Here is a 144179-nt window from a genome sequence, read left to right as displayed (position 1 = left end):
GTCTCCTCTCTCATAATTTTTTTTTGCTCAATTTAACTCGATTTTTGGAATTTGAAATCTAAAAAAAAATCTGAACGAATATCCAGAAAGTCATTTTTGAAACTTCGATAGGTTTGGTAATTCTTTGATTTTTCTCTCCAACGTATTGTAATGTCCAAAAATCAGCATCTCCCTCCCTCCTCCCCACCTTTTCAAAAGTATTACATAATTGTCAGGAGTCCACTAGATTTTTTTTTTTCATTTTTGAAAATGCGATACTTCCTCATAATGTCAAAATGTCAAAAGATTTTAATTCACGTTTTCAAAAGTCAATTTCACACCAATTGAAATTATTGATCGATTTTCCTCCAAGTTATTAAAATCTGACTGAGTTTCATTCCGAGTTTTTCAACTTTTTGCCTGAATTTTTCTGTCTGGTGGAGGGGATTGTGAGACATCCTCCTCACATACTCTGTTTGGCACACCTCTGCAGTTTCCTTTCAAATAGGCCTAACTTTTTTTTTCTGCTCAAAGCATCTCTGAAATGAGCAAATTGAACCGCTCATATCAAAGATAATGGAACAATTAGGTCTCTTCAATATGTACTTAGAAGGTGAACGACAAAACGAAATTCAGTTGGGTATACTCATAAACATTTGAGCTAATCTACTCATCACATAAGACTGGCGAAATACTTCCAAATACAAACCCATCTGCTTACTTACCCTTAAGTATATGAAATTTCAACCCAGTCCCCCACCTGTTAGCTTTCAAGTGAAACTTTTCACACGTCACCATTCCACTTGTATTCTAGTGAACCGTATTGTCCAAAGTTACAAGAATTTTCGCGTTAACACGACATCAAAAACAAATTGGATACATGTACTTGGGCCAGTTCGTATAGGCTATACAATTTAAATCGATCCCTATAGTTCGCACGCGGTCTTTTTGACAGCTGCCTTTCAAACAGAAAATCGAGAGAATTTCGTAATTGCATTCCACAGGTCTCCGTCAGCGTGGTTTGGTTAGTCATTAACTTTTGTAGTAACAGGTTTTTCCTATTTTACCCTCAGCGAATAGTGTTTGCAGGAAATCGTTATTTCTATTTATAATTCTATTTTTCAAATTTCGCTATAGGTATTTGTTATTTTGTGGTTTCGAAAAAGGCTTATGTGTTTTGCAAGACTTCGAAATACACCTACATACCATCGAGTTTCAAAAAATACACATACCAGCAGAAGTTTGCCCTGTTTAGGTTAATATGAGACTTCGATTTTGTGAAAAATATCTCTTCCCTTTCTCCCCAGCAACATGACCTACGAGTAGTTTCAAAAGAGCAAAGAATCCACATACGAGAAAGCAGCCCAGCTTTAGGCAATAGGCACCAAGGCTCCGGGATTTTGTCAACTTTGGTATAACACAAAGCTTTCAGACTCGATTGTCGTTTCGTGTCGCGCTTCGTTTCGCCGGCGTAATTAAATTATAACCGAGCGCGAAATTATTAACTAGTTCAGCAATCAAATTATATGCATCACAGTAGTTATCACACACACACTCTCGAAGCTGAAATACCCTCACTCAGCCTCACACAGCTCGCTTAAAAACAGACACAGAGACCGCGAGTGAGGGAGCAGAGAGCAAAAGAGACAGAGAATGTTTCAACTTTATATATATAGTACGTTATACTACGTAGAAAACTTCGCAATACCATGCCATATACTACTCTGCGTACTATAACGCGCATACTGTGGCTGAAATTCGATCGTAAATTACGCTTTACTTTTCGAATTACCAACGATAAGGAGAATAATTAACGTTAATTTGTTACCGGGAGTTGTATATGTGTTCGTAGTATTAGTGTGTAATACCAGAGACATACGACATAACATTGTTGTGTGCTGCTGGTGTTGTAGTCGAATTGAGAGTATCACTGCTCCTGCTGCTCGGCTCTGGCTGTATCGTCGTCATCGTTCTCTCGGTACAACAGGGGTAAAGCAATTAGGGTTAAAAGGCGATATCTGTCGTTTAACTCTCGTTTTCCGTTACCACCGCTAAAGCGTATCGTCATTTTAGTCATAACCGTGTGAATAGAGTTGTTATCAAAACACTCGTGCTGTATTACTGTGTGGTTGATATTAAACGTAGATACAGGTACGTGTTTGTATTGCGAGAGCTTGATTTTCGCCCCCCTTTTCAACCCTTTCGCGGGTTATTTACAAATTTGCATGAGTCATATTTCTCATTTCGGTGCGTATGAGTTCGTCAATGATGATAAATGCGGATTTCAGGTGGCTATAGTAGTTATATGACGATGAATGTTGTCATTCCTTGATATCAAAAATACGCACTTGGAGGTGATTATTTCGCAATGACGTGATGTTGTGTTGATACCCTGTCAAAAAAAAAGCAGGGGGTATTGTTTACAAAAAATTACTCCTGGGCACTTGCCAAAGTTATACCGTTTGGTATTCTACGAAAAATAACCAGTATTAGGCATAAATTACTGGTCGATTGCTAAAAACTACACTACATAATCAGAAATTACCAAAAGTTACTGGTTATTCATAAAAGTTACTAGTAATTTACCAAAATTACCAGTAATTTACTAAATTAACGGTAATTTACTGAAATTACCTGTAAATTACCAATAAATCCCCAAAACAACTAATATTTTAGGTATTAAAAAAAATACAAAAATAAGTAAATATGTACTTTATCAAAATTTACTAAAATTTAAAATTGTCAAAAATGTCTAAAATTACCGAAAATTTACAAAATTGACCGGAAATTCAACAAAATTGCGTAGAGTTATCAGAACTAAACTTACTAATTTACAAAAAATCATAAAAAATTCGCCAAAATTATCAATAACTTGTCAAAACTGACAATAATTTATAAAGATTACCACAAATTATCCAAAAAAAATGGTAACATACCAAACGAAGATTATCCCAAAAACTACAAAACCACAATAAATTTACCAAAATTACCTAAAATTTAACAAAATTACCAGAAATTTACCAAAATTACCAAAAATTTGCCGAACATCTTTTCAAAACTACTAAGCATTTACAAAAATTACAAGGATTTCACTAGAATGACCAACAATTTACCTATATTATAAGTTTATTAAAATTGTCAGTAATCAAAGTACCAAAATTACCAAAAAATTTACCTAAATTACCAAAAATTTACTAAAATCACCACAAATTTACCAAAATCACCAGAAATTTACCAAAATTACCAAACATTTACCAAAACTACCAGGAACTTACCAAAATTACCAGGAATTTACCAAAGTTACCAGGAATTTACCAAAGTTACCAGGAATTTACCAAAGTTACCAGGAATTTACCAAAGTTACCAGGAATTTACCAAAATTACTAAACATTTACCAAAATTACTAAGGATTTACAAAAATTTCCAAAAATTTACCGGAATTATCAGGATTTTACTAAAATTACCAATAATTTACCAAAATTGAAAATTTGTTAAAATTGCCAGTAATCTAACGTAAGTACTAAAATTATTAAAAATTAATTACCAAGATTACCAGCTATTTGTCAAATTTAAAATTGCTGGCAATTTATATAAACTACCATAAGATTCACCAAAATCACCCAAAATTTCAAAAATTAGCAATAATTTATTAAAATTACCAGTAATCTACCAAAATGATTGAAAAATGCCAATAATTTACCAAAATTACCAAAATGTAACCAAAATTACCAAAATGTAACCAAAATTACCAACATGTAACCAAAATTACCAGTAATTTACCAAAATTACCAGTTATTTACCAAAATTACCAGAAATTTACCAAAATCACCAAAAATACTTCTTACCAGTAATCTACCAAAACTGTTAAAAGAGTACCAAAATTCCCAGCAATTTATAAAAATTACTAGTAAATGAGCAATTCTCCAAAATTACCGGTAATTTACCTACCAAATCTTACCCCTGATTTACCTAAATCAACATTCATTTCACAAAAATTGAATATCGTTATAATGGTAATTTCAGTTGATTTATTGGTTAGGTTGTACTTCAGGTAAATTTTTGGCAACATCTTGTAATGTCATATTATAATTGATAATTTTCCCTGAATTTTTTGAAAGAATCATTCGCCATCGAATTGATCAATTCTCTAATTTATGAATCAATTCGTTCGCGAATGATTCACTTATACGAATCAATTCGTTCGCGAATGATTCCCAGAAAATGATTCGATTCGTTCGTGAATGATTCGCCAAAAATTGAGTAAATGAATCGATTCGTTCGCGAACGAGTCACTTATACGAATCGATTCGTTCACGAACGAGTCACTTATACGAATCGATTCGTTCGCGAACGAGTCACAAATACGAATCATTTCGTTCGCGAACGAGTCACTTTTATACGAATCGATTTGTTCGCGAACGAGTCACTTATACGAATTGATTCGTTCGCGAACGAATCACTTATATGAATTGATTCGTTCGCGAACGAGTCACTTATACGAATAATTCTTTTGTGAATGATTCAATTATACAAATTAATTCGTTCGCGAATGATTCACAAAAAATGATTCAATTCGTTCGTGAATGATTTGCCAAAAATTGAGTAAATGAATGATTGAATCGATTCGTTCGCGAATGATTCATGGAAAATTCAGTAAATGAATTGATTCATTTGCGAACGAGTCACTTACACAAATCGATTCGTTCGCGAACGAGTCACTTATACGAATCATTTCGTTCGCGAACGAGTCACATGATACAAATCATTTCGTTCGCGAACGAGTCACATAATACAAATCAATTCGTTCGCGAACGAGTCACTTATACAAATCGATTCGTTCGTGAACGAGTCACTTATACGAATCAATTCGTTCGCGAATGATTCGCCTACAAATCTAATAATTTGTTCAAAAATTGTTCGTATAAATGATTCGATTCGATTGCAAACAGATCAACTGCTGTACAAATGTTTCAAAAAAAGTGAATCAATTCGTTCGTAAAAGATTTTTATTTTACAAAAAGTCAGTCTTCTCATGCTAAATGCAATAGAGTTTTTTTCTATATGTAGGTAATTGATAATTTTTGGTAGATTACGAGTGATTTTTGGTAACTTATTGGTTATTTTTGGTAAATTACTGGTAATTATTGATAAATTAATGATAATTTTTTTTTAAAAGTCACAATTGTTTGCAAATTGTTGACAATTGGTAATGTTTGGTAAATTACGGTTGAATTTTCATCCTGAAAGTTCAAAATTCAATATTTCTAAACTCAAATAACTGCATGATTTACCCTTTTTTTAAAACACTAGCTGTTTCATAAATCCCATAAGCATAGCCTTCAAAGTGTAGCATTTGTGAAATAATGAGTCTTACCTCCTCCCTCCACCTCAATTACACCTATAGGATTAGGATAGAAATGTTGATGATTTAGGTACTATCGTCATGGGGTAATTTCACTGGATTTCGAGACATGTTAATACAATTGCATACTCGGTCTGCCGTAAATACGAAAACTATTTTAATACTAATTGTAAGTTCATAAAACTAAAAATTCACAGTTGGGTTGATAAATTGAATTTTTTTTGATAGATTGTAGTCCTATATTGGTGGTTTCTCGCACCTTGTTTTCTTTTTATCTTTTTGTTTAAAAATCAAATTTGGTTCAAAATGACAAATAAAAAATCAAAGTTTTATCCAATTGGAGTAAAAAGCTGATATTTGGTCGTACCCCATTTTTTATCGATCAAATCGATTGGAAAGAGTTTAAAGTCATTGAGAACAGTTCTGGAGCCTCCAGCTGATTTTTGGAAACTAAAATTCCTGCAAAATTTCAATCATGAATTTTTAAAAAATTATGTAACAGTTTTTTTAAACAAAAATTCGAACCATTCCTCAGTGATTTTTTTTCAAGGAAAACTTTACAGCTTAATTTTCACGATGAAAACATACAGAATGGAATCTCATACACAACCGAATTTTAATCCAACCCACGCATCGCATTAAAAACAATCGTCTTTTCGACATCGACGCGACGACGGCGGCAAACTTCTTCCCTCACAGCCCCATCCTTCCTTCGGTTTTTAATATGAAAAAGAGAAACGCTCAAACACCATACACAATAACTTTTCCGCACACAAAAACCCAGCAATCGTGCAAAAATCCCCCTCTCCCACCACCTCATTCGCAGTTGAACCAGCCACCAAAATACAACACATCCGAGTAACGTAAAATAAAATCTCGATAAAAGAAAATTTCAAGACAATACCCTGCGTTGTTGGAACAGTACACATAGCGAAGCAGCAACAAGTACACACAAGATACCGAGAAGACTTATAATACAAATGAAGAAACAACGGCAATTTGCAGCGAAAAACGAGAAACACACAGAGCAGACGAGCAGACTGAGGATGAGAAAAAGAAATAAACACTCGCTCGTGAATGGAGCATGGAGCATGGAGGAAGGAAGAAAGAAACAGACAACTAAGCACGATCCCAAACCAATTGTCAGATTGAAAAGAATCGCTATATAGGGTACCGTTTTACTATATATACTCGTATCTCTAAAGGTAAGAGTAATTTTATGTAACTCTTATGAAGTGTTTGACTAACTTCACTCTCTACCTCGATTCTCGCTCTTTGCAGAGTCGTAAAAGGCGATAGATGATGCTTTTTAATCTCAGCAATCTCGTTCACCACCTTTCCTTTTTTTTTTCTTATTCTTTTTCTGGATTCTTTCTACCTCGATTCGTCGTCTGAGTCTCTCATGTTGCTATACTTTGATTCTCATATTGTGCTGTTTGGAGTAGTGATAGAAGAAGCTCATTTGAAATTGGAGATGGTTTTGACTCGTAAGTTGAAAATTTAATTAAAATTTGAGCCAAATATGCAACTTAAAGTGACACCTTTGAAAACACATATTTCCAAAACGAACTCCAAAGACACTTATACGTAAAAGTCAACTTCCTGAATTGGCACTCTCTGATTTGAACGAAGCTAATTGTAAGCTGGATTGAAAGAACACGTTCTAAAACGTTTGCAACCAAAATTGCAGGATGAAGTTGATTTTTGGAGTTTTGGCGAATTTTTTGGAAATTTAAAAAATTCAAAATAATTTTTTCAAGGACGATTTTCAAACCTTTTCATTTAATATAAATTTTTCGAGCAAAAGCGAATCAATGTTAATAATAATGTCACAAAGTCAAGGTGACCTTCGAACAAAACGATTTTCAAGACATCTAGCTACCTAAACTTCGAGCCCAATATATCAGAAAAATTCTTCAAACTATTCATAGGGTCATAAATTTCGTCATTTTTTCGCCATCATGGGAGAAAATTCGAATCGAAATGAAACGACCCAACGATACAGCAAAAGAATAACGCACGAGTTACTTTTTTATGCCCAAGTATTAAAAAGGGTGACCTACGATACATAAATTTGCAATTTTTTTCTCCCAAACAACGTACATTTTTCAATTAGAATAATTGCGCGATACCGCATTACTCTTTTTTTCTTCTCTCTTGCAACCAAACAGCGATATCTTTTCGACTCTCACATATATAATTCTTACAAGTCGAGAGAGAAAAGCGCGAAATGAAAACTTTATAAGTAGCAGCGCGCCGCTGAGAAATCGTTGTAAAAACTCCAACTCGAAGCGATAAATTATTCGCTATCACTGTCAAGCTCGTAACAATTTTAAAAATTTGCCAAATCGTCAGGAAAAAAATTGGCAAGGGTAATTTTTTGCTCGCTGTGTTCGATCGTCGTCGTCGACGTCGTCGTTATACAATCGCGTCGCCGGCGAGAAGCTCTTCGAGGAAAAAAAACCTACCGAAAAAAAATTGACCTTGGAATTTATATATGTGGGATATTTTATCGTGTGTATGTATTCTAGAAACATGGTATGAAATTTTTGCGAAATTGCTTGAATTTAAGGCAAGGGTAGGTGGCGGGGGAGCTGGGATTGAATGGAAAACTGCGAATACATCGTTCTTTATATGATAAGCCCCCCTAACTGTGTTTTTACGAATTTCTGTATTGCAGTCGTGGTGGAATATTTTTTGAAAAAGTTGTATGAATGGTTTGTATACTTACAATATAGAGCTTGTGTCCGTTATAGGTCACTGATTTCCATTTGATGATGGTGTGGTTTGAGCTGTATAGAGATATAAATGCAAAAAAAAAAGTTTTCGGTATTGTGAAGGATAAAATTCGTGCTTATAGCCACAGATTTTTAGTACTTATTCGTAGCTTATTTTTTGGGAAAATGTAGTCAATATCGTTGAAAATATGCAAGATGGTTTTAAAATTATCGATGAAGTCATAAAACTATCGTCATAATAGGATAGAAAGCATAGGTTGGCTCATTTCTGAAATTTAGGATGAGATCGATTTTTAAAAAAACAATATCGAAGAAAAAATTTGGAAAAAATTTAATGTTGGAGGTATAAAAAAACTGGATGTAATAACCTACTGTTGTATGTATCTTCATTTTTCCATAATTCCATCAATTTTCGTGCAGTATGACCCCTCCATCCCCCTCTCTCCCCTGAACCTTCAGTGATGGTGAAATCCAATCACTGAACAATCATCCCAATAAACTTGAAGTCCTCCTCGCTCTCTCACAATTCTCTCCATTGAATAATTTTAAAAACAAATACCCCAAAGACGCTCCCTTCTACTGTAAATTTTCCATTTTTGGGACTCAATATGAACTAGAAGAAAAATGTCCAATTTTGAAATTATAATAACGTTTTCTGACTAATTCGAGATCGCTGATTTCGAATATGACCTTTGTTTTGCAATAGGACTCGTATTTTGCAAAATAGTCGCAATTTCTCAGTGAAGAAGCATCCCACGACACAAATGGACCCCAGATTCGGACTTAGCGACCTTGAATTAGTCGAAAACGACCCTTTACTCGATTTTTTTGAAATTTAAAAAAATCCAAAAAATGCAAAGGGGTTAGTTCATGCACTTTTTTGGGTAAAAAAAACTTTTTGTCTCCATTCGAGCTAAAAATTGGGCTAGGGGGGTTTCTTGGGATGGAAAATTCATTTTTGGTGTCAGAATTCCCCCTACACGACGCTTCCTTCTACTGAAAATTTGCCATTTTTTAGACTCAAAATGAGTTGGAAAAAAGTTGTCAAATTTTGCATTTTTAATGACGTTTTCTGACTGATTTGAGGTTTCTGATTTCAAATTAGGTATGACCTTTGCTCTGCAATCGGACTCGTATTTTGCGAAATACTCGCAATTTCTCATTGAAGAAGCGTTCCACCACACAAATGGACACCATATTCGGACTCGGCGACCTCAAATTAGTCAAAAACGACCCTTTACTCGATTTTTTGGGAATTCAAAAAAATCCAAAAGGGGTTTGGTTCATGCATTATTCTCTTGGGTGAAAACAACTTTTAATCGCAAATTGACTCAAAACTTAAGAAGCTAGAGGGGGTTTCCGAAAGTCAATTCCCAACCAACCCATATTTCGGGCTCAAATAAATGATTCAAAAAAAAGTTTTCAAACAGCAGTGAATTTTTAATGACGTTTTGTCTGACTAATTTGAGATCGCTGAGCACGAAAATGGCGTCCAAATTGAGTCTAGCTCTGTATGTTTTGGGAAAATTACCATTATTCTATGAGAAAGGGGCCACGGTGCTCAAATTAGGCCACAGATTTGCATTATTGGCAACCTCCATTTATTCAAATACGATTTTTCATTTTGATTTTTTTTTGAAAATAAAAAAAATCCAAAAAATGAAAAAAATAAGTTGATGCATTTTTTAGGCAAAAAAACGTTTGGTCGCGAATCCGGTTCAAATTTGAGCTGGGGCAGTTTTTTGGGACGGCGAGAATTTGTTTCCGGTGTCAAATTTCCCCCATAAAGTCCCCTCTCACTAAAAACAGCTCGTTTTTGGCTCAAAATTGAAACGAAAAATTGTGCACAAATATTTAAGTTTTCATGACAAATGTTGAGTAAAAAATAGTGGGGTTTCACTTTTTTTTGAAATTTTTTTATAGCAATTCCGTATTACATGGGTCATTTTACGTCAATTGGACCAAGAAGGGGGGGGCTTCGGCGATTTTTTTGAAATTTTTCCTGTGGAAAGACCTTCCGAAAGGATGACCAATGGCGCAAATCGCAGCTCTCTAGCCCATTTTCGAAGGCAGCCGCAGGGGGGTGTCAAAGTTTTCAGTGAACCTAAAATATCATCCATTTCAGCAGTGGATTACTCGATAACCACGATACCTACCAAAATGGAACATTTTCCCATTGTTAGGGGTTTTGAAAGGCTTTTTGGTGATATCATAAAAATCAGTGTTGCCACTTTTTTTCGTACAAAAAATTAGCTCAAAAAGTTTCAAAACGTAGTTTTCATATCGTTCCGACTCTCAAAAATTCTGAAAAAAATATATTACGGACAACTTTTCAAGCTGAACAACATATTAAAAAATTGGGATGGTAACATGTTGCAAAGTTGATTTAAAAAAATTCAAAGTTTGCGAAAAAATATGATTTTTTTGATTTAAAACACGAAAAAAAGTTTTGTTAGGTGTAGTTGACCTATTTGACTCTATTTCCACGTACCTGTTAAAAAAGTTGAAAAACCCCTTCAACTCGATGAAATGAACTCCTCACAAAAAAATCAGAATTCAAAAAAATTCAATTTTCAATTTCAAACACCAAAAAAAGTTGAAATTTATTCAGTTGTCTTATTTCGACCTCTTTCTGACGTAATTCATGAAAAAGTTGATGAAAATTACATTCTCAACAAAAAAATAAAAATTTTTTCATTTTTTGTCTCTTATCGAATTTTGATTTTCTTCTGAGGCGTTCATTTCATCGAGTGAAAGGGTTTTTAAAAATTTTTTCAACAGATATGTAAAAATGGGGGTCAAATGGGTCAACTTTACCTATCAGAACTTATTTTGATGTTTTAAATGAAAAAATCGTTTTTTTTCGCAAACTTTAAATTTTTAAAAATAAACTTTGCAACATGTTACCATCCCAATTTTTTAATATGTTGTTCAGCATAAAATGTTGTCCGTAATAAATTTTTTTCAGAATTCTTGAGAGTCGGAACGATATGAAAACTACGTTTTGAAATTTTTTGAGCTAATTTTTCGTACGAAAAAAAGTGGCAACACTGATTTTTATGATATCACCAAAAAGCCTTTCAAAAGCCCTAACTATGGGAAAATGTTCCATTTTGGTAGGTATCGCGGTTATCGAGTAATCCACTGCTGAAATGGATGATATTTTAGGTTCACTGAAAACTTTCACACCCCCTGGCTGCCTTTGAAAATGGGCTAGAGAGCTGCGATTTGCGCCATTGGTCATTCATCCTTTCGGAAGGTCATTCCCCAGGAAAAATTTCAAAAAAATCGCCGAAGCCCCCTACACCACTTCTTGGTTTAATTGACGTGGAATTACTCTACTTATAACTTACAATTTTTGAAAATTGTTTCCTCGAAAATATCAAAAAAAATCATCACGAAATCTGCTAGTACCTAAAATCTTAACATTATGTCAAATTTTCAAAAATTTTGAAAAAATTACCAACTTTTGAACTTTTTTGAGCAAAAAAAGATAAAAAAAAGGCATAATTTAAACGTTTTTTAAATGAGAGGATAGTTTAATACTCATATTTTTTCAGAATTTGTGATCCATACTTTCATAATTTTATATCAATTGATTTTTTATATATCATCAAGAGTAGCAACACTGATTTGGGCACCATGATCAAAATATACCTCTGAAGTTTCAAATGAAATGGGGAAAAAAAAATAATAATAACTTGACCAAAAATTCACTTAGAATCACTGCTACGTGCATTCAAAATTTTCAATTGACAGCAATTTTGAACATTTTTAAATGCCCCATCTGCAAGAAAAAATTTGTAGGGACCTCGAATTTGCCCCATTTCTCATTGTTTAGGAAAAAAGTCGATGACCCATTGTGAAAATTTTGGCAGATTGAGCTTAAAATTGCCTTGAATTCGAAACGTGTTAATAAAATTGCATACCCAATTCGCCGTAAATGTGATACCTTCCTCATGATGAATTTAAACTCAAATCCTCTCAATTTAAAACCCACTCAACTTCACTAAATCGAACCAAAAATCACACTCTTCACTCACAACCTACATCAACATAATATACCTACTTAAATGGACGAACCACACAAGCCAAATTCAACAACGAGCCACACAATATATTATAAAAACTACATCATCTTCAACCCTTCGCTGACCATCTCACCCCGCATGCCACGTTGCCTTTACTCATTGTTACATAAAGTATAAATACACATAGGGTATTTACAAGCAACTTCAATTTAAAAAGGATTTTGCAACTGTATATCGTAGCAAAACGAAGCGGACGCGGACGGGTAAGTAAAAAATGATGAGTTTAACCAACACACGTTCGTCCTATTATGAGAAGATAAAGATATCGTATCACACACATGCACATAAAACTTATACTGGATACCACAACCGCGTGTAATGTTTTCAAAATTGGGGTGTTTGTTGCTTGGTCTCGTCTGTGAGTGGAATGGCAGAGTGAGTATGATTAGGTATACAAAGAAGGGAGAGGGTTGGATAAGATTTGAAGAAAAAAAATGTATATCTACTTAGCTTTTTATAAATATTTATTCATTATTTCGCCTTCACGTGAGCAGTAGTTGGACTCTCAAAACATGACTCACAATGGATGGAATTCCAGTGAAGGAATTTTCCTATGATTTTATAGGAAATTTTTTTTCAAAATTTTCGAAAAATGTTGAAAATTATCGTAGCTAAGAATCTGGCTGGAAAATAATTGAAGTTTTACGAAATTTTAATACTTCTGAACTGAATTCAGAATGATGGATCGAATACTTCAATTTTATGATGAGGATGGCAAGCTCGTACAAAAGTTCTAAAAAAAATGGCCTCGAATGAGCTCAAAACGAATCTCCAGTTAAGATTATTTGAAATCAGTAACGTAACAGCAGGTTGACATTAAGGTAAAAATGCCTCAGTTAAATACCCATACAAAAAAAAGGTCCCATGGCAGCTTAAGAATGAGATGTGAAAATATACAAAGAAATCACGAAGAAAACTGCGACGACTAGAGAGAAAGAGGGAAAGCATGAGGAATACCACATCGCAAAAGAAAGGTAAATTAACACGCACGGAATTTCCGGCTGTGGTAGTATTACACATTGCATGGGCGATTTTTTGCTTTTTTTCTTTCCTTTTTTTTTACCTACCTATATGTGATATTTCGCGTGGGATTCGGATTGGGAGATATTTATTCGTCTCGGATGATTTTGCTTTTCCCTTTTTAAATGGTTTTTACTACACTTTGAACGGTTTTATTGCTTCCTGGAACATGGTTATATAGACGTTCTAACTAGGTCACTTTTTCAATTACGAAGATCCTATTTTTTTCTTCTTCTTCTTCTTCATCGTCTCCATTTTTTTCCTTCGTCAGGTTCTGCTCCGCGTTGCCGATTCTCTATGTACAGTGCACACGTACAATATACTCGTACAGTATATGTATATATAGCAATAGCAACATGGTCGCGAAGGAAAGAAAAACGAAGGTTTATCGTTTTATGGAAGGACGCAATGAAGACGACCGTACACGTTTAAAAATAATATAAGAAAAGAGCGAGAAAATTCGACGACGAGGAAATAAGTAACGTGTTATCGAAGAAAGGGCCCAGATAACGAGAGAGGGGAGCAAAAAGCACGGTGACTTTGGTAGTCACGTTTTTCTGTAGCGTTTTCAGATGTGTGTGTCTTGGCGATAAAATTGTTATTATTTACCTATACTTTCGCTGAGATGACCGGGCTGATTTTTGTGACCAATATGTGACGCAATGTAGGCGAGATTCTGAAGATGAAACGACGATTTCAAGATCGAAATACCATGTATCATATTTTTGCATTTTTACATCATTTTGGAACGTTTTTAGTCAAGCTTCTCGACAATTTTTTTCCCCAATTTTTGCTAAATTTGCTTGAAATTTCATCAGCTTTTGGTAACTTTTTTATTATTGTGGTTTTCAAAGATTTTTATGTCATGTTTATTATATTTTGATAATAGTCCGGCATATGACAATAGGAGTAATTGCACCCCCCTCCCGCCGATCCTCCGGGACAACTCTTTTCTTAAAGGGGACATCCTAAGGAACATTTTAAAGCAAACTTGCCAAAAAAAAAGTTGGCCTTACTTACAAAATGGCGGTCATTTTGATTGACAGGTCAGCCGAATTCGCAGATTTTGCGTTTTAACACAGTACTTGCACGAACTTTTTCAAACTTTACAAAGGTAAATCGAAAGATCATGCAAAAATTTATCACCTGTCAAAATTTCAATTGCTAAAGTGCGTTTTTCGATTTTTGGTGAATTTTTGAAAATCAAATTTAGACCAAAAATGAGGGAAAAAATCAAAATTTTACCAAATTGACCAAGAAAGCTGAAATTTGGGATATACCCTATTTTCGACATGCCAAATCGATTGCAAACGGTTTCAACCCGTTTAGAAAAGTTCTGAAGCCTCCAGCAGATTTTTGAAACTCGAAATTCCCACAAAATTCCATCAAATTGGAGTTGTAAAGCTAAAATTTATTCTGAAAACTAACTTCAATACGCTACAAAGTACTTCAGGTGGATTTCAAGTCATTTCGGAGCCTCTAGCGCCATTTTGAAAATTCCTGATGCCTCCAGCAGATTTTTGAAACTTTAAATTTTCACAAAATTTCATCAAATGGAAATGAAAAGTTGAAATTTACTCTATACTCCAATTTCAACACCCTCTGAAGACGACTTCAGGTGGGTTTCAAGTAATTTTAGGGCCACCAGCGACTTTTGAAAATTACTGGAGCCTCCAGCAGATTTTCGAAACTTGAAATTTCCCCAATATTAATTTATCAAATGGAGTTGGCAAGCTGGAATTTACTTCGCAGGCTACATGGTGGTTTCAAATGGTTTTGAAGCTTCCAGCTACTTTTAGGAAATTTCAATTTTCAAAAAAAACGTCATACAACATTTCAAAAAGTTGCTGGAGGCTCCAAAACGACTTGAAATTCACCTGCAGTCAACTTCGTAGCGTATTGAAATTAGTTTTCAGAATTAATTTCAACTCTCCATCTTGGTTTGATGAAATTTTGGGGAAATTTCAAGTTTCAAAAATGTACTGGAGGCTCCAGTTATTTTCAAAAAAGTCGTTGGAGGCTCTAAAATGACTTGAAATCCACCAGAAGTCGTTTTCAGAGGGTGTTAAAATTGGAGTGTAGAGTAAATTTCAGCTTTCCATCTCCATTTGATGAAATTTTGTGAAAATTTAAAGTTTCAAAAATTTGCTGGAGGCATCAGAAATTTTCAAAAAGCCGCTGGAGGCTTCAAAACGACTTGAAATTCACCTGCAGTACTTCGTAGCGTATTGAAATTAGTTTTCAGAATAAATTTTAGCTTTACAACTGCAATTTGATGGAATTTTGTGGGAATTTCGAGTTTCAAAAATCTGCTGGAGGCTCCAGAACTTCTCTAAACAGGCTGAAACCGTTTCCAATAGATTTGGCATGTCGAAAATAGGGTATATCCCAAATTTTAGCTTTCTTGGTCAATTTGGTAAAATTTTGATTTTTTTCCTCATTTTTGGCCTAAATTTGATTTTCAAAAATTCACCAAAAACCGAAAAACGCACTTTAGCAATTGAAATTTTGACAGGTGATAAATTTTTGCATGATCTTTCGATTTACCTTTGTAAAGTTTGAAAAAGTTCGTGCAAGTCCTGTGTTAAAACGCAAAATCTGCGAATTCGGCTGACCTGTCAATCAAAATTGCCGCAATTTTGTAAGTAAGGCCAACTTTTTTTTGGCAAGTTTGCTTTAAAATGTTCCTTAAGATGTCCCCTTTAAGAAAAAAGTTGTCCCGGAGGATCGGGAGGGGGGTGCAATTACTCCTATTGTCATATGCCGGACTATAACATTATACCTACATATGCAATTTTCTATCAAATTTTCTTTTATTCGGCCAATTTTTGGTACCTACTTAATTCTTTATGATTTTATAAGGGCCTGTTCAGTTCCTAATTTCCAAAAAAATTATTAAAGAATGATTACAAAAGTGTCAGTTTGCACTATGAGAAGACAAGGGAACCCCTCGAGGTGTCCGACTCTAATTTGAGGAATTCGATCTTTAGCAAGAACATGGTTTGAAATTTTCATGCTGAAAATTTCAATAATTTAATTCCATTAAGTATTCAATTTTTAGGAAATTTTTAAAAATTTAAAAATGGTGATTTTTTTATGTTTTTTCTTTCTTGCATGTACAGGCTACCCACTTTTTCCGTAAAAATTACATAAATCAGTACCTACTGAAGCTATTACCACACCATGTTGAAAATGTTTAATTCAAATATTGGCAATGGCAATGAAGGTCTGTTCTTCGAAACATGACCAATGTAACCTGCAATCAAGTAGGTATTGTAACAATGGCGACGGATGTTACAAAACAAGATTTGAATTAGCTACGAGTGCATTTCTACATCTCGATCTCAAGCCTACAGGTTCTCCAACTAAATCTCGTCTTCGGACAGGTGGGCGTGGCTAAAAGATTTGTGTAAGAACAACCTGTTATCTTGAACGAGTTTATCGTCATTCGTTGCACAGATCATGCTCGATTTATTATTAGCAGGGCTGTGATTTTTACGTTTAAAAAAAGTCGAATTTTACGAGCATAAAATACGACCTGCTCCATATAATTTTTCGTCACTTTTTTGGTAAATTTTTAAAAGACTTTTTGTCCTAAAAAATACTCTATCAGATACCTACGCCGATTAGAAATTGAGCTCAAATCACTGGAAATTCAACTTGTGACTGGAAAATACGGTTGCCAAAGTTGTAGCTACCTAACATGATTTTTCGACTATTTTTGGAAAAAAATTTGAAAATTTTTGGGCCCTATGAGAATATTTTTTTGATTACGCTGATTCGAAATTGCGCTCAAATCGCAAGAAACTCGATCTGAGATTAGAAAATACGATTCCCAGAGTTGTAGCTGCCCAATCTCATCTTTCGAAAATTTTGGCAGTTTTTTGAAAATTATAGGGTGTGATTTTCGAAAATTTTGGCCGTTTTTTGAAAATTTTTGGGTCCAAAAAAATATTATTTCAAATGTGCAGACTCAAAATCGCACCCAAATCACAGAAAACTCGACTTGTGACTAGTAAAAACAATTCCTAGAGTTGTAGCTGTCCAATCCTATTTTTCGACCAATTGTTGGGTAGTTTTTGGGTTCAAAAAATGTTCTTCCTGATGTGTAGACTCAAAAAGTCATAAAACCACAAAAAACATGACTTGTGACTTGAATAGATGATTCCACCTACGGCTGTAGCTGTCCAATCTCATTTTACGACCATTTTCGGCAAATTATTGAAAATTTTTGGGTCCAAAAAATACCTTTTCAGGCGAAAAAATTCAAAATTGCGCCCAAACCGCAGAATACTCGTCTAGTTACTAGAAAAGACTATTCCTAGAGTTCTAGCATGCCCATCTCATTTTTCGAGCATCCTGGGCAATTTTTTGAATATTTTTGGGTCCAAAAAAATACCTACTTGTTCAAATACTTACCTATAGACTCAAAATCAAGCCCAAATCGCAGAAAATTGGACTTGTGACTAGAAAAGACGATTTGTAACAAAGGCCCAAAGTTGTGGTGGCCCAATCTCATTTTTCGAGCATTTTTGGCAATTTTTTGAAAATTTCCTGTACCAAAACATACTTTTTTGAATGCACAGACTCAAAATCGTGACCAAATCGTAGAAAACTTGACTTGTGACTAGAAAAGACAATTCCCAGGGTGGAAGCTCTCCAATTTCATTTTTCGAACATTTTCGGGCAATTTTTTGGAAAATTTTTAGGTCCAAATAATATCTATTTGCATTCATCGGGTTCCATCCACAGTAAACTCAACTTGTGACTAGAAAAGACGATTCCCAGAGTTGTAGCTGCCTAATCTCACTTTTCGGACATTTTTTCAATCAATTTTTTGAAAATTTTGGTGCCAAAAATACTTAGTTGGGGAGCCCACTTAAGGATGAATTGCACCCCTCCCCCTTCGTCGATCCTCCGGGACAACTTTTTTCTTAAATGAAGAGTCCTAAGGAACATTTCTAGCCCTTGTACTCAAAAAAAAGTGGCCCTACTTACAAAATGGCGGCCATTTTGATTGACAGGTCAGCCGAAATCGCAGATTTTGCATTCCAACATAAGACTTGCACAACAGTTTTCAAACTGTACAAAGGTAGATCGAAAGATCAAGCAAAAATTTATCACCTGTCAAAATTTCAAGTGCTATAAAGTGCGTTTTTAGATTTTTGGTGAATTTTTGAAAATCAAATTTTGGCCAATAATGAGGGAAAAAATCAAAATTTTAGCAAATTGGCCAAGAAAGCTGAAATTTGGGGTACACCCTATTTTCGACATGACAAATCGATTGAAAACTGTTTCAAACCGTTTTGAGCAGTTCTGGAGGCTCCAGCGAATTTTTGAAACTCGAAATTCCCACAAAATTTCACCAAAATGGAGTTTGAAAGCTGAAATTTTTTCTACAAATAATTTCAATACGCTACGAAGTCAACTGCAGGGGGATTTCAAGTCGTTTTGGAGCATCCAGCGATATTTTTAAAATTACTGAACCCTCCAGTAGATTTTTGAAACTTTAAATTTCCTACAAATTCCATCATACGGAGATGGAAAGTCAAAATTTATTCTGCAAACTAATTTTAATACGCTACGAAGTCGTCTGCTGGTGGATTTCGACTTCAAGTCGTTTTGGAGCCTCCAGCCACTTTTTGAGAGGTCGTATGGTGTTTTTTGGAAAATTGAAATTTCCAATAAGTAACTGATGGAAGCTTCAAAACCATTTAAAACCATTTGAAACCACCATGTGGTCGACTTCATCTAATTGAAATTAGTTTGCGAAGTAAATTTCAGCTTGCCAACTTCATTTGGTAAAATGTTGCGGGAATTTCAAATTTCAAAAATCTACTGGAGGCTCCAGTAATTTTCAAAATGTCGCTGGAGGCTCCAAAATGATTTGAACCCACCTGAAGTGGTCTTCAGAGGGTGTTAAAATTGGAGTGTAGAGTTAATTTCAGCTTTCCATCTCCATTTGATGAAATTTTGTGAAAATTTGATGTTTCAAAAATCTGATGGAGGCTCCAGTAATTTTCAAAAAATCGCTGGATGCTCCAAAATAACTTGAAATCCACCTGCAGTTGACTTTGTAGCGTATTGAAATTGATTGGCAGAATGAATTTCGACATTCCAATTCCATTTGATAAAATTTTGTGGGAATTTCGAGTTTTAAAAATCTACTGGAGGCTCCAGTAATTTTCAAAATGTCGCTGGAGGCTCCAAAATGATTTGAACCCACCTGAAGTGGTCTTCAGAGGGTGTTAAAATTGGAGTGTAGAGTTAATTTCAGCTTTCCATCTCCATTTGATGAAATTTTGTGAAAATTTGATGTTTCAAAAATCTGATGGAGGCTCCAGTAATTTTCAAAAAATCGCTGGATGCTCCAAAATAACTTGAAATCCACCTGCAGTTGACTTTGTAGCGTATTGAAATTGATTGGCAGAATGAATTTCGACATTCCAATTCCATTTGATAAAATTTTGTGGGAATTTCGAGTTTTAAAAATTCGCTGGAGGCTCCAGAACTGCTCAAAACGGTTTGAAACTGTTTCCAATCGATTTGGCATGTCGAAAATAGGGTGTATCCCAAATTTCAGCTTTCTTGGCGAATTTGGTAAAATTTTGATTTTTTCCCTTATTTTTGGCCAAAATTTGATTTTTAAAAATTCACCAAAAATCGAAAAACGCGCTTTAGCACTTGAAATTTTGACAAGTGATGAATTTTTGCTTGATCTTTCGATCTAACTTTGTTCAATTTGAAAAATTTTGTGCAAGTCCTATGTTGGAACGCAAAATCTGCGATTTCGGCTGACTTGTCAATCAAAATGGCCGCCATTTTGTAAGTAGGGCCACTTTTTTGAGTACAAGGACTAGAAATGTTCCTTAGGACTCCTCATTTAAGAAAAAAGTTGTCCCGGAGGATCGACGTGGGGGTGCAATTTATCCTTAAGCGGGCTTCCCGATCAACTTTTTCTATCTAAAGAGCAGACTCGAAATCACCTTCAAACTCCAGAAAACAAAACTTACGATTAGAAAAAGTGATTCGTAAAGTTGTAGCAGCCCAATCACATTTTTGACCATTTCTAGAACATTTTCTGAATCAATCATCAGACCAATCGAACCAAGATTTTAAGTGCGATCCATTTAATAAAACTGAAAATTGAATGTAACTAGTAATGAAACAAGGTTATATAATTCCGATGTTAAAATTCAAAGTTTTCTTGTGGTGGGGGGGAGGTGGAGTTTCAAATATTTCAGCGACGAGCACTGGACGTGCGTAATAAATTAATCCGCGTTCTCGAGAATGTTTCCTTCTCTCGCTAACCCAATGATTGTATTTTATCGTCGACGATTAAGGAAGGATGTAATAAGATTTAGTGTCACTCGAGAGACGACCCGAAATTAGAGGAAATACTTGGTTTGGAATTCGAATGAACGTGTACGTGTAGAATGTGAGCCTGGGCCACGTTATACGATTGAGACTGAAGGGTGATTCATTAATCTTTGTTTTCGTGAAACAATGCGTGATGTTTTTGGGACGAGCATAGGACGAGTGTGTCGACGTGATTTTTCATCAAAAAGAAACCCTCACACTTCGAATTATTCGAGAAACCAGGCTATATGTAGAGTGTGTAGAGCGTATAGAGCATGGGGTTGTACATAAACGAAATCATTTGACGTGGTAATAATTAGTGCCTTGTGCATCGACCATCAAGAATGAGATTTCGCACGTCACTGCGGCAAAATAACAAAGAGAGTGGAAGTGAGAATGTACAAGTTAGCGAATTGTACGATGTACGTATCTTGTTATGTAAGTATCTAGATCTACAAGTACACAGGCACAGCCTACTGGGCATGTGAAATGAAAAAATTAGATAAAAAAGGCAAGAGAGAGACAAAAAAGTGAAGATATTCATTGGGCTCTTTGATGTCGTGTCCTTTGTTCTGTGAGATACATACAGCTCTTGAAGGAAAAAAAAAAGTAGATTGTAGGTACTCGAATGGTATGCGAAACACTCGAATAAAAAACCAAACGATGAAGAAGGGTAGATGGGAATTTTTTCGCACAAGTACGACAATACTACATATACACTGACAAGATGATGATGGAGTCAGATGGGACGATGAAGAGGAACACACAATTAGTTTGAAAGTTGTGTTTGTGAGAAAAAGTGATGTCATCTGGGGTGTTATAAGGGCTCGTTTTTGTTTGTATTCTGTTACGATGCCGTGATAAGTTTCACTCGTGCACTCTACAGGTACTCGAAAGGAAAGGGTATGGAGGGGGGTGAAGATGGGAGAAAAAGAAGCACCGAAATAACTCGTGTTAGAGATTCAAAGCGATTTGTGTAACGCCACGGTGACGATTAAGGGTTGAAAATGTGAGCCAAGTGGTTATGAGCAGAATGTGTGACGCTTTTAGGTGAGAAATTTCCAAATATTAAAGCAGAAGAACATGCCTAGGTACTCTTATAACCAAATTCTATGAACATTTCAGGAGCCTAAATTTCAAAACATAAGTAGCCATTTCACAAGATGACGAAAAATTCCATCTTAACCACATCACTAAAGAAAAAAAGAGAGATTTATAAATTAAAAAAAAAAAAATTCATGAAAAAAACAAAATGTGTATCGTTTCGCCTACATCTACATTTACACCCATAAACATGCTCGGTTATGCTACACACAAGTCAACTCCTAACCCTCTCCCCTGCCCCCTTCACCGAACCACTCTTACGTATCCGTTTCGCGTTTCGGTGTACGAAAAAATCTAAGTGCAAACGTGACGTGAAGATTGTCTCGCTGACAAAATGGAATACGTGTTACATCGAATCAATGCATTTTTAATACAAAGCTCTCTCCACCACTAACCCCCTCACTCCTCACAGCCTAATACTATGTCGCAGCAGCTGCCATACCATAAAAAAAAAAGAAAGCTCCATCGAACCGCGTATTTGCGTATTTTCATTTTACCATCACTATATATGTACCCCTTGCTGCCCTCTCCCATCGTTGGCACTTCAACAACCACCGCAACAAGCGACGCGACAAGGTATAGTATGTACCCCTTCTGCCTTCACCTTGTCGATGTCGTGCCACAATGTAACACATTATTGTCGCTTTGAATCTGTTTCTTTTTATAATGTAAGTACTACTACTATACGTAGAACGCAGTACGTACTTATAAGTTGAATAAACCGGGACAAAGATCCAGTCAGCCATTAGAAAGAGTATAATGGTAACGTATGTCAAAATCGACGGAAAAGAATGCAACATTTATAGAAAGAATGGAAAAAGAGAGAAAATCAATTAGAACCAAAGTCGGTTTTCTCAAATATACGAGTATATTATTATTTTTTGTTTTGTTGAGAATTCAAGGGTGAAAACTGCCCCAGATTTGGTAGTTTCTCATTATACCGGAAGCAGTGACTTTTGGGTCATTTTGTGTCAAATTAGCTTACGTTAGGTTAGGTTTGGGTTTATTAAGCCTTCCAATTTTGCTCAGATTTTTTTCTTTGTAGATTTTTAAAGTTAGGAGAGATGGAGCTTCAGGAGGGCTCGTAGCATCACTTTTTTCATGCAGGTAAACTTGGGTTCTAATTGTTCGAGATTGCTGATTCAAATCGAAAATTGTTGTTTCAAATTTCATACTTATGTTGAACCTCTTTTTTGTAAGCTCAATTTTCAAAATCTTGCCAAATTTTGGAGCTAAGTAGGTATTGTACCTATCTAATATTTTGAAAATTCGGAAAACAATAAACGAAATGAGTATTTTTTGAGATGTTCACAGCTTTGAACTTTTCATGATGAGATTCAAAAAAACCATAGAAGAGGAGGGCACAGAAAAATACATTTTTTTAAAATCGAAAATACTGCTTCTTTGAGGGCACATGTCTTCGTGTTCGAGAAGTTCAATTCATATATGATTACGAGATAAAACGATACCCATATTACCAATCTTCTTTTTCCCCAAAAATTTGGGGATTGGTGCCCATGGGATCTAAATGGGGTTTTCAAGAATTTGTTTCATTTTTTGCTGTTTTTGTAGGCCATGTACTTAGGTATGCAAAATTTTGGAAATACATCACCGGAAGTTGCGCTTTTTTGAGGATGTCATGCCCCTAAAATACATAATTTTGAGAGTTTTTCGAGTTTTTAAAGATGTCTCACCCGAAGAAAAATTTGAAAAAATTTCCAAATATATGTAGTAACTGTAAGTAGGATCCCTACTCATCTAAGCGTATTTTTGGAAGAAAAAAATTTTGTTTACCAAAATTAAGATTGAAGAAATACTCGGCGGTTTTAAATATTCATTGGTAAATATTTCCCCACCGGGGGGGGCAATTTTTTTGAAAAAATTCACGTGGTGAGATACTCATGTCACTTCTAGGCAGGCCTTTCTTTGTATTCATTTTCATGAGGGGGACGCTAAATTGAAGTTGCACGTTCCTAATTTTCATACGCCCCCCCCCCCCCGGCTACTGTAGGTACATAATTTGAATTTTTGAGAAAGAAAAATCGAAGTACCTACTCACACCAAATTATTTGTTTATTGTTTAAACAAATATTTTCGGCAGGGCCGTCGAGAGCCGATACGGGCCTGGGGCAAATATCATTTTGAGCCCCATTTTCTAAAGCAGAAGCTATATTGAAGTTTTTTGGGGATGGGGGTGTTGACTGAAAATTTGTCCACTGATGCAGGAGAAAAAGATCTACTTACATATTTTGCCAATTGATGTCTTATGAAAATTTTTATTCAATTTTTTAAAAAAAATTTGGAGGTCCTCAAATCTAAAATTTGGGTATATTACAATGAGAAACAAATTTGTTCAAATTCTAAAATTTTTAAACCAAAAAAATCAAATTCACATTTAAAAAAACGAAGCTCTCCTATCAAAATACATACAAATTTTCGAAACCTTTATCGCTCAACGTTCGTTTGCACCTATTTGCATTTTTTTTTCAGTTGGAATTTCTGAAAATCATCATTCCAATTCTAAAATTTTAAAACTAAAAAAAAAACAATCTTTTTGCATAAAAAGCACTGTGTTTTTATCTATCAAAATATGAATTTTTGAAAGCTTTTGCTCTCAGTTCGATCAGCCGTGTTTGCTTTTTTTTCGAAGTTGGAATTTCTGGGAAATCATCATTCAAATTCCGCAATTTTGAAATCGAAAAAGTTAGATTTTTCACATTAAAAAAAAAACAAAGATCTTTTACCTATCAAAATACAAATTTACGAAACTTTTTGCTCTCAGTTCGTCCGCACCGTTTGCTTTTTTTTCAATCTTGGAATTTCTGAAAAATCATCATTCAAATTCTACAATTTTGAAACCAAAAAAATCATCAACTCTTTTCATATAAAAAAACATTGTGTTTTCATTACTTTTTTTAGACTTCCCTCCCACTTTAGGAACCCCTAAAAAAAGCGTTTATGCATATTTTTTCAAATACTAAAATTGACGAATTATTTTTCATTAGCTTTTTTCTTTAACTTTAAAATTGAGCTGTTTTGGGTCAAATTCTGAGATTTTACTTCGTTGAAATCATGAAAACTTGATTTCAACGTTTTTTCGAAGTGCAAAATCTCAGAATTTGACCCAAAATAGACCAATTTTGAGAGTTACAGGAAAAATAAAATGAAAAATTATCTAGCTCTTACTATAGTGTGTTTCAAATGTGTATTCTTCAATTTATTTAAAAAATTAGCATGAACGCGTTTTTTAGGGGTGCCTAAAGTGAGAGCCTCTAAAAAGAAAAATTCAAAATTACGAATATACTCGTACTTTGGGAGCTAAATTAAATTTTTTCATATAGATAATAAATTGAATGTATACCTCAAACCCCAAAATATCGAAATTAAGAAAAATTGGAAAATTGGATTTTTGACTAGGTACCAGCGCAAAATTTTATTGAGCTCTAAATTTGGTACGATGCGATGGAGGTCTTTCAGATACTAATAAACTGTGAAAAGTTTTTAGCGGGGTTCAAAGGAGCAAGTTCAAAATGGTGATTCCAAAATTCTCCAAAAATAAACACCCCCCTCCCATTTCTGCCCCGAGGGTTGAAAATAGAAAAATCACCTCGCATAAAAAGTTTTTGAAAATGAATGTTACTCAGTGGTTCCTAAAATTATTTTTTTATTTACAACTTTGAGAACTCCTGGAGCCCCAAAAATGGTCATTTTGGGTCAACTAACCACGGATTTGTATTTGGGACATTTTTATTAAACATTTTAAGAGTGGTCGAGTTGATAACTGTCCGTGGCCAAAAAATGGCCTTATCGCAACTCCTTCTTTTCGGTTGCACCCCCCCCCACACCTAACAAAACCTTTAGTTTCGTCCCAGGTTTCTTGGAGAAAGAATTTCTTGGAAATTTTCAATAGTGTTGGGAACCCTCCTCCCCCTCTACCTCCTTCCAGAACTTCTCAAATAAATATGTACAAAGACCCCAAAAGTCAAAATTTTTACGTTTCTATTTTCCAACACCACCAAAAAAAAATAGTATTCTTCGATTTGGTGAATTTTCATCATTATCAAAAAGCATCGTTCAATAGTTTCACCCTCCCTCTCCTTGCATAATGAAAACATGTAAGTTGAGCCCCGCAAACTCAAAAAAAAAAATCAAAAAAGTCAAAAAGTAAAATTTTTCATGCGGATTTCGTTTATTTTCATTAGAAAAGCACTATTCGATAGTTTTGGTACCTCTCCCTCTGCAAAATCATGAAAACGTGGGATTAGTCACCTTCAAAAAACAGGGGAAAAAATAAAAAATGAAAATTTTCTTATTTTCATTACCTACCTATTCTAAGACAAGACTCGAATTTGATCCATTCCCATCAGTAAAACATACTTTCTACTCCTGCTCTTTTCGATGAAGTAAAGGCGTTTTCGTTATTTTCAGTGCAGGGGGAGCATTATAAAAATTCCAACAGGTAACATTTTTTGCCTTGAAATTTCCAACTCAAATTTTTCAAAGGATCTTTAGCAATACATTTTTTAAACAAATGGGGGATTTTTAAGGAGGGAGAGTGGACGAGGCGAAATTTTATATTCGACTTTTTGACTTTTCCAATGCATTCACAAAAGTCAGTATTTCAAAAGGAATAAAAAAAAAATATTTTTTTTTGTGTGATGAAATACTTATAAAAAGTTTATTATTTTGCTTCAAAATTTTTGAATTCGAATGATGATTTTTTTTGGAAAATTCAAAATCGAAAACAGAAGGGAAAAGCTCTTGAGAATCAGTAGGTTCAAGAGGTACCCACATACTAAAAACGATGTTTTTTTGTGTGATGAAAGTATCTAACTTACCTAAGCAAATACAAAAGTGATGATTTTTTTTTTAAATTCAAAATTAAAAATAAAAAGCACGAGGGCAACAGCTCTCGAAAATTAGTACCTATTTCGAGAGGTATAAAAAATGATGTTTTTTTGTGAGATGAGTCACTTATAAGAAGTTCATTATTTTGATTCAAAACTTTAAAATTCGAATCATGATTCTTTTTTTTTGAAAAATTTGAAATTGAAAAACATCTTGCGCAGTAGGCAAGATTAACCGACTTTGCTCTGTTATACAGGAAAATAAACAAATTTACCGAAATTTACGGATTTACCAAAATTTACCAATTTACCCAAATTTACCAATTTACCAAAATTTAGCTATTTACCCAAATTTACCAATTTACCAAAATTTAGCTATTTACCGAAATTTACCAATTTACCAATTTACCCAAATTTACCAATTTACCCAAATTTACCAATTTACCCAAATTTACCAATTTACCCAAATTTACCGATTTACCCAAATTTACCGATTTACCAAAGTTTACCAATTTACCAAAATTTACCAATTTACCAAAATTTACCAATTTACCAAAATTTACCAATTTATCAAAATTTACCAATTTACCAAAATTTACCTATTTACCAAAATTTACGAATTTACCAAAAATTACCCCAGCAATTTACTAACATTTACCTCAGTAATTTACCAGACATTACCCACTAATTTACCAATTTCACCAACTTTTTCCATTTTACCAAAAATTACCCCAGCAATTTACCAACATTCACCTCAGTAATTTACCAGACATTTCCTCACTAATTTACCAATTTTTTAATTTTTTACCGAATTTTAATTACCCCAGTAATTTACTGCCAAAGGTTTTTGCCAATTTACCAAACTTTACCAAATTACCAAAAATTACCCAAGCAATTTACCAAAATTTTCGACCAACTTTAATTACGAGTAATTCACCAAAGATAACTAATCATTTTATTTACTAAAAATTACTATTAATTCACCAAAAAAAAAAATTATCAAATTTTACTGGCTATTTACCAAAAACTTAATGTTTTTTGTTAAAACAAAAATTACACTAGAAATTTTTGAAAAATTTTGATTTTTTATGGCAAAAAATTTTTGGAAGGATAAAATTAACAAAAAAATTAACAAACAAATCAACAAAATATTTTCTCCTCTTGACTCGCGCGGGATTCGAACACCCGACCTCCGGCACGCCAATCTGCAACCTACACACCCTAACCACCCCATCTGTTTGTTGGGGGTAAGCCGTTTGCGAGATATAAGGGTTTACACAAATTTCTGCTTATCCATAACGTTGAAACACACTTAAACGTTCATATCTCGTAAACGGCTGAATCGATTTCGACCAAATTAAAAATTTCTCTAGTTCAGTATCAAAGCAATATTTTGCCATCATCAGTTTCAACTTAAAGTTCGGAGCTTTTGAGTTCAGCGTGACACAAATTTATACATAAATTGATATATAAATAAATATATAAATAAATAAATATACAGGCTTACTACGGCTTATACAGGCCCGTTTCTGGAAATGATACTGACGGTCCGAGGCCCGACGCGACGTTCCGAGACCCGATCCCGGGTCTCGGAACGTTTCCCCATGTTTTTCACAATTTTCATCATGTACACCTTAAGACATGCTGTTTGCCAAATTTTTGTTTGGGACTCGGATCGTAGGTTGAGTGCCACCACTTATACAGATTTGGTTCGCACTGTCTCTCTGTAGAGGGTGCCACCCTGCTTGTATATAACGATACGAGACCCACTAAATGGTACCAACGTTACGAGACCCAATGCATCGGCAACATCGCATGCACACAGCCCAACTGTGTCTGGAGTGGAGTTGATGGGACTGGGAGTTGGTGTTTCAACTATTCACTATAAGGTGTATAGTCTATGTCTCATATTAATTTTATGAAATGACAATGGATCTTTGTATTATTTTTAACCTGCTTTTTTTCTTGAGAAACGACTTCCTCAATTCAAGATACTTAATTTTCTCAATTTCCAATTGTACTTTCTGCGTTTTTTTTAAAGAGTTGAAGTTTAAAAAAAATGACGTACATGAATTGATTACACATCAGGAATGATTTAAACAAATTGGGGGTTTTGTAATGAAAACTAGTCCCTCTGTGAGCATGAAGAAGGTTTGAGGCTTCAGAGCAGCAATTTGATTTTTTTCAGATGAAAGACGGTTTTTATGAGCTGAAAACCTGGAAACCAGTATCGAAAGTATTCACGAGAGAAAAATGTTGAGGTAAAATAAAATGAAAATATGATTTATCATGCAATTCTAAAATACACAGTGAGGGTGTCGTTTCTCCCTCACCTTACGTAATTCTCGACCTGATTAAGGGGCTAATCCACATTTGAGGATTTCCTGACGATTACCTCGTGTGTTTTTGACCAACATTCTTCACTTTCGATATCATTAAGAATAATACTCGTATGATGAAAAAACCACTGGAGGGACTGCCTGGAAATTGACTCAAATGCGATTTAGCCCCTTTAATTATAGGTCAAGAATAAGCCACGACTCAATTTTTAGCTATCCGAATTTTTCACGCCTTCTGGAGAAATTGAAAATTATGCTAGAGGTCTTACAATGGCTCAGAATTATGTAACCTCATTCCCGGGCGGGGGGGTGGAAGGGTTGGTTTGACATATACGCCATTTGTTTAAAGCAGTGATGGCTCAAATTTGTATTATTTTCAATCGATTTTTTTTTCTTTTTGTTGTTTTCAGGAATATGACTTCCTGACTCCGGGATATTTCAAAAATTTTCAATTTTTCATTGTACCTTCGAAGGTTTTTTGGTGAAAAGAGTTGAAATTTTGAAAAATTACGTCATAGTACATATTAACTGATTAGACACCAAAAATAAGATTTAAACAAATTGAGATTTTTGTAATGAAAACTAGCTCCTCTGTAAACCTGAAGGCAATTCAGAGACGTGCCGAATGGGAGGGTGAGTGGGAGCTGTCTCACCCCCCAAACAGATAAGTATTGGAAAAAGCTGAGAATTTTTCAGGAAATTCGGGTGAGTTGGAAAAAATTGGGTAAAAGTTATGCAAGCTGGGAAAATCATAGAATTACCAAAAACCACGAGTTCTTACTTCATGAATTATAAATTTTTAAAAGCTTTCTCTTTCACTCCGCTCGTGCAGATCATTTTCCTTTTCCTTTGTGTGACCAAAGTTAAAGAGTAGAAAAATTGACTTTTCTAAAATAATGTGGTTTTACTTGAAATTTTTCAACAAAGGTCTCTTCACTGCATTGCAGTCAAACTGTCAAAAAATATCCTATTTTTCACCAAAAATTCGGAAACAATTTCTGTGTCCCAAAAAAATGAACAACGGATTTTCGATAGGTTTTGCCCTCACCTCGTTCAGACTTTGTTCATATTTTTAAAAATATTACGATTTCCTAACAAACAAAAAATTCTAAAGCCATAAAAACCAACTTTTCGCATCATCTTTCAAGAATGATAGATCATTTTCCTGTTCTTTTCTGTGTCAAAAATCAGTGGGTGAAAAAATAAACTTCTCACATTGAAAATTAATGTTGTTTTACTTTTGAAAAATTATCAATTTTCGATGGCTTTTGCCCTTGCTTCACTTGGGCATAAGAATAAGCCACAGCTCAATTTTTAGAAATTCAAATTATTTTTCTCGATTTCTGGAGAAATTTTAAAATTTCGGAGAAATCGAAAATAACGCTGGAGACTACAGGATGGCGAGAGATGTTAAAATTGAGTTTGGAGGAATTGATATTACCTAGTTTCGGAACTGATTTTCGTAATTTATGCTGAAGAAGTAGGAATTTGAAAAGAAAAACATAAAACACCGAAGATGGTCAATTTTGAATTTTTAAAAATTCACCAAAAATGTAGAAGTCGTTTTGGACAACTGAAGTTTTGGTTACTGAGAGGAGGGGGTTAAGACGACTTTTCTTAAAATCTTGGTCCCAAAAAAATCGGAGGCAGGCATGCCATGCTCATGTGAAATGTGCCGCAGAGTGAGGATTTGTTGAAATTTTTTGGTATAGCTGGAACATAACAGTTGAATTGAGGTCTACATTTTAGCATGATCGATTTTCTCTCACATTCAAATTTTCCAACTGACTAAAACTGAATTTCGTCACCCTAATAAGTACGTAAAATAGCTAACATACTTAATTACTTTTCACAGCTTGTCTGATTGTTTGCACTTTTAGAATACTAAAAATTCTAAATTTTTGAGACGGAACTAAAAATCTCCCCTTGGCTCGGATTTTTACAGGGTACTTTTGGGATTATACATACTAAGAAAGTATTTGAGAGCTAAAAAAATTTCGCTCATCTCTCTTCTCTCACCCTCGTGCAGAAAAATTTTATTTTTTACATAAAACTTTCTGTTTATCAGCACGTTGGCCAAAATATTTGAATTTCCTATGGTGTGTGGACTGAGGGCCAATCCATGGAATTTTTTTCAATTTTTTTTCGCACTGTATTTCAGGGAAAAAAAAGAAAAGAAAACCTTTACGCTGTTATTAGTCCGAACTTTAAGAGTGTACATAGGCTAGCTTTTTCCTCTAAAACGTCGAACTAACAAGAGAACCTCCCACATGATAATCATCGGTTGGAACAAAATTTGAACTGGTGGAAAGAGGACCTTAAAAAACCATCATCCCCAATTTTCAGCTGCTCAAGTTGATTTTTCGATTTTTGGGGAGCATTTGACGTTTTGTGTACACAGGTAGGCCTAAAGCTATATCTATTCAACAAAGAAAATCTGAAAAACTTACAAATATCCATCTCTCTAGCGTATCAATTTCCACTGTTTAAATTCTTGCCAAAGGCAGTCTTCTAGATCACCTGTCAAAATTTTAAGTGCTAAAGTGTCCTTTTTGAATTTTAATGAATTTTAAAAAAATTAAATGTACGCCAAAAATGCAAGTAAAAATCAAAATTTTACCAAATTGTCCTAGAAAGCTGAAATTTGGAATATGCACTATTTTCGATCTGCCAAATCGATTGGAAACTGTTTCAAACTGTTTTGAGTGGTTCTGGAGCCTCCAGTAGTTTTTTGAAACTTGAAATTCCCAAAAAATTTCATCAAATGGAGACAAACTAATCTTAATGCGCTACGAAGTTGACTGCCAGCGGATTTCAAGTCGTTTTGGAGCTTCCAGCGACTATTTGAAACTTGAAATTTCGACAAAATTTCATCAAATGGAGATGGAAAGCCGAAATTTATTCCACGCTCCCATTTTAACACCCTCTGAGATGACTTCAGTTGGGTTCGAGTCATTTTGGACCCTACAGCGATCTTTTGAAAACTATTGGAATCTCCAGCAGATTTTTGGAATTTGAAATTTTCACAAAATGTTATCATATGGAGTTGGAAAGCCAAAATTTATTTTGCAAACTAATTTAAATACTATAAAAAGTCGACTGCAGGTGGTTTCAAGTGATTTTGAAGCTTCCAGCTCTTTTTAGAAATTTCAATATTCCAAAAAATGCCATAAAACCTGTTCAAATAATCTTTAATACGCGTGCTCGAAATTGGTGCTGGTTAATGACCTTCACGAGCGATAAAGTATTAACCAGTTATTGTCTTAAAGTCGGTGTATTTTTTTTGTGCATCGATTTCATACTAATCACGCTTCCACCTCCGTTTGAAATAAAAAGATGAAATTCGGTTCACACCTTACTTTTGACATTATTTCGAAGTGGATTGCAGGCAGTTTCAATCCATTTTGAAGCTTCCTGTGCCTTTTTGATAACTTCAGTTTTTAAAATTTTTTTTTTTTTTAATGCCACAAAATCTGTCCAAATTAATTTTTGTACGTAGGTACTGTGCAAAGTGAATTTGATGAAATTATCTGGAAAATACAAGTTTCAAAAACCTACTGAAGGTTCCAGTAATTTTCAAAAAGTCGCTGGAGGCTCCAAAACGACTTGAAATCTACCTGCAATCGACTCCATAGGGTATTAAAATTAGTTTGCTGAGTAAATTTCGGTTTTCCATCTCCATTTTGATGGAGTTATGTCGAAATTTCAAGTTTCAAAAATCTGCTGGAAACTCCAGTAGTTTTTAAAAAATCGCTGGAGGCTCCAATGACTTGAACCCATCTGATGTCGTCTTCAGAGGGTGTTAAAATTAGAGCGCAGAGTAAATTTCGGCTTTCCATCTCCATTTTATGAAACTTTGTCGAAATTTCAAGTTTCAAAAGGTAGCTGGAGGCTCCAAAACGACTTGAAATCTACCTACAATCGACTTCATAATGTATTGAAATTAGTTTGCAGACTGAATTTCGGCTTTCCATTTCCATTTGATGAAATTTTGTCGAAATTTCAAATTTCTAAAAGTCGCTGGAGGCTCCAAAACGACTTGGAATCTACCTGCAATCGACTTCATAGCGTATTGAAGTTAGTTTGCAGAGTAAATTTCGGCGTTCTATCTCCATTTGATGAAATTTTGTGGAATGAAAAGTTTGGTCCCCTAACAAGGGAGAGGTACTTATCCTAACTAGCACAAAAATTTTCGAACCAGACACAGGAAATTCAATACAGGACCACAAAACATATCATCAGTCAAAATTTCTTTTGTTTTTATGAATTTTTAAAAATTCAATGTGAGCCAAAAAACGCAAACAAGTCTAAATTTTAACAAATTTGCCTAAAAAATTGAAATTTAATTTATATTTAGGACGCTATTTTCGACTTTCCGAACTGATTTGTAATGGTTTCGAATCATTCTGGAGCCTCCGCCGGATTTTCTGATTCTCCAGTTATCAAAAAGACGCGGTCTGGTAAACAAAGTGTAAATAAAATTCAGTGACTATAAACTCGTGCTTACATTATTTGTGACCTTCTTGATCAATTTAGGCACACGTTTTTAAAATAACATGTGCCGGATCAAATCCAAAATTTCCTCCGTTAAGTATAGGTTTAGGTACCTAGATAATTTTTTAAAAAATCCGCTGGATGCTCTTGAATGATTTGACTCGGGGAACAAATTTTAGCCTTTGGAATTTCAGTCACATTTTGATTTTTCCCCCATTTTTGACCCAAATATCAATTTTTTAAAACTCGTCAAAAATCAAAAAATGAATTTTAACGCGAAATGGTCTCGCATTCGGACAAAAAAAACAAAAAATTCTACTGATATGTATCATGTCTGACATTTTAAAAAACGTGGAACTATACGTGCATGACCTGACTTTTGAAAACATTCTGGCTTTTTGACTTTTAGTTATACCTTGGTAGGTATGTCAGACTGTACAAATTTTCAAAGAAATCAGTAATTTCCGAAGTTTCTAATCAAGAACTGTGACATTTTGAGGCAAAATTTTAAAAAAAAATGAGAATAAACATGAGCAAAAAAGAAATGTATCTGGGATTCAAAACTGTCCTTGGAGAGGGAGACTCATTTTTGTTGGTTCTCCAATCCCCTCGATTTTAATATGTTTGTATTTATTTTCTACTCAACAGAAAAGAACTTCATTACCTACCTGCTTTAAATAACCCCAAAAGTAGTTGTATCTCCATACACCAGAGACATTTCAAATTTTTCAGACGACGTGATGATAAAACAAATTTTTTTTATGTAAATAAGAAAAATGTTTAAAATCCGAGCCAAGGACCGTCCGGAATTGTCACGAGTTTGTAAAAGCACGTGATGATGTAAGTAAAATAACGCGGCAACGTTGCAGGGACTCGGACAGTCGGCATGATATCCTCAAGGGCCTCGTAGCGTCGGTAGTGTATACTAGGTCTCGAAACGTAGGTAAAAAATAAGATATACATCATTAAAAAAAAAATTAATTTTCCTTTCCCCTCAATAGCCACCAACATAACCCCCTACTAATACATCACAAATCAGCTTATAATTTATTTCTATGTATATTTCTAAGCCCGGGCCTCGGGTCGTCAGTGACATATACCGGGCCTCGCAACGCTAGTAGGTTCCAAATATATATATATGTAAACTTATCTCGTTTTGCGCCATATGTCTTATCGTGATCAGCACACTCCAAAACGTCAAGAAAACCCACCCCCACCCAAATCCTCAACCATCATGACAAATACAATACCTTACTTTTCCGTTTCACGGCAAAGTCGGTAAAAGAGACGCGAACGGGCCCAAGTGAAGCGAAGGCAAAAACCCTCGAAAATTAGTATCCATTTCAAGAGGTATAAAAACCATGTTTTCTTGTGTGATGGAGTTTATTATTTTTGCTTCAAAATCTTAAAATTTGAATGATGATTTTTAAAAAAATTTTGAACCTGGAGAAGAAAAGCAAACGAGGCCGAGTGAAGTGGGGCCAAAAGCTCTGAAAAATGTGTAATTCAAGTTCTAAAAAATTATAGAAAAAATCTTTGAATTTTTCCAGTTGGTATTTCAAAATCCTGTTGGCAACTATTCTTGTTGGAATTCAAGTTGAAATTTTCAAAATTTTCATTTTTTCAATTAGGACTTTTTTTCCAACTGACGAATTGAGAATCGCCAATTCGCCAACTTCTTCCATTTTTCGGACTCCTAGGATGGAAAGCTCCCCCTGCCCCCCTTCGGTACGGTCCTGGTTATTTTCATTAATTTCAATCTCAAGGAACACGTTCGCCTTGTAAAAAAAAAATACCAGAATTTTCATATTTCTCTATAGAATCCGAAATTTCCAATCGAGTAACACACTAGTTACGTGACCAAGTTCTCTGACAAATTAACCAAAACTTGCTAAATTTCGCCCACGCAAATTTCAATCACACCTGTGAAATTTCAAAACGTCATTTCTTCATTACTATAATTATTTATTTTTTTATTCGCACGCCAACTGTAGCAGCACGTCATCGTCAGCTATGTATGAAGTCATCTGTTGTTGAGAAACACTCACTTGTTACCACACGCCACGCGGAATCGCCGCAACAAGCCACAATCAACAATTTGACGAAGCCAGATATGTACTCGTAATACATATAAGTTCTCGTATATAGCGCACAGAAGGGCTGCATCGACTTCGAATCTCGAGTATTATAGACAAGCAACATGATAGGTACATACGAGTACTTAATCGTACAGGACATGAATCCAGTATGTAGAACCAGTTCTCATAAATACGATATTATACAATAATGAAAAAAATAAAATAAAAATATCCGAGAGCTATCCATAGGTAGGTCGGTAGGTAAGTATTAGGTCCAGTCTAGCAGTCTGTGGTGTGATATGAGACTAAGGATAGATTGCGACAGAGTACATAGTAGACTGTGGGCACCGGTATGGCTTTGAGAAAATCGCGACGATGAAGGTGGTTGCGAATGTACCATGAAACGACGAAAGACGAGGCAAGAAGCAAAGAAGGCGCAGCAGTCTACGCGGGTATTCCCCGCGCGCCAATTACCACACCAGACGAGTATACGAAGAACACCGACGACGAGGGGGTGGACGCGGTAGTGGCGATGCAGATAAGGGCATGACTCCAATTTGTAGTGTGCTGGACAGCGCGCGTAATGCGCGAGAGGGTGTCGCCCCCTAATCCCACAAGTGGGGCTCTTCCACGATAAATCCTAGTCTTTTTCGTTAGGGTGGATCTTACGTTAGAGCCGTGTGTCATATTTTAAAGTCTAGTTTGGCCGCCACCGCCTTCACCGCCTTTCTCCTGCTGGAACCAGGGTTGAAAACGTGACCAAGGGGTGAAGATGGCATCGTATAGTACGTCGTCGTGGTTGGGGTGGTGGTGAGCTGCGCGCGCATATACAATGCGCTTTAATACCAGATTTGTGTAACGTAGCAACAAACCGTCGGCATTTCGGGTAACGCGCCACAGTAGTCGGTAGCGCGTTCGCTGGTGTTTCTTCTTCTCTCTTTTTTCTCTTTTCTTAGCCGTAAAGGCGAACTTTCTTTTCTCCTTCTCCCTGTTACTACTACCTTACTACATACCTTACTATACTAAATATTTTTCTATTTTTTCCTCATCTCGCTTTACACCTATTTTATTTATTTATTTATTCTTTTTTTTTCTCCCTGTTTGTGCGAGAAAAAAAAATTAATTTTTCTCCTCGATTTCTTGTACTATCGCGCGCGATTTTTATTCGTCTATTTTCACGTATTTATTACACTACTTATCGTAATTTTTCTAGTGCAATTTTTCTCTCTTTTTTCGGTGTCGTTCGCGTTGCTTTTATTTTTCACCCCCCTTACTGCTGAAAAAATCGCGTCTCTATTTTCGTTGTCGCGAAATTTCTACATCTTTAATTTTTTTTTGTTCAAAAAAAAAACTTGAATTTTTATTTCAATCTTCGCGTATATTTTTTGTTCAATTTCTTCACGTTCTCTATCGCGTATTATCAATCGTTGCCGGAGTGTGTAAATTCGGTGTGTTAGTTCGAATGTTGTTGCGGAATTCAGTCATCGTGGATCGTCGACTGCAAAAATGCCTCGCTGTCTAATGGCCAAAAAGTGGAAAGTGTATCCTTGGTCGGCTACGACCGCTGCCTCAACAAGTGTGGCAGCGGCGGTCGAAACATCAGCTGTGGCTGCTGCTGCATTGGCTCTAAATGGGGCACATCATCATCTGCACGAGAAATTAATCGTGCCCGAGGCTCACGTTGAAGAAGACAGATTGGCTAATAAAAAACCATCTCTATGCCATGCTAATACCGAAGAGGACGACGACGAAGAGGAAATCGACGTTGTAACCATACAACAAAATTCCTCGGATGATAAACCACCACCTCAAATTTTGCAATACCAACAACAACAGCAACAGCAGCAACAATCTAGTCAAGAAGGTGAACCGACAACTACCACTTCATCAGTGACCATTGGCAGCAGTACTGCAGGTAGTCAAACGGTCATCGAGCATACTCCCCTGCCACCTCAAAATTATTACCAAACTTCGGCCGAAGATTACCCCTTGGGTGAGAATCAACACGTTGTACTGGATGGCAAATTAATGATACCTGTGACTTCTTCGTCGTCGTCTTCATCATCTTCGTCGTCATCGTCGTCGTCATCTCAAGGTCCACAGCAGTTGCTGCCTTCGGTTATTCAACAGCATACTAGTCATCCTACGCCTCAGATTAGACTTACGTCGGTTATTCATCATGGTGCGTCGTTTATACAGACGAATTCGTCGATGCAGCAAAGTGGCCAGGGGCAAGCTGGAATGCATCATTCGGCGTCTCCTATGCAGCCTCAGTCGGCTTGGGGACCGTCGAGTCCGACCGAAGGAGCAACAGCTCCTAGTCCGCCGCCTCATATTCAACATTCGAGCGATTCTGATGTGACTACTATTCATTATAATGGTGAGTGTGGATTTTATTGTGATTTTTTTCGTGATATTAGGTACTCGTACATAATTATTAATGGTGTAGATAGTAATTCCCTAATTTCCCATGGTTCCTAGAATTTTTTTTTTTAATGGGTATGGAAAAAAATACAAATGAATGATTTACGAATCGAAAAATTTTCGTTCGTTGAAAAGTGCAGAGGATCTGTTGCTAATTTTCAAAGTTTGAAAATTCGAAAAAGACTTAGGTACCTAGGGCTAAAAATATCTACCTAAATCGTATTTACGACGTTTCGAATTCTCGCGAACTTCGTGCAATTTTTTCGTCCCAAAATCTTACAAATTTTCGGATTGAAAAATACGTAAATTTGGTGCATAAAAAATAATTATCGGAGATTTTCATTTTGAAAACTCCTGATGTGATAAAATCAGAAAAAAAATCCATCAAAAATGTTCAAATATACCCAGGTACTTACTTATTTATAAACTAGATAAAGTGTAATATTTTTATCTAGTTCATCAAACTGAAAAGAATCCAAAACCTGACTGAAGCTCCTTCAAGTAAAAATATAGTGCATCAAAAATAATCATCTGAGATTTTTATTTTGAGAAGTATTGATGCGAGAAAATCAGAAAAAAAAATCCATCTAAAATGTTCAAATACATATTCCCAGCTCGATAAAGTGTAATACCTACCAAAGTTATTTTCAACAGGTTCATCAAACTGAAAAAAAAAATCAAAAAGCGAACTAAAGCTCCTTCAAGTAAAAAGAAGTTTGTTTTTTTTTCGTTTCTGTTTTTCAGCTTTTCGCATAAATCGGACGAATCGTCAGTCCAAGCAAACATCCAACGACTTTACTGACAGAAAATATTATGAGAATTTTCTACAAATTTTATTCCTCGCAATTTTGTCATGAGCTTGATTTTTTGAAAAATTGAATCACAACCTCACCCCCTTCTCCCCTCATCTTACACCCCACAAATTGTCATTGGATAAGCTAAATTTTATACGAAATGTGTCAATTCATTGGCTTCTTTGGAATCATGCTTGTAAAAAAAGGCTAAATGTCATAACTTCAAAGTGAAGAACTCCAAAACGAAGATTTACAGGATTGAATTGAATTTCAATTTTCCACCACAGTTAACTGAACACTGATAGATCCTTCGTGGTTACTCGAGAAAAAAAAATTGAAACTTTCATAAACGTTTTTTTTTTTGTGAAAAACGCTAAAATATATTTTTCAAGATGAGGTGGTCTCTCAAAATTACCACTTTTAGAAATTCATTCTCAAAAACGATACTTTCATAATGACAAAAATAAGGGAAAAATCGCAATTTCATTTTTTTTTTGTTTTCAAAATGTGTTTCTCAAATTGAACGTTACCGCTAGAATACGTATAAGTAGGTACTTACTTACCTTACAATGATTTTCTGAATTTTCTGATCCCAAATAACTATATCTTGAAAATTCAAAACTAAGCTGGAAACATAGGCAGATATTATAAATCTTTGCAAGAGAATCTTTTGAAGGGACTCCTCTCTCCTTGATTTGAACGAAGCCAAGATGAATTAAAATGAGCATGTTTTAAAACCCCCTTTTTATCAAGATTTCAATCTCCAAAGTTCATTTTTTGGATTTTTATTTAATTTTTGAAATTTTAAAAAATTTAAGAAAGCTGTTTTGAGGGAGATTTTTTAACTTTTTAATTTTTTCGAAAAGTATAATTTTTTTTGAGACAAGGGAACTAATATGAGTAATTTTTCTCAACTTCAACTCACACGTATTAACAACTGTTGATTTTCAGTTACTTATTGGAGCCTCCAGCAATTTTTCAATTTTTTTTTTTTGAAATTTCAAATCTTTCTGGCGAGTTTAAAAAGCTTGAATTGAAATTGCTTTCAAGTCTGCAGGTGAATTTGTAGACACATCAGACGGTATCTTTAAGAAAAAAAGGTCACTCGTTGTGTAGCTTCTTTGAAAATTTATTTTTTCCACTCTTTCTGGAATTATTTACACATTGATCAAAACTTTAATTTTCAACGAGCGTTTTTGGGATTTCGCGATAACGAGATGAAATAGTTGAGAGGGCCCCAATGAGGTGGGACATCTTCGACTTTTTTGGAAAATTGTAGAGGGAATTCGATTAAAAGTTGTGAAAGAGCCCTAAAAAAAATTGCTAGGAAAATCTTTGATCCTTGGCTAAAACCATAAATTTCCCACGAGGGTTTAAAATTTTAAATTTTACATTAATATGTGCAAAATAAACAAGTTTTTTTGAAAAAAAAATTCGTTTTGGTGATAATAATTGATTGATACGAGTATTATATTTATTCACTTAGAAGTAAGAGAATTGTGTTTGATTCTTTTTTCACCTTTCCAACAGTTTTTCGTGTTTTACAAAAATATTATACGATTTTGGATTTATTTTAAAGTTAAATAAAACAACCTAAAAAAGTGGCGAGGGGGGAATCGAAAACAGCGTCTTCCCTTACAAATATAGAAGCAATAAAATTAATCATAACCAAAAAAAAGTTTTCATTTTTTTTTTTTTTTTTTTGATTTTTAATGTGAATTTTAAAATTTGGAACTTTGGTAGAAAAGTGATCATCGAAAATAGGGTTTGAAAAATTATTTCTCCTCTCTTTTGAGATCCCCTACAAGTTTTTATCAAACCTTCTTTCCGATTTCCCTTCGAAAAGAGTCAAAAATGACACACCAGTGTCCAATAAGCACCCACCAAAATTACCTCAGGCCTGTAGGTGCTGAAATTCATTTTTGGTCCTTTGAGAGAAACTTGAAATTCCTGAAAAATTTGAGGAACCGCCGAAGGCTCAAGAATGATCTAAAACAAGTCGTTTTTGGTATGGGGAGTCAAATTGAAGAAATTATTCACGTTAAAATTCATATTTCAAGAAAAAGTTTTAAAAACTGCTTCAAGAAACATTTTTTTCAAAATATTTAAATTTTCAAAAATTCGCCAAAAATCCAAAAATTAAGCTTGGAGGTTGAAACTTCTTTCAGGGGTGTTTCAAGACATGCTCTTTCAATCTATCTGGGTTTCATTTAAAACAATTTGCGAATTATCCCAAACTGGATGGCATTTTTGTCACGAGAATGCAAATCATCGAACTGAAATCGTAGGTATAGGTTAAATTGGAAATAGCCATCGGGGGATTTTCGTTGTTTAAAATGCTGATTCATCCGAAAAAAAAATATTTCAAGCTTGACGTGTCAAAATAAGGAATTTTAGATCGAAATATCACAAAAAAAAACTTCTGATATTTATGATGATTGATGAGACAGAGAGATTTAAAATTTCCCATGTGAAGCTGATTTGCCCATTAGTGAGTATTTTATTGATGATAATGCTATCAACTTTGGCAATTTTTTTTTTTTATCAAGACTAGCGTTCATTTCATCTAAACTTTCCTATTGATTTTAATGCTCGAGCTTCTTCGTATTTAGCTGATTCTGAGGGAAAAAACACTGGATTTCTTGAACTTCATCATTTAAAATCTTTCTCCAATCAACCTTACTTTAAATTTTTCAAAAACATTTGAAATTTTAATTCCGTCAAAAAAAAGTATTAATTTTTTTTTATTGAAGTTTCTATTCCATTAAGAAAGGATAGGCGTGATTAAAATCATTAAAATGTTAGTTACATCAACTTACCCGATGGATCATTTTGTAGTGTGACAATCAACAGATAAACCTGATGGATCATTTTGTAGTGAGGCAATCAACAAATAAAAGTGTCTGTTTATTAAATTCCAGGTTTTTTTGTTCTAATCTCATTTTTGGAGAAAATTGAATCATTGATTTCCAAAAGAAAATATTTCAAACGCAAATTTTCTGATTTAGATTCATATGTATTTGACTTTGAACAAAAAAAAAAAATCGAAATCATATCTACAAATTTGGAACAGAAAAGAAACCTTAGAAACAATGATGTGGGGTTGGCCTTTATGGTCCCCTCTTGAATCTATACAATGTACATCGGAGATTGCATTTCCATGCAAATTCGTTTTGAATTTTGTCATTTCTAACATTATGAAAAATAACTATTTCGAAATTGAAGACCACGTAGAAATAAAATCAAGAACGAATTTGCGACTTTACATTTAATTAAGTACATATTTCTACACACACAAAAATAATTAATACAAACATTAATTTTTTCAATCATCAGGGTATAATAACAAAGTGCGAATTGAAAAAAAATTAAAATAACTAAAGAGTAAAAACAGAAAAATTTATTAAAAAAGTGACTCTTTTCCAAAACTTATGGGAAAATTTTAAAATTGAAGGCTGAGAAGGAAAATTTTGTCAAATCAACAAATAAATAACGACTTTACGTATATAATTACTGATAGGTACACTATACATTAAATACAAATGCTTCTGATGTAGTCTAATCCTTCCATGATCAGCCTATGATGACGAAGCGAATATTCCAGAATGACAAATCCGACGAAAAAAGCAAAATTCTGTAAAAAAAAAAAAAAAAAGAAAGAAAGAAAGGAGAAAAGAAAGAAAAAGATCAAACATAAAATAAAATTACGAAACAAAACAAACAATTTTAATCAAATAAGTAGATACCTAAATTATCTAAGATCTAAAAAAAATATATAATATATATATATATATATTTTGGGAACGAACAGAAAAGCATTAAATCCTCTCAAAAACCAGATCCAGATCAAGGATCTCGAATCTGATCAACAAGAGCACAACAGGTATGGTAACCAGTTGCATCAAAACTACCTATTCTTTCGCTCATCTTTAATATTCCTCCGCAATGAAACCCATTAAGACAAACTTTTCACAAATATTCTCATGCCGTTAAAATAAAAGCATGAAAAAAAACCATAGAGAAAGAAAAAAAGCAGAAAATATTTTCGGCAAATTATGAGGTCTCTAAGGGGAAACGAGAAAAATAACGCAGTGTATTTTTTCTTCCTCTTAACTGTTGCTTTTTAAAAATTCCGCGGAGTCGAATCAACGAAAAAAAAAAAGGAAAAGATACGGTAACGTCACAAGACCAAAAAAAAGGGGTTGGAGTGAGAGAGGAAACGACACCATAACTCTTTAGTAGTATTTTTTACGTGTTCCTGGTAGATACGGTACAGAGTACGATGAGAAGCAAAAGGTGAGTAAAAGCATTCCCCGAACAAAAAAAAAAATACCACGAAGAAGAGCAAAAGCGAGTTAGCGAAAAAAAATATATCGTCGAAGTTAAAATATTCGTCAAACGTCGCCGACGTAACTTCTTCGCTAGAATAATAACACTTCTGAGGTTAACTATAAGGAAAAACTAGCATTTTAAACAGTCTGTTGGGGGAATGAATATAGTATATAGGGATGCGGATGCAAAAAGGGGCACACAGACGATGAAGCTGGTCAAAAAGCAAGAGAGAGGAAGGAAAACGAAACGTTAAAAATTTTAAGATGTTCACTTTATACTGTCTTCGAGTTTATGGACTTCACGTAAAAACGTCGTGCTACATTTGCCAGCATAATATAGAGAGAAAAAAAATGTCGAGGAGAGAGAAACTAAAACCCAAGACGAGCGAGGCGAAAATAAAGTAATAAGAAATTTACGTTTTGGTAAATTTTCTCAGAGCTGTGTTTCTCCCCGACGACGAGTGTCTGTCTATCTCAGTGATGTTCTTGTTCTCGGTCTGTTTTTCGCTATGCTATGAGCCAAACAGCTGCGAATTTTTAACGAGAATAAGTAAAACTATAGTAGACTTTTTGCAAGCGTAGTGAAAATTTAAACTGTACTGGGTACGAGTGAAATAGAAAATTTATAGCACGTGAAGATCGTAATGGGAGTACATTTTAGTGCTCGGAACGAGCCTTGTAGTGGAATTAACTCGGTATTTACAACGAAATATAATGTTTTTACTTAATTAGAATAAGTGATCGGGTAATTAAAGGGATTGAAAGTATCACGAAACGCTGTGTAGTGAAAACAATGTGAAATAATCTGAGCTGATGAGCTGTCTCAGAAATTTTCCACTCCCCCTCCCTCTCTTCCTCGAGCCCCCCTCCAATGAAAACAAAAAAGCAATTTGACAGTTTTCTGTAAGATTTCACTGGCTGAAAATGTTTTAGATCCCCTCTCCAAGCTTTAAGACCCATGTATGGAAAATTTTAAGATTAGAATTTTTATATTCTCTTTTTTCAACGTCGACAGCTCACAAGAAAGAATTTTCACACAAAAAAGTTGAGTTTTCGAAGTTTGACACCCAATGAAATACATTTATATTTTTGGACATTTTTCACAATCAATATTATTCAATGGTTTTGAATTCAAAAAAAGAAAGAAACTATTTTGAATTAAATGAAAATTTGTGTAGAGAGCAAAATAAAATTTTTGAAGAGTTGCTGAAGTTTCATTTTGGAATTTTATGAAAAAAAATTAGATAAGTATAAGTGAACATCTCATTTCAACGTGAAAATTGGAAAATTAAGGTTACCAAATTTTTAAAATAAATGACAAAAAAATAAGTTATATATATAAGCGAAAAAATGTAAATTTATGAGATGCTTCCTTAGCAGTGATGAACTCGGATAAGCAGCTTGATCAGCTACCTGGATCCACAAATCACCGTGTCAGCATTTTTGAAAGGTACGCCAGTTGTCAAGTGTAACGTACTCAGACATTTGGCAAATTCAGCATAGCTGGAACGTTTGAACTGTCTTTGATTCGCGTTTTAGACAGCTGATGTCTTCAGTGGTAAAATTTTCTAGAGTTTTCAGTAACACACTGGCTGCATCGAGGCGTGTGTCTCTGGCGACATAAAGCAGCTTGTTTGCTGCTTATTGATGATTGAATGGAAATCGTATCAGATGTAATGATATCTGATCGCTTTCCCTGAGGTCTAGAACCTACATTCGGTGTGTCATTAGCGACTATGGATTTCTTTGGAGTATCTGTAGTATCTTTTGATTTGGAACAGTCTTGGCTTTGAACAGCTTCCGCAAACAATTATGGTGAAGCTTCTAATACAGCCACAAAAATCTCAATTTCAACGCAATTAGCAAGATCATTGAGAATCGGAGATTTCGATCATTTTTGGCCACGTACCCGTACAACAATGACCATGCTAATTTCGATGTGAATGTCGACCCATCCACATCCGTCACTTTTGGATGCCACATGTCGATGTGAATTTCGACCCTGTGTCGAGCTAATTGTCGATGTAATTGTCGACTGATGTTGATCTACATTCGTGTCGACAATTGGCTCCACACAGGGTTGAAATTCACATCGACATGGGGCATCCAAAAGTAACGGATGTGGATGGATCGACATTCACATCGAAATTTATGTCGACCTCCTGCTTCGTTAAGTTATAAAATTTGAGTTTAAAAATTTTTAATTTTTTTTCCAAAAATTATTTCCTCTGATGTGGCTATTGCTAGTGCTGAAAACAGCATCGATGCAAAGTCCACTTCCGAAGAAGTACAGACAAAAAGTCTGTATAATCAAGAAGTTCAACAGAAATCCCTTATATCAAAGATGGTGCAATACTTTATCTGCAAGTACTAAACTAATCCATTTTCATGTCAACATGTCGATGTTAATGTTGATGTGAAATTCGACATCAACAAATACATCCACAATATCAACATCATATCATCTACAACTCCAAACTGCGGAAAAGTGAATAATTTATCAATTCCCTAAAAAATTTGTTTTCCACATTGAACAAGATCATATTTTTGAATGTTTACTAAAATTTTAAACACTAAAACAGAAATTTTAATTCTGAAAAATTGGTCGACATAGTTGTAGATGTAAATTTTGAGCATCAAATTTTACATCTACATGTCGAGATGGCATGTCAAGGTATCAGAAATAATGAGAAAATTTCGAAAATTTTCATTTACCTGGCTTTTGTATGGACAGAAGATTCCTACTAAATAATTAATTGATCACTTTTCCATCATGTGTTGGAAAAAAATGTAGTCGATGTGAATGTCGACGTCAACAATTGTTGTGTTCCGGTAAAAATTTTGCCATTTTGTCAAATCTGAACCTCGCATAGAATTGTCTTGACAATCATCATTGATATTGATGTTAGCGTCATCAAACTTGTCATTCCTGAACAAGGAACTATTTGATGATTTCAGGGGACTTTTCAGAGTCGATTTGGTCGAAGATTTTAGCGTAACAGGCGATGACTTTGACGTAGAAGGTACACTTTTCTTCAGCGTTGACGTAGTGCTTTTAGTTTCCTTTGCATCGCTGATTTTGGTATTGGTTTTGGTGTCAATCGGATCTAACAAATTTTAATTGATCGGTATGGTAACTCGTTGGTTGCAATTTCAAAGTTTCTCGTTGAAAGTGACATCTTTCAAAATAATAATGTCACGTTTCCCTGGAATGTAAACTCGATACTGCTCTTCACCATCGTATCTGACGAGGTAACCTTCGAGTAGCTTTTTATCCAGGTTTTGACGTGATTGGATCAGTATGTTGATGTAACACTTCGAACTAACAATTTGAAGATGTTTTATTTGCGGTGGTATACCAAACCACAACTTGTAAGGAGTCGAACTGTTGATTGATGATTTGCCAACTAGATTTAGCAAATACATAGCAGTGGTAACGAGTTCACCCCAGATTTCAACCTGATATGTAATCTCTAGACTGGAATATTTGAGTGTTCGAGGCATCTCAATAATTGTGCTGCTTTTACATTCAACAGCACCGGATTGTGTTGATAACCATTGACGAACACCAAATTTTTGTAATAGGTACTGAACATACCACTTTGTTATCAAACTCGCTTTGGTTGTCAGACTGAAATTCTAAACACTTGATGGCCAAGGGCGTGAGCTTTGAATAGTACCTCTCGAACGCAACAAGATACTACTGCAGCGGTTTTCTCCTTCTCAACGAATGTGTTACGATAATTTGAATAATTATCTTCGATTACAATGAGATATTTGCGACCACCGAAGGAGCAATCAAATGGTCCACAAATATCACCAGATAACAGCTCACCAACTGCTCTGGTCACTAAATGTTTTTTCAAACGTTTCGCGATGAGCTTTCTTGAACTGACAGGGTTGACTAGAATTTTATTGGTTTTAGTTTCCTTTGATCGTTTCTTCAGGCCCAATTTTTCAAGTTTTGTGTGTACATGGTTCTATTCAATTTCCAACAACTTTTGAGATGTTAAACTAAAAGATTAAATTTTTCGAGAAATTTGAAAAAAATTATTTCGTTTTCATTAACGGTCGATAGATCAAAATTTTTGAAATTTTTCATTACAATGAGCTTTTGAGTTATTATGTACATCTCAAAAATAGGCGAGAGAATCAAATTTTCAGCTTCTTGAATAAACTTTTACTCATTTTGTGGGATTTTGAAAATTTTTCGAAACTTGTTAGACTCTTAAAATTGCATGGAAATTATGAAATTTGGGCTTGAAACGCTAATTTTAGTAAGCTAAGTAATAAACAAATTTTGAATTTCCAAAAATCCGAAAAAAAATCTTTGCAGGCTCCTGAAATTTTTTAAAAATTAAACATTAACTAAAATAAGAGCCATCAGCTTTTAAAGTCAGTCCTCAATCACTTTCAACTTTCATCATTACTATAAACAAGAAAAAAATAATTGAGATTTTTTTTTTAAATAAAAATGTAATTTACCCCTTCTTTAATATTTTTCAAAAAAAATACATCTATTTTAAAAGAATTTGAAAAAAGTACGATGTTCTAAATTTTTCATCGTCTTTTTCGTTCTAAAAACTTGAGTAGGTAAGCAAATAACACGACGCATAAAAAAGAACGTAGGTACCCAACTGAGTGTTAATACAAAGACGACTTAATCCGATAAATTGAATCATCCGAGAAAAGCGTTATGGTAATTTTACGACGAATACTAGGGCGAGAAAGCTACTCGTCGTCGTCGCTTTTATGCTCGTAGATGATAAAAAAAATACTCGTAGGAACATAAGGTACGAGTATACTCAATACAAAATGAATTAGGCGAATATTCGTGTACATTTGTATAAAATGTGACGGACGTGAGAGATTTTCATCAACACTACAGGTAGATAGGCATTTGAATATATTGGCCAATGAGATAGAGTGAAAAAAAAAATATCGACGAAGGTTTCGATTCGAAATAGGCTGTTTTATGTATAACATGCTTTCGAGTTCACGTGTTTAAAATAAACTATAGAGGTAAACTGTTGCTCGTATCGTAGCTATTGTTTAAAATTGCTCGTCATTTTATCGACAACTTAACACGATGGGGGTGAAAATAAACAGGGCAAAGAGGATTTGAAAAAAACAACAACAAAAAAACAGGAAAATCGGACAATAAATAAATTGGGGAAAATGTTAGAAAAAACCTATCAAACGTGAAATTATAATCGGTTCGTTGGCCATTCTGCTGTCTACGAATATATATAGAGCAAGTAGCTGAGAGTAAATTTTTATAAAGTTGTATACATTCGAGCAAAACGGCCAAATGCTGCTGGTAGAGCTTTCACATCGCTAATATACTCATCGAAGCCTGACGCGTGAAAATTTTCGCAAAATGAACGCGATTGTTTACAAAACACGTGTAATTTGCGCCACTGCGCCGACAAATTATCGCCATTCAGTTGTGCAATTTGTAATGTGTGTGAGGTAGCGAGCCGAAAGAGAAAAAAAAATAGGGGTCGTGGAATTGAAACGAGGAAATACTCGTACAAGGAGGAAAAATGTTGGCAAATCGTGTAATTTTATCAACTGTTTTATTTTTTACTATTTTCGCCTATTTTTTTGCTTTTTTTTTCAAATCTCTCCCACCCTTAGGTTGTGTTTTTCGCGCGCGAGAGCGTGCGTTATTAATTCAAAACCCCAAGCGATGTGAAATTTTTGCGAGTGTGTTGTAGAACAAAAATACGAGTTACAAAGAGGGGGAGGAGATTGCAGCCGGGAAAAAAACAAGAGAAAAATGATAAAAATATATTGTATATAACAGTCGAGTGTATATGGTTCGATTTTTCACCAAAGGAGGGGTCGAGTTAGAACTGGTGTTGTATTTTTTTTGCTTTTTTTTCTAAACGAGAATTTATGTTTTCGTTCGTCGAGCATATAAATTTCGCATAACGTTGAATTTACGGCGCTGCTCCCACATTTTCGAATGCCTCGCGTATCAAATTACTGTAATTTTTCTCGCAGCAGCAACAGTAATTTTTTTTCACTGTGGTGTCGATGTCGAGAATGAGATTCAGGCGCCACAGTTGGATGCTTTGAAAGCGTGACTGAATCGCTTGTGCTTGGGTTGGGATCATTTTTGGAGAGATGAAATTTGAAAAGAGTGAGAGGGGAGATGGGTGATTTTTTTAAAACGTGAATTGAACGAGTTTATCGATGCTGAAGTTCATTTTGATGTAAGTTTTACGATATTTTTGGGGAAATTGGAAGTACCAAAAAATTGTTGGAGGCTTCGAAATAATCTGAAATGGTCTCTAGTTTACTTGGTTTGGAAAAAATAAAAAATAAACTGAAATTTAGTGTTATGAAATTACTGAAAAAAACACCTACGGTTTTGAACTGGTGAAAATTGGATCTGAAAAAATGATTTTTATTGGTCAAATAGGCCACTAACAAGTAGTATCGATTGCATTTGCTCGTGTCGAAGTCGAATTGGACGGTTTTTATGGCACGTTTCAAGAATCTGGAATTTTCAAAATATGGATAGAGCCTCCAGAAAGGCTTGAAACCTCCTTCGATTAACTGACTCAACAAGTTGAAAGTAGAGTATAGGGTGAATTTTAGCTTTTACAACTTTGTTGTGTAAAGTTTTATGGAAATTTCAATTTTCAAAAATCCATAACTGGCGGCTCCAGAACTGTTCGAAACGGGTTGAAATAGTTTCAAATTGATTCGGGAACTCAAAAATGAATATTTACCATCAAATTTTAGCCCTCCCGGTCAATCTTATAAAATTTTGATTTTTTTTATCATTTTGAGTCTAAAAATCTGATTTTTAAAAACTCATCGAAAAATGCCTTTTAGTACCTGAAATTTCCATGAAAATGCTGAGCATTGTACATAAAAGTACGTCATCAGTCAAAACAAGCTGCCAAAGTGCATTTTTCGACTATTTTGTGGATTTTTTAAACTCAGATTTGAGCCCAAAGATACCTAGAGAAAATATTTTTTACCAAATTGGCCCAAAAATTTGAAATTTGGTGGGAACCTTATTTTTCACCCGGCATGGAAAGCTAAAATGTGAAAGTTTTGAATTTAGCTTTTGGCTTCTAAGAAATTTATAAAACTTTATATGTATTCAGCCTTTTCAATTTCCTAAAGCTTTTAGCTTTTCCTACGACTAGCTTTTAGATTCCGAAAATCCTTAGATTTTGGTTTTTAGCTTTCATGCAGCTTTCGACGTTTCAAATGTTTTTTGAACGAGGTGAATTGAGAGAAATGAGAAAACTCACAACCCCAACGAAAAAAAAAACTGAAAAAAAAGAGAAAAGTAAAAATTGAAAAATAATAACTGAAACTGAAACTGACCTAAATCCAAATAAATTTGAGAAAAAGTATAAAGAAAGCTGAAAAATAAAGCTTTTGACTAGCTTATTTGGCTTAAAAAGAATTGTCGACTTTTTCGGCTTTCAGCTTTTATAGCTTTCGACTACCTTTCTATTCCTGTTTTTGATTTCTTTCCACCAAATTAAAACGTTTTAGAACTATTTTGACTAGTTCTAGAGGCTCCAGCAAATTTTTCGAAGTTTAAATTCCCTCAAAATTTCACTGACCACGTAAAAATACTTCATCGATCAACATTTAAGCTGGTAAAATGCATTTTTCAACCATTTTGTGGATTTTTGAAACTCAAATTTGATCCTCAAAATGAGGAAAAAATAAAATTTTAGCTAATTCACCCAGAAAACTGAAATTTGGCGTTCTCTTCATTTTCGACTCCTTTCCATCGAACGAGAACGTTTTCGAACTATTTCGAGTAGTTTTGAAGGCTTCAGCGGATTTTTCAAACTTGAAATTTCCACAACATTTTACTCATCACGTAAAAATACTTCATCAGTCGAAATTTAAACTAGTAAAGAGCATTTTTCGATTTTTCGTGGATTTTAAAAATCAAATTTCAAACTCAAAAAATATGGGGAAAAAATAAAAATTGTGTCAAATTTATGTAGAAAACTGACATGACATTTTTAATGTGCACCTTTTAATTATGCATGTACTTTTGACTCCCTTTTGAATTATTTTGAGCAGTTCAAGATGCTCCAACGAATTTTTGGGAGTTGATATTTTTGAAAGAACCATTCGACAACGAATCGATCAATTCTTTAATTTATGAACTAAATTCGTTTGCAAACGAGTCACTTATACAGAACAATTTGTTAGCGAATGATTCACCAAAAGTTGAGTAAATGAATCGATTCGTTCGCAAACGAGTCACTTACACAAATCGAGTCGTTCGCGAACGAGTCACTTATACGAATCGATTCGTTCACGAACGAGACACTCATAGGAATCGATTCGTTCGCGAACGAGTCACTCATAGGAATCGATTCGTTCGCGAACGAGTCTCTTATATGAATCGATTCGTTCGCGAACGAGTCTCTTATGTGAATCCTGAATCGATTTGTTTGCGAACGAGTCTCTTATATGAATCGATTCGTTCGCGAACGATTCACTTATACGAATCGATTCGTTCGCGAACGATTCACTTATACGAATCGATTCGTTCGCGAACGATTCACTTATACGAATCGATTCGTTCGCCAACGATTCACTTATACGAATCGATTCGTTCGCGAACGAGTCACCTATACGAATTTATTCGTTCGCGAATGAGTCACCTATACGAATCATTCGTTCGCAAACGAGTCACCTATAAGAATCGATTCGTTCGCGAACGAGTCACTTATACAAATCGATTCGTTCGCGAACGAGTCACTTATACGAATCGATTCGTTCACGAACGGGTCTCTTATATGAATCGATTCGTTCGCGAACGATTCACTCATATGAATCGATTCGTTCGCGAAAGAGTCACTTATACGAATCGATTCATTTGCGAACGATTCACCTATATGAATCGATTCGTTCGCGAACGATTCAATTATACGAATCGATTCGGTCGCGAACGAGTCACCTATACGAATTGATTCGTTCGCGAATGAGTCACCTATACGAATCATTCGTTCGCAAACGAGTCACCTACACGAATCGATTCGTTCGCGAACGAGTCACTTATAAGAATCGATTCGTTCACGAACGAGTCTCTTATATGAATCGATTCGTTCGCAAACGATTCACTTATATGAATAGATTCGTTTGCAAACGAGTCACTTATACGAATCGATTCGTTCGCGAACGATTCACTTATATGAATCGATTCGTTCGCGAACGAGTCACTTATATGAATCGATTCGTTCGCGAACGAGTCACCTACACGAATCATTGGTTCGCGAACGAGACACTAATACGAATCAACTCGTTGGCGAACGAATCACTTATACGAATCAATTCGTCACCACAGTCAAAATTTAGACTGGTAAACTTCATTTTTCGATTCTAAATGAATTTTAAAAAATCATATTTCAGCCCAAAGATAAATAAAAAAATCAAAATTTTAGAAATTGACTCAGAAAACTGACATGAGCACATGACATTTGATGTCCACCATTTTTGACTCCCTTCCATCGATTGAAAACGTTTTCGAACTATTTTGAGCAGTTCTGGAGGCTCCAACAAATTTTTCGAAGTTAACATTTCCACAAAATTTTACCGACCATGCAAAAATACGTTATTGGTCAAAACTTAAGTAGGTGAAATGCGGTTTAAAATTTTTTATTAATTTTTAAAAAGAAGAAAAAAAATCAAAACTTTAGTAAAATGACCGAAAAAACTGAAATGCAGCAACTAAACCACAGTCCCTTAAAATCCCAAATTTCATCACAAATACCTATTTGTTACAAAATCATCAAAAAAAAACATCACTCGTAAGTCCTAATTTTTATAAAATATACCCCTTCTTCTGACAACCCGGACTTGATTCTTAGACTCCATCAACACTCGGTTGTAAAACACACTATACTTTATAAGCTTACAAGAGCCAACACATCGCACGTACTTTCTCAAACACCAATCCGAATCCGTCACATATAAAAATCATTATTCGACGACGACGTTACATTGTACGCGATTTTTCTCCCTTTCTATTCTTGTATTCTTGCCATTGCCATTTATCTGTCGTGTTTGTTTTTCTTTTTACCCTTCGCTATACTATGGAGAAAATTTCGGTATAGTATTTTTTGTCAACAAGTCGCAACGTGTTGAATCTCGCGCTCGTAGTTGGGCGAAATCGCGCTTTTACCCGGATTACATGAGGCTTATCGATGAAATATTAAAATACCTCTCGCATTTTCGCTTTACCCTGCTACCCTAGCCCAGTCTACTCTCTAACCACAGATATCTCTTCTCCGTTGTCGTCGTCTTCGGCGTCGTCGTCGAAGCGTCAATTCCAAGATAATAATTCCTTATCGAGGCCAATTTCCCAATACAAACGAGTTTTCATCCTGGCCTTATTTGGCTGCTTGCTTTCCATTCGGTATGCTATAAAGCGAAACTCTTATATATATACTCGATCAAAACTTACACACTTTGTAATACCATTCTTATATAGCGTGAAACCCTTTTCCCATCGTCGTCGTCGTCGTTGCCTCATCTTTACATGAGTGGAAAATTGTCAGAGTAAAACTTTTAGCCTTATCGTGTCGTATTTTCAAATTACATATACTTCAGTTTAGAAACAAAATTATATTGGGGGTCTCTTCGCGCGTCTTCTTGTTGGTGAATGTTTGATGATGTTGATACGTTTTACATGCAACACTCTTCATAGGCCTATTTATGAACGAAGAATTGTGCAGAAATCTTGGTAGAATCTTTTGATTTTTTTCCCTTAATATTTGGGCTGAAATTTAATTTTTGAAAATCCATCTCTTTGAAGAGACGGATTGGAATATCCATGATAGACAGGTATATTCCATTTAAAAGTGAATAATTTCAACGACCATTCTTTGTGTGAAAATTGTATACTTACTTGTTTGCATTTCAAATTGAGCAATAAAAGACCACTGAGAACTCAAACGATAATAAAGGGTATCTCGAAATCGATTTAAACCCCGAACACCGGTAATTAGATATTAAGAATGTATTGAAATTCAACGAACTACTCGAAATAGTGGGTAAACAATTGGTCAGCGTTTTGATTACAATGCAATTATTATATGAACAAATGAAATTATAGATATATTGAACCTATTATTTAATATGTATATGAGGAAGTACGAGTTGATTTTCTCTTTCCTTCATATAATATGAAGGTACCTACTGTAACTGTCCAATAATGGATTATTATTTATTTTAAAGTTATACGTGGATGTTTTGGGTCTGTATAAAGGGAATACTGTAGTATACTGGTATTATGGCAACAAGCACAAACTACTCATATTATACAAGGTGGGTTTGCGTTTTTGATATTGTTAATCGAGTAAATTATACAGTTTACCTGTATTAGGTATTCCAGGCGTTGGTTATTATTACTGTGTTTCTATATACGTTTGTCTGTGTGTATTCAGTGAGCTAGAGGTATATCTTTGTCTTCGAATTATACCTCGTCGTCGTCGTCATCGTCATCGTCGTGTATACCTAGATATTTTGTGGTTAAACATGTAAATGCGCACGTTTTCAGACTAACTAGAGTGTATGTATTTTGACAAATGCATGAGACTACACGAGTAGGTGTGTACCTACTACCCATGTCCACGATTGTGTTGATTCGTCTTGTATGTTGTACAATTTATGTATGTACACGACAAGTAGTTAGTAATAATATTGCTACGTCTATATTTACATTGGCTGAAATACGTAGCAGATAATCAAAAGTGATCGTTGAATGTTTCAGTCGACAACGACGTGGAAATTCCGACTTGACAAATTGAATGCACGTTATTTAGATAGGTAATAAATGTATTCGTGAAATTTACCAGTCGATGAGGAAGTATCGAATCGTGCCCGGTAGCCTCCCCTCTCCCCCCTCCAGTTCTCAAAATTATATCGAAAGAAATCCGAAAAATTGAAGTTTTTACGTTTTTTGACCTTCCAATCCTTAAAGTTAGTTCATTTTTTTTGTTGAATGTTTTTCACCCCTCAACTTAATAAAAATGGTGGAACATGCCTTCTCCCTCAAAAAATAAAAAAAAATGAATATTTTTATTTTTGAATTTTAGTTTTTGGATTTGGTCCATCTTCGTTAGAAAAGTATTACTTAATGATTTCAATTTGCCCCCGCCCCCTCTCACCCCTTCCAGTTCTCGAAAAATTATGCAAGAAATCCAAATATGTAATTGAAATTTTTTCCCTTCTAATCCTAAAAAGCTGGTTCATTTTCAGTGGAAATATTGTTGAATTTTTTACCCCTAAAAACATGATAAAAAATTGGAACTTGCCCCTTCCTCAAAAAATGTAAATAAAATGAATATTTTGATGTTTATTTTATTGAAAATTTTAATCCTTGGATTTGGTTTAGTCTTCTGCAGAAAAGTACCTACTGTTTAATGTTTCGATTTTTTCCCTTCCCACCGTTCCAGATGAAAAAGGTGGAACTTGGTCATATTGCTAAGTTTCTGAAAATAATTTGATGTGTTGAAAAATTAATTTCATATTTAAAAAATCGAAAAATTGCCATAAAGACAGAAAGAATTAAAAAATGTGGGGGAGGAGAATAAAATTTGACCAAACAACTTTTTAAGCTGTTTTTTAAAAAGCAGGATTTCTGCTTGGGAAATTTTCAAGCAAAAAGAGGACTTTTTAGGCAAGGAAAGCAAAAATCAATGCTTTTCGAATGTTTTGACAGTAGGTATTTTTGGCGGAGTCTAAGCCAGGAGCAAGGAGCAGAAAGGAGTAAATCCTTAGCTACCTGGCTTAAACTCGAGTATACCCAGCCCAAATAAAGATGCACGTAAAAAAGATCGCGAGTGGGTGGTTCCAATGCAAGTTAAATGGGCGGATCCATGAACTAAACTTAATTAACCCTCGCCGAAATGATAATATACCCCCCCCCCTCCCCCATAATAACCAAAATCAATCAATTTATCCACGAGATGATTTCACCCCCCCCCCCCCCCCCAATTTCCCACACAATACATCATCGAGTGCTATAGAAATTAACAAAGCACTTTACGGATTAAAAATTTAATTTAAATATAATTTACCTAGTACAATACTAAAACTATATAAAAATACCCCCCCCTCCCCAACCCACATACACATACATAGACACAACATATGAAAATAAAAATAAAAATTATACTATTGTATTAAAAAATAAATTCCATACATATTAACCCCCCGCCCCCCCCAATCCTATGTAAAAAATAATCAAAACTAATACTAAATTAATGCATCGAAATTAAAATAATTGCCGGCAAACCCGGTTGCTCCGTATCTTCATGTTGCTCATTCTTACCCCCCTTATTTTTTTAATTTCCGGGGTATACCTAAATGCGATTTTGCAGCCATTCTCAGCATCCTGAAAAAGTAAAAATAAACAAATTAGAAAAATTTCAAAAAATAAAACAAAATAAAAGTATGTAAATCAAACTCACATAAATAATTTTAGAAAAAGGAATTCATAGGTACTTACAATTTCGATTATCCGCGGATCAAATTGTCTGTAATCAGATAGAATTCTCTTGGCCAAATCAGCACTTTCCATAATTTTCTCGCCAGCGCAGCAATCACATTTTTTTTGTTTTCTCAGCGTAAAATAATATACAGTTTCCATTGGCTGAAAAAAACCCAAGATATAATTAATAGAAACTCAACAATTAAAAAATAGAAAACCATTAAAAATAAATAAGAAATGAATGTTGAAAATAAAAATTGAACTCACCACTCGTTTTATCGGATGTTTTTTTTTTGGGGTACTTGCTACCCAGCTCATTTTTTTTTTCAGGGTTATGGAAGGTGTCCTCCTTCTTTTCATCCCCCTGGGTGGTGTTGGAGGTCGATAACCCAACGTTATGAATTTAGAGTTGCTCTGAAAAATATAAAAATTAATATAAAACATGAAAAACCAATTAGCTCAACAAATTAATAAGACATGAATAAAAAATAAAATACTTACATCGAAGCCACCAGTACAGATAGGCGAAAAATTGGGGGACAAGTCCACCCTTACAAGTTCCCCATTCCTTTTGAGTACGTACTCCGCATAGCTCTCATCAATAGAAATATTCTGAAAAACAAACAAAAAATCAGGTAAGTATGATGTATAAAAAAAAAAATCATATAAAAAATCATATAAAAATCAATGAAAAAAAATTTAAAAATGTAAAAATAACCACCCAAAAATTGATAAAAAACGCGTATCACAAGTAAAAAAAATTGAAAAACTTCTCAAAAATTGATAAAACACGCAAAAATTGAATATAAAAAATTTAAAAATTTAAAACACCCGAAAATGGCGTAAAACACGCGATTTCACCCCTGAAAAAAATTTAAAACCCCCACAAATAACGAAAAACACGCGATTTCACCCCCGAAAAAAATTTAAAACACCCGAAAATACCGAAAAACACGCGATTTCACCCCCGAAAAAAATAAATACCCCTAAAAATAACGAAAAACACGCGATTTCACCCCCGAAAAAAATTTAAAACACCCAAAAATAACAAAAAACACGCGATTTCACCCCCGAAAAAAATAAATACCCCTAAAAATCCGCCGAAAAACACCCGATTCTACCCCCGCAAATAAAACAACCCCAACTACGACGAAAATTTCTCCATTAAAAACATGTAAAAAATAAATACCCCGAAAAATCCGCCGAAAAACACCCGATTCTACCCCCGCAAATAAAACAACCCCAACTACGACGAAAATTTCTCCATTAAAAACATTTAAAAAATAAATACCCATAAAAACCCGCCGAAAAACACCCGATTTTACTCCACAAATTTAAAACTCCCGAAAATAACGAAAAACACCATTAAAAATATTTTAAATAAGTAGGTACTTACCACAATACTTGATGAATCCATTTTTCAAAGAGTCAAATGTTTTTTCAAAATGACGAAAATGACAAAAATGATAAAAACGAAAAAAAATGATAGAAAAAACAAAAAAGATGAAAAAGATGAAAATGACAAAAATGATGAAAACGAAAAAAATGACAGAAAAAACAAAAAAGATGAAAAAGATGAAAATGATAAAAACGACAAAATTCACCAAACTATCTTAATTTGAAAAACCAGGTAGCACCGCACTATTGAATACAAGTAAGGTTAAAAACTGACTGATTCTCACTCGAAAGTATCCTTTTACGAATCCTACCAAAATTTAAAAAATCCGTTAAAATTATAAGGGAAAAAGGGGATTGGGGGAAAAAACAGACCACAATCAACTCCGTTGAAAATTAACGTCTGTGTTTCAATTTAGACTCCCTGCTGTGATCCAGGGAGATTTTATGGCAAAATCCTTTTAAAATTTTACTTGTGTGATCTAAAGCAACAGATACAAAAAGCATCGTTGCAGACGCACATATGGAGCACATAAAATAGGTAAATTTATGGTATCCTTTCTTGAAGGGTAGTAAGTAAGCATACAGAACGCGTATTTGACATTTCTGGTTTGCCTACATGGTCAATATTTTGATGAAACGCCCACCAATTAGTAAAAACACAGCAACCTTTTTTCCGTTTCAAATAATGCACATGAAAAAGGTACACTGTATTGACATGTACATCACAGTGAGACACTCTGTCTAGCCAAGGGAAGAAACTCACGCTAACCCTCCTGCAGCAGTTTAAAAGACATACACAAACACTTCCTATTTGAAAAAATATATTGGGTTCAAGTCAGGTATCTTTACAAAGCTTATATCTACGAGTACAAATTAAAATACAGTATTTTACAAAATTTGCTTCACAATTCCATCGAATGCATTATATGTAAAAATATGGTCATAAATTATGAGACAAAATGCCTCTGTATCCGAGGCTACATTATTTTTGCATCTAAATTCTAAACGAATATTGATAGGACCAGTTAAAGCTGAATTTAAATTCTCTTCCTGATGAGAGCAGTTAAATACAATCATAGGTATGTAGGAAATAAATTCATCTATTCCATAACGAGTATTAATTACAGGTGTATTGTAATAGGCAGAGTAAAATTGAGCAAACATATGGTACAAAATTGAGGTTTGCTTTTTATCAAAATCTACAGTAGGTATTTCACAAGGATAGGATCTGTCATTTAGCTCTAACCTGTATGATTCCAATGCCAAATTATCAAACTGGCTTACCCTCTTTGAGTAATCATTACGCCTCTTTGTTTGAAAGAATAAAATTACATACCTAGGTTTTAAAAGTGAATTACTCACTCTTACACACCAATTATGATGAGTTGTCTGAGGTAAGGCAGGGCAATTATATATTTGCCATGATCTAAAATTCATTAATAGGCTTTTATTCCCTTTTATTGTGCTTAAAAACTTCAATTTCAGTGCATCAGATGGGTAAATTACAGGCATTTTCCAGCTCACCTCATCAAGGGTGATTGAGGGGGTTGGGGCTGCAGTTCCATCATCATTAGCAGCAGGGGCAACTCCCCCCAAGTAGAATACATTCGAATCATTTCTTGACCTCGTAATAATGAGCATTTGAGTTGCATTTATAACCACTTGTTTGCAATCTTCAAATATTCCAAGTAGGCATTCCATAGGCACATATAATTCAAAGTCCCCAGTTGTTTCATTATAGTTTGATTTATAGGTCTCTAAAAAAGTGAACCCAATTGATTCGTAGTATTTTTTTGAGAACTGAGCACAAGTTAGGTGATTTTTTACTGAGCTCACAAGACCAACATTCAGGTTTCTATCCAATATTTGGTTATTTAATTCATAAGAAATTGTGTTGAATAGGTACATAAGACCATTAAAGTCAAATTTGTAGTTTGTACCCTTTGCATTTGACACTTTTCCGGATATGTAGAGGTATGAACGACAGGGGAGGGTGAAAATTTCTTTATTTAGTATAGGAATTCGTATTTCATCGTTGTAGGAGAGGTTGCTTGGAGAATAGGGGCGAAATGTATTTTCTGTGAAATATTTTATACTATCATCATATTCTACCACCTCTGATAGGTGCAAATTTTCGCTGCTAATCATTTTCACTGCTTAAACGAGTACTTTGAAACCAAGATTTCTTAAAAATTTCTTATTCTCAGCTGTAATTTTCTGTTTGATTCGTTTTCTATCTCTTTTGAATGGGCAATGTAGATTTATTCCAATTTCACCTCCTTTTATATGTTTTCTCAAGGTATTTGAACTAATAGGTCTATTATTATATGTAATCATGGAAAATTGTTAAATTTTTTCAACCAGCAACAGTATGACAGTGATATAATTATTCCCAAAATTTATTAAATTTCCTTCTTCGTCTTCAAAATGTAAAACAATGTCACTGATGTTGTGAACTCCTTTCGAAATAGGTATGTAGATAGGATGAACTGGTTGCTCAACAATTAACGTTCGTCTTGGTGTGCAAACAGTAAATGAATGTAAAAGATGTGATAATTTATCGTTTTTATATGAATTTGTCACACAGTTTGCATGTATATTTATATTGAAGTGTTCTGAAGATTTTGAAACTTGAATTTTATGGGGGGCTTCATAAGTATACACATTTTGGGCTCGAAGTGTTTTACCAGCATTGAAATCTTGATGATCTTCAGGGAATCCCAAAAGAGTCAGAATACTATCTTTCCAATCAAATTCTAGGGGGTACTTTGATAAAATTGTACATTTTTGACTTCTATCATCAAATTGAAATTTTATGGTATTTTGCTCATTAAAGTGATCAGTTATATTTTTAACTATGTTGTCATAAGTGTACGTTTCACAGTCTACCTTGAATGAATTTCTATTTGGCACGGTTCCGTCATCGAAATGAAAATAATAATTACCAGGTTTATCAGGAGTCATCTCATTAAACACAGTGAAAGAAATTAAAGCTAGCTCATACTTTGCATAAGGTTTTAGATGTATTGGGGGGTGAATTGAATTATGAATTGTAGGCCCCCTCCCACAGATGTGTATTCTATAAGAGCTCATTTTAAAATGAATAAATTTCTCTCCAGTATTTTGTTTATATAGTAATTTTTGAGCCTTTAATTGTGCAGTGTGGGTGGTACTGTTTAACTAAAAATTTAAGCACAAAGTGACCACAATTTACACTTTTTAATCCTTGATTACCCATGCAATTGTAGTAAATACGGCACCCTTTCAAATAATGCAACAGTTCAGGTAACAAAGGTATCCTACCAAAGCTATCAAATACAATAACTTCGTTTTTCTGTTTACTGAGTGCTTGCCAGTGTGTACCCTCTCCAAAAGAGGTATCCAGGTTCAGTATGAGACATTCATTTCTAAGTGGTTTTTTAGGGAGTTCATCGCGACAAAATATGCCTCGGAAATGTGGAATTTTTAATTTTCTGACATATTTTAGTAGCTGGTAATCATATAGTGGTATTCTACTTGAAGGTAATTTCACTACAATCCGTTTTTTTTTCTTCATAGTTTTTTTCATCAGTCAAAAAATAATCCTAAACCTCTCTTATGTTTATCAAGGTAGATTCCACTTCCAACTTTGGTCCGATTTGTAAAATCTTTTCGTATGTCGTTGACCTTTTTAGCAGTAGCAATGAGACTTGCAATACCACCAACTATCCTACCTGCACGAGAAAGTGCACCTAAGATAGGTACTATTGCTAAAGCTCCTCCACGCCTAGGTAAAGGGATCACACGAGTAGGTTTCTTCTTGACCCTAAATTTTCGAATTGCTGCAAGAGATTCTTCAACTGCTTTATGCAAATCTTGTTTTGATTTTCCTTTTATAGCATGCCTGGCTTTTTTTACAACTTGACTGAAGGTAAGTCCTCTTCCTCTCATTTTTCTCCTCCGGTTCAACCTCCTCCCTCGCCTTCTACCTCGAATACCTGATCCTGTAATCACTTTTCCCAACATTGCCGTAGAAATTGTTTTTGCTGCTAATTTTTCACCAAAAGTAGAGTCCTTGGCTGAACTTCTCAACAGAGCTGCCCTGAGTAATTCCTTATCCGCTTGATTTCTTAAATCCACAGTTTTATACTTTTCATATGCTTGGTCATGAACTTTACAAGCTTCGTCTAGAGGATTGATTCCTTTATCCCCCCTGGCTAGTCGTTCCCTTAACCTTGTTCCTGGTCCACAAAAATTATACCCAGGAATGTGTGCTTCAAAAGGTAAGTGATTTATTAACCAATTAAGTACACCTTTACCAGTTCTACACGACTTTGTTCGATATTTAATTACCATTGCCCAAGTGAAAATGACAAATATTTCAATTGACCCCCCTATTTATATACTTTTTTCACCTGGGGAGGGAGGGGGTTATCAAAAATGACGATTTCCTATAAATACTCGGACGAGAATATTTTCTCATTATTTGAGATATTTTTTCAAAAAACCTGTAATTTATTTCAATGGTGATGAAAATTCTAGAGCAGGGTGTAAAATTACCTGTACAACAGTGCATGTCAGAGGTAGGAGATGAACGCTCAACCCATGGATATTTATTTCCAAACACAATTCGAGGTCTTTTAGTGGGGCCATCTGGCTGTGGGAAAACGAATTTAATCATTACCCTACTTCAACATAAAAATGGTCTCCGATATGAAAACGTATACATTGTTAGTAAAAGCCTGTTTCAAGAAAAATATGAAAATTTGAGGAAAATTTACAGTTTTCTACCTGAAATAGGTTTTTATACATTTGACACCCCTGAAAAAATTTGTGAGCCTCAAGAATGTAAACCAAATTCAATTGTTATTTTTGACGATGTAAGCTCATCAAACGAAGCTAATCCGAAATTACGTGCCTATTTTTCAATGGGTAGGCATAAAAATATTTCAGTTTTCCTTTTAATTCAGAGTTACTGTAGGATAAGCAAACATTTAATTAGGGATAATGCAAACTTTATTATACTTTTCAAACAAGATGCATTAAATTCACGTCATGTCTATGATGATCACTTAAGTGCTGACTTGAGTTTTAAACAGTTTCAAAAAATCTGTGCCCTATGCTGGAAAGAACGATATGGTTTCTTGGTGATAGACACTCAATCTCCTATAAATAGGGGTCGTTTAAGGTGTTCCCTGTATCATTTCATATCTTTAACCGATGAAAGCAAGACGTGAAAAGAGAAACCTCGGAGCTAAAAGGGCCGTGGAGCCCCCCTATTACAACAGGGAAATTGCAGAGACCAAGGAACTAGTGAAAATTTCCGACGAAATCAGGGAGAAATTTGAGCTACTTCAAGATACACAGATCAACAAGCAACGAAAAATAATGGAGAACTTGGAGCCTGTAATAAAACCATTGCAAGATTTAAAAAATAAATTCAAACCACACACAGATGTGGAAACTCAAACTGGTAGTGAACAAAATCTCATTAAAATTAAACCAGAAAGCCACCCTGATAATCAAACCAACGAGACTGAGGATGTTAAGGTCAATGACCCCAATGTAGGTGTAAGAGATCCATGGGTACTCAGAAAACGTCATAAACCTACCATTTCTTATAAAATTCCCCGGAAAAAGATAGATAAGACATCGCATTTTACATCATCTGATGACCCTGTGTATGGCATAAAATTTGATAAAAAACTGGGCTCCTTTACTATAGGCAATACACCAGTGTACATAGACCAGTCTGAACTTTTTATTCAAGACCAATCATTCACAAAAACGCCAGGGTTGATGCAATTGTTAACAACTTCTCAAAAATCTTATAACAATGTTCTCCCAGAAGACATAAGTACCTATAAAGAGATATTAAAACTTACAAAACCGCATTTAAGAAAAGATGGTCGCCTTAAGTGGCAAAGAGGAGATAAATTTCAGTTCATTAAAACTTTATTTTCAACTAAAAAATTCGGAGGTTGCATATCCGATCCCAGGAAGGCTCTAATCACACCTTCAAATAAAAAATATCAACTTATTTATTTTAATGACTTCAACGAATTGATTAATCGGATGAAAGTACTTGTTGGTGAACAGAACTCTGGAAATAATTCTGAAGATTTAAAAAGAGAGCTGCATTCTATTATTGAAGAATTAATTGAAGCTGGTATAATTGCATACAGATAATAATGAGTTCCCCAAAACGAGGGGTAGCTTTAGAACTCCATAAGCCAGCCAGAAGAAATTACTTGAGAAGGAGAGTTGAGATAAAAGGTCTTTATGACTTGTTTGCTGCTGATTTAGTTGATATGATTGCCTATGCCGATGAAAACGAGCAGTATAAATATATTCTCACAGTAATAAATTGCTTCTCCAAGTATGCCTGGTGTATACCTTTGAAACAAAAATCTGGTGTTGAAGTGGCTGCTGCATTAAACTCAATTTTTTCAGCCCTTCCAAAACCACCAAAATATCTACATACTGACCAGGGTACTGAATTTTACAACTCTGAATGTGAAAAAATTTATAAAAAATACAAAATTCATCACTACTCAACTTATAGTATAGTTAAAGCGGGAATAATTGAACGATTTAATCAGAGTCTCCGCCATTTAATGTTCCGTGAATTTAGTGTGAGGGGGTCCTACGAGTACATAAAAATACTACCTAAAATCTTACAAATTTATAACAATAGGTACCATAGAACGATAGAATGCGCACCTTCTCAGGTAAATGAACGAAATCAAGCTGTAATTTTAAAACGTATCCGCAAAAATGCAGGTCCTGCTAAACAACCTACCTTGAAGCCAAAGTTCAAAGTTGGGTCCAAAGTCCGAATTTCATACCAAAAAGCTCTATTTGTCCCAGGTTACTTACCAAGATGGTCAACGGAGATATTCACAGTGACAAAAGTACAGACAAATACTCGCCCAATTACTTATATTTTGAAAGATTCCAAGGGGGCTGAAATTAAAGGAACTTTTTATGCAGAGGAGCTTTTAGAAACCAAATACCCAGATGTTTACTTAATTGAAAAAGTGCTTCAAACTAGAGGTGATCAAGTCCTTGTTAAATGGCTCGGATTTGACGAATCAGAAAATAGCTGGATCCCAAAATCTGACATTTTACCCAATGAGTAATTTTAAAAAAATACTATAAATATACACGAAAAGTTCAATTTAACATTTATTATGCATCTGATATTTGACTGGTAAAGTTCTGTTTGGCTGCTTTTCCATTTTTCAATTATCTAAAAGTACAAATTCTTACCTTGTCCATTGTGCTCTCAGTGTTTGCATGATATCTTGAATGATTCTCAATAAAATGAATCTTTTGCTAAGTTGGAATTTGTCCCTTGAGGATAACGCATTAATAATTAAAACAGGACTAGATACATCTGACCATTTTAACCCAGTTGTGGCCATCTCGGATGCTGTGGGCATTAAAAATGGATCGTTTTTCAGGCTAAAAATTCATGACTGGTTCAAATTTATAAATTTACCATTTTTCAAAAAGTTGAGTAATCTACAAACGCCTGAAATGACGAAAATACAACACGGAGATGTTAATGACGGACCTGATTACTCCAACCATCGAATTGATCACATTGGCGACTATAAAATCATAAGTAATGACACTTCGATTCGAGTAGTTGACTCATTATGTAAGCCTATCGTTGTAATTCAAAAGCAACAATTTGAAAAGTTGAGAAAATCGTTATTTTACTTGATATCGTACAGATTGCTCCATTTGCAAAGTTATCAAATTTATTCAATTTCCTAATTTTTTCAAAAAGTATCAAAATCAAACTTGACCAATAGGAGATGAGATTTTTGCTTGAAATAATGTATATAAGCTCGCGAAAAATACGTCAAAAAATTATTTCTTCAACGGATGTTGGATAAACCCCTTGTGCTTTGACGAGTTGAATGAATTTCAATTCACTTGTGTTTATTTTGTGTGGTGTCCTAAGTGTTCATTGGCTCAAATATCTGATCGTGATGAGTAGCACCATGACAAAAGATTCCCCTGTTATATTTGTTGACTTTTCCTTTTACCGCGATTGGCGCAACGCTATAATTATAAAAGAATTCGGCGCACGCGACCTAAAAGGCGAGTATGGGTTTCATCACGTATACCTGCCACCATACTCTTTCAACGTTTTACCACCCTCGAACCGCTACACTGCTAAATGGCAAGTAAACTACCTCGAGATGATAGATTGGGATAGCGGCCACATGGAATACAAGGAGCTACCTAATACCCTTGAAGAACTTGGCCTACACGCTTCAGGCGGCAAAATACTGGTAAAGGGTGAAGAAAAGGTTAAATATCTCCGCGACAAACTTCGCGCCTATGATGTTAAAATTATTGAAATGTCCGAAGAACTACATACACCTTCCTTAAAGGAACTGAAGAAAAAATATCCTGCTATTGTAAACACTAGTGGTTGTAATTTTGAACATATTTGCTGTGTATTATTGCACATAAATTTATTATTTCAATGGTATATTGATAACTGTATGTCTGGTTGAATTCTAATAAATGATTTTTAAGGTAAAAGTATTTTCTTTCTTGAGAAATGAAACTCGTTTTTTTGTAAAGTTTTTATTGGTTTTTAAGTTTGAACAAGTAGGTAAAGCTAAAAAAATATTGTACACAGATAAAAATAGGTACATACATCAATTCTATTCCTATTCGCTTATTTTATAGTGACCCCAAGGAAGGGTATCAATTCCATTAGCCAATAAAAATCGCTTATCATCAGCAAAGCATAGAGCTTTCTTATTTAATAATTGAGTATAAATTACATGCTTATTGCTACGAAAATTATACATTGGCTTAAAAATAGTCGTTTTTTCTTCTAAACATTTTTTAAATTCATCAATTTTTATGTCTTCTTTTACAACACATTTTTTAATTCCCTTACATTTTTTAGTAATTCTATCTTCTACATTAAAGCAGTATGACTTGGATTTTAGACCTATAAATTCATACATAATCTTACCATTACATTCGTCTTTGAATTTTCCAACAACTTTTTTATTCACCAAAGGAAAATTATAAATATTTTCTTCTGGGTAGTCACTAGTATCGAAATGTTGGGGTATGAGGGGTAGGATATCAGCATAAAAATTACAAGTTCTAATATCATAAAGTAAGGAGTCTGTATCAGTATAACAAAGTTCAACCTTATCCCCATACAGGGGTTTGATTACTGAGTAATGAAAATCATACATCAACAGCTTTGAAGAGTCCAACACAGTGAAACCTATATAAATAGGCTTATCATAGACAACTTTAACCTTATTTAGCTGTATGGCAACCAAGTTTTCGTTGAAAATTGTACTACTATGAAATTGAGGTAAATTTATAAAGTATTGAGCACCTTTTTTTTGCTTGTTGGATTCAAACTGAGTGAGTATTCTAACATCAATGCGTTTTTCTACAGATTCCATAGTTTTCCCAAAAACTGAGTTATTCATTAATTTCCAAAAATCTTTTTCAAATGCAGTCTTTGCTTGAGCTCTTTTCGAAGTGTTTAAATCAATGTAAGGTTTCAGCCAACGAGATTGCTTAAATTTCAAGATTCTATGTATTTTAATCAATTTTAGACCATGAGTAAGACACTGTTTCAAGTTGGAGTAATGAATGATGTATTTTTTTTTGTTGAGAACGTTTGCAATTAATTTAGGTTGTTTTGATTGTGAGCCTGGAGGAATCATGGATTCAGGACAGAATGGAAAATCGCTGTGAAAATCATGCAATTCTTGAGGATATTCCAGATCTACTTCTAAAATATAACCTGTTTCAGAATCATCCTTAACCTCAAATACATTGAAATTACTCACATCCTCTACCCACTCAAACTCACTATGACCAAGATAGCTACTCAGACTATGTCCATACAAGTTGTTACAATCCAAATAAACCAAATAATGGGAGGGTTTAGATGGGTCAAAATTTCTCATAAAAGTATTGTTAGCTGTAGCTTTTCTTTTTGAGCACTGAGAAAGACCACCTCGGATTCCTTTCTTAATAAAATGAACCATATCAATGTCAGTCAATAGATCTAGAGTAATTTTAGTATATTTTAGCATGGCATCCCAGCTAAGTCCTGGAGAAGTGAAATACTGAGCTGGATCTAATTTGTAGGTATCAAGACATAAATTTCTAAAATTTTCAAAAACATCTGTAAGGAGCAAGACATCAGTTTTCAAGTACAAATCAGAGTATTCACCCAAATTTTTACAGTTGAACTTTTTCCAAATTTCCCCTGCCCTCTTATACTCCTCATCTGTGACCCCTGATTTTGTCAATTTTGAGTAAAAGTCATCTTTTGATGGTAAATGTTCCAATTTAAGCTTTTCCTCACAGTCAGTAAATTCATAGGGAAACACCCCTTTCAAGTTCATTAATTTAAATTCTTCCTGATCCTGAAATTGAGATGCCAGGGTTTTGAGCTGAGTAGGAGGTAAATTTTTTACAAGACTATCTAAACTAGCTGGCAAAAACCTACAAGAATCTAGAAACCTAAGTTTTATGCTCTCTTTTTTAACTCCCCCTTGAGAATCAATGCAATCTACTCCTACATGCTTTGTGAAAGAGATGTATTTTTCTTTAGTATTGGCTATTAAATCAACCTTACTTTTATCATAGCCTATCTCCGGAATAATGAAATGAGCGTCATAATTACTCAAATTGTGAAGAATTACAGGTACAAAATTTGGTCTTTTTAAATTTATATTACAATTTTGGTGAGCACAACCTCGATATAAACCTGTGAAATGATCGTGATCTCTGACCCTAACATCATCATTATTAAATTTTTGTTCACAAATGTAGCATTTAGCGGACTCTCTGTAGTGGTTTTCCTGTTCAGGGGTTAGAGGTTTCATAGGTATAGTTTTGGAAAGGTAAGTATGTGCTCGCCTAGCTTCTTCCTGTAAGTAGGTCCAGAACTGTTTTACACAATCTGCCCCCCTATACAAAAAGTATCTGTCTAATTTTGAGTCAAAAGAGCACTTTGTATAACAAGCAAAACTGAATGGTTCATGTAAGGAGACATTTTCAGTATGGGAAATGGTGGGATCAGGGGAGCAGGAGGAAAAAGGTTTCAAGTAGGCTTCAAAATCAGCATAAATTACAAATGGAACACGGAGCATTTTATGTACATTTTTAAAATTTATTTTTGCTTTCTCGCCCTCTGGCAAAACACTCACAATATGATTACAGTCATTTTGCTCATGTTCTTTCAATTTTTCCAATGAATGAAAATTTACCAAACAACCATTACATATGTATTTTTGATCTTTTTTGGAATTTAATTGTGAAGAAACCAATCTACCTAAATTTTTTATCCAGCAATAATGTCCATTCCCTTTCTCATTTTGAATATACAGCAGGTTAATATGAACTCGATTTGGAGCATAATTTGAAGAGAAATATAGGGGTCCTATAACTGTTTCCCCCTCAACTCCAAAAACGTTGATACTGATCAAAGGATTCATTTTTTCAAATTTTTTAATGTCACAAAGCTTCATAGGAAATTCAATGTCATCAAATTTTAAAACTTCTGTATAATCTGGGTAAGAACTTGTTCTATATGGATGTTGAAAATATTCACGAGGATACAGAGCTGATATAACAGCCCATGCAAAGCAAGCTTGATCCTCATTTTGAATATTTATGATAGCTTTTTTATTAGTCAACCATTTAGGTAAAGGTATGTATGAACTTCCTACAATTGGTTTATACTTATTGATATTTACCTCCAAAAATAAAATTTTTTCCAAAGACCACCCAGACCCCTTGCTTTGAAACTCTTCACTTTTGGTTTTTATGGTATTTTCAAATTGCTGATGAGCCCCCTCTAAATCACCACTTTGAGCACAGTATATGATATTTTTAGTATTAAACGATTTTATATCAGATATATCAATAGGCTTATAATACTTGGCAAATAATTCTAAATTATACTTAAAGCTAGAATGTTTACCACGCATTTCTGTCAAAATACTTTCAATTTCAGGACGAACACCACTTAAAAATTCAGCAATGTCGTAATATGGCTCATTCGGCGTAATTCTGTAAGTTTTGATCCGATTTTTAAAAGCTCCTTTGATTTCTTCAATGCGAGCGTTTATGGTTTTCAAATGACAGTTATTTTTATGTTCCAAGCTCTTGAGATGACCTGGGTACTTGCTCAAGTCAATATCTTTATTACATTCTTGACAATGCTTGATTGTGTAAAATTTCAACTTTTTATTAGGGTGAATATTCTCTACATCAGATGCTGATCGTTTTAATGCACAGCTCGAACGTTTGACATGCAATTTATAGTTGTCTTCGCGATTAAATTCATGTTTACAACGTTCACATTTAAAAATTTTCAGACTTCTATGTCTGGATTCCAAATGGCGGTTCAAATTAAACTGTCTATTGAAGGTTTGACCGCAAACATAGCATCCGAACACCATAGTGATGAATAATTGCAAAAATTAGCAATGCGAACATGAACAATATGACAATAAAATAATTGCGAGTACACAACATGTGCAAAACAGTGAGCAAAAGTGCAACTTTGATGTATAACACTGTATCAAAACAAGAACAGTAGAGAAGTAAGCTTCCCAAGTAAAACTGAATGAATGAAGAGAAACTCTGGCCTGATCTCATTTTATAGTATAATTTTCTGTATAGGATCCACCCTTTTTCTCACCCCAAAAGATTACAAACCACACCCCTAGACAGCACCACCTTCTCTCAATTTACATCTCTCCCGGTACTCCTTATACATTTGTAGTCTGGTTTTTGATCTATCTGGATGTACAATAAATCTGCAAATAGAATCTTCACACCCCATGCATACTACATCCCCTTCTAGGTAACAGTTTGAGCATATTTCACAGTCCTTGCAGTAAGTTCTCCCATTTTTACATAAATGACAAGTTCTGCATATTTTACAAAAACCATACCATTTGTCATTTCCTCTGTCTTTACGACATTTACAAAAATTAATGGCTTCTAATTGTTTGATCAATGTGTTGGGAAGTGGGAGTAACTTGATTGAGTCATATGGCTTGTTTTTTGTGGTTTTACTCAATTCCTCTAAAATTGTTTCTTTACACTTCTTTAGTAAGGATTTGGGTTGATAAGGCACAATATTGTGTTCCACTAGAAGCGCAATCAAAGCTTTCTTGTTGAACTTGTATTGTTCCTTTCCATATTTTTTTCTAGCAAGTACTCGGAGCTGAGGGAGAGAGAAGCCTGTATAAAGTATAGTGTTGTCAGGTTCAATATTGGCAACAATTAAAGCATTAATCAAATTTTGCTTTCCCATCTTGGTATAATTAGGTATTGAAAGAGCTTGAGCAATGCGCTTGAGCATAGGAAATGAGTAGCTCTCAAAAGGGCTGTCTTCAATGAACGGAGCCATTTCAACAGTGAAACTTGAATGCGAAGAATAAACTATGAATTAATAAACTGAAAAGCACAAGTTGATGCTTACTGCTATGAAAAACGAGTGCAAACTGACTCACTTCAAAGGAAACATTACTTTTTATATTTTTATTTATGAATACCCCTTCCCCTAATACAACAGCATATAATCTACAAAGAATACATGGTTACAGCCTATAATAGCCCAAGAGAAGTTTTTGGACAGCTGTAGGTAATTTTAACTCTACAAATCGGACAATTTTCTACATTTTCATTGCATTTTTTACATACATAGTAATGCCCACAAGGTTCATAAATGTAGAATTTTTCATCGTCCATACATATACAGCAAGATGTCATTTCTTCATCTTCAAAAATTTTCCTGGGTTCTTGGGTTGAAATAATACGTATTTTACCCCTCTTTGTGATGGAATAATGTCCACCTTGAAAATGGATGTATTGAGGGTCAACATCATAGGTACCATTTTCTACTCTCATATCTCGTGGGAATGCGCAGAAGAAATTTCTGTTGTAATTGTCATCGTCTATGACTATTCTAAGTTTATTTTTTATCTTAACACACCTCAGCAAAACCATTATGAATAATTTTTAGTTCCTTTATTCTGAATCAGAGTCTGTAAAATCATAGTCAGGTAGGTACTTTAACATATGCTCAATACATTCAACAACAAAATCAATTAATGAGGCGCCATAACTAATTGCTGTGGAAATATCACTTTCAGGGAATTGTTCTCGGAAATCTTCAAGAGTGATTTTCTTGCTGAGCTGGTTCAATTTATTAATCGTTTCACCGCTCATTTTGCTAAAATTTTCTTCATATTTATACTGAGAAAACAAGTCGATCCTAGGTACAACGTCTACTTCAACCTCCGAATCAACGTCTACAAAATTTTCCAATTCTTGTAAAATTGCAAAAGCTTCTTCGGAAATTTCATCTACATAGGCATACTCTATTAGCATTATCGAACATGCCGAAGCGTTTTCTTGAGACAAAACATAAATTACTTCCTTGTCATGTTTTTCAATAATATTTCGTTTAAATTCGTCTATAACAGCAACAATTTCTTCCAAATTATCGACGCAAACGTCTTTTACAGTCAAAGTATAATCGCACATTTCCAACTTAAATTTCACAAGTACCTATGTAAGTCAAAAATTCAAATTAATTAACTGAAAAACACAGATCACAGCATACTGCGACGAAAAATGGATACAGACTAATTTAATTTGAAGGATACGTTCATTTTTATATTTGTTGGGCAATTCCCCCTCCATTTTGAGTTTTTAACTTTGAATTATGATCGAGTGAAATGAAAAAGTATATAAAGGGGTAAAAAAGTTTGAACAATAGAATAATGGCTCATTTATTATTTTGCTTTGTGGCGTGGTGCGCGTGTGTATTGTGTGTTGATTGCACCTCTCTGACCCTTTTATTTAATTTGAACTCAACTCATGGGAATGAAATTGAAATTGAGTGTAGAACCCAGCAAAATGTCTCTCTGCTCACATGGTATGGTCCAGATGGCGTAGCTGTAAGTCTCGGAAATAGGAGTAACGTAGATGTGCATCACCTTAAATGGGGGAACGAGTGGATTTCTACTTTGTACTTGAAAAATATCCGAGATGAGATTTCTGGAAAATATACCTGTGGTGGAATTTCAGCTGAAGGAGATCATATTGAAGAGCATGTTAACGTTCATGTGGTACACTACGAAAATTTTATAGGTAGGAAAGTTGTTTTTACAAATATTGGGGAACATGTGACGGTATCTCTGCCTTGTTTCATTGATTATCAACCTACATCAAATTATAAATGGTTCAGAAATGATGTTTCAATTCCGTTGGAAAAAAATAAATTTAAACTTAGTAGGGATACATTAGAAATTAATGACGTTGAAGATCAAGATATTGGAACCTACGAATGTCGTTCATATGATCAGTGGAGTCGGCATGTGTGGAAAAGAATCGTACCTGTGCACTTGGAAAAAATTATTCCAGTAAAAATATTACGAGAAGAGTATGAAGAGTATAGTGTCTCGCCTAACCGCAGCATTTCGTTGACCTGCGACACATTATCAGTCCCCCCTTCAAACCTTACCTGGTTCAAGGATACTTACCCTTTATTAGATGGCGAAGGTGTAAATATTTTCCAGCCTAACGAAAATTCAAGTGTTTTGGAGTTTACTCTGAACAGAGAAGCTGCATTTGGAAAATACACTTGTAGAGCTCAACAAAACTCAAATATAGACGAGGTCATTTTTAATATTAAAAAAAACACCAGTTCATTCTTTAAAAACGTAACATTTAATTCCACCAGCTCGTCTCTAAATACAACGACTCCTGCTCCCTTTCTTACCCATCCAACCAAGAACATTTCGGCATTCGTGTTTACAAATACAGCAAAACAAACGAATGTGTTTCAGCGATCACAGACCTTTTCAACGACTACTGTTTTGAATGAAACGTCTACTACAGGGCCCCCTCTGTCATCTCATACTACGAAAACACCAACGCTTGTAACAAATACATCCGAATTAGCCGCCGAGTCTGGCGATTGCTGCACAGATGTACGAGGAGAAACACTTTTTTTCGTTTTCATTTTCTTATACCTGCTAACCCTTGTTTCAATCTTAATACTGCTATGTTGTGAAATCGCCGAGTTGGTTAGAATCTATTTAGTGTAGATCAAATGAAGTAAAACCAGACGAAAACCACCTGCTATTTTATTTTAGCTCAACTTGGAAAAAAGAACTCGTAAGGATACATGTTTAAACGATTTATTAGAAATTTATTTCACAAACTTAAATGCCTAGTGAAATGCCATATCTACATAATTGTTACCTTTAATACTTATAAAAATATACGTTTTTCTAAAATTGTCAGTTTTTTTATACATCTTATTGTCTAGAGCAACCACAACCTAATTGAAACTTATTTTTATTAAACTTATCAAGTATAAAAAACCTATTTAAAGGATGATAGGATTGTTTTGTGGCCCACATCATTATATTTTCATGGTATCTAGGCTCATCTTCAACAATAAAATAAAAGCCAATTTCAAATAAATTAAAAGTGTTGGAAGTAGGTTCCACTATTTGATAGGCAATCCTAGCCTCATAGGATTTTTCGATGGTTTGAGGATTCGATCTGTTACATGTCCAACAATTCAGCACATGGCTGGCAAAGTAGGCTACAACACATTTTTCGGATTTACTATATTTGCATCTTTTTGTTACAGGGGGGTAGCCAAATAAATTCCAGACACATTGACTAATTAAAAATTCATTATTTACAGCATTATGGAATAATAGACACTCTCCCGGAGTTTTCAATATTTCCATAGGAAAACTCCGGCCTAAAAGATTAAGATCAATTCCATAAATGGAATGAATGTTATAAACCTTGTATATAGATCTTTCCTCTCCTGCCATCACTAGACGAATGTTCTTAATTATTATTCTAATATCCCATTCCACAATCCTGGGTTCTAATTTAAGCTTAGTTTCCTTTCCTTCCTTGATTAAATATTTCTCAATATAATAATTTGCTATAAGATTATCCAAAAAAATTAGGATGTTATGCTTTGTACAATTTATGCCTATAACTGGTGTATCTCTATCAGTGTTATTAGTAATGTGTATGCTTGCCTTCCATAATTCACTCAAACTACAAAATCCCCCCTCCTTCCCCACACTAAAAAAACCATCTTCCATTTCAATATATTCCTTTAAAATTGATTCAGAAATATCATTCTTTTCTAATAACCTACCCCCTTCCCATTCACTATAAATAAATCTAGAAAAATTACAAATTTTACATTTTAATTTAGGAAAATAATCTTTTAAGAGCGAGAAAATTTCAGGTTGCTCACAACATTCTTCATGCAGTGCTGTTATTGGCTGCAGAAAATAAAGTTGCCAAAAATGACGATTGAATGTTGTGAATTTTACATTAATTAAATTATAAAACTTGAAGTATTCCCTCGGAGAGGGGTTTAAAAATTCGCTTGGAAAGCATTTCCAAAGAAACTTCAATAATAATTCAAAATTACAATCAAGGAGCTGTTCTCCTGGAGCTCCATTATCAAAAATATTGACTAAATTTGAAATAATCAATTCAATTTCATCAACTGATTCAAATTTTATTTCACCATCTCTTATGATACGTATTTGTTTCATATGACGCTTCTCATAAACATACCAAAGTGATTCTTTCTTGTAGCGTTCCAATAACTCCGCTCGGATGTATGGTCTTATGTCAGGATGTGGATTTGAACGTAAATATGACCACAAATTGGTCTTGCTCATACGCTTTAGGAACCGGCACAGCACATCAGCAGATAATTTGCATAAAGCATCAGGTTCTCTTTGAATGATTTTTTCGACATCCATTGTACACATAAAACAGGTAGGTATGTACTAGTATTTTGAAAAGTTTAAAAAACAAACAGCAACAGAAACAGCACTGTATCAGTACAAAATAGTGGTAAAAACAAAAGCAGCAGTGAAACAAAATGAAATGATGAGAAACCCTATGCAAATCTTATTTTATATTATAATTTGATGCGCAGGTTCAACCCATTCAGTGAACCACATCTCCCACTGAACTGAATTTGGCCCAACCCCTTTGGTAAGATATTTCCTTCTTGCATCATCCTAGCACACGCCCCCCTTCTTGAGTAATTAATTTTCTAGACAACGATCCTTTCCCAAACCACCCTAATTTAAATAAATTAATCCCAGACATCGCCAAAGTAACCCCTTTTTATATTTTAATAAACACATTCGCGATGTATTTCAACAAACATCCGAGTTTAGATATTCTCAAAGCACTTAATGCACAGCTGCAACTGGTTTCTAACCCTCTTTTAAAAGGAATTCCTTTTAAAAGAGGGTTAGAAACGTGTGTCGCGCCGCTGGCCTATCTCACAGGTATCCTGCTTTAAATAAATTCCAGACACCACCCACACAGACCTAATTTAAATGAAATGATTCGCGACAACCTTATGTGAGGACACTGCAGACTTATTTCATCAGCAACCCCGTTTAATTAAGTAATTAATTAATAACACCATTCAATTTGTAGGGGTTGCTGGTGAAGGAGAATGCTTTTAAGAAGAACATAATGCAGGAACCACTTAACAACTTGAACCAGTTTCATTTCCTAAAATAAAGATAGCTACATGTTGCATCCGAATTTACGAGTAGGTATAAGGGTATAAAAAGCAGGGGTGGTTTAGATGTGTGTGCGGCATCCACAGCATGCTGTGAATGGTTGATGGGAAGTTGGCGGCAGGGTATATGGGGTTCTATGATTGAAAAACGTTGGACAAAACCTCTTAGAGAATAAATTTTTATACTCCAACTTAAGGTTATCTACATTACTTATATCTAAACCAGATAAATGCTTATTATAAATAAAATTAGTAAAATGGTGAATTATACAAAAAAAACGATTTTTGAAGCAATTTATACTGGGATAGGGTAATGGTGTAATATTATACACTCGCCAAAAAACCATACTTAAGCAGGAGAGGGGTACAAATGTACAGAAGGATAGGACATCTTTCAAGGATAACATACAAAAATCACACCCTACATCCGGAGCAAAGTATTGCAATAAATTACTCAAAAACGTTAACGGATAAATTAAAATGAACTTTTTTTCTCGCGGACATAGCACACAACTGTACTCACAGAGTTCAAAATATAAAATAAACCTTATGCTAATCATGGCAGCAGAGAGAACCCTTTAAATTAAAATATAAAGTAGGGGGTTTAACCATTCCTCAGTATAAAAGCAGAAAATTACTGCTAGAAAGAGTATATGGTATTGTGCTGGGGAAGGGGGGAGGGGGGAGGGGTGAAAGAATCTCGTGGATAAATTGATCGATTTTGGTTATTATGGGGGGAGGGGGGGGGGTATATTACCATTTCGGCGAGGGTTAATTAAGTTTGGTTCATGGATCCGCCCATTTAACTTGCATTGGAACCACCCACTCGCGATCTTTTTTACGTGCATCTTTATTTGGGCTGGGTATACTCGAGTTTAAGCCAGGCAGCTAAGGATTTACTCCTTTCTGCTCCTTGCTCCTGGCTTAGACTCCGCCAAAAATACCTACTTTTGACAAAAAAGCAAAAATTTGCTAATCAACTTTGGCAAAAATTACGACCATTTTACTAGTTATTTCATCAAAAAATTACTTTCTGAGAATTTTAATGAAAAAACATCATCATCATCATTGAACTTTGACCCGGTGAGCTGTATGTTGGCTCTGTGTACCTCATCTTCCCATATTCTTTTGATTATTTTGTACACTTTTGGTTTCAGTTTATGTGTGTCCCTTTCCATGTTTGCCACAAACCTTTCGTATTGTTCCTGCTTTGAGTATAAATATAATGATGATATAGAGGGATAAAAACCCAAGTTTTTTGCATATATGTACGGTTTCACCTGCAGATCGCGCAGAACGTGGTCAACCGCGTATCCCAAACAAGAGAATTTGGTTGATGAAGAGTGAGGGAAGTGAAGACTCCTCACTCCTCGTCACCCGAATTCTCATGTTTGGGTAGTGGGTACGTGAATGACCACGTTCAGAGCGCTCTAGAAGTGAACCTCTGAAGCTACGTTTTTATCCCTCCATATCATCATTATATTTATACTCAAAGTGTTCCTGTTGTGTTTCTCTTATCATCTTTTTTGTCTTGCGGCACTGTTCTTTGTAGCTTCCTTTGTCTTGTTCATTCTTTGAGCTCATCCACTTTGGGAAAATTTTTTTTTCTTCTTCACTTCTCTTGATAGTTTGTCGTTCCAGATTTTCAGCTTTTTGTGGTTTTGTCTACTTGATCTTTTTCCTAGTGCCTCCTCTGCTGCTCTCTGTACAATAGTCTTCAGGCATACCCACTCCTTTTCTACATCTTCTTCTATTGGTAAGTCTTTTTCAATGATTTCCATTCTTCTTTTGTACAGCCAGTTTGTTACTGAATCGTTTATAAATTTGAGTTATGAAATTGCTGGAAAAATACACCTGTGGTTTTGAACTGGTGAAAAGTGGATCTGGAAAAATGATTTTTATTGATCAAATAGGCCACTAACAAGCATCGATCGCATTTGCACGTGTCGAAGTTGAATTGGACGGTTTTTATGGAACTTTTTGAAGAGCCTCCAGAAAGGCTTGAAACCTGGACTTTGATTAACTAACTCAACAAGTTGAAAGATTCTTCTTTTGTACAGCCAGTTTGTTACTAAATCGTTTAATGAGTTGATGTTGAGCTGCATCTATCTACATTCAGTTGTCTTTCCTATGTTGTTGACTCTAATGGCTGCTTCGACAAGATGGTGATCTGATCCGATGTTGTAGCCTTGAAATACCCGCACATCTAACATTGTCTTCTTGGCATGGATGTTTGCCACCACATAATTGATTATTGACTCTTGGTCTCTAGCTGCCCATGTGATTTTGTGGCATTTCTTATGTTTGTAGAACCCGTTCATAATTGTGAAGTTGTTGTAGCTTTGAGATGTCAATCAGCCTTTTCCCATTCTTGTTTACTATGATTTCTCCATGTCTTCCTACCACTTTGTCATTTTCACTTGACCCTGTTCTTGCATTGAGGTCTCCTATTACAAAAATGCTGCGTTTTTGGTTCATCTTGCCGATGGTCTTTTGGAGCGAGCAATTTTTGTTTGAGAAACTTTGAATCAAAAAGAGGACTTTTTAGACAGACAAGGAAAAAAATCAATGCTTTTTAGGCATCTTGTCAAAAAAGTAAAAATTTCTAATCAATTTTGGCAAAAATTACGATCATTTGACTATTTTATCAAAAAGTTACTTTCTGAAAATTTCGACGAAAAAAAAATACAACTTTTCTCCAACTCGCCAAAACTTAATTTTCTCTGACAATTTTGACAAAAAACAGGAATTTTTTGACAATTTTGGCAGAAGCAGTGATTTTTTTGGGCAAACTTGAAATAAACAGGATTGTTTGGCACTTTTGGCAAAAACTGCCTCCTGCGATCATTTTTTCAAAAATGGGCAATTTTTGAAACTTTTTACACAAATTGACATCTTTTTGACTATTTTACCAAAAATTTACACTTTTTGACATTTTTTGACTTGGACAAATTTGACCGAAAAAAAATTAAAACCTTATAAAGCAAGTTTGGCAAAAAAAAAAAACAGGACGTGAAGAACAAAAAGAGGACTTCTTAAACACATAAGGCGAGAATCAATTTTTTGTCCTATTTTGGGATGAAAGAAGGTTATAAAAAATTATAGACTTACAACTTTTAAAGATTGGCGTACCCCTCCCCCCCTCCAAACAAAAAATTGAAAAAAAAATGCCTGTTCAGAAGATATTCTGCTCGGAGATGAAAATGTTTAAAATAATTTATATCTACCTTTTTGGTATTTTTCAACTTTGGAGGCTTCATATAAGGGAGCCAACATCATTTCGGGGACCAAGGATGGTTTTTTTTCAAAAATGAGCTTGTTTAAAAAGATTCTGCTCATTGAAAAATTTTCAAAAAATTTCTACAGACATTAATTTTTACCTTTTTTTATTTTTTCTAAATTTTGGGAGCTCAATAAAACAGAGCGAACATCATTTGAGGGTCTAACGAAGGTTTTTCCTTGAAAAAATGATTTTTTAAAACAATTCTAATGTAGAAATGAGATATTTTCAAAAACTTTTCCCTGATTTTGATTTATTTTCATTTTTTGCGATTTTTTCAACTTTTAGGGTCTCCTTATTAGGGGGCTAATATGGTTTGAAGGGTAGGAAAATGTTTTTTCTTGAGCAGGGGATTATTTAGAAAAATTCTTTCGCAACAACAAAGAATTGTGATAAATTTTTTTGTCATTTTTTTCATTTTTTCAACGGGGGGGGGGGGCTACATACACCACTTTTTTTGCAGATAGGGAATAGGTAATGAAAATATATGGAATTATTTTTCCACCCAAGATAACAACTTTGGCATTGGGAGATGGAAAATTCCAACTTTGCAAAATATAAGGTACATCCCAGTAAACATATTAGAATACCTACGAGAAAGCTTTCTTGCCAGGTAGATATAGCAAAATGCTACGCTAGCTTCGATGTTTTCGTCGTCATCGTCGTCGTTGATGACGATAAAGAACAAGTAGGTAAAAGGATGAGAAAAGGGGCAACGACGACGACGACTAGCGGGTTTCAAAGAGCTAATAAATTATTCGTTTTAACGTGTAAGGTACTTAGAAGAAGCAGCCAGCGAAGATAGGTGGAAAAAAAGGGGTAAAAGCGCAAAGCGGCGGCTTATACTGCGAGAATTGTGGCAAAGTTTCACCTCTCGCTTCTCAGTCTGTCTGGGTTAAAATATTCGTATTTCGGAGCGGTTTTTCGGGCTTGCGGGAATTTTTCCAAGAGCTTGTACGTAAATGTAAAGCAGTTCTCTCGTAAGAGTTTCGAAGCGAGTTTTCGATGCTTCTTGAAAGCCAAATATGGGGGAGATGATGAGGGTGTGGGTGTAGAGAGCTGTTGGCATGAATAACGGCTGTCTTATGGAATTTTATAGCTGCGCGAATCGCAAATAGTCATTTTTTACGCTTAGTTTCGAATCAATGTGCGTTTTAAAGATTAGCTGGAGGATTTTTTTTATTTTTATTTTTTTGAGGTAAAGTGATAGATTTTGAGCGAAAATTTGTGATAGAATTGTACCATTCTCGTTTTCCATATTTTAGGATGATTTTTCAGTATTTTTTAATTTCGATTTATGCATTTTTTGCCATAGCTGAAGTCATTAAAATATTAACGAATAATCGTACGAGGATTGGAATAAAAAATTGAAGTGAAAGTTCGTGACTGGTGAACGATGGTTCGTTATAAAAAAAATCTAGAAATGGGAAAAAATAACTGGACGTCGTGCGTCTACTTTTTAACAAGTCTAATTCGCGACAACCAACTGACATAATGTTGTAGATGAAGAAGGCAAGAGGGGTCTTACAAAAATGTACTATAAGCAGATGAATTCGAAAAGGGAACATGTACCCATGGTAGATACGAATAATACGAGTACGTATTTCAACATCGTCATAAAAGAAGAGAAAATTTATGAATTAAGGTAGGTTGAGGCGAGAAGAGAACGAATAGAAACATCACAGAGTACAACATCATCAATTGCTGCGCTGGTATTCGGTTAATAACTACAGTACAAAGTTGGTGCAAAGTCGGTTGTAATTTGTAGTACGTAGTTTTACTCGGCGATAATAATAATATAAAGTTTAAAATAAGTAACTCGTACGATGCTGCGCTACTCGTTGAGAAAGTTTGACGGATGAATGGAGGATGGGACAGTGAAGAGGGTGAGATAGAAACGCTCGCAAAACGCTGGGAAACAGCTCGGGCTCGGTAAAAAAGTTGATAATTATGCCGAGGATATAAAAGAGTGAACAGAGTAGGTACGAGTACTGGACGGCTGATGCTGATGAGACTGCGAAGCGCCGCCGTGTAATTCAAAGATAATGATTTCGTTGTTAATGCGCGCCTTATGCGGTAACTCGGGAACACCGACTGTCGGTTGCAAAGGGACAGAGGACGAGAGAGGGTGACTCGTGCCAACAACAGCGATGACGACCGAGATTATTGCGGCGCAACTTGGATGCTGCACAGCGAGCAAAAGGTTTTAAACATTTTAAACTCCGTTAATGAGATGACAAGGTTGGTAAAAGTTGTTCGCTGCGATGATTGTGAGTAAAGGGCGATGAGCCTGTATTATTAGCGTGGCTGGTGGATGACGGTATGACTACGATGATGATGATGATGACGGTGATGGTGACGACAAAGAAGGGCTTTTTGTATATTTACTGAAACTTTTTTTTTACGTATTTTTTTCGTGAAGGATAAGGTGCTGTGCATCGTGTTGAAAAGTTGTGCTGTGTAAGGCGAAGGCAAAGGATTATGGAAAGTTTTGATTCAACGTGATGTTACCAGTGATGTAGGTGAAGCTGCAAAAATAATTCTGCAAAATGAAAATTATGAGTGAATTGGAGCTAAACACGAATTTTGAAACATGATACAAATTATTTGTATTTGAAAATATTTCATCAAAATTTGCAAACACTTCGATCAACATTTTTGCTCATTTATTCCCTCAAATTATATTTTTTAAGGCCTCCTCAAGAAAAATAATAAGTCATTGGTTCGCGGGTCAAATCTGATTATTTTTATTCCTGGCGCACAATCCGCCTAACTCTTCAGACAAAATTCTTCATCACAACGTTTCAGATACTTGTGAATTAAAACTGAGTATCGATCACTGCACATGAATGTCAAAAAATTATTGTTGGTGGAGGGGGAAGGGTGGCAAAAAATTTTCAATGCTGAAATTTCAACTTGAAAATATTTTTATAGACATAAGAGAAAGAAAAACAGATTGCTCTTTTTGTTTTTTGTTGATCAAGAGACACTTGAGGGTGGATTTTTTATTCCTGGCGCAGAACCCGCCCACCTGTTCAGTCGCAAATTCTCATCACAATCTTTCAGGGACTCGTGAACTGAGCCTGAAAATCTATTGAATCATTGTTTTCCATTTTCTAAACACCTCTGATCACTAAACATAAATAGCAAGCAGATATTTTTTTTTTTCAAGTGACGTTATGAACATTTCAAATATTAATTCTTCGAGTCAGGGATTGAGTACTGGAGAGGAAAATGAATAATTGCATTCCTGGCACACAATCGTTTGAATTTTCCCATGTTCTGCGCATTTTGAAGCAATTGGAGCCCTTTTTTTGTCATTCTTGGCGCAGAACCCGTCAGCCTTTTTGGTCACAATTTGTCATCGTTTCTTGAAAATTTTTCAACTAGGACTAAAAATCTATTTTGTTCCCAACTTTTAAAAGTAACAAATAAACTGATAAATAATATAGAGACTGAATACTGAGTCGTGGCGTAACGAGAGAGTATTCAGACTGAAGTGTGATGCTTGCTAGCCACACTAAGTGCACAACAATTGGGATTTGCACAGAGAGTTATGTACTTAGTGTGTTCCCTATTCACTTAATGTAATCAGCCACTGCTAGATTAACAATACTTACCCCGGCTAGGTGCGCGAATAGAGATTTTACCACAATTATCTATCATAGAAAAGTACACGAGGAATAAATACGCGATTATTTACTCGAACTTGTATTACACATAAAAATAGTTCACAATAACGAATTATTACAAACGGAAAAAGAACTTAACACAAATAACTTAATCGAAATAATGACCTTAATTAGACATAAAAAACCTCTAACCGAGGGCCTGAGCTCTCCTGTATTTTAGGGTACCTTTAACTTTGTCAATTCGCGACTCTTGTCATTGTAGAACTGCGACGAGTTTAGGTAGCTAATTTGGCTAGCCAGCCAAATTAGCACCTTGACCACGCCTATTGTTACTAGATTGGTAAAGGGTTGACATACGAGTATGCTACTATTGACGAATATATTGGTAGTGGCTTTAAGGCATATACATCCTACTCTAACATATGCCCCTCCGTGGGTCTACGCTGAGACAAACTTTCCTCGGAGGAGAGCACGGTAAAAAAACAAGAGAGTAGGTATATGCGCCACTACCTCCATTCTGCCCCCCTGTTCTCATCCGTGAGAATTTGGAGCAGAGTCCAATTTTAATTTTGACCCACTTTTTGTACAGATACCCTAACCACTCACAATCTTCAAGCAGTCAAGCCACTATCCTTCAAGATCGAGAGGTTAGTAAGCTTGAACAACCAGAAGATTGGTTGTGATAAACAGGGTAATCTATACGACATCGAAACACCAAAAAACCCTAAGTAGCCTTAGACGTGGTCAAGGTTTACCTAAAGTTGACAAGACTAGTCGCAGTTCTGGAACTAGCTAGTTCCACAACAAGAGTCACAATGTCAGATATTTTGAGCTACGAGGTAGTAGCGAGTCAGTACCCCTAAAATACAGGATATTTTTCACACATAACTATATGCATAAAAGATATTCGTAATTATACTCAAAATTATTACACAATAAAAAAATAAAAAAAAAATAATAATAAAATCAAAAATACTTACTCAAAAAAAAAAATTTTTAAAAACAATCCAAAAACAAACTTAACATTATGGTCCATTTTTAACATCAAACTGTTCTACATTTAAGAGAGAGGTAGTAATAAAAATAGTTGAAATCCGGTCATTTTCTAGATCTAATTTGATCTGATTCTGATCAGAACCAAATCGGTCTGATCGTATCTATTTATTATATCCGGAAATTCCCCTGATCAGGTCTGTTGAGAGAGGGGCAAAAGGGACAGTTTGCCAAGAGTCCAGGCTTTCTGCAGGGTCTGGCAAAATAAGGACCTGTTATGAAAGAAAAACCTCTCATATCATTCAACTTTTAAAGATTTGAAGTGAAAAATATGAAATTTCTTGCCTAAAAAGTATTATTTTTATGCCTCCCAAAATACAAATTTCCAGGACGTTTCGTCCTCTTTCGGATCTGTTTTCTCTTTTTTTCAAAATTAAGATTCTAGAAAAAATCTTTCAAATTCTGGAATTTTAGAACCCAAAAAATAAACTCCTTGCATGGAAAAAACATCGTTTTTAGTTCTTTCAAAATACAAATTTTCAAAAGTTTTCACACTCGCTTCGCTCGAGTCTGTCCTAGCTTTTTTTTCGAAATCAACTTCCTAAAAAAAACTAGTTTTGAGGTCACTCGAAATCAGATTTTTAAAAACTTTCATCTTTACTTCGCTTGAGTCGATTTTTTTCTTTTTTTCAAAATGAAAAAATTCACATTTGGGGCCCATCAAAATCCAAAACAGAACATGAAAATTTTCATAAGTAAGTAGTATGAATTGGTGTATTTTCCATACATCAGTTGACAAATTTTCAGTTGTACCCCCTCACCCTCCTCCCATCAAAACCCCTCTATAAGGTTCCGCTCCTGAAAACGAAGCCCGATTATACGTATATTTGCGCCAGGCCCCCATTAACTCTCCAAGGCTCTGTCCGTGATCCTCTTTTTGAGTTTTGATCCCATTAGACTGGTGGTTCAGAGCTTACCAGATTAAATATTTCTCCTTTAAGCATTTCTATTTCATGTTGGAAAAATTCAAAAAAATAAAAACTGTAAGGAAAAAATAAAAAACTAACGACAATTTATTTTTGAACTTAAATCAGTCGTTACTGGGTTTTTGAGTCAGAATTTAGACTGATTGCTGCTTCTTTTCGAAATCCTGAATTTACAATGATTTTTTTTTTGAACAATTCCTGTGATCAGAAAAAAATTATCAATCAAAATTGTGGCTTTTTTTCAACGAATCCTCCAAAAGGTCGAAGCGATCACAAACACGTAAAATTATACCCACCAAATAAAAATTAATCACCATAAAAATAAACAATTCTTCGGATTTCTTGAAAACCTTACATCAAACAAATAATCTTTCTAGACTTGCCTAAGATCAGATAAATACCACTTTACACGTAGCCTACGTTCACAAATTTGCAACAAAATCACCTCAAAATTCTCTAATATAATTTTCTCATTCGAGTATTAAAAAAAAAAAGCTTAAATCTCAAGTGGTACATCCTTTAAAACCTCGAACAAAAAGCAATTTTTCCTTTAAAACTTGTTGAAACCGCCACGAAAAATAATCTCAGCGATTTTCAACCAACGTAAGTTCAATTTTCGCCATACTCGAGTAAAGCTTCCAAGTTGGGAAATTTTTCATAATTTCGTGATTTATAACACCGCACATATTTCAAATTTTCCTGCACCTTGACTCGTCGTCGTCGAGAACGACTATACAAAGTTCAGACGTACGCAATTTGCATTCAACTTTTTTTATTATTATTCTTTTAAATCTCTCGAGAAAAGTTCTCCAAGAGAAAAAAATTATACGTAGATTGTGCTGAAATTTTTCATAAAAATGAAATTCTCGAATCGATATTCCGCGTGGCATTCCACAATGATTGATGAATTTAATTCGCGAATTTTGATAATATAAAAATATATTTATGAAATAATTAGATCTGCGAATGAGCAGTACGTATTTCAAGTGATTAAATCTTCTACCCTGAGAAATCATTTTTCAGACTCTTTGTGTGCTTTTCAGTCCCTCCTTTGTGAGCAGAGACCTCCCCTTATCGTATCGTCCATCGATTCTTTATAGCAGTAATTTCTCAACCTGTTACTCGCGCAGGTAATTCATTTCCAATGCCAATGCTTAGCTTTATAGGGTTAGAATAGCGTAAAAATACTTTAATTCGATCGAATGGTAGGTACGTTATATTAAGGTGCACATATGGTCGATCTTCGTCGTATAGTCGTCGTACGCAGCAGTATTTCAGACACAGCTATAGAGCAATCGGCCAACCCCCCGATACATTATTTCTCCGCGTCAATGTTACGTAAAAAGAGAGTAAGCACACAGTCGAAGACGAAGAAACCTGAGATGTGAGAGTGAGACAGACTGGAAAAAAGAGAAGAATTACACGAAAGCTTCTGAGACGATGCAACATACTCTATCGTCGAGCCTGAGCATCGTGAGAGCGAGAGAGACAGACAGACACACATAAGAAAACGAACACAGCCTGTACGTCGAAGACGAAGTAGAATGAAAAAAAAAACCAATAACAAAAGATATACATCTCGAGAATTGAGCAAACTGGCGTTTCAAGAGCGTAATTTTCGTATTTCTAAAGCCTTTTGATAGGGACGATAACGACCACATTTCTTTTGCTCGTGCTTTGCTTGTGCTCCAGCGCTAGAGAAACTCTCTCTCTCGCTGTGTGCAGTATACTCCAGCGTAGTAAACCTTTAGCAATCAGCTCGAGCAGAAAATCGAGGTCTCGTATACTCGTAATACTTGGCCATGCACCTCTCTTCGCCTTACGTCAATAAGTTCCGGTCTTTTCAAATATTATAATAGAGGAAACTTATTCGCATCGTATAGTTACAGGTGAATCATACATATATATACTCGTATTCAAAGTCGACGTGTGTGTAGCTAAATCTTATATAGAGACCATTGCACCCTTCGTATAAAATATTCACCTTGTACACACACACAAGCACACCTCGATACAAGCGTCGTATACCTACATTTACTTTTTACGCACTCCGACCAAGCTGCACATCGCCATCGAACCAAAGTTTTTATTTTTCATGTAGTTGTACGACGACGAGTACCTATATTCACTATGGTACAGTCGTGTCGACAAAACTCTCCCTCTCTCTTTCCAACCACCCTCGTCGTTACTTTCCCTTTTTTTCAATTCCCTTCGTCTTGTTTCTTTTTCCATTTTCCACTTTCCAACTACACCTTGGAGTGTGTCGCGCAGACACACGTGAATAGCTCGACGTTGGTTGTCGACAACGACGACGACGATGCGATGGATATATACGTATATAAATTGGCGGTGCTGTAGATATTATGCCCCAATACACACTTCCCTTTTTAAACTGTTGCGTGTGTCGCATGTTGCGCTCGCCTCGCTCTCACTATACCACTTTATCGTTTCGATTCGAGTCGACTCTCGTTCTGCCAAAGGCGGTAAAATAAAGCTTTCTACTTTTTTTTTCTCAACTCCATGCTATACTGACGACGACGACGACGAAGACGATGATTTTCTTCTATACAATGTAGTACTCGTACTGTGCGAGTCGTGGACACACACACACACATGTTCGAATATTGCGTACAATAATACGACTACTTGCACATTTCGCCTTAGGGAGAACACTACGACAATGAGGATGACAACGAGTACAAGTGATATCTACGTAAGTAGAAATATACGACGATAGTCTCGTGTCACCCTCTGACATGACCTTTTATATCTCCTCCACTGCTTATCCCAACTCTTCGTTGGCAAATAAACCCACATGTTGGAGCAATTTTTGTGGATGTGTTCGGTATCTCGAAAGAGAATTTCGAATTGCGAGCTAGAAAGGCTTAAAATCAATTTGAACTCGTTTCAGTCGATCTTATTTTGGATTGGTGATTGAGAAATGGCCTAATAATAATATGTGCTGACCAATTTTAATGACAATTCGATCATATTATAAGTCTAATAAAAATGTGATGCGCAGATCCGTAATCAAAAAAATTAAAATCCTCCCTCCCTCCAGAAAACTGTAGAAAAGAGCTCGAGAATGCATTGGAAATTCTAGTCCGGCATATGACAATAGGAGTAATTGCACCCCCCCTTCGATCCTCCGGGACAACTATTTTCTTAAAGGGGACATCCTAAGGAACATTTTAAAGCAAACTTCCCCCAAAAAAAAGTTGGCCTTACTTACAAAATGGCGGCCATTTTGATTGACTGGTCAGCCGAAATCGCAGATTTTGCGTTTTAACATAGGACTTGCACGAACTTTTTCAAACTTTACAAAGGTAGATCGAAACATCATGCAAACATTCATCACCTGTCAAAATTTCAAATGCTAAAGTGCGTTTTTCGATTCTTGGTGAATTTTTGAAAATCGAATTTAGGCCAAAAATGAGGGGAAAAATCAAAATTTTACCAAATTGACCAAGAAAGGTGAAATTTGGGATATACCACATTTTCGACATGCCAAATCGATTGGAAACAGTTTCAATCCGTTTTGAGCAGTTTTGGACCTCCAGCACATTTTTGAAACTCGAAATTCCCACAAAATTCCATCAAATTGGAGTTGTAAAGCTAAAATTTATTCTAAAAACTAATTTCAATACGCTTCGAAGTACTGCAGGTGAATTTCAAGTCGTTTTGGATCTTCCAGCGACTTTTAGAAAATTCTTGAAGCCTCCAGCAGACTTTTGAAACTTTAAATTTTCACGAAATTTCATCAAATGGAGATGGAAAGCTGAAATTTATTCTACACTCCAATTTTAACACCCTCTGAAAACGACTTCTGGTGGATTTCAAGTCATTTTAGAGCCTCCAACGACTTTTTTGAAAATTACTGGAGCCTCCAGTAGATTTTTGAAACTTGAAATTTCCCCAAAATATCATCAAACTAAGATGGAGAGTCGAAATCCATTCTGCAAACTAATTTCAATACGCTACGAAGTTGACTGCTGGTGAATTTCAAGTCGTTTTGGAGCCTCCAGCAACTTTTTGAAAAGTTGTATGATTTTTTTTTGGAAAATTGAAATTTCCTAAAAGTAGCTGGAAGCTTCAAAACCATTTGAAACCACCATGTAGTCTGCGAAGTGAATTTCAGATTGCCAACACCATTTGATAAATTAATATTGGGGAAATTTCAAGTTTCAAAAATCTACCGGAGGCTCCAGTAATTTTCAAAAAAGTCGCTGGAGGCCCTAAAATGACTTGAACCCATCTGAAGTCGTCTTCAGAGGGTGTTAAAATGGGAGTATAGAGTAAATTTCAGCTTTCCATCTCCATTTGATGAAATTTTGTGAAAATTTAAAATTTCCAAAATGTGCAGGAGGCTTTAGGAATTTTCAAGAAGTCGCTGGAGGCTTCAAAACGACTCTAAATTCACTTGCAGTACTTCGAAGCGTATTGAAATTAGTTTTTAAAATAAATTTTAGCTTTACAACTCCAATTTGATGGAATTTTGTGGAAATCTCGAGTTTCAAAAATCTGATGGAGGCTCCAGAACGGCTCAAAACGGTTTGAAACAGTTTCCAATCAATTTGGCCCGTCGAAAATAGGGTATATCCCAGATTTCAGCTTTCTTGGTCAATTTGGTAAAATTTTGATTTTTTCCCCTCATTTTTGGCCTAAATTCGATTTTCAAAAATTCACCAAAAATTGAAAAACGCACTTTAGCACTTGAAATTTTGACAGGTGATGAATTTTTGCATGATCTTTCGATCTACCTTTGTAAAGTTTAAAAAAGTTCGTGCAAGTCCTATGTTAAAACGCAAAATCTGCGATTTCGGCTGACCAGTCAATCAAAATGGCCGCCATTTTGTAAGTAAAGCCAACTTTTTTTTTGACAAGTTTGCTTTAAAATGTTCCTTAGGACGTCCCCTTTAAGAAAAAAGTCGTCCCGGAGGATCGGCGGGGGTGGGGGTGCAATTACTCCTATTGTCATATGCCAGGCTAAATCGATTGTACCTTTTTAAGATAAAAAAGTATGTTTTAAATTTTACAATTTTTACAATTTTGAACATCACAACCAAATCCGAGGAAAAAATAAATACGTACGAGCTCACACTTGTAAAAAAAAAAAATACCCTCCAAAATAACTCATCCAACATTTCTATTTCTACATTCAAACATCATCCACCAAATTCTCACTGACTTCTGCATTCGTACGTTATTATTTCCACTTCCAACGATTAATTTACGCTAGATGCACGCATGAGATTAAACTATACGTGTTCATTTAGTATAGCATGACACTCGAGTACACCTGATAAACACACATAGTGCTTCCCTATATGCAGCACACAGTACCTACTACCTACAGATGAATTATTAAATAATAAACAGCAGTTGAACAAGACTCGCTGCGGCTATTTCGCTCACCTTGTTGCAATGTTTATTGAACCGTACCATCGCACCGGGATCTTTACGAGTATCCCCTATCACGATATCAAAAGCAAAAGACCAGGCTGCAGGGAGGTGCAATTCGTTAAAAAATTCAATTGGTCACCTCTGCAGCGGATGGCGATATAGAACTGGTGGTACAAAAGATTCGAGAAAACAATGGTTAAAAAAAAAACTCGTCAGTCGTCGTCGCCGGAGTGAAAAAAAAATATTCGTTATAAATGAATGTACATATGAGGCAGATGTTTATTGACCTTTCGTGTACCTAGGATTTTTGATCAACACGTAGCTGTATGATTGTTGTGGCAGTTTCACGACGACGATGAGAAGGGGACTGTGACTAAAATGCCACAAAATACGGGTTTTTGGAAGGCGAATACCTCGCCTCGTAGTTCGTACTACAGCAGTTTAAATTGTAGACATTTGCAAAAGCTATACCAACTCTTAGGGTTGCTGTGTGTAGCAACATCGTATGCAGCAGCAGCAGCAAATGGTACAAGTGAGATGAAAAACGGTTCTCGTTTAATAGCGCGATGCGCTTACCCGGCCGAGGCTGCACGAGGCGCCTTTTCAAAGCTGATTAAAAGCTCAGCCGCCGTCACTTCTAATTTCATATCTTTTCCTTTACCCTTATTAAATAATGAATCTCGGCGAATTCATCATTTTAACCCGTGTAATTGTTCCGTTCGTCGTCCTACGGCTCTCTCCGGTGGCTTATATTGTGCCTTAGCTTCGTCGAGAGTCGACGCGCCTTTATCCTCGAGCATTTTTCTTCGCTATGCTTTTGATTGGCCGGAACTGGCGCGAGATGGGTTGAAACACTGTTGCAGAATGTGTACTTAGTATACGCCACATGCCGTGAAGCTTATATTGCCTGCAGACTCCTCAGGATGATATCTCTTCGAAGCAGTGTTATGATAAAGTTGCCAAGAAGACGACGCCAATTAAACTGCGTGAGCTTTTCATGTGACACCCATCGCAGCACCTCATTTTTTTTCTTTCCGAAGACGTTTTCTTCATCACTCTTCTCTCTCTAGAACCCTCACTCTCACCATGCTGAGAACGATGAGGGCGAATTCACGAAAGGCTGACGATCCCACCCCCCCTTCTGGTATTATTTCGCGAACTCCGATCTTAATTATCCTCGAAGCTTTATTAACACTCGCCCCGAACCGACGTGTAATCATTTATTAGGCGAAAGCAGCGCCTTTTGCCAACAGTCTGTTACACGAAACAATACGAAGAATTGACGGAAACATGACGCTCGAGCTAGGATTAGCCTCACTCTCTCGCACCCTTTCTTTGTGGCTGCCCTCTTTCGGTTTCAAACATTCGAATAACTCGTACTGCCTCTCATACACTTCGTCGCACTGCTCTCTGATGCTATTTCGTATACGACTATACTGCAAGACGCGTCGTGGTAACAATCGGGGCCAAATTCCCAGCCCCCAGAAATTAGGATATCTTATACTACATATAAAGCGCCGCAGCACTGTGCTTATAGTCTCGAGCTAATTCAAATGCCAGGCCACATCGCTCGCACCTAACGTATATAAGAGGAGAGATTTTCCCTTCTGTAATATCCTGGTAGTCGTAGTCGTATTGTAGTCTACTTTTCATCGTCATCGTATAGCAGTATTCGAGTATATATAGCTATAGTTGGGTGTTTTTGCGGTCGACGCGAGTGTTTAATGAATTATACTTACACACCCGTTGCTGCTACCTCTACTCGGCACCCACTCTCTGGTGTGATGTCGCAAACACAAATGTCGGCTTTTGGCGTCTCTTTTTCCGAGTGTAATCGTCGTCTTTCATCTCATCAACGAGCAACACACGCGTATATTCTCGGATGGTGTATTCAATTTGGAAATGTACGTGCGCGGGTATCGAGTAGAGACTGCGATATTGTATAAGATGTGCAATATTATTTTCATCTGATATGAGAGTTTTCAGTCTTCAAGTTGTGTGTTAGTGTTTAATCGGTGGTCTGAGATCGAAAACATATCAATTTTCTATCTCGAAATGTTTTTTGATTCTCAAATTTGATATAGTCAGAATCGGATAGATTACTTAAGGGAGAGAAGGAAATGTTTGATTTTGTACTTAGTGAAGATGAGAATTATTCCTTACGTGGGGAATAATTGCCTATTGCCAGCTAACTCAGAAGGCTGTAACCTATCAATTCAACTATACACATTTAACGTTCATAGTCATAAATAAAAACGCTGTTTTACTTATACTATGTATTTACACTATTTACAAATCGTCATAAACATACATTCTGTGCAATTATGTTTTCACATAGCATTTGAATGAATGATATTTGGAGACGTGAATGACTTATCTCTACCTATAGTGAGAACGCCTGCAGAGAGATCTGTGATATTACGAGCATCACTTCTTCGTCCATGCCACTCACAGGTGGAATAGGATGTGCAAAATATATACCTATTAGGCACCTGATAATATAATTAAGGTATTCAACTAATTAAGGTCATAGCACTAGACATTTTAGTCAGATGTACTATGACGAAAAACTTATAATTAAATAGTATACACATTCTACTACTTACAGAACACTATACGCTTTTTTCCATCTCTATCGGTGGCCTCCCCAATACTAAAGGCATCGATGGAACTCAACTAAACGAGACTGCACGTAGCACTTTGCATAATCCGAATAATTATGCCGCGGAACATAACGAACTACCAAAAAAGATACTATTTATCGATCACAGGATCGATCAATATAATACCACAAATTGAATTACCTCGCTAGAAGAGGGTACAAATAACCATCGCTCGATCATGGCCTTCCCTGGGGGCGCATCCACGATCCGTTATATTAACAGGTGACACGGAACCAGCTAACGCGTATTTGCCGAAACCAAGTGTATGATACAATTTTTGAAATACATCTGAGGATTTTTCTCAAGAAATCTCTAATATAAAGACGTACATAGCAGCAAAATCCCAACCCCTAAAGAGTGGTGGTGTATGTGCAATGGCGCGAGAATTGCTATGTACAAGTACAGAGCTCATAAATAATTATCTTGAACCCTATCTTCGATCATAAATGTCATCATGACGCGAGCTGCGAGATCATTGATTAATTGGCCTGTCACAGGGGGTGGAATGCCGCCACATACGTTGCTAAATAGAGATCTCATAAATCTGTCATTCTATCGTCCTTGTCGCAAACTCTTTAATAAAGGGGGTTCCGGCAACGACCTGACGTCATGTACATAAAGTACAGAAGAATGCGAGATTTTTTACATTTCTTAATAATTTACACACGTTCCCAATATTTTCAATATAAGGGGTCAGTAAAATAAACACCACCTTTGGCAGTGGGGCCAATCTGCACTATGTCAAATTTTGAGGTCAACACTGTTGAAGAATTTTTCAAGCATGACAAAAAAATTTGAAAATCTAAAAATATCTATACCTACCATGAGGACAAATTTCAGGTGCTTAATTTCATTTTTTGATTTTTTGTAAATTGAAAGTTCAGAGGACCATTTTCCATGAAAAAATTCAGAATTTGATCTGATTGTGAGGTGTAAACCTGAAGAGATCGCTTTCTAAAAATTTAGATCATTATTTGACCATTCATTTTGAGAACTGGAAAATCTGAAAATTCTAGGGAAGCTCTGGAAAAACTTGAAACCGTGCATAATTCATTCAGTAGGGAGAAAAGATAAGTTTCAGCTCTTCACGACAACCTGTTCGTAAGAGACAAAATATTTTGCATTTTTTCCTCTGAATTAAAAAAAAGAGAAAATTTCAGATTTGAATTGGCGAAAACAGATTTTGAAAATTTGTGCTAAAATCAATCTAACAGGCCATGAAGAGGGTGCTGAATTTAATTTTGGCTCTCTTTATGACATTTTTTTTTGAAACTAAAAAAATCCACAGTTGACTCCATAGAGACTCAAAAACACCATCAATCTATTCAGGACGTCGAAAACAGGCTACAAACCTAATAAAAATATTCTAGGTTCTCACCTAAATTTAAATAAATTTAGACTGGTCGTGAATTTTTAAAAATTCGTCAAAAATCGAGAACAAAAATCCAAATCTGAAATTTGATTTGATGGTGTATTTTTGAACCATTTTTCGATTATATTTTCTGGCTGATCAAAACAAAAAAATCTGATGGTTGAGATACTGGACTGAGTAAAAAGATTCGATGTTTGTGATGAGCAGGAATGCCTCCACTAAGTATAGTAGTGCCTATTGTACTTACCACGTATCCTAGTTCTTCTTAAAATAACTAGGTATCGTAGATATTAAAATATTACCCGTTTCCCGCGAAAACTACTTTTTTACCTCGTTGAGATTTGAAGGTTACGAGGTGATTTTCACCTATATTTCCCAGATTCGCATAGGGCTCGTCTCTATGTGAATTCTGGCCGATTCTCACTTGAGTTCTTATCCGCGGCCACGGTAGATCTTCTCGTCAACGACCGACTTTATGTCACCTGTGGACTATGTCCACCCTCGCACTTCGATTAATCTTTTTTATTACCTGCTTGTTCGGTTAAAATTGTGTATATTAACGTAAATTTGTGGTTCGTATCAAAGGATTGACCCTTATTTCGGTATCTTGAATCACCTCCCATTTTCCGGACATGGGAGTGTGTACCCAGTGTCAAAATGTAATCAGAGATTTTATTCATAGTCATCGACCGGCCTAGTATTGGTGAGCCACCGAAGAGATGACTAACGCGAACAGTTAAGGTAATGGAAAAAGCCTTTCTGAATTATGGAGTGCGTTCCTCCAACTAGAATTAATTATAAATTTATCGTAATTAATTTAAAAGACAGCGAGATAACGAAATACCGTTATATCCAAACTCGTTTCGTAATTGTACTTTAATTAATGATCGATACTTGTATGATTATTGAGCTTCTTATCTTCTTCAGAGATGCAGTGATTTGTTCCACTGCATTCTCCCTTCTTACAATTAGGAATAATGCATCCTTTAACTATAAGTTGTTCGACTTGTATTGAATATACACCTAATACAGGAGGTCAATACTAGTTGTTTTGAGTTTTATTTGGTAGCAATAATCTCAATTTATAATGTATGTTGGTACTAGAAAGACCAAGAGCCTTTTCACTGAGCTAGTCAGGTTCTTAGGAAATATTCCCTCCCTAAGGAATATTTCTTGGATTCTTCACGTATGCATTTAGAATGATAATAATCACCTAACACGTAAATTATCACCCTTTCTCCAATACCTAATCTATCTAAGACCAATTACTACATGTTCATTACTCAAAAGTCGAGCTTTATCTTCAGTAAAAGTTGAATTTTCAGAAGAGCATGGTTCATAACTTTTCTACCTAAAATTCGAGCTTATCAAATTAATTTTGTGATTTTTCAGGAATCATTTAAAATTTACGAATTTTTAATATCTGTAACTAGGTTTAAAAAATCAGATTAACTTTGGATTCTATTTCCGACCTAAATCTATTAAATGAAGCCTTCAGCAAATTTTGGGATTTGCGTAAAAAAATACGTAATATAAGTAGAAAGGACCGAAATTTTCTCGTTTTATGAACTCGGATTATTCATTTTTTAGAATCCGTAGTTTGATCAATTTAGGAACAAATTTTCAAAATTCGTTGCTAACGGTTTAAATTTCTTTTGAGAAAATCTTAAATTTGAGCACGTACAAACGAATTTTCAACATTTGAGAAGAAAATTAACTGAAAAGACGCTGGGTTTGAAGTCACTGAATTTGACTTTGATTTTTTTTACAGGTAATAATTTTTACAAAACTAGTTGGAAGCTTTACCAGATGAGAAATAAATTACTGATTATTGATTCAAGAGGCTAAAAATATAGTTCATACAGCCAATTTCAACTCGTCTTGCCTTGATTTTATCAAATTGTGAGATTTTAAAAAAAATGAAAAAAAAAATTGAAAATTCAATTCAGCACCCGGAGTGTGACCTACTTAATGGAGTATTATTGGACATTCTCTCAATTTTTCACTTAAAATTTTCATTTTTATAGCATTGAAATTGAATTTGAGAATTCACTCAGCAATTTTTTCATTTCAAAATTGTACTTAGGTATTATTATTTTGTTGTTTGCTTCGGAACTGGAATAAAATTTAATTTTGTACTTTGAAGACCAGCCATCATAGAAGATTATTTTTTACTTTTTACCCCCCCCCCCCCTCTCTTCCCCTCTTATCTCATGCAAAACAAAATGGTCGAAAGATTAGCGTAGCCCACCAAAATTATTTCTGCGAATCAAAAGTTTACCAACTGAAGCAGAATGGATAAAAACTACCCCCTCCCCCTCCAAAAAAAATCAGTATTGGAAAATTTTCAGTATTTATCGGAATAGATTGCTGCTCATGTTTCAAAATTTTGGAATGAATTGCCTGAATTAGTTTCAAAATTACATTTTTTACCTACAAGAACATAAATGCTGAGAATTTTTCATATTTTTTTCATTAAATATTCTTCAAGAATTTTGAAAAAAAAATCAATTGCAAGAAAACTTGAAATATGATTCTGTGAAAAAACCACACTCTGCTACCATTTCGTGCTTTTGAGTTTTTGACTTGTTCTCATACAAATATCCAAGAACTAGTTGATAGTTTTCCATACTTTTTCCCCATTGATAATGAAAAATTGGAATTTTGGAATCCAAAACTCTGCAAAAAATTAGAAAAAAGGAATATGGGTTTGTCCAGAAAATTTTTTAAAAAATTACCGCTTTTGAATTATTTGATTTTTTCAAATGTGAGGGTATCTAATACGTAAAAGGATGATTCATATCTGAAGAATAATGATTTTCTGATACAAAAATTGCAATGTTTAAGAATATTACCAATTTTATTCTGGTTGCCTAATTTATTTGGTTTTAATCAGCTGTCGATGCTTTGAAAGAGAAATATTACTGTTTGAGGTTCTCAAACTGGGAGTTTTCTTGAAAGGAGAATATTCAGGTGAGTTTTGAGCAGAAATGAGAAATTTTCAACAAAAAAAATTGTACGTCAATTTTTTATTTTTATTTTTTTTTACCTTTTACAGCCTATAGGTAGCTGAACCATCACTATTTTGGGAATCGAGTGTAGTTTTCTCCTGAAAATGTGACTACCTATTGAGAAGAATCCTGACATAGAGATGAAATTTTTTTATCAACGCCAATATTAATTAATTTCATTTTTAAACATTTTTTCCTATTGTGAAAGTGAGAGGAGTCATTTTCTCATAAAATTCAACAACTTCAGAGGGAGTATGAGCACAAAAATCAAAATCTGAAAATAAGAGCCACCCTGATAAACACGTTTTAATCAAGATAAGCGATATTTCTGGCAACGAAGCTCCAGAAACTCATTGATACGTACCAGAAACATAACTATTTCCAAAATGTTACCAAAATGAAAATATTCTCACGTTTGAAAATAAGTATCAATCGTCATAATGTACCCTTACACTGTCTCTTCATTTTCCTGCATCTTGCTATAAAAAAACTCGTTTTAAAAACACGAGTTAATTACCCAGCCTGCGAATAAGCAATAATTGAACCCGAACGAATAAAAACGAACAGAAGGGAAAAGTACAATAAACGCAACGGTATTTAAATGTTTCTCATCGCTTACTCGTACTCGTATACCGTACAAGAGGAGTCTGTAGAAAATGAAATTACATAGGGGACAGTGCGCGGCAAAACATTGCAACTTGCTGAGATGAACAGGGTAAAAATTAAATTACACGGCTGCTGAGCCTGAGAGCAGAAACATGTACGTATTACCCATAGGCAGGTACACACTATACACGCAATACACACAGCACCTACAACAACCAACAGTACGAGTATAGGTATCGTTAAAGCTGTCGTGAGAGTCTGTAAGCTCAACAGAGAGAAAGAAGACGATTTTTCGGCGCGTATAGAGCGCCGCTGCTTCAGAAAGAGAAAGTGGCGGAGAAAAGGGTGAGAAGGAATAGCTCGACGTCGTATCGAAAAAGTGAACGGTTTCAAAATTGAATTTCCCTAACTCCGCAACATTGTTTTGTTCTAGTTGCCATGTAAGCTAAGTTCGCTTACAGGGTCTGGGGTCCTTCTAATTAAACGCAGACATCTGTTGCAAGCCCTTTATATACGAACGAAAGCCTTGCGGAATACAAAACGTTCAAACCCTGCTGTCTCACCCCGTACTAATTCCATCCCCTATCTCGCTCACTCTCACTGTCTGCTGCGTCGTGTATAGGTACGAGTAGGTAGAAGTACGTAGCATTACGCGTCCCTTTTTCGACGACGACGATGAGCCGCATCTCACGTAGTATACAATAGACCAAACGGAAATAAAATAGTTACAGCGGTTCTCTCCTTTTTTTTTAATACCCCTGCCTGTCTGTGTGAGACTCAAAAAGGTGTGCTACTTTTTAACGAGACCGTGGTGGTGTGCTTTGATAAGTTCGAGATTGCGTTAAAAGTGAGTATTATTAAAGGCTCGCCGATCTGGTATACTATATAGGTATACCTTTGAGTACAGTTATATGAAAAGAAGGCCGATAATATGCAGGGGTTTTTTTCAAATGAAAGTGATGTTATAATGGTACCCTTGAATTATGATGTTGATTTCATATATATAGGGGTAGATGGCGATTTTCGCAATGTGTCATCGAGGTACCTAGATATAACTACTTTTATTTGTATGCACGAGGAGTAGAGTTGTACGACTGGTTTTAATTGGGTCGACGACGATGTGGGGAGATACGAGTACTATGAAAGGTTTGGGGTTTAGTTTTTAAATCGTCGCAGATGAGATTTATAGGTGGTTTGGATTTTTTTAAATTTATGAATGTGTAATTAGATTAGTAGAAGGGGTAATTCGGTGGAGATTTTGTTGATTTATTATTCGTAATTGGATGAATTTTAGTTGTTCAAAAGTGGTTCTTTGTCCTAATAAAGCCTCTAATTATTGATGAAATGAAATAATCTCCCAGAATGATGCTTTTTGGCTTCGAATTATATTCTTGAAAGTAACTAACAAGGAAACATCATCGGGTATCAACCTCCGATTTGAACAGGACCTCAATTTCTGAAAAGAACATGATTTCAAACCCCCCATAACCAAAAGTTTCAGCTGCTTAAATCGATTTTTCGATCCTTGAGGAATTTTTGAAAATTCAAAATTGATCATTTTCAACGATTTATGCTTTTTTGAAAAAAGAAAAACAAATTCGCGACGAAGTGATATGTTAAGGTGGGGGAGGGGGGGGGGGTAAAAAGAAATTTTCCCTACTTTTTTCGCGAGATTTTCTCAACTTTTTAGTTCAGTCCCTCCCCACCCCTCCCCCTCCACCAAATTATTCCAGCCAATTGCCCAGATAAGTGTGGTTCGAACAAATTTTGGAGGAGAAAGATGCAAAAGTTGATTTTCATGACTTCAAAATTTTCAAATTTTAATAATAATTTCAGAAAATCGTATTATTTTTTCAAAAATAAGAACAAATGCGAGAGCGAAGCGAGGTCGAAAACTTTTGAAAATTAATGATTCTTCAGAAGCAAAACAACAATTATTTTTTGATGCGAGAAGTGAATTTTCTACCCTCTACTAAAATTGATCAGAGACAGAAAAAGAAAACATCATTCCTGATGCAAAAAGTTGATTTTTATGATTTCAAAGTTTTTAGTTTTTAGGAAATTATAACATTTTTGAAAAAATAGGAATAAACCTCCAGTGAAGTGAGGTCAAAAGCTCTCAAAAATGTTGAATTTATTCATTTTATCATGACAAAATTTTACGTTTTCAAAAAAAAAAAAAAAAATGGCAAAAATTGGGAATCGGTTATGTAAGTAAGTACAAATTTTTAACGAGAAAAAAAACTACTTTTTTGATGTTTTGGCAAAAGTTGTTTTTTTTCTCGCAGTTTTAACCTAAATAAAAATACCTTTTTTGGGGAATTAATAAAAAAAATAAAAATATTCAAAAATTAAAAACCATAATTTTTGCTAAATTCTTTGATTTTTTCAACTTGCACAATTTCTTTTCGACTATTCCCAAGTTCCCCAAATGTTTTAATTCACCTAATTTATCCCAAAAATGCTCAACTCGTGTCCTAAGAACCAAATTTCAATATTTCTGGACATTGATCATGGAGTCTCCAGCAGGACTATGGATTTCTCCGGAATTTCAAAATGTCTCTAGGAAGAGTGAATAAAATCAATTTAAGCAGCTAAAAATGTAGTTTATGGGTATTCTTGACCAGTTTGTAGGATTTGATGACATCTGAGCTGGTTTCCAGCTTGACACCTCTTTTGATCACGAGCTATAAAAAAAAAATCAAAAAATCCAATTTTTCTGTATACGAGGTTTTAAACTCATTCAAACAAATGTAACACATTTCATAACGGTTTATAATTTGAATCATTATAGAATAGGTAGGTTTAGGTATAATTAAAATTATTGGACTGTTCTGCGGAAGAAGGGCCAATCTGTTTTTTCAGTTTTTTTGAGACCTTGAAACGAATTATATAAAAGGCGAAACTGCGAGTTTTTTAGGACCAAACTGACCTCATCAAAAGTGGAGTCGGTTTGGCCCTAAAAAACTCGCAGTTTCGCCTTTTGTCTAATTCATTTCAATGTCTCAAAAAAACAACTGAAAAACAGATAGGCCCTTCTTCCGCAGAACAGTCAATAAAATAATCATTCGTGAAATACTCGTAATACACTGTAGGTAGGTAAATATTGTTCTCTAAGAAAGCAAAAAACTAGAATAGGTATTTCATAAGTCTACATCATTTCCCTCATTTTAATTACCATTTTTTCATTTTTTTTTTTTCAATGCAGAACCTCTTCCAAAATCAATCATAAATTATTTTTTTCGCTCTCTATGACCTAGAAATAACCTGTTCAAATGTTTTAACGATACTAAGGACTATAGGATCTTTCAAAATGCCCCTTTGCTTCAATGCCAAAATGAGACTATCTGGATTTATAAGTTTTGCCATTTCAGGTTCGTCGTGATGATGGCACCATGCTCTGCATTATTCAGTAATGCAAACGTTAAACCAATATTTTTCGCCATGATTTGTGGACTGAGTTCTGGATACAACGATTGAATTCTGCATTTGAAATCTTTCACTAATGGATGAACTGAACTTGTAAATCCCTCGTATTGGAGTGGCTTTTGTAACTTGAAATTGTTTGAGTATCCAAATCATGGCATTCAAAATCGGTGTTTTCAGTATCATCAGGGTTAAAATTATTACTGTTTGAACCGCCACTATCCCAAGCATTTTCATACAATTCAAGATTTCGACACAAATAAGGAACTACAAAGGTTTTTAAAGCACTTTGTATGATATTTTCCTAAAAAAATAATATATTATAAATAATTCTCCTAAAAAAAGCAAGAGAAGTTGAAAACTAAGCTATAATAATTTTCTGCATACCTACTTCGATATATGTACTTAGCTAATACCAAAAAATATCAAAAATCAAACTACCTTCTCCTTATCCAGAACAACACCATTTTTCAAATTTAAACTGTTCCACTTCTCTTTCAGCACCAACAGCTCGTTCGATTATTTTCTTCACTGTATCTCGAACTTCTCCTTTCAGCTCAAGTTTTTTATCATTGTCGGTTTCGGGATCCACGATCATTTCCAAAGCTTGTTCAATCGGAGCTAACTCCTAAAAAAATACAAAACTGTTTGTAATGAGGAACTAATTTTAATTTATAATCAAGATTAACAAAAATAACTTACTTTTTCTACTAGTTCCTCACTGTTGAGAGACCTTGCAATTTCATCACTATTAGTTGGTGATGTACTGGTAGATGGTAGAATGAATACACATACAGCGAAATTTACAAAAATAATGAACATTTTAGGCCTGCATTTGATTTTTGAAGATTTTATGAAACATTCTACAGTTATTTTATAAATCGCGCTTCACCAATGTAAGTAATTTTGATGTTGAATGTTGAGAAATATTCAATCAGTAGCTAGATGAAATTTATTAATCTAATCTTCCTTCGAGTTATCTTTTTAATTAGTATTTTTCATCTCAAAATATATCTTTGATTGCTTTTGATCCTACAAAATTGTGCCAAAAATCGAAAAACTGATTTAGTCTGCTGAAATTTTGATTACGAGCTCTTTCAAACCATACTCTTTCCAAAAATCGCAGTCCCTTTCAAATCGAAAACAAACACCTCGAGAGGTTCCCTTATACGTAATAACGACGTATACACTTTGAAATTGTGCGCAAACGAATAACGCAACAGCCTTTAAAAGGTGATAGCTTTCGACTACCTATTTGAAAACCGATATAGCAACTGTAGCTCGGTAGTGAAAAGCGAAGAAGAGAAAACGCGATAGAATCAAGCATTTAGCAAAATAGCACTCTCTGCCTGCTCCTTCATCGCTTTCGCCTTTACATTACAGCACAGTACGATATTGAAAATTACACGAAGGCGTTAGAAAAGAACATTCTAACAGGCTGGGTCGATAGATATTCGTACACTTGGTACCGGTGAATGCCTACATAGGTAAAGGTATTACAGTATATACCTACTAAAAAGACGCTTCAACAGTGTATACGCGAGTAAATGAAACACTTTTAAACATAATTATCGATGGCCAACGCGAGAATGAGAAAGAAAAAGCATATGTTGGTTGGATGAAGCCGATGTTTTGAAAAGTTTAGCCGGCCAAAATGCGCCACGATGTGTAGATTGCGCCTTTTGTACGTACAATAGATACGTAATAAAGGTAACTAAAGGCTGGACTGATGGTGTGTGGTTTGATGTTTTGCACCCCTATATACCTATAGTACTCGTATAAGGTGGTGTGTGAGTTGAAATGTGTTTTTCACGTGTGCTGGAATTCAAAGGATGGTCAGAGAAACAAACGTCAATGGGGTTGTGTAGTTTTTCATACTACTGGTGTTCCAGCTACATATTTATTTATAAAAACACATGGTAGATTTGGATACAGAAAGGTATCCGAGTATTAGTGAAGAAAAGGATTGAAAGTATTGATCGGCAGTGGGTATAATATCAAGTAATATCACGTGCCATTTGGTCACAATCATCTCGATTCGATGTTGAATGATGGGTCAGATGCGACGATGCGAAAAATCTCATTGTCTGCGTTCTTTTTCAAACACTGAGATGATGTGAGAGTGTTTTTTCAGTCAATTTAATCCAGTATTTTTCTCTACCTATATTTTTGAGAAATTTTTCTCCTCAAATATTTCTCATTAATTGTGCCAAAAAATCGAAAAATATAATTTCTGAAACTGGAGAAATAATTTTAGAAAGCAGTGGTACCAATTTTTTTAGGTGTTATCGTCAATTTAAAAAATTTTTGTATGTACAATCAAAAGCAACCATTTGTGGAGGTCCATGTTTAAAAAAAAAAAAAAAAAAAAAAAAGAATCGTGAAACTACTCGTTCTATATCTCGCCTCTCAAACCGAATCCCACCATTTTGGGATGTTTTGGAGCCCCCAGTGGGATTTCTGATGCTTCCAGAATTTCAAAATTTCTCCAGAAAGAGTAGAAAATATCAATTTGACAGTTGATAATCGAGCTGAGATTTATTCTCGATCAGTTTGAAGGTTTTATCCGCATTTGAGCCAATTTCCAGCCGGGAATTTCAAATACCTACGTTTATTTTGAAAATACAAAAAATTGGAAATAAAAAAATTTTCTGTTTGCAAAATAATTTTTGAAATTAACACAAATGGCTTCATTTTGTCAAAAATTAACCGGAAAAATTCTTATTTTTTTACAGTTTAGAGCCCTTATGGGATCTTCAGCCCAATTTTCAATTTTACAAACATTTTTAAATTTTTCCAAAAAGTTAGAGATCAATTTGGGCAGCTGAAAATTGTGTTATGGGCTTATGCTCGACCTAAGTATTAGACGTTCCAGAAGGGTGGAACTATAGAATTGTGAAATTTGGATTCAAGGGGGGGGGGGTTCTATACAAGATAAAGCAATTCGTGTAAAACATTTTCCTGCCAGCTGAAAAATGTTGATTAATTTCCAAAATGATGATTTTTTGGCTTCAAATTTTATTCTTGAAAGTAACTAACAAAGAAACATCTCCAGATTTCAGCCGCCCACTTGAACAGAACCTCCATTCCTGAAAATAACATGGTTTACACCCCCTCTCCCCCAATTTACTACAAATTTCAGCGTCATAAAATGATTTCTCAATTCTTGAGGAATTTTTGAAAATTTGAAATTTACCATTTTTAACGATTTAGGTATGCCTTTAAAAAAAATGGTGGGTACCTAAGTAATTAGGTACTTATTCAGTAAAAGTGATGGAAATCAGAACCGAATTTCATCATTTCGAAAAATTCTGGAGTCTCCAGCAGGATTATCAATTTCTGCCTGAGTTTATAAAAATCAAAAGCTTTTCTGTTTGTGAGGAAATTTTTGAAATTGGCACAATGGCTAAATTTTGTCTAAAATTAACCAGCCAAATTTGAATTTAACAGTTTAGTAGAGTCATTTTGGAGCCTCCAGCGCAATTTCTAATTTCTTCAACATTTTTGAAATTTTGCAGAAGGTGCGACAGTTGGATTTTTTTCTTGTAAAAAGTGATGGAGTGAGATAGATATTTACTGGGATAGAGGGAAATTATTTTAATTCCTATTTATGGTGGTTAAGCCAATATCTTGTACCAACTGGATAGCTCAAATTAGTGGAGAGGCTCAATAAATACCGTCTACTCTACTTGTAACGTTATTCAAAAGTACCGAGTAAAGAAGTAGGTACACACATTCGACAAGTAATATCTACATACTTACTACGAGTAATTATGTGGTTTACTGATATTAAAGAACAACTAGAAGAAAATACACTTTTAAGGTTAGTCGATATAAAATTAGGACGAGATTATTTCATAATGGATACAGGCTTTGGCTTGCATCTTACAACTTGTGTTACTAACTAGAAAAATCTTAATAATAATGATACATAAGTATAAGCTTATTAATTATTAATTAGCGATGAAGTAATGTTACATTATTAGAAATTGAAAGTAATTACTTACTAAGACACTGTACGCATTTTCTGCCTCTTTGGTGGGTGTACCTAATTCTAGACACTTCGACAGAAATGTCTCACACTAAGCTCCTTTTCAATGAGAGATATTCCCAATGGCTAGCAGGATTGGAGAAATATCCAATGTACTGTAATTAATAGACATATTTGATTTGAATAAAAATCACGTTGAAAGCACAAATTATCCACTTAGGAAAGTGGGCTAAGACAGGAAAGGGGGCGGAGGGGAAAAGCTCTGCTGCCTATGCATCTATAAGTTGATGAAAAACCAGCCATCGTGAGTAGCCGAAACGAAGTAGAGTTGGTTGTTAGAGATCTGATGCACCAGCCTTCGAGCTACGAGCCACAGATCTATAAATAGTTTCCCACGTTACCATACTTTCAGTACATAGGAATATAATTATGATGGCTTGGTATAAAAACCTTGTGAGTCCAGATTTTTTCAAAAATGCTTTTTTTGTGGTTTCTTTAGTAAAAAAAACAACGAGGAATCCGAATTTAAAAACCTCATAAGTCTAAAACACATCCTAGTGCTCTAATTGGCAAAAATCCAACATTAAAAAACACGTAAGTCTGACCTAGGAGGTAAGTACATGAATTTCATCAATTGTAAATTTGAAAACCACGTAAGTCGTACATAAGTACGATGAAAATCTCGTATGTCGTCTCTAGAAACCTTGTAGTTATGTCCTTCCAAAGCGCTTTAATCAACTAATTATATTTTATCAACCTATAAAATATCATCAGGCCATACCATTAAGACCTCTAAAACATAATAATGCAATCTAAAACTGCAAATAACAAAATATGAATGTTTTAAACGTCATTTGTGTTCTTCTGACAAATTTAGGATTTTGGATTTACTTGGTATTTATACCAAGCCATCGATTAGGTAATTTAATAACCTCTAAGGTGATTAAGGCATATTTCCTCATATCAAAAGAAGTAAAAACGTCCATGATTTGAAGCTTTCCTCACTGGGGAGTCTTTACTTCCATTATTAATTTTTTTTTGTTGGATTTTCTCAACTTTAAAGGGCTCAAAGTAGGTGACCAATATTATTGTTAGGGGACTCTGGGAAAGGTTTTTCTCAAAAAAAGAATGATCTAGAGATGAAAAATTTTCAAATAATTTGTACCTACAGAAGTCAATTTTTCATCTTCTTTTTTTTGGCATTTTTCAACTTTGGCGGATTCATACAAGTGCAGGAGGAGCCAACTTCATTTGAAAGTCCTACAGCCAACATTTTTTATTTTTCCCAAATGGGAGGGGGGTCCATATAAGAGAGCCGACATCAATTGGGGGGTCCTACAAAGATTTCGATATTTTCAAAAAAAATTCACTCATTTTAAATTTTTTTTTAAACTTTGAAAGGCCCTTTACCAGGGAGCGAATATAGTTTGAAGGACTAGGGAATGTTTTTTTCTTAAAAATGGGATTATTTGGAGAAATTTTGACGGAGAAACAAAAATTTTTCATAAATTGACCTTTTTTTTTGATTTTTTAGATTTTTTTTCAATTTGGTGACAAGCTACTGGAATCACTTTTTTTTGCAGATGGGGAAAATGAAGAATAATGAGAATATTTTCTCACCCCAGTTAACAACTTTGGGGGTAGTGGGAGGTGGGAAATTCCAACTTTGCAAAATAAGGTAGGTACATCTTAAATTATAGCGCATTCTGGTAATTCAAGGGATCCAAAGACCAAGATATTCCCTTTCTCCACTTTCTCGGTACTTCCCATCCATCACGCAATTGTCAAACTCCAACTTCATCTCATTTTCCATCTCAAAAATTAACCCAACCTAAAATTAATCTCAATTTCCTTCTCCAAAAAAAGCAAAAACTCTGCAAATATTTCGTTTCCATTTCGTTTTTTTCCACCCCTTTCCTCCCTCACCTTTCCTCTTATTTACAACACATACGCAACACCAGAAAGAAGCAACAGCAGCTCACGAAAACACGCAACAAGTGTCAAGTCTACGACGTTTCCTTCGTTTACGCCATCATCGCGAATTATTTCGTAATTGTGTAGTTAACGCGCTCGTTCGTTCTGCTACTCGTCGTCGGTTTATGTTATTAAATTGAATTGTTTGAAAAATAAACAATTTGTGTTTTGGGTTTTCATTCCCCTTACTTACTCACCTACTCCACTGCACCTCTACAGTTCTACATTGTTGTTTCGTTTCCGACACGTCACGTCTCGTAAGCATAAGAAGAAATTTATCGCGTTCATTATAATGAAATTAAACGAATAATAGGTACGTTGATGCTTTTTCCAAATTGACTTGGTATTATTAAAACAACAGTCAACCTTTTTTTTTTTTTTTTTTTTACCAGCTTCGACTCGACAACCTTTACTTATTTTCGAGTTATTTTTACGTTGTCTTCGCGGTTCGGCGTTTTGTCTCGAAAAATCAACATTATTTGAGCGTAGAAACGCTCCGTGTGGTACCTATTTCCCCACCCCTGGTTCCCTTTGCAACGCATTTACGTCGTGAAAGAATCCTGGTACATAAATAGATGACATTTTATGGAACGCCGCAAGGGCAAAGTGACGTTGATTTTCAATTGAATTGATTTTTCGTGTTTTCAAGTAGCAGGTTTGTTTTGGTACGAATCTATAGTCTTTTTAAGCTCTTCGTCTCTCTACAATTCATCTATGTCCGTTTGTCGAACACACCTTGATTTACAGTCTCGTTCTATATAAATCGGTTATTAATTCTGAAGGTTTTTTTTCACTATTTTCACACTAGTTCAATTTCACTTATTCCTACATTGCTCCTTTGAACAAATAGTAAACTTTATCTTCAACTAATCTCGTCTCTTTTCTGCTGCAATATCACAAATCGAACTTATACGTAGAATAAAACTGATGCAGAAAAAATTTCGTTTACGCAGCATCCCTCGATTTATCTTAATGTCGTTTAACGTGAGGAAAATACTCTCATTGAGAAGTTAATGCTTCGGTACAAAGTAAACTCGAACCCACCTTTATAGTGGAATCGTCGACACGAAGCTGAAGCATTCCCCTTCGATTAATTACAACGCTTAATTGCTGAATTTTGCTTTTATTATACTCGTTCCCTTATGCATCTCGATCAAAGCTTATCTCAGCGTATATATCTCCATCCCCATTTCGCAAATACCCTTACACAAGCTCTTTTTGCGCGTTAAAATGCACACGACCGAGAAAGCAGGGAGGAAGCTAAGCGAAGAGGTATCGATTAATGACCCGGAGTCCGCTCCAGCAGGGTGAAAAAAGGGCACGAGACGATGAGACAAAGAATCTGCTAATGAAGACTTCAGATACGGGTATTTCTTATGGCGCTGAGTCGAGTCAGTGTATCTCAAACTAACCCGGATACCTAGGGTGCAAATGAGCGCGAAACTTGCTGCACAGTGTGAAAAACAAAAGCCCTTCTTATACGGATAAAGAACACTATTTGCCAGGGTGAGAAAGAGGGCGATAAGGAAATTATTAAAGACAAGAGGGATCATAGTCGTGTATACGGTGAGACTTCTCAAAAACATGGTTGCTGCGAAAGAAAAGAGAGTCTGAAGTTTAAAACGGATCCTCTCACCATCGAGTATCGCAGAACAGACACAAGGGTAAGGGGGTAAGGGTACACAGGATAACTCTACAAAGTCTTTGTATTTTCAGCTCTCGGTATAAAGCGTGTAGCCCTTCGCTGGTAAAATTATTAAGGTCGCGCCGCGGAATGTACTTTAATGTGTGAATCAAACTTTCAAAAGATAAAGAAACATCCACCAACGCTGGCAAACTTTAAATATAACTTGCGAATTTGCCTAAACTTCAAACTACCTGTTGGAGAATTTCGCCAACGTTTCGGAGCAGTAAACGCTACTTTGTGCCTTGCTCCGTTATTCTCTATTTTGCTTTTAAACACAGAACACTTTACGACGAGTAACCAAAAATTTTACTCCTTTCGATGAAAACTTTTACGCGCGTCTCTTTTGACGCGCTAATTAAAATACTCTCTTTCTTCCTCTTGCAAGCAGACTATTCGGATCGTGTCTCGTTTACATCTCTCTCTTTCTTTGTTCCCATCGTATAGTCGTCGTTTTTTTCCTCTCTCTGCCCATCATCATCGTCGTCGTACTCGTCGTCCTGCTTTTGCTTCATCATCTCCGGTAAACACAAATAAATATTATTCGCGCTGCTTCGAGTTATTAACCTCTTTTTATCTTCCATGCTCCCCCTTCGCATCGCCTCACGCTCTCTACTATCGTTTTCTTTTAAGCTCTTTTATTTACTGTAACGTAGCTTTTTCCTCATCTCTTCATCCCTGCGTGCGTCTCTCTCTCTCTCTACCTATTCTGTAGTGCTATGATACTATACACAACAGCTCTCTCACACAACACAGGTATAAACGAGCGTATATCTTCGACACCATGCTCTCTCGTACTGTGCTCCTATTCTTTGCTGAACCCAACGGCGTGTATGTTTATAAACAAGGGCTGCCCTTTCCTCTGCATCTTGCACAGCTCAATGTTCGTCTGCTCGCTCTCACTCGTTTACCCTTGCCAGTTATCTGTACTATACGTGTTCAACAAGTGACATTTTCATTCATCCAACAATCTGAAAAGTTCGTTTGAAAATAATCCCTTTCTATGTTATTGAAATGGTATGTTTAATTTCTGATGTCCATTAATTTAATTTACATTGCACAGAATTGCATCATTTTTTCTCCTCAAGTTCCACTCTATGCAGTTGTTCCTCATTTGATCTGGTTCAAATGATAGATCGTGAAAAAATTTTTTTGGAGGTTTTTGGCCAAGTTCCGTGGAGACCTTTATTCTGAGTTGAAAGTCACTCAGGAAAATTTTCAGCTCAGAAGGTGTCCTTGGAGGAGAGATATTAGTCCTCAAAAAAGAGAAACTTGAAAAATTGTCTGATCTGTCGACTGGTGCTATATTTTGATGAACCAGAGCTTCAGGGATTCACTATCATACCTTACTGAGCTGGAAAAAACAGCCAGAATCGTCACATGTTGACTGTGAGAGGGGAGCGGGTTCTGCGCCAGGAATGGAGGAGTTGCCTTCCGATTACGTACTTCACAACAAGTAGGTGGGAAAAAGGTCTTCGTCTCTCCGCTTCCTCACATGGTTTATGATAATATTTTTGATACAGAGTTGAGATTTTAAACCCTTAAGTACATATAAATTTCAAAAACAAAAGTCAATAGTTTGGATTAAAAATGAAAAAAAAATCAAAATCGAACCAAATTGACCTGAAAGGCTAAAAATTGGTTTGTATCGCATTTTTGACCTCTGGAGTCGAAAGGTGATAATTTTGAGCAGTTCTGAAGCCTCCATCAGGTTTTCAGATCCTCCAGTTTTTGAAGTTAGTGGAAATGAAATTCAGCTCCTATAAAATCGTACCTACCGCATTTTTGATCTTTTTGGTCGATTTAAGAAAATTCATATTTTGAAAATATTTTTGTTTTTGTTCAAATCTATTTTCGCTACTGATTACTTCTGTGAAAAATTAAAAAAAAATGATAAAAATACGTTGATGAAGGCTCCAAAAAGGCTAGAAGCCATAACACCAATCGACGTGGGAGGACAAAAATAGAATTCTAGCTGAATTTCAGTTTTCCAGGTCAATTTTGATTTTTTCCCTTTTTTCGGGTTAAACTTCACACTTTCAAAAATTCGGCAAGAACAAAAAAATCGATTTCAGCACCTGAAATTTTTTTGGTGATGAATTTTGGGAGTCTTCTGAGAGGATTTCCCTTTGTCCGATTCAATAATTTTTGAGCAAGTTGAGATACTACTCTCGTTAATAAATATTCAGGTCAAAAATAAAGAGAAAATCAGCTTGATTCAACTTTTTCTTGAGCTTTTTTTTTGGGGGGGGGGGGATTTTTGATTATTTTTTCCAAGTTTTTTCATATCCACTTTTAAAGACATTGGTTGGATTTTTTGATTTTCAAAGAAATCAAGTAAAGGGTCGTTTTCGACTAATTTGAGGTCGTCGAGTCCGAATCTGGTGTTTATTTGTGTCGTTCGACCCTACTTCAGTGAGCAATTGCGGCTATTTCGCAAAATACAAGTCCAATTGCAAAACGAACGTAATTTTTGGATTCAGCGACCTAAAATTAGTCAGAAAATGTCATTTGACATGCAAAATTTGATAACATTTTTCAGGCTCATTTTTTAGGCCAAAAATGGTCCGTTTCTGTAAGAAGGGTGCACTCTGGTGAAAATCTGACACCGGAAATGAATTCACCGTTCCAAAAAACCCCCATAGCTTAATTTTCAGCTCAATTTGAGACAAAAAGTTTTTTTGACCAAAAAAATGCATGAACCAACCCCTTTGAATTTTTTGGATTTTTTTGAATTCCAAAAAAATCGAGTAAAGGGTCGTTTTCCACTAATTTGAGGTCGACGAGTCCGAATCTGCAGTCAGATTTGAGCGATCGCCTCTTCTTAGTCAAAAATGCACGCTTATTTTGCGATCTGAACATCCTGCATCAATTTTGATGTTATATTCGAAATCAGCTCCATCAAATTAGTCAGAATCCGTCATAAGAAATTCAAAATTCCGCAACTTTTTTCAGGTCATTTTTGAATCTAAAAATGACCCATTTCCAAGAAAAGGGTGCGTTTTGGTGAAAATCTGACGCCGGAAATGAATTTGCCGTCCCAAAAAACCCCCCTAACCCAATTTTCAGCTCGATTCAACCCCTTTGAATTTTTTGGATTTTTCTGAATTCCAAAAAAGTCGAGTGAAGGGTCGTTTTTGACTAATTCGAGGTCTCCGAGTACGAATCTGCTTTCAGATTTGAGCTATCGGCTCTTCTTCGTCGAAAATGGACTCTAATCTCGTGATCTAAACACCCTGCGTAAATTTTGATGATATATTCGAAATCAGCCACCTCGAATTAGTCAGAAAACGTCATCAAAAATGCAAAATTCGACAACTTTTTTTAGCTCATTTTTGAGCTTAAAAAAAGGCCGTTTGTGAGAGAATGGTGCACTCTGGTGAAAATCTGACGCCGGAAATGAATTTTCCGTCCCAAAAACCCCCCTAACCCAATTTTCAGCTCGATTCAACCCCTTTGAATTTTTTGGATTTTTTTCATTTCCAAAAAAATCGAGTAAAGCGTCGTTTTCGACTAATGCAAGATCACCGACTCCGAATCTGGTGTCCATTTGTGTCGTGGGTAGCTGCTTCAGTGAGAAATTGCGACTATTTCACGAAATACAATTCCGATAGCAAAATGAACGTCATTTTTGTGCTCAGCGACCTCAAATTAGTCAGAAATGTAATTAAAAATAAGAAAATTGATAACCATTTTCTCTAGTGTATTTTTGAACCCAAAAATGACTCATTTCTGACATATTAGGTACCTGTTATCATCCTTGATATTTTGGGCTTCAAAACACATGAGGTAATTCAAATATTTTTCATTTTTAAACATTTTTCTGGCATGAAGTTGAGGGGGGGGGGGTTTAATGAGTGAGTCCGGATTTATTGGCGGACCACAGAAATTACATAATAACAGAAGATGATCATTAAATTTCAATTCAAAATTCACCTATCGAATAACTCCACTTTTCCATCCTTGAGAATTTGAGGCCATCGGAGGGACCATGGGACCCCCTCCCCCTCTACATGTACTCGTAATTAAGCTACAATAGATGAAATATGACTACATTACAATATTTATTTGTACTTCAGTGCAGTTCTTACTTGATAACTAAACATTCTATCTGGTATTTTCTGATTACAGGTTACTCAACAGCTTCAGACATCAACCACTACTCAGCATTCCTGCCATCAGATGGCACCACCGGTACATCTCGTTCGTACGCCACTCTGCAATCACCAAACGAATCTCGAGCCGCAGCCGCCGCCGCCGTAGCAGCTGCCGCAGCCGCCCTAGCCACAGGCAATCCGAACCTGGCAGCATCTCCGGTCTCACCATCCGGTTCAACATCTCCTACAAGCAGTATCGGGTCATCGAGCAGCAGTAGCAGCAGCAGTAGTAGTAGCGGTGGCACTCCACGTACCAGATCTCTCGCCATGTGTTTCACGAGCACCGGAGCTGCTCTATCGTTACCACCTAAGAAGAAAGATATTTACAGACCGTATTCGTTAGATGATCGACCTTCGGTACGTTGGAGGCCTCCGGAAGATCTCACAGCTGCCCACGCTATCCTCGACTTGAGCGCATCTCCACCAGCTCCAGCCCCTTTACAGCAGCAGCAGTCCAATAACCAGCAGCAAGCACAGTCCGGGCATTCGAATAGTAACGGGCCAGCTTCGGTTAAGACCATTATACCTGGTAAGCCAACGCAGACGAAGACAATCGCTTACACTTACGAGGCATTCTTCGTCAGCGATGGTCGATCTAAGAAGAAGAGTTTATCGGTAGATGGATCTAGTCTGGCAGCCTCTACAGTGGCCGGTATAGGAGGCGGGATTACTGCCCAGGCTGTGGCTACAGTCGGTGACCAGCGACCTAAATACACGTGTTCTGAGTGTGGCAAGCAGTACGCCACTTCTTCGAATCTATCTCGGCATAAACAGACGCATCGAAGTCTGGATTCGCAATCGGCGAAGAAATGTGTTACCTGTGGCAAAGCCTACGTTAGTATGCCAGCCTTAGCCATGCATCTGCTAACCCATAAGCTCAACCATGCTTGTGGTATCTGCGGAAAGCTGTTCTCAAGACCTTGGCTGCTGCAAGGTCATCTTAGATCACACACCGGTGAGAAACCTTACGGATGTGCTCATTGTGGCAAAGCTTTCGCAGACAGGTCTAACCTGAGAGCACATATGCAGACCCATTCAACCGATAAGAACTTCGAATGTACCAGATGCCATAAAACATTCGCCCTCAAGTCGTACCTGAATAAGCATCTAGAGTCTGCTTGCGTTGGCGATACGAACGAATGTAGCACTGCCATGTCTCCAACCAATCAAGTTCCCACCATAACGCATCTTCGATAATCCATCGTGCAGCCCCACTCAAGATGGATATGGATCCCAGATCGAGCCACTGAAGATGAAACCCGGTATCCAGCAATGGTTAATACGCGTACCTACTATATTCTTATACTATTTATTTTCAATTGTGTATTTTGTTTTTATTTTTTTTTTCTTGTCTTCTCTAATTATTTTTTTCGTTGTGTTTATTTTTTGCCCCCCGATTTTTTCCCCCTCGTCATTTACAACGTATTTTAATCTAGTCTTCTCTCTAGTCTTAAGACTAATATTCATTCCTCTTCAGTCATTCCTGTTTTTAATCTAATTCTAGTCTTATACGCGAGTCAGCTTATATACTATTTTTTCTCTCAAAACTTTTTCTCGTCGTTTGTCTCATACTTACTACTATACTATGTCTTGTCTCTCTATGTCTCTATTTATTATGGGTCTATCTCGGCTTATCCTTGTTATATTGTGTACTTGTACTATGTACTTAATCTTGACAACTACTACTTTTTTCTCTCGTCTTTTTACCTATACTCTTTACCTATCGTCGTCTCCTCCTTTTTTTTCGATATAACTATACTATTGAAAGGAACAACTTTTTCTCTATAGTCTGTCTATTTTTCTTCAAGTATCGACTTCTTTAAAGAACAGACCTTTTTTTTCTCTTCTTCTTCTCCTATACATATACTTATAAAATGTCTAACTACGTAAACAAAAATCTGTGATACAACACCAAAATTCCGCTAATAAGTATAGTATATCTAAGTAAAAAAATGTACATGTGGGTGTTTTTTTATACGTAAACCTAATAATTAACCTACCGGTATTCCTTATTGATTTTTTTTTTAGCGTGTAGAGGGGTAATCTGTACCGTATTATTTCTCAGTCTCTGTGTCATACTTATTGATGCACACGCGATTTGAAAACATTTTTATAGAAATTATAGGATAATATTTTGGAAAAAATACTATAAGGAATAGGTGACATAAAAATGTCATTTTTTTTACATTTTATTATTTTATTGTGTATAGTGTAATTTTTTTCCAATTTTTATCGAGTATGTATAGACACGAGTATATAAGTTACTAGTAACCCAGATATACATAGGTGATAAAGATGGGATATGTATAGGTATAGAAAGTCTTGTTTTTATTATTTAAATTACAGTTCCATGGCTGAGGTCCACGTAGATGTGATAATCGAGCCAATTATAATCGACAAAATAAATGAAAATAAAGAGAGAAAAAATAGACTCCTCGTTGACTTTTTTTTTGCTCCCTTTGCCCAAAAAAAAATATGAATAAAAAATTGATGTATATAATTGGGGACATTTTACTTTTTGAGTTTTATTGTGTGTTTTTTTCACCTGCAAAATCTCCTACTCCGGAGAAGTTACCAATTCATTTGCCGGATTAGTGATGCTAAGTGGTTTTTTTTCTTCGACGCTGTAAACTGCCTGATGAATTTTTTTTTTTAGAGTGTTTACTTTGTAAGGGGGTTTTTGATGACTTTTTTTTTGAATTTGTTTTTCATAGTTCTTCCAGGTGTGTGAGTTGGTGGCTGGTTAGAATTGATTGGTGATTAGGGGATGATTGGGGGTAATTTTTGGAGGGAGTTTTATGAAGTTATGGAATCGAATATAAAAATTGAAAAAAATTCTTTGAATTTGAAAAACTTTGAAAAAAAAATCACGAAGTACTTTTACGAATTTGGAAAAACAATTGCAATGAATTCTTCCCCATTATGCAGGTCTAAGATTTCTAAAAACGGAAAATTTGTCCTATTTCTGACATTTTGAGTCATTGAAGTAGAATATTTGAGTGATTATGAGTAAGGAGCTTCAAAAACAAATCAATTGCAACACAAACTTATATTAAAATTTCTAAACATGGTAAATTACTGGTAATTCTCGAGAAATTTCACGAATTACCTAATTTTAAAGTCCCTCGCAATACTCGTAATTTCTGGTCAAAAATCACTGGCAATTTCTGGTCAGAAGTTACTGCTAAATTTCAGCAAAACAAATATTGATAATTTCAGGTAAAAAGTTATTGGTAATTTCTGGGTAAAAAAGGCTGGTAATTCATGGTCAAAAATTGATGAATTTTTGGTAAAAGTGACTGGTAATTTTGGTCACAAATGACAAGTAATTTTTGAACAGAAATAAGTGATAATTTCTGGCCAATAGTGACTGATAATTTCTAGTAAAAAATGAATGACAGGTGATTCCTGGCCAAAAACTGCTGATAATTTCCAGTGAAGCATTCCAGAGATTTCAAGTCAGAAATTACTGATAATTTCTCGTCAAATATTACTCCAAATTTTTTGTCAGAAATTACTGGTAATTTCTTGTTACAACTTGGTGAATTACTAATTGAATTTGGTAGATTACTGGTAATTTTTGGTGATAATTTTTGATAAATTTCTGGTCAATTTCTGGTATTTTTAAAAAATAAATTACCGGAATTTTTTGGTAATTTTTGGTGAATTACTGGTAATTTTTGGTAAATTACTGGTAATTTTTGGTAAATTACTGGTAATTTTTGGTAAATTACTGGTAATTTTTGGTAAATCACTGGTAAATTTTGGTAAATCACTGGTAAATTTTGGTAAATCACTGGTAAATTTTGGTAAATTACTGGTAATTTTTGGTTAATTTATGGTAAATTTCTGGTAAATTCTGGTTGATTTTCGGTATTTTTCTGTAAATTACCGGTAATTTCTGGTGAGTTATTGGTGATTTTTGGTAAATTACTATTAATTGATGGGAATTTCTGGTAAATTACTGAAATTCTCTGAGAATTTTTTGGTGAATAACTGGTAATTTTTGGTAAATTACCGGTATATTTTGGTAAATTTCTGGTAAACACTAGTAATTTTTGGTAAATTACTGATAAATTTTGGCAATTTGTGGACAATTTTTTGTGATAAGTTTTGATGATTATTGGAAATTTTTTGTAAACTGTTGAATCTTGTGGAAACTTTTGGTAATTTTTGGCAAATTTAGGTAATTTTCAGAAAATTTTCAATAATTTCTGATAAAAATAATTTAAAATTTCTTCTTGATAAGAAAATTTTGGTAATTTTTGCCAAATTCTGGTAATTTTTGCCAAATTCTGGTAATTTGTGGAAAACATTGGTAATTTTTGGTAAATTTTGGTAATTTCTGGTAAATGACCAGCATTTTTTTGGTAAATTACCAATAACTTTTGATTTAAAAAAATTTTTAATTTGTTCCTTATAAAAAAATTTTGGTAATTTTTGGCAAATTCTGGTAATTTTTTGTAAACATTGGTAACTTTTGGTAAATTGTGGTAATTTTTGGAAAATGTTGGTAATTTTGGTAAATTTTGGTAAATTTTGGTAATTTTTGGTAATTTTTGGTAAATTTTGGTAATTTTTGGTAATTTTTGGTAAATGACCGGTAATTTTTGGTAAATGACAGTAATTTTTGGTAAATGAACGGAAATTTTTGGTAAATTACTGGTAATTTCTGATTGGAAATGATTTGAAATTCCCATTGAAAGTTTTTTGGTAATATTTGGCAAATTTCTGGTTACCTCTGGTTAAAAAAGTAATGTTTATTTCCAAACGTGAATTCATAGCAATTTCATTATTCATTGTTGGTAAATTATATTTCAAAAACAAATACAACCAAACAAACAAATTACATATTCCTGACATTTTGAGAAATATTGAAGCAGATATTGAGATTTTGGGGGTCAATTTTTAAGAACATGAAGGTGAAAAAACGATGGAAGCTATGTTAAATGACATTTTGATCAAACAATTTGAAAACGTAAAAATAATAAAGAGTTTCTATTAGTAGACATGATTTCAGTGTGAAATAACAAAAAAAAAAAAAAAACATGTCCATGATTAAATAATCCTCACAGAGGGGACTTTATCGTTATTTTGATACAAAATTTAAAATTTTCAGAAAAAGTATCCCCTCTTTTAGGGGTCATTTTGAAAGCTAAAATAAAATCCAAAAACTCTATCTTGATAAAAAAAAAAATGTTTCCTCATTCAAATCTCACTCTAAACACCAGTTCAAGATTCAGAATCCAGCCACCAACTCCTCATCTAGATAAATATTTGTAGTAAACCCTTTCCGTACTCGTGTCAGTACAACCTCGATATTTGGGTACGGGGGGAGGGAGAGGAGCATATTCGCTTAAACGCTTGTTTTATACAACATTCATAACAACCTATTCTTAAGTTTGAAAAAAAAAACGTTCACTATCACGCGTTAGAAAAGTGCAATATTAGTATTTTAAGAAAAGAAACGAAAAGGAATACTTAAGATGATTTTGTACAGGAAAAAAAATATTCAGATTAATCTAAGGAATTTTTTTTCTCGTATTTTAATTATTAAGCTCGGCCAATAATGGTAATTTTTCTCGTAGTAAAAAGTTTTTTTTTCTTTCTCGATAATAGGTATTTGATTACTTTACCTATTTAAAAAGTAATTGTACTCGTCGGTATGTATCCTGCAGTTATACATACTTTACCTTAGTTAAAATCGTTCACACAAGTACCAATAAAGCAATTTATAATGAGCAATATTCGTACCATTATACTTAATTATATCTACATAATATACGGATGGTTCATAAAAAACCATGTTCAATATACACGATGTCCTAGATGGGTGGTAAAATATTTTGTGTAGTTGTAGGATATTGTTCAGTGTTCACAATTTGCTCAATGAGGGTTGAAAAAAAGACGATGGTGTAAGCAGAAGTAAAAAAAAGTGGAGGGGACTCTTTTTCAAACTATAACAGTCTACTTTTTTCTTTACTTTCCACTTTCGAGCAAGGTGTATAAGGTAGGCAACAAAAGCCCTAATTCGAGTTAAAATCCAATTACAAAGAATAAAAAGTTGGTCGATGAATTTTGTGAAATTAATTCGAAAAATTAAACAGAACTAAATGAAAACTGAAAACAGAATAGGTTGGTTAATAAATTCGCGACACGATGGCCCCGAAGTTTTGGACGAATTTAACAAATCTGCGGTTTCTTTTCCCATACTGCACGTTTTGTAGCCCATTTGCAATGTAGATTATTACATAGGAGGAAAAAAAATGACCATTTTCTTCGACATTTCTTGTTTAACTCTTTTTCTACCGCGTCTATCATCTTCCACATGTACTTTTTTTTTTGTTGCTCTAGTCGGTCTCACATACAACAACTCTATATATGAGACTTAGAATGTTACTCGTAGTATAAGTATTCGCGAGTAGGTTTTTTTATTTAGTATGTATGTATTCATCCATGAATACGAAATGGCAATTTATCATAGTTGGACTTTTATACAAAAGCGTGTCTTGATTTTGAAAAAAGAATATAAGAACGTAATCTATTTGTAGTACTGGCGAGCGAGCCGCAGCAAAACGTACAGAGAAAGAGGGAATTTATAAAAACGGAAACTAATTTCATACGATATCATTTATCATAAGCAACGGTAGATGTAGTTGAGAGTGTACGTTCTTTGTATATGAGATATGTACATATATAGGAAGGAGAAGGAGGAAAAGCAGCAAAGCTCGAGTATAACTGGGTAAAGAAGGGGTAGGTAGTGGACGAAAAGAGATTGAGAAAAATCAAACAAGTTGGACGCGAACGAAGAAAAAGGAACGAATGGATGGGTGGGTTTTGATGCGGTCATCTTTTTTTCATTGCGTATCGGAAATTTTCTTCGAGATGTGTTTAATCGTCTGGCTCTGATGTATAATGCGAGCCAAAAGAATATATTATTGAATTTTATTCGTCTTGGAAATCGTCTATGTGGTCGGAATACAGATTGAGTAAAATATCGCAGATTGTGTTGTTAGTGATGAGATTTGAGTTCGAAGGAGAGGGTTGATGAATTTAGATTAGGATAATGAGATTTGAAATAATGATGTGAGGGTGATTTGGTGTTTTGGATTGTGAAAAATTGGAGGGTTGGAGATGATGAAAGATGGATTTAATTCGAGTTGAGGATTTGTGGATTTGTGTATTGGATATGAATTTTTTATGCGAGAGTTGGAAGAATTGGTAATCGAGATTTAAAGAAATAAATGAGAGTGTATCAAAGTCAGGCTATTCCTTATCAACTAAGTACCTATATAGCTTCTGTTTTGGGTTCAGGCACGTCAAGTTCACTCACAAATTTTGACACATTTTTTGAAGAAAGATGAAAAATAGTGTCAAAAATGTTCACCAAAAAATTCAAAGTTCAAAGTCGAGCTTTTTTGAAAGCTCAATCTTCAAAATCTTGACAAATTTTGCAACTTCAATTTGAAAATTTGAACCTAGACTCGAAAAGCACGAAGTCTCATAATGTTTGCAGCCATGAGCTTTTCGTGATGAGACTTGAAAAATCAAGGGGAGTGTGAGGCCCCAATTTTGAAAGTTTTTATGGCAATTTTTGAAATTCTGGAATTTTAAAAAGGCTCTAGAATGTCCCTCTAATAGACTTGGTGTGTTGAAATTAAGGTATAGAGCGAATTTGAAGTTTCCAAGTTTATTGAATAAAATGCCTGACCTATTTTGATAGTACCTAATTTCAGATTTTTTGCTGAAATTCCAACTCATTTTGACAGGATGCATTACATTTTTTTTCAAAAACTTCGACCATCATGACTACAAAATTTGTCTAAAACATTTACAAAATATTTTCTTGAGATATTTGAATTTTGTGTGAAATTTTAACCCATTCTGATGGGTCGAATAGCACTATTTCTCAAAATTACTATAAATGATAACCCAAGTTTGAGCTCAAAAAAAGGGCTCAAAAAATATTTTGATGGTGATTTTTGATTTTTTTCCTGAAATTCCAGCTCTTTTTAACAGGTTGCCACTTTTTTTCAAAAATCTTGAACATCATGACCCAAAAAAATATATTTAAAATGTTCACAAAATTGTCGTCGTTGCAGTCGCACTCCATGCTTGCCACTTTTCTTCAATACGTTGTTCTTCCAACTTGTTGTCCTTTTGTTTTTCCAGTTCTTCTTAGAATTTCTTTTGCACGTGTTTTGATTTGATTTTTGTGATGTCGAGTTGTCGGTATCGTTCTTTGCTCTTCTTCTGGCTCTTCAAGACTATCTGACATTTTGCAGCCACTAGTTTGTGGTCAGAGTTACAGTCAGCATCAGAATATGTATGACAGTTCTCCACTGTGTTCTTGAATCTTTCTTTTACAAGTATGTAGTCTATCTGGTTTCTGGCTCGATCTCTAGAACCGACCCACGTGTATAATCTCCTTTCATGCTATTTGAACCAGGTATTGCATCCCATTCAACAATGACCATGCTAATTTTGATGTGAATGTTGACCCATCCACATCCGTCACTTTTGGATACCACATGTCGATGTGGATTTCCACCCCATGTCGAGCCAATTGTCGATGCAATTGTCGACCAATGCTGATCGGTATTTATGTCAATAATTCGCTCTACACAGGTTCGAAATTTACATCGACATGTAGGATCCAAATATGAGGGATGTCGATGGATCGACATTGGCATCAAAATTTATGTCAACCTCCTGCTACATAATGTTTTAAAATTTTAGTTTCAAAATTGAATTTTTTTTAAAATTATTTCTCTTAGGTAGCCATTGCTCTTGCTGAAATCAGCATCAACGCAGAGGCCACCTCCAACAAGTACAAACAGAAAGTCTGTACAATCTAGAAGTTGATCATTTAAGTCTTTATATTGAGAAAGGTGCAATACTTTATCTAAGAGTACTAAACTAATACATTTTCATGTCGACAACATGTCAATGTTAATGTTGATGTGAAACTCGACATCAACAATATTACATCCACACTGTCAACTTAATTTTCCAAATATGAGAAATCTTCAAAAATTTGGTCAATGTCGGTGTTGATGTATTTGTGGACAGTCAACTTTCACAGCGACATAACATCGACAACTCCAAACTTTGGAAAAGTGAATATTTTTATCAATGACATTAAAAATTTGTTTTCCTCTTTAAACAAGATGATATTTTTAAATGTTTACCAAGCTTTTAAATACTAAAACAGACATTTCAATTCTGAAAAATTGGTTGACATAACTAATTGGTCACCTTTCCATCATTATGTTGAAAAAAAAACGTAGTTGATGCAAATGTCGACATCGACAATTGTTGTAGGGGTTATTACTAGATTGTGCCTTTCTGCAAACTCTACAAGCACTGTTTACAAAATATATATATATATATATATTTTTTGAAATATTTGAATTTTTCACAACATTTTAACTCTTTTGATTTGTCACATTGCACCATTTTTCAAAATTACTATAAATCATAACCCAAATTAGGGCTCAAAATTTTTAAAAAGAACTCAAAAAATGTTTTGACGTATACTTTGATTTTCCAGTGATAATTTTTACCAATTTTTGTGAATTCCCATGATACATCCCTCAAAAACCTAGAAAATTATAAACTAAAAATGTTTCAAAAATGCTAACAAAACATTTTTGTAGAAATATTTGGATTCCACGCAAAACTTTAATCTAATATGATTGGTCACGTGACCTTTTTTTTTTGGAAATCTCAACCAAATTTTGAGCTTTAGATTTCTCAAAACTCTTGAAAAACGTTTTTGTTGAAATATTTGAATTTTTTGAAAAATTTTAACCCATTTTGATCAGTTGGTCAATACTTTGTTAAAGATCTCAAAAATCATGTCTCAATTTTTAGTTCAAATGTCAAAATTCTTCCAAAATGCTTATGTAGAGAGTATGTGAGGATAAATAAAAACTAAGATAGGCATGTAGGTGCCTATCTTAGTTTTTATTTATCCTCATGTATCCCTCTACACTTACAAAACAGTTTGGTCAAAATCCTTGAATTTTTCACGAAATTTGAACCAATTTTATTTGATTTCAAGGTCATTTCTGAATAATAAAACACCCTATTTTCACCCAAAATTGGTGGAGGGGCATATGTCTTGAAATTACAAACACCAATTGCATTTATTGCGTACTAAAATTAGTTTAGACAGCTTTTCTAATGTTTTTTCTGTATTTCTTTTTAAATTGCAAAATTTCAAAATTTGGCAAGAGGTAACAGCATCTCAGCAACAGCAGCAGCATCCGTGGCCTATGTGTTGGCATCTCTGTTAACTCACTTCTTTGTTTCCTGCGCAGTTCACATAATTTTTTTTCTTCTCAAATCACGCACTTTTTTCTGCTTCTCTCTCTTCAAATTACTATCGTTTTATATTATGATGAAATCATGGAAATAATAGATCACTCTTTCAATTTACCTTTCAACACGAATATGAATCTTCTGACAAATTCAGGCACTCATAATCTTCCTTCAAATATGAAAATGCAAAAAAACCGAGTTGAAAAAGATGGGTAAATTGAGACAGATCTCCAAACACCAGATTATTTTTTTTCAACCCAGAAGGAAAAAGTTTTTTTTTTTTCAAGTCAAACTCGTTGTGCGTTATTTTGCCTTTTTCTTCTCCGTTTCCTCGCTCGCTTCCTTCCTCTCGGATACTTTTTCTCTTCTGTTCGCCATAAAATCTGTTGAACTGTTGAATGCCTCTGCGACGATGATAGAGGTCTGTACATAGCTAATGCGTCCCACAAGACTCGAATCGTATTCTTGAATACGATACTTCAACTGCTCGGCATCTTGGCGTGTTTGCTATTTCAATGGGTAAATCCCGCCGGACAATTCTGACTCTGTGAGTGTATTCGAGGAACGAGAGATGGAGAGAACGTCTTGCCTGGTTCGCTTTTACTTTCCGCATGATGAGAGAAGAGATTTCTCGGTTCTTTCGTCGATGTGAGGCAATTTTTCATAATCGAACGTCGATTTTCTTTCCTCGTCTGGCCCTTTTTTTTTTTTTTTGCTATTTCGAGAAGAAAAATAGTACCAGGAGATTTTTCATACACGACGAGCTCGAAGAAAAGAGAAATGAGGAGAAGAACGATACAGTTCTTATCAATTGACATATCGTCATGTCTGCTCATGATGAGGAGAAGAAGGGCAGTAGAAATGTAGACCTTACAATTGAATTCAATTAAAAACCTTTCACTTTTTCTTTCTACTTTGTGTCTTTTTCATTTCGATCGAATGTGCTGGGGCCAGAAAAAAAACCATACACCCCTGTTTCATCTCTTGTAAAAGAGATAAAAAATCTCACAATTAAACTGGGATAGGTACAGCTGAGGAATGAGAAACCAGGGGATTGAAACCCCCTAAGCCCAAAGTTTTATAAGTTATGCGACGAATTTTCGAGCTGAAAATTTAATTCAGCCGGTAGAATGACGCACTCGCCTCGTAATCCATAAATTTTTGGTACAATTTCACCATCGCATCGTCGTCTAGATGGCCAAAAATTTGCGTCGATGCTTCGGCCCAAATTGAATTTTCTCGCAATGGCGCATCGAGCCAACCGCGTCCGTGAAATTGAAAATAAATCACCTACCCTCGACTCTTCTTCTATATTCAATCTCTCCCAAAAGCAGCAACAGATTCATCACTCTCTGCTTCGCAGTTCGCTTTTGCCATAATAGTCTTGTACGTTGGAAAAAAAATACACCTCCACTTCGCGATGAAGCAGCCGCATCGTGATATGACAAATTATAACATAATCGTAGGTTAACTTACATTGGCGAAATTTTAATTAAAACAAAGCCCATATAATCTGCTATCATTTATCAGGCGTTTAAAAACGGCGCAGCGGCGACCGCAGCCGCATTACGCTGCCAGCCGAGCTCGTTTTATATGCAAATGAAATTCGCTCAGCTCTCTTATCAGTTAATGTTATCTAGCGTTGTGTTTCGAAATTACCCCCTCCACTACGTACCTCATCATCATCATCGTCATCCTCCCACGAACGAAAAAAAAAACTTTTTAATTTTCTCAGAATATCTTCCAGGTATTCGATCCCCCCTCCCTTACACGACTTACCCCATCATCCACGAGTTGGCTTTTTTTTCGGCGATAAAGGTGTGTTTTTTCGCCTTTATTAAAAATTAATTGCCGTTGCTCGTCGAGTTGCCTTCTCCCCTCCCTCTCCCCAGCATATCCCAGCACAGGGGATCTCTCTCTGTGTACGTGTTCATTAATAGCCATTGGCTTAATTACTTCGTAAGTACCGGAGAGATATTTTTAATTCCGATTCATTAGTCGGGAATTACGTGGACTCGCCTTCGTCGCCATTCCCCAGATGCCTCGTGCTCTGGCCAAAGCTCTCGGCGTGCCACGCTCGCTGTAATCTCATCGTCGCACGTTTTATACCAGCGACTCTATCGTCGCTCGATATGCCGCCGTTTTATTCGTAATCTCTCAGCGTGACGTTGGATAATGGGCAAGTTCTAGCTGTCGGAGGTCTTTTTCCATGTTTGAATACGTTTATAGTGCTGTACTCATCGTGCCCCCTTCCGCATCAGATATCCTCTTCATCTTGTGCACCATATCCTTTATATTATTGTCGTTTGAAGTTTACTCAGTTGTTTCGTCGTCTCTATTCTGTTTTTTTTTTCATTATTATTATTATTTTCACACGCCGATTTCGCAGAATTAATGTTAATAATGGAAAATGAGCTCGTCTTTTATAATATTTAGATGAGAGTGGGTACTTACTCGAGTCGTGTGTACGTTTTGACTGATTCGATTCTTTTTTGTAGAAGATCTGTTGCATGAAAAATTGCTCAAAAAGGAGGGAGTCAGTGAATTAGAAGCCATTTTATGATTAATTTTCGAATAGGAGCAGGAGCAGCAATAACAAAATATTTCATTTTTTTTCAAGGATCCCAAAAGTTCATAATTTTTTGTGGAATTCTTTGTTTATCCCCCCCAAAATAATTTTTTGATATTGAAAAATTTGGAATTTCATTCAAAGATTGACTTGTGAGGTCTTAAGAGTGAGGGGGGGGGTGATGGAAAAAATTCATGAAAAATATTTCCGTTTAGCCTTCAAAATTTGGAATATTTCCTCATTTTTTCAAATGTAGCTGGAGGCTCCAAAACGATTGGAAACCACCTTCAATGAACTCGATCAGCATGTTGAAATCAAGATAAGAAAATTTTAGGTTTTCAACTTCATTGGGTAAATTTTTTTCAAAAATCAACTTTAAAAAATTTTCTGGAGGCTCCAGGAACGTTTAAAATGGTTCAAAATTGTTCTCAATCGACTAAAGAGGTTGAAATTAGGGTACATATTGAATTTCAGCTTTCTAGGTTAATTTGGTAAGATTTCAATATTTTTATTTTTTGCATTTTTGGTCTGAAATTTTCAAAAATCGAAAAAAAAAACTTATCTGCAATATATTTGAAAGGTTTTCTGGGGGGGGGGAGTGATGTATTTTTTCATACTCTCAAATGCAGTAAAGACTTTTATTTTGAGTAAAAACCCGCGTTTGAGAAAAATTTCAGCTTTGCTGATGCCCCTAGAAAGAGAAATCAGGGTTCTCAAAACGAGGATATTTTCAAAAAAGAGGTGATTTTCTTTGCTCCACCTCTTACCAACCTGTTTTGGGAAAAATGACCCAGTTCCAAAAGATATTAATAGAGAAATTGTGCCAAAACATCGAAAGATGTGGAGAGGAATATTTTATGTATAATGCAGGTGTCAATTTATGGAGTGAATGGGTCCCATTTTTTGATAATGAAAAATTTGAAATTTTATTCAAAGGTTGAATTGCGAGGGCTTGGGAGGGGCGTAGTGAAAAAAATTCATGAAAAATACGTTTGTTCAGCCTTTAAAATTTGGAATTGCTGTTCCTCAATTTTTTCAAATGTGGCTGGAGACTCCAGAACAGTTAGAAACCACTTCCAATCGATTCCGCTGGTCGAAATCAAGATTTCAGCAAATTTTAGCTTTTCAACTTCAGTGGGTAAATTTTTTTTTAAAAATCAACTTATAAAAATATGCTGGAGGCTCCAGGAACGCTCAAAATGGTTCAAAATTATTCTCAATCGACCAGAGGGGTTGAAATTAGGGTACATGTTGAATTTCAGCTTTCTAGGTTGATTTGGTAAGATTTTGATATTTGCATTTTTTGGTCTAAAATTTTCAATAAACAAAAAATAAACTTACAATTATTGGTATTTGAAGTTTTTTTTGGAGGGGGGAGGGTGTTAAACTAGCGTTATAGGTTGTCTCAGATATTTTTCCAGTTTCATAAATGAAAACTTTCGATGTTTGGGCAAAATCAATCCGTAATATTTAAAACAAAAATGATAAAAAAAAAAAATTGAGCTCCTTGATTCGATACTAAAATATATATTCGTCACATTATCATAAGGTTGAAATTCCATGCTTCCCACATCCAAGCTTTTTAGACCCTTTTTACTTTTCTGGGAACCTGGAAGATGGTTTTTATTAATTTTAAACTCGAATATGATTCAAAAAAATGTAGCAAAAACTGAGAACATTGAAATGACAATTTTTTGAAATTTTTATGTTTTAATTTTTGTGAGGGCTGGAGTTTTGAAATTCCAAAACGTGAATTTAGGCTAAATTTAAATCTCATTGAGATCTTCAATTCTTTCAAATTCTGAAAAAAATTAAAATTGTACTTCTCTATTCACTTGGTTTACAAAAGAGGAGTCCCAATTGACAGAAAAACGCTTGAACCATGCGAAATTGAATCAAAAGAGCATGAAAAAATTCATCATGAACAATTTCCAGGGCCATCGTTCATTTACGAAAAATGAACGATGGCCCTGGAAATTGTTCATGATGAATTTTTTCATGCTCTTTTGATTAAATTTCGCATGGTTCAAGCATTTTTCTCAAATTTTGGGGTGAAAATGGGGTAAAAATCAGAATTCTAGAAAATTGACCCAGGGGGCCAAAATTTGGTATTAAGCCCATATTTGACCCTCAAAAACGATTAGAAACGATTTCGAACCGTTTTGAGCAGTTTTGGAGCCTCAAGAAAATTTTTGAAAATTGAAATTTTCACTCGATTTTGACCAAATCAAATTGAAAAGTTAAAATTTAGGTGCCAAATCAATTTGGAGATATTTTAAACCCATTTTTGAGCTTTATGCAAATTTTTAGAAAATTCTACTGTCCTCAAAAATTTTATGAACCCTGTCCAAAAACACAAGTGATTTTACCAATTCTTCAAAATCGAATTTTTATGGTTCGGAATCAAACCCGTAGGTATATTTTTCAAATTTTCAACTAAGTATAAAATCACTTGAGAAATTTTCATTTTTGAACTGACAGAAACTGATTTTGGAAAAATGGTGAGTGATTGATCAAGTACTTAGGATGATTTTTATAGCACTTCTTGGGAATCTGGAGTTCCCAAAATGCTGCTGAGGGCTTCAGAACAAATTGAAACCATATCCAATCAGCTCAAGGTGTCGAAATTGAGATATATAGTAAATTTCAGCTTCACAAGTTACATTTAGCCAATTTTTTTGTGGAAATTTCTATTTACAAAAATCTGCTGGAGGCTCCAGAACTGCTCAAAACTGTTTTCAATAAATTTGTAGGGTCGAAAATAGGGTACAAACAAAATTTCAGCTCTGTAGGTAAATTTGGAAAAATTTTGGTTTTTTACTATTTTTGACCCTTTAATTTTCAAAAATTCACCAAAAATAAAAAATTCACTTCAGCAATTGAAATTTTGGCAGGTGAATTTGAGTGGTTTGAAAATATTTTCAGTCATCTGAGACACCTCGTTTTACGAGCATTTTGGCTGATTTTTTCCAACTTCTTTACTTTTCCTTTCCTTATGTTTAGTGAAAAGAATTTCAATTAAACTTACGATCTGATATTTTCATCCAATTCAGCACATTTCCACGCCATATGTTGGCAAATATGGAAAACGTCGTCGATTAAAAGCATCTCCACTTTCTCCCCCTTCTGCTACCTCACACTACCATTCGAAAAAAGACACAAAAAAATCTGAAAAAAATATCAACGAGAAGAGGTAAAATCTAAGCGAAAAAAAAATACCCAAAAAGGCAACAAGATAAACGGCCTCGGAATATATTTTAAAAATCCCAATCTTCCATCTTCTACGTTAGCAAGGGACTGCAGTGTTGAGGAGGAAAGAAGAAAAAATGAAAACGAAAAATGAGAAATTCTCTCTGGCGAAGAAGAAGACTGACGCTATGTGGAGTAGACGAGGAGAAAAGGAGGGGGAGTTGCACAGGGAGCGAGAAAATTTAGAACTTTGACTTAAATAAATATCAAAAAGTTGACGGATGAAACATATGATAAAACATGAAATGATATCCTCGGGAATAAATCTTGGCACACGAGAAAGTTTTTTTTTCCGAGAAATAGAATTCTTTATCCGCAAATTTAGTTAAATTGAAAAATTATAAAAGCTAAAAAATCTTTATAAGAAAATACTCGTCGTCGTCTTCGTCTTCGTCTTGTGTTCGCTCTATACATAATATTTTTCTTAAATAAAAACTTTATCTGCGTGAACTTTTTTAATATATGGCGTAAGAATAAAAAAAAATCCGCAGAGTTGTGTGCTGAGTGAGATGGTATTTCGTATGATTACTTTTATCGTTTTCAGTTGCCTGGTTTCTTTTTTTTTCCTTTTTTTTTTTACCATGTTTGCACTTTGGTTTGTGGGTGAGAATTAAACGTATATTTAGATCGAGTGTGACGAGTGTGAAAGCTCAAAGGGATCGGTAGGGTGATGAAAGAGAAAAAAGGGGATGAAAATGTCGAAAAGTGTTGGTGAGAGAATAAGTAGGATCATTTATAAGACGAATGTTATTAAAAGAGGATACGAGTAAGGCTTCGGTGTTGAACAAAGAATGAGGAATTTTTTGCCAAGATTTCCTGCAAAAGGGTTGAGATTGGTGGTGTTAGACGAGGCAGCGATTAAACTGTAGGATACGCGTTTAATTGTATAATAAAGTCGTTAATAAAGCGAGAGGTCGCTGTTTCGGCGGTCAAGTCGAAAAGGCCGACAGAGAACGCGAACGGTGCGGTTAAAAAGTTGGGTATAAGCTCGACGACTACGACGACGACGTTTACAAAAAGGCTGCATCTTTGCTGCTGCTGTCGTCTCGGTTAAGAATTTATTCGGCGGCAGCGCCAGCCGAGAAATGATGACTGTGGAATTTTCTCTCAACCAAGATAGTGCTGCAGAAGAGTGGAAAAAGGAAAGAAAGGCGAACGGTGTGGTGTGTTTGTGTTATGGTTTTATGTTGGTTACACAAGATGAAAATAAAGGCAGCATTACAAGCGTCGTCGTCGTCGTCATCATCATCGTTGTGCTCGTCGTCGTCGTCGTCTTTATATAATCTCGACATCGTATTCGCACCGTTCGACAAACACGAGCCGAGTAGATACCCCGAGGGTACCCTTTTGTGTGTAAAGACGGTTTATAATTATGAATTACCGCTCGGTATTAAAGTAACGAAAATATTTACTCGAGATGCACACAGAAGATTTACTATTTTGAGGTTGAGAGAAACAACGAATAAATATAGAAGAATAGGGTAGCTGCAGAGAGAGGAACATCAGACGTAATAAATATACTTATCTCGAGTATAGTATAACTTCTCCTTGCACCAGTGTAGATATTCGGACTTGCAAAATTCTACGAAAAATAAAAACCAATGCTCCGAGTTCGTTTCAATGTACGAACGTTGTTCGACATTCTTTCAGCGACTCGCCATTCATGTAAACAGAATTCCACGTTTATCTTCTCTCGTTCTGATTCTTTCTTCTTCTCAGACTAGTAAGGATAAGGGTGCAGTTCGCTGTGTAACACTTCAGATGTAACCGAGAACTCGGCTTAGCTAAGATTAATTCGCGTGTTCAAATCGTCATCGTAGTCGTTTTGACTGTACACTGGTATTATTTGGCCAACAACAATTTCATTTTACGAGGTTTTCGTTTTCGTTTTTTTTTTGTGTGTGTGTGTGAGAAGAAAAGGAATTCGATTTATGGGTATTTTTTTTTTTGTTCGTCGGGTTTTATGAGTCGGGTGTACTAAAAAAGAGGGTGGAAGGAGAAGGGTTGAGGTTTAGATTGCCAAGGGTCGAGGGTAATGATGTTTTGACATCGGTGTAAGTGAGGAATCACAATGAGGGTGTCTTTATTTATATTGATGGGATTTCATCTAAGAGATTGTGTATGGTGTTTTGCGAGCTTGGGTATGTTTATAGGGGTAGTGAGTGGAATGGCACATAGATGGGTGTGCGATTTGATGAGAAGGGAGTTAATTTATGAGCAAGAGTTGATGTAAGAAATACTGAAATTGGAGTAACATTTAGAAAATTAAAATTTTTGCAAAGCATCACTTTTTTAATTTTTTTTGTTTTAAATTGTATGTACGACAGATGAATTGTGATTTTAAAAAATCCTTGAAATTAATAATTATGTTCAGAAAATTTCGAAAAAAAAATCCAACGTGATGTTTCAAAGTCAACAAAGTCCACTTTTTTCCAAAATGGAACCTAAAAAATTCAAAAATAATTCCCTTGTCACTGAATCCACTGTAAAGTAGGTACATATTTTAAAAAGAAATGTCGAAGAATTACCTACGCATTAAATGGTCATAGTATAATGGTCACTGTCGAATAAAGAGAGGAAAAATCATCGAACCCACCAAAAAATGATTGAATATCAATGATCAGATAAGATCAAATCAGATCAGTCTTTTGGTTGTATTGAATTGGGGGACAAGATTGGATCACGATCAGGGCTGAATACTTAGATATGATCAGATCAGTTTACCAGACATTACACAGATCGAATATAATCATACCAGATCTCATCGAATTCAGAACCAATCGAGGAGACTTGATTGATCTGATCAGAACTGTTTGATCACATCAGATTCTGACATTCCCCAGATTTTGGATACATTTTGACCTGATAAGATATTCAATACAGGAAATCTGATTGGATCTCATCAGGCTTGTTTCATCAGATTATATTTCTACATTTCCCAGATCTTGGATCCATTCTGATCAGATAAAATCTAACATTGAGAAACTTTTGATGGATCACATCAGATCTAAGATCATTCTGTTTAATCAAATCAGATCTCAATATTCACCAAATCAAAATTATGCTCAGATCAGGTCTGTTCCAACTTGATTAGATCTTATTAAATTTGGAATCAGATCAAATTCGCTCTGATCAGATGATCAGATCCGTTCACTGGCACTTCTCAGATGCAATATGTTCTGATGAAACCTGATCAAATCTTGGGTTGGATTTATCCAGTTGAGACCTCATCAGATCAACAGGAAAAAATGATCTGATGAGCATATCTGTCAGATCACATCAGAATGGTTAGATCAAATCAGAATAGGGTAATCAGATAAGATTGGTTTGATCAGATTAGTTAGATCAGATTTTGTTGATTAGACTTGAACATTCCCCAGATAAAAGTTATAATCAGATTGATTCGGTTCTGATGTCATCAGATTCCGGAGGGGAAACCTGCTTGAATATGATCAGATTTGAATATTTCTGATCAAAACTTAGTACCTATTTTTGAACAGACCTGTTTGATCACAATATTTATCAAATCAAAATTCTGCTCAGATCTGATTGCTTCCAACCTGATCAGATTTTATCAAATTTGGAATCAGATCAAATTTGCTTTGATCAGATGATCAGATCCGTTCACTGGCATTACTCGGATGCATGATATGTTCTGATCAAACCTGATCAGATCCTATCAGACCATAAGATCAAATCTTGGGTTGGATTCATCCAGTTCAGACCTCATCAGATCAACAGGAAAAACTTGATTTGATGAGCATATCTGTAAGATCACATCAGAATGGTTGGACCAAATCAGAATAGGTAATCAGATAAGATTGATTTGATCAGATTAGTTAGATCAGATTAATTAATCAGATCTTACTGGTTTTATCGAATCAGACTAATTTGATCAGATCAGACTGATAACATGTTGATCAGACTCAAAACATTCACCAGATAAAAGTTTTAATCCGATTGAGTTGGTTCTGATGTCAGCAGATTCCGGAGGGAAAACCTGCTTGAATATGATCAGATCTGAATATTTCTGATCAGAACTTAGTACTTATTTTTGATCAGATCTGTTTGATCACAATATTTATCAAATCAAAATTCTACTCAGATCAGGTCGCTTCCAACCTGATCAGATTTTATGAAATTTGTAATGAAATCAAATTCGCTCTGATCAGATGATCAGATCCGTACCTAATCTGATCCCATCAGGCCATCTGATCAAATCTTGGATTGGATTCAACCAGATCAGACCTCATCAGATCAACAGGAAAAACTTGATGTGATCAGATCAGACCAGTTTTATAGAATCAGACTAGTTTGATCAGATCAGACTGATAACATGTTGATCAGACTCAAAACATTCACCAGATAAAAGTTTTAATCCGATTAAGTCTTTTCTGATGTGATCAGATTCTGGAGGGAAAACCTGCTTGAATAAGATCAGATCTGAATATTTCTGATCAGAACTGAGTACCTATTTTTGATCAGATAGGTTGGTTCAGATCACATCTGAACATTCACCAGATAAAAGTTATGATCAGATTAAGTATGTTAAATCTGAAGTGATCAGATTCAGGAGAGGAAACCTGATGAATGGAATCTGATCAGATCAGGATATTTCTGATGAGATCTGCTCGATATAATCAAATCCCAGCATTCACCAAATCACTGTTTTGGTCAGATTAGGTCGTTTCTGTTCAGACTAAGAAAGCGAACCACGACTGAATCAGATCAGATCTGATAACATGTGATCAGATTTGGACACGAGATCGAAATTTGATCGGATTATATCATTTTCAGATCTAATCAGATCCAATAAGAAAGATTCATCAGATCTTAATCTATTTGATCAGACCAAATTGATCTGATGACTTAATCCATGTCATGTACTTGGTGAGATCCGTTTGATTGGTTTAGATCTGATCTGATCTGATCAGATTCGTTCAGTTTGGAACTAATTAAATTCATTAGAGAAGATCTGATTGAATCAGATCAGATCTGAATAGGGGTACACCTGATAAGGCGTGTTTGATTGGATCAGATCAGATGTGGTCAAACTTGGAAATTTCTTGGGTCCATTTTCAATTTGAATCAATCAACATTTTTAGAATTTTCACCTCAAATCAAGTTTTAAAAAGTTGGAAAAGTATTTTTGGAAAACATAATGAAGAAATTATCTCAGTGTTTTTTTCTTTCTCTAAAATGGTACATAATTGAAGGGGCCACATAATAAGGAAGTGAGCGAATAAGCAAACCATGAAATTATTGGCTACCTGGGACCTTTGGCTTTAAATTATTCCAAATGAATTTTGAAGTATATTTTAAGAATTTTATACTTCAATTATCAAAGTCACTGATTTTTGAATAATTCGGAAAAATTTTTTAAAACAAAAGAAGGGGTGAAAAATGAAGAGAATTCTCTTAATAAAATAATTTATACCGTCTAATCATGCTTTGATTTTCCCCTGAGCCCAAAAAAAGTTGTGCCAAGAGCGCTCTCCCTCTCTCAAATTGTAAAAAAATCAATTTTGTATATTACACCTCCCAAAGTTGCACAAAAAAAAAAGGAAAAAAAAAGAATAAAAATACCAAGTACCTAAGAAAATCAAAGTTATGGATGATTTTTGAAAAAATTTAATTTATTTCTGAACAGAATCCATCTAAACACATTTTTTTTAAAAAGAAAAAAACTCCATCGGTCTCTCAGACAATGTTGGTTTTCCTTTAAATAAAGGCTCCCAAAGTTGAAAATTAAAAAAAAAAAAACATCAAAAATTTAAGTTGGTAGAAAATATTTTAATAGTTTTTTTTTCATATTTCTGATAAGACCCTTCCGAATGACTTTACTTTTCAAGAAAAAAATCTCTTTTTGAGTTCCCAGAAAAAGTATAGTCCAGTCATTAAAGACATTTTTACAGGAAAAATTATTATCAAACAGATCTTTCGCAAATATTGTTCACAGATGTCCCCTCAACAACATACTAAAAGTCCTGGCCCGTACGGGGTCCGGAACCCCCTCAAAGGGGGGTGGAACCTCCCCCAAAATCAGTTTTTCGCCATTTTCTCCCCCGCATTGCATTTTAGCGAAAAACATGTAATAAATAAAAGAATCTACGTCAAATTTCCGATCTAATGATGTATCAACTTTCCTTGTATGTTCAAGGGGGGCGGAACTGCAACCATTTAAATGAGGGGGGTTTTCTGAAAAATAGATAAAGGCTATAGGCGCCTAAGAGGGGTGAAATGGTCCCCGAAAACGTTCGAGTTGATATTAGTATGGAAGATAGGTACCATTGAGAAACTTCCGCGTAGAAAGTTTCAGATCCACACCCCCTCCTCTTTTTGGGGAACCCCCCTTTTCTGAAACTTCAATAACATTTTTCTCAGCCCCATTTCAACCGATTTTGAAAATTTTTCAGTATGTTGTGTATATCCTTAGTAGGTATTCCCACAAAAATTTTCAACCCCCTCCCCTCACATTTACCCCTCAAAATGATGTAAAAATGAGTCTTAGAGAGGGTTGGGGGTGAAATGGGAATTTTGGGGAAAATAACTAATAATTAATGAATAGGGTGTCGTTTTCTTATGATTCGATACCGCTGAGCACGAATATGACGTCAGATTTTTTGCTAGACTCATCTAGCCCTCTCCAGAGCACTTGGCCCCCTCAATTTTTTTTATTGTTAAAAAGCATAAAATAAGTTGAGAAACGCTATTTTGAGGGGTAAATATGAGGGGAGGGGGTTGAAAATTTTTGTGGGAATACCTACTAAGGATATACACAACATACTGAAAAATTTTCAAAATCGGTTGAAATGGGGCTGAGAAAAATATTATTGAAGTTTCAGAAAAGGGGGGTTCCCCAAAAAGAGGAGGGGGTGTGGATCTGAAACTTTCTACGCGGAAGTTTCTCAATGGTACCTATCTTCCATACTAATATCAACTCGAACGTTTTCGGGGACCATTTCACCCCTCTTAGGCGCCTATAGCCTTTATCTATTTTTCAGAAAACCCCCCTCATTTAAATGGTTGCAGTTCCGCCCCCCTTGAACATACAAGGAAAGTTGATACATCATTAGATCGGAAATTTGACGTAGATTCTTTTATTTATTACATATTTTTCGCTAAAATACAATGCGGGGGAGAAAATGGCGAAAAACTGATTTTGGGGGAGGTTCCACCCCCCTTTGAGGGGGTTCCGGACCCCGTACGGGCCAGGACTTTTAGTATGTTGTTGAGGGGACCTCTGTGAACAATATTTGCGAAAGATCTGTTTGATAATAATTTTTCCCGTAGATGGGACATAATTGGTCTTTAATGACTGGACTAGTAAGTCTTCAAAAAAACCTTCAAAATTCAGAAAAATCAACAAAAAAAATAAAATGAAGCTGGTATTTTTTTAGATCCTCAAAATTGAAAAAAAAAAAAACATAAAATGAATTAGATAATAACTTGTCAAAGGGTTTCCTGGCACGACTCAATTTCAAAACAGAAGGGCTGAGCTTTCACCATCAAAAATATCAAACTTTTCATACCCAAAACCTCTGCAACACCTCATCGTCTCTACACCTCTCATTGAGCACCACACACCCCGAATAGGCTGCGTTGAAATGGGACCACATAAATTTTCGATCGTTTAATCGACTTTTATTCAAACGAGGGAAAAAAAATACACGAATGAAAAAAATTACCAAAATATCGAGAGAAAAATAATAATCGAAGAAACGTCGAACAGTAAATCACTGCCATTTATTAATGTATTATTTTTAAGCATACGAATTATACTTGTATAGGAAAATTATTATTTCAAGACATCGGTTTTTTACGAACCAATCCTTGTCTCGCTGGCGATCAGTCGCACACATTTTATATCAATTATCGCGTACTTAAGTTGTTTTTTTTTCTTCGTCTCAGTTCTATAAGTACCTATATTTTTTTTTCGTTCGTTGTTTTTGGGTTTTTTTCTCGTCGTACGTAATGTAATAAAATTAATAAGCAATGAAAAGTCAGCAATGTAAACTTAAGTACTTTCTACTACGTATTTTAAGAGTGTACCTACACTTACGAGAGCAGTTTTTCTTTTTGTTCTTTTTTTTTCGTGTGTATTTTTAAGTAAAAAATGTCCGGAAAATAGTACCTTTATTTATAGAACGTGTGCGTGCGTGCGTGAAAGTGTCTAATGTGCTGTTTTCTTGTATGTATGTGGTATACTTAGTCCAGAGGAGCGTGTAACAGCCCTCTCTAAAATAATGTTCTATGTCGTGTTTTTTTTTCGTCGGTATGTTTCTTTTCTGTGATGTGAGGACGTGATGGTTGAGTTTTTTGAAAACTCACGTTGTTGTGGTGGTTTCTCCTCACACATGTAAGACCATTTATAAAGGTATTATTTTTCCGGACGCTTTCGTGCCCTACAATGTATTCGAAAAGCAATACTAATTTTTAAGAGTGAACGTATACGTCTCGCGTATACATTTTAAGTAATTTTTTTTCTCCCTATAATCATAAGAGTTGATAAGGTTCTTCTTTTTTAATTGAAATAAAACACTAAAAAAAAAAAATCATCTACGAGGCAACTATATAAAATAGCAATATTTTTACGGAAATTTTAAATTAATAAGAGTGTAAAGGAAAAAAACATTTTTTAAGATAAACACCAATTATTTAGAGTTTTGTGTGTGTGCACGTTGTTGTGCCTTTGCTCTCGTTCACGTAGACGAGCAGTGGTGGGTACGACGCCGGCCATTTTTTTTCTACGTTGATATAGTTTTATATAAATATGTATTTATGTGTAATGTGGAACAGATATTACCAAATTTCGAGGAGATTTTACGGTTCAAGTTACTTCGTTAAAAATTTTACTTTTTTTTGTATTAAATTTCGAGTTATTAAATTCTTTAATTTTTTTTTTGACTTATTTTCTAAGTTATTAAGATAGAGTTATGGAATTTTTTTTGATCGTTTGTTAGCCCTTTTTTTGAATTCGTTTTTTTTTTCTTTTTCATTTCTTTATTTCTTATACGTGTAAATTAGAGAAATTACCAATTGTATTATGATTCCTTTGAACTGATGATAATTATGATGATGATGAGGCGATTCCAAATACGCTTTAAAAATGTTTTTTTTTTTTTTTTGATAAATTATTAAAAATGTGTTTAAATAGGGGTATTTTTTTTAGTTAAAAGAGGGTAGGTCTGCTCGATGAAAAATTATAAACCCATTTAAATTGAAATTTAAAACCTGTGAAAAATCAATATTGCACGCGAATACTGACTTAGAATCGGATGTATTTTTTCTTTCGTCTAATGAATTGATAATTTTTACCTATTTATTGATACTCGATAGGTATATTTTTATTATACAATTTGTAACGTATTACGCGCGATACGATATGATCATGATGTAGAGAAAAAGATAATGAGAATATGCATTATATAAGTACTATGTCTTATTTGATAAGATTTTCAGTTATTGTATAGAAAAAAAAACTATGGTACTACAATTTTAACGTTAGAGAGAGAAAAAGTTTATTATTTTTTTTTTCTTTATTTTTTTCCCTTTTTCCTTTTTTTTTTGGAATAAAATGTAATCGATATTTTGCGTTTGTGTATAATTATTCTACGACTGAAGTCGTCGTTGTAGTCGTTGGAATGACGACAGCGAGTCTGTTTCTCTCGAAGCAGTAATGGCGGCGATGGCATTTCTGCTGCAACAGATGTCGACGTTGATATTAAAATATTCAAATATCTATACTCGGTATAGTTTCCAAATGAAACAAGATTTGAATAATGGTCTTGAACCTACTCTGTGTACGATGTGTAACGTTTTGAGAGAACGATGAAGCGAGACGACAAGAGGGAATAAAAAAAGGCAAATTCGAACTGATACCGATAGATGGTGGAGATGTGCGGGTGTGGGAGGATGTTTTTCAGTTTCCTGTGTTTGATTTTGGCGCGAGAGTGGATCGTGTGCTGTGATATTTTTTTTTTCACTATGGGTATAATTTATTTAGGTAGGTTTTTTCCTGTGTAGTTTTGGTTCTTGAGATTTTTTTTCATTGGGGGAGGGGGGTTGAGTTCAAGTTGTGCTGATTTGGTTGGTATTGATTTTGAAAATTGTTAAAATATCTTTACCATTTTGAGACATAAAAAAGTGTATTACAAAGCACCAAAATGATTTACAACAACATTAAGTGAAAGAAATACCTAACCTTTGAGACTTGTTCTGAAGAAAAAGAATGAAGATCAAAAATGAGAAATGTATCACTGTCAACTCTTCTGCAATTGACATATTTCTTCAACACACCTATTCTTAATAAAATAAGGGTGAATTATTGATAGAATATAGGAAACTTCCACTTGAAAATATTTAACGTGGATATTCATAATCAATAATACTTAAGTACTTTTACAAAATCATAAAGTTAGTGTAGAAGTTTAGGTTACAACCATGGCTTAAAGTTGAAAATGGTTACTGTTTTATTCAATTAAAAGCTAGCGTTTCATAATTTTTCACTTTTCTCATATTTTATTTTGGTTTGGTACTGTTTCAATGTTTTTTTTTTCTTTTCAAAATCCCTCCAGTTCAATTTTTTTTTCAAGTCTAACAGAAAATTCCTGAGCCTTAGAGCAAGCCCGTCTATGCCCCCTAGATGAAAAATAGATGCAATATCAAACTCAACTTAGGCCGATTTCATGTTCAAAAAGAGGACAACATAAGTAGGTACCTAAGAAAAGTAGGTAATTCACCAGTTGTACTTCAAGCTAAGAGTTACATTCAAATTTTTTATATAAGAAAAGTAAGTAATTCATCAATTTTATTTTCAATTCTTCATTCAAATGAATTATTCTGTTACCTACTATCTCAAAATAAATCAAATCTGACATTTTTCTCATCAATAACAATGAAGTTTTGTAAATATAATTCATATTTGTGTTGAGTGTGTTTTAATTCATCAATCATAAGCATAACTCATACAGCAGTGATCAATGACCAGTGACCACCCAGTGACCACGCTGATGTATATGTAAATGTAGACCGATCCACATCAGTCACTTTTGGATCCACATGTCGATGTTGATTCTGACCCTGTTTTGAGCCATTGTCAACCAATCTTGATCTGCAATCATGTCAACAATTGGCCTGCCACAGACTTAAAATTTACATCGACACAGGGGATCCAAATGCTATGGGATATGGATGGATCAACATTGGCATCAGAATTTACAGTGATCTCCCACTAAATAAAGTTGTGAAATTTCAGCTTCAAAATGGGAAAGTGTGTACAAATTAGCTAGTTGAACAATTTACTCTTCAGATATAATTATACTTAGATAAAGGTAAGTACAATACTTTATCCAAAAGTACTGAACAACTTTATAAAATTTTTCATAACAACACCATGTTGAAATTGTTGATGTTATTGTGAAATTTGACGTCAACAGACACAAGTACATCCACAATATCAACATGATATTCTAAATTTGAGAAATCTTTGAAAATTTGGTCAAGATTGGTCACCCAATCAACTTGAAATTTCGCATAGTGATAGAGAATATCCACTTCTCTTTCGAATGAGACAGCGTTCGTTATTTTGGTGTTACTAACCTCATTTATGGCAAAAGTATCGTTTTCAAATTGTCAACACTCATACATCACCTAGATAAACTATAAACAATTTACTTGCATTAAGCACTTTTTCGTTATTGTATGAAATAACTAGTTATTTCACCTATGTATTTGTGGACAATCAACTTTCACATCAACATATCATCACAAACTCCAAACTATGGAAAAATAAATAATTTTATCAATGCCATAAAAAAATTGTTTTCCTGTTTAAGCAAAGATCATATTTTTAAATTTTTACTGAACTTTTAAACATTAAAACATGAATCTTGATTCTGAACAATTGGTCGACATAGCTGCAGATGTAAATTTCTACCTAGCATTGAATTTTACATAGACATGTTGGGATGGCATATTAAGATATCAGAAATAATGAGACAATTTTTATTAACCTGGCTTCTCTTTATGGACAGAAGATTCCTACTAAATAACTAACTGATCACTTTTCCATCATTATGATGAAAAACGAAACATGGTCAATGTAAATGTCGACGTTGACTATTGTTATACTTAGGTACAGGAAGAGAACACACCTAAGATTCTTTTTTGCAATTACATATTAATAAAATGGCAAATATAAGTGAGTATGCTGAAAAAAACCTGAAGTTTGATATTTTGCAATCTTTAGGCTTTAAGTACATAAGTTTTAATCATGGTTTTTTCACATCTTTCTGTCACCATTTCCTAAAAGTCACTAGTACTCAGCACCAGAAAACCTACTCAAAGCAGATATTTGGTTGTTTTAGATTTGGAAGATGAATTTCTACTTTTCGGAATTTTATTACTTATTCCGGCACTATTTCTCAAAAGGTTAGGATTTGTCAACAGTGTGAGAAAAATCAATGTGCAATTGTGCACACAAATTTGGAAAAAAAGTGGAAGATGATTTTTTGATTTTTCAGAATTTTGTTTTTCCATCTCATATTATTTAGGCTACATATCAGAGATAAGAATGGAAGATTTGATTTTTGCATTTAAATAACCTATTTAAACATAAAAATAAATAAGGTTTCTTGTGGTTCTTTTGATCTTTTCATGGTAAGAAACCCGGCAAAATGATTTTGAACCACTGGTTGATGATAAATGCATTTTTTCCCTTTCACTTAGTCTGAATAGAACCACATTGAAACTCAATAATTTACCATATAAGTACCATATATATATTTTTTTTCTAATAAAAATTCGCCAAGTTATTGGATAGGTTTGCTGTGCTATTATTCCATATTAATTTGAAGATTATTGCACATTGAAAGCTGTGTTTAAAGAAGAAAAGTTTGTATGTTTATAATTTGATAGTTTGAAAGCTGGTTTGATGAGATCAGTTCTGATTAGAGCTGGAAATGTAACTAAGTACTTATATTATTGATCAAATACCTAAGGATTAGATTTAAGTTTTCATCAGATTAAATCGGTTCTTCTAACTGATCACATGACATTCAATAAAGGAAATGACTTGATTGAGGACCAGGTTATAATAGATTCAAACTTTCCTCAGATTGAAGTTTTTATCTGATTGTATCAGTTCTGTCTTGATCATAAAAACTTATTGGATTTAATCAGACTAAGTACATTAATCAGATCAGATCCTTACAATTCCTAAATCTAATTCAAGCCCACTGGATCTAATTAATAATGATCAGATAAATGTTTTGATTACATTGGATCCATTCTGATTTCTGACTACATTATCATCACAAGAAATCAAATGTGGGGAACTTGATATGATCTCATCACATCTGAGTAGATTTAATTAGACTATTATGACGCACAGTTAATTTGTTTTTAGTAAATTTTTTTGATTATAATAAGTAAGTACCCACCTATCATCTCATCTAACTCATATGCAATGATTTATCAATATTGTGGATTTACTGGTTGGAAGGGTGTCCAAGAAAAAACACAATGAAGCCGAATTTTAAGCTTGGGATTTAATTTTTTTATTTATGTATTGCAAATTATTGAGGTTAAAAATTGTCTCATTTCTTTAGAAGAAATCTAAATTGAGGTCAGCTTTGTGTCTTATTTTTGATCCTTGAAGCCATTTGGAAGCCTCCTCTAGCATGATTTTTAGATTGTCTTCATTGTCTCAGAAATAACTAAAATGAAATCTAGCAGTAGGTAAGTAGTTATGGGGTATTTAGTAAGTATTAGTAGTACACTTGGCATCAGCATACCAGGAAGTAATTTTTTTTAGTTACTTAATAACCATTATTATTGTTTAATTATTCATTTTCCATATAATTATGTTTGTACCTATGTGTTTGTTCATATTATACTAAATAAATTTTTGTGTACAAGATTAAGACCAAGATAATTTTGTTCAACAATATTTTCCAGGTACTATCTAAGCAATGCTTTTAACATAATGTGGCCACACCCAAAACAGACTCCAGTATATGAATCATCATCATATTTAAGAAAACCATTCACACCACTTTGTGGTAAAAAATTGTCAAATAGCTCATTTAGATAACATCATAATACTTATTTCAACTGCAACAACAAATAAATCCATTTTCCATCATCATTGTACACATGCTCATTTAGATAAAATGCTATACATACCTATATCATGATCACATCTTCATTGGTGAAAAAAAAAAAAATGAAAACTTGTCATGTGATTTCAGGGGTGTGATACCATTTATTAATTCATTGCAAATTTTTCAAGCCATCTATTTTCTTTAAAAGAAATCAAAATTGAGGTTGAGTTTGTGTTTTATTTTTGATCCCTCAAATTGTTAGGTGATTGTTTTGAAGCAATTT

The 144179-nt window shown here is 34.8% G+C and overlaps 1 protein-coding gene and 1 long non-coding RNA gene across 2 annotated transcripts; one reads left to right on the top strand and one right to left on the bottom strand.

Annotated features, from left to right (window-relative positions):
* Positions 1-36308: 36308 nt before the first annotated feature.
* Positions 36309-116078, top strand: LOC135842572 (transcription factor Sp8-like). The gene is made up of 2 exons (XM_065360092.1): positions 36309-37791; positions 113622-116078. Exons 1-2 carry the CDS (start codon positions 36918-36920, stop codon positions 114842-114844), a joined length of 2097 nt encoding a protein of 698 aa, XP_065216164.1. The 5' UTR covers positions 36309-36917; the 3' UTR covers positions 114845-116078.
* On the bottom strand, positions 101196-102742 carry LOC135842573 (uncharacterized). Its single transcript, XR_010558149.1, has 3 exons — positions 102544-102742; positions 102283-102469; positions 101196-102145 (listed from the first exon to the last, which is right to left on the bottom strand). It is a non-coding gene; the product is annotated as an uncharacterized LOC135842573 (long non-coding RNA).
* Positions 116079-144179: the final 28101 nt, after the last annotated feature.

Source organism: Planococcus citri, chromosome 4 (genome assembly GCF_950023065.1).
Source record: "Planococcus citri chromosome 4, ihPlaCitr1.1, whole genome shotgun sequence".
Taxonomy (NCBI): Eukaryota; Metazoa; Arthropoda; class Insecta; order Hemiptera; family Pseudococcidae; genus Planococcus; species Planococcus citri.
Note: the sequence above shows the minus strand (reverse complement) of the source record. Positions and strands in the feature narration are given on the sequence as shown.

Coding starts and splice junctions, on each gene's coding strand:
- LOC135842572 (XM_065360092.1), top strand. CDS start 36,918: ATGCCTCGCTGTCTAATGGCCAAAAAGTGGAAAGTGTATCCTTGGTCG. Junction 37,792..113,621: donor GACTACTATTCATTATAATG/GTGAGTGTGGAT, acceptor TTCTGATTACAG/GTTACTCAACAGCTTCAGAC.